Source organism: Ornithodoros turicata, chromosome 1 (genome assembly GCF_037126465.1).
Source record: "Ornithodoros turicata isolate Travis chromosome 1, ASM3712646v1, whole genome shotgun sequence".
NCBI lineage: Eukaryota > Metazoa > Arthropoda > Arachnida > Ixodida > Argasidae > Ornithodoros > Ornithodoros turicata.
Genome location: NC_088201.1, coordinates 93,631,501 through 93,775,679, shown reverse-complemented (window position 1 = coordinate 93,775,679; position 144,179 = coordinate 93,631,501). Strand labels below are relative to the sequence as shown.

Below are 144,179 nucleotides of genomic sequence, written 5' to 3'. Positions count from 1 at the left end.
CGCCATACAGGGGCTGCCCAGATCATACCATGGCGTAGCCCGATCTTTCGATGTCTGCCCAGCCCCGGATCTAACCCCCGAAAAAGTCAGATATGCCCTTTCCCGAGAGGAGCAACGCCAGACCGATAGCGGGCCCACCGATGAGGCTGCCTACAAGGTCCAAAGTTACCGTAGCCAAGGTTACCGCACCAATTGTTTCTCCCGCGATATTGAATCGAGGCCTTTTGCCTACCGTGGGCGATCCCGCGGGCGTGGTCAAGACCATACGTGGACGTCAACCAGAGGCTTACCATTACCACGATCAACGGCAAAATTTGCAAGAGGAGACGATGCTTCCTCGTCACAGCGAGATTTCGCCCTGCGGACCACGTCATCCGTCAACCCTTCCGGACTCACTGAGTGGTCGATCGATTCTGGGGCAAGTAGCTACATGACTGGTTGCAAAACTGTACTGCGCGACTTCAGAGAGGTCTGTACGAAGAGAGTGGTCTTAGCTGACGGCTCCGAAATTGATTGCACTGGCGTGGGAACTGTCGTGTTCAGCGCCGTAACAAATGGGCAAGAAACTAAGCTGACCGCAGCGGATGTACTCTACGTCCCTACCATGGATGATAATCTCATATCTGTGCCCAAGTTGACCGACAAGGGCATGGATGTAAACTTCACAGGACGAGACTGTACAGTGTACCAAAACGGCAACTTCGTTTTTGGAGGAGAGAGGATTGCAGGAGTTTACAAGTTGCGAGCACGTGTTGTCCCACCAGGAGAACAGGCACACAAGGCAGCTGATGATACAGGTCCCGGATGGCACCGACGCATGGGACCTTTGGCCTACGACACTCTGACCTTGATGTCACGCAAAGAAATCGTCCGAGGACTCCCCGATTTACGTCAGCTGCAACATAACCCCTGTGAACTCTGTGTGCTGGGAAAACAGACTAGACAGCCCTTTAAATAGTCCGACCACACCCCAAGGAAGAGGGTTAATGAGCTACTTCATATGGACTTGTGCGGACCTTTTCCGCCATCACTTAGAGGCAGCAGGTATATGCTGGTCATTGTAGCCGATTGCAGCCGAAGAGTCACGGTCTATTATCTCAAGAACAAGTACGAGACACCTTCCATGGTGGCCGCTGCCATAGAACAAATGGAAACTCAGACCGGTGAGAGAGTCCGGAGGATCCGCACCGATGACAGGGGGGAATTCGTAGGGACCTGGTTGGATGAATTTCTCAAAAGTAAGGGCATTGTACACGACAAAACCGTTCCCTATTCTCCCACTCAAAATGGCGTTGTTGAACGCATGCATCGGACACTTGTCGACACCGCACGAGTCCTACTTCTCGATGCCCAGTTACCTGACGAGTTCTGGGCAGAAGCGGTAAATACTGCGGCACACGTGCGAAACAGGTGTAGCGCGAAGATTCTCCAAGGAGCAGTCCCGGAACAAGTTTACACCGGCCGAAAGCCAACAGTAGCCTATTTTAAGGTGTTTGGATGCCAAGCATACGCATGGATCCCACCGCACCAGAGAAGCAAATTGCAGACGAAGGGCCGGCAAAGTATATTTATCGGTTAGTGTACCGATCGAAAGGGATGCCGACTCTACGACCCACAGGAGAGGAAAGTCTTTATTAGCCGGGACGTCTATTTCTTCGAGCACAGCAGGGGCGCCAAATTGCTGCAAAGCGGCATCAACAACCACAGAGCTACACCAGGTGACTTCGCCATTTTTTATAATTCGAACCGCAACGATGTTGAAGATAGTGTAAATGATCCGGAGCCACCGTCACTACCAGCAGACGATCCCGACAACAGCCCTGATGTTGACAGCCACGCTGACGCTGTCAGCAGTCCCTCAAGCAGCAGCTCCTCGTCCACAGAAGATAGCATACCGTTACGTCGAAGCAGTAGACTATCACGCCCGCCCCAGCGCTTACAGGTGGACCCATCACGGAAGAGTTACTGCGAAACTGAGCACCTACAAGACGCTAAAGAATGTTCGCAAACTGAGTTACAAGAGCCGTCTACCTACAAGGAAGCGTTAGCCTCCCAGGATTGCACAAAATGGCAAGAGGCGATGAACGATGAATTGCGCTCCCTTCACGACGCGGATACATGGGTGCTAGTCGACAGACAGGCCGGCATGAAAGTTATAAAATCCAAATGGGTATATAGAATCAAAAGGAACGAAAAGGGAGAGATACAGAAATACAAGGCCAGTAGGCGCAAGTAGTAGGCGCAAGTCAGGTGCAAGGAATCGACTATTACGAAACATTCTCTCCGGTAGTCAAACTCACAAGCCTTCGAATGCTGTTGGCGCTGGCGAACGAGGAAAATATGGTTATGCGTCAGCTAGACGTTAAAACCGCATATCTTCACGGAATCCTCGAAGAAGAAGTTTTCATGGAACAGCCACCCGGCAGTCATACGACGTCGGACAAAGTGTGCAAACTACTGAAATCTATCTACGGACTTAAGCAGTCCGGCAGAACATGGTACCAAACGTTGGACAAGACCCTGCAAGGACTGAACTACAAACGACTTGAGTCTGATAGATGTGTGTACGTCCGTCAATCCCCAACTTCGGGAGCTTTGTTAAGTGTCTATGTGGACGATATGGTAATGGCGGCCGACACCGAGGACGCACTAAATGAGGCCATCCACTCACTCAGCCAAAAGATTGACCTAAAAGACCTGGGCGAGCCGAAATTCATTCTAGGCATCGAGGTCAATCATGACAAACACAAACGCCAGGTACTCATTCACCAGCAGAAGTACATAAACGAGGTGTTGAAGAGATTTGGCATGGAGAACTGTAAACCACTCAAGACGCCAATTGAAAAACCCCAGACAAAAAAAAACAAAAACGGATGGATATCAAGGGCCTAGTGTCGACTGCAATACAGACAAGGAGCAGGGTGCCATACCATACCAAAATCTCATAGGAAGCCTTATGTACCTAGCACAAGCCACGAGACCCGACATTGCCTTCGCCATAAATTACCTGAGCGAATTTAACAACAATCACAACGAATCACATTGGAAGATGACGAAACGTGCGCTCCGCTACCTTTCCGGAACCAGAACCACAGGGATCACCTACTCAGCTTGTGGACTGCCAGTCACTGGTTACACAGACGCCAGCTGGAACGAGGACGGGACCGGGAAGTCACGAATTGCCTATGCCTTCATTCTGTCAAAGGGTGCGGTCAGCTGGAAATCGACCAGGCAACAAGCCGTAGCTCTTTCTACGTGCGAGGCCGAATACCTTGCCTTGTTTCTGGGAGAACTTGGGTTCCAGAAATATTGCAACCGGGAACTGTAGATATACTGCGACAGCCAATCGGCGATCAAGTTGGTAGAGAATCCGGTACACCATCAACGGACGAAACACATTCAACTAAAATACCTCTACGCCCGCAACGAAATAGAGAACAAGGAATTTACGGTGTCGTTCATCTCTACAGAACACATGGTCGCCGATGCTCTCACAAAGTCCGTACCACATGCGAAGAATGTCTTCTGCGCTAGAGGTCTTGGACATCGTTTTTAATGACTCCTGGGTGCTGCTTAAAAAACACCCAGCTGGTTTGAGGGGGAGTGTGTTGTTTTTGTCTATTTGCTTTCAAACCAACTGGTTTCATTTTGAACAAAAAATAAACGGCTGGCAGTGTTGCGCGCGTGGCGGAGTTTTTTTTTCGCTCTTGCTCGTGCTGCACGGTCAGTGAACGGAACTCGGTCGGAGCTGCCGTCTAATACCCCTGTCAGACGTACTAATTTAGTGTCACTTAGTTGAAGTGCACTGCGTCCCGTAATTTCACTTTCACTACGCTCCTGCTACACGGTATAAGTAAGTGTCACTAAGCAGTCATGGTGATGACGATGGGCGAGCTTGAACTCCCACCAAACATCGGGGAGTGCAATATACTTTCTCGGTAAAATCGTTTTTCTTACGTCTAGAAACATTTCATAGAGATTTTCTTCGCAGTTGAAGTCGATTTAATGTCATAAATATAATTGTTGGGAACCAACACAAGTATATTTAGTTTTCAATCTTCTTCTTCACCTCTTTGGTGGTCTTTACTATGTCTTGCGCGTGCAAGTGGCCCGCGATGTCAGCATACACTTTTGCGTTTCGCTTGGTCCTCCCATGTTCTGATAGCATGGTTTCTATCTCAGACCATGACGTCCTGTCTTTTTTGTCTTCCGTTATTCAGTGCTTCACTGCGGGTATTTCGCGATTTCGCCGGAAACACTTAACCACCGTGCAATGTCAACAAATATGGCTGCCGCGAAGTGGACTCTACTAGGCAGTCTGTGAACGAGAGTACCGGTAAATCACGCCAAATAATCCTTACGTCTTTCTTATATAAATGAGCGCTGTCTTAACAAACTTGTCCAAATATAAATTCCGGTTGGGTTGTTTCTTTCCTTTTCCAAAAATAAGCATTTGTTACGCAATTCCTGCCGTGGAGGCTACGTACTCGATTGTTGCAGGCAAAGTTAAGTGAGTTTGGCGAACTCACTTCATCGTAAGTGTACTTTGCATCTAGTGTCACTAAAAGATGCCGTGTGACTCGTAAAGAATGACACTTATTGCAAGTGTACTCGCTGAAAGTGACACTAAATTAGTACGTCTGACAGGGGTATAACACTTTACACGATATATCGAACGCACTATACGACACATCATTGAAGAAACCTTAACAGAATGGAACTTTCGATGTGATTGTCTCCGCTACTCGTTCTTTCCACGATCCACTAGGGACTGGAATCGGCTACGTTTAGAAATCACTTCTTCTGAAACTGGACAGTCATTCTTTTACTGATATACTATGCTACCGGACTTGTAATATGCATTGTTTACTCTGTTATTCAGCTACATCATTACCAATTGATTGTTTGTTTTTTGGGGTTAGCACGCTATTGCTGTATAGCACAGCATATCTCATTTTATTGTCTGTCGGGTGTGGGGTTATCTAACATTTGGTTCTTTGTCTTGTGCATTTGTGCACTGTGTTACCTTGTATTTCGGCCACCTACTCCTGTTACAGCGCTACCTTGGGCTAACAGTATGTTTGAAATAAATAAATATGGCACGTATGTACGCGGCTCATAGACAGAGTTGCTACAATGTTTTAACGCAAAATTAAAAAAAAAATACAAAACTACAATCACCACCAACGTGGTATGTGGTTATAGTCAGGGTTTGGCAATATTTAAAGACACTGTAGTTAAAATACTATATAGTAGGAAATATAAAACATATATATATATATAAAATATACACAGGGACAGGTTGTCCCAGCTAAATGCGAACATGTTCTTTTTAATTTATATACAGTCGACCCTCGTTTTATGAACCCTCGATTTGTGAATTCCCTCTGTTTATGAACGGTGTCACAAAGAACCAAGCTTTTCCCATATATTTCTCCCTTTATGAACCTTCGATATCCGAACTGTGAAGAGATTTTCGGGGTACGAAACCCAAAAACGCATGCGTTCTAACCTCGATTTATGAAAGGCGACGGCAGAGTCCTCCTGAGGTTGACGCACGGGAAGGTACTGGGATCGCGTCAATAAAGATGAACAAAGAATGAAGGTCAAGCCACAAGAATTAGACTGATAACACAGGAGTGAATTTCCTGTGCTGACTGTGAATACATATGTGAGCCGCTTGATGATGGTCCTTCAGTGCAGTTGTCAAATGATGGTGCCAAGGGTGATCATGGTGACAGTGAAGATAACTAGCAATACTATTGCGAAGGTGTGACAGCTCGCTCGGCGTGATCTCACATCCTCAGTGCGATATGGTACTCGAGGACCTAGCGGACGAGTCAAGTGCCAGACTTCTATCGTCCCTTCTGAACAGGATAAATGCAGCCGAATGTATGGCGCAGAGCACAATTGGGTGATTCCATCTCAACTCAGGCAAGGTGGTCCGGACACCATCAGTGCTTTTATTGAAAAAAATATATGTTGTAGCCTGACTGACATTGAGAATGGAACAGCAAGTATTTTTTCTCTGGTTTCCGCAGTTCCCGAGAAAAAAAAATCCTAAACAATATGGCAGGTCCGACGCGCTTTCAGGCATAGGGATTTTGGCGTTCAATATCTTTCCAACGAACGAGTTCACGGCTTTGATTTTTTTCCCTCGTACTGTCAGCTATGTTGGCTTCTAGTGCTTGGGTTCAGTTCCGGCGAGGATTTTGTCATTTTCCAGCTAAAAATACGGAGAACTGGTGGCAACGACGCAAATCGCTCATATTCTTGCTGCTATTGCGGCACTTATGTAGATGCCAGTGAAATGAGAAAGGTATCGCCGTGTAGCGGAGACTGAACTGTATTATTCGGTATCAAATTCAGGAGTCTATGACAGGTTGCTGTCACGCATGGAGGCGTCTACAACACATGTCATTTGAAAAAATGCGGTTTTTGAGCGCTCATATTTCAAAAACCTCACCTCGAAAATTCTTCAATCTCCGTAGGCACATGCTTCTGCGTATGATATTTGAGTGCACAGACAATCGAAGGTTTTTTTCCTGGCACAATAAAAGTTAGAGTGTGCCAAAGTTTCAGTGTCCGACTGTGGTGCGTGTAATGACCATACAAGCACTGCGAGAAAATAACTGATCGATATTCACGTTTTTCTTGTGACGGCCGCTCGTGTTGTTCGTGCTGCTATTTGAGAACCCAAAGAGACTAATATTTTCCCCAGGACGTGGAAAGCAGCACAACGGCTTCACACGGACACTATATAGAGAAATGTAGATTGAGTGTATGTGTCACTGTTGCATGAATATTCGATGTTTATATTCATCTCTCTAGACCGTTCCAGAAAATATCAGTCACTATTTATTTACATTTGATTGATTACATTAGCAGTTGGTGCAAAGATAATCCGATTCGCGCACGTTACAATACTTTTCAGGCGTCAGAACGTTTCTCATCAACGCATCGTCCAACGAAGATACAAGTGCGAAGTTCGTTTTAAAATGTATCTTCTGTCTGTGCGTGTTCTGTAGTTCGCGCAGTAGACACGGTCTTTACTTAATTTCATGTTCATCGCGAAGATACAGAGGGCAAGGCAACGGCGAGTCCAAACAGTGTCAAAACACAGCTGTTACAAAGGAAATGACTACTGCAACAGGTAGAGGAAGCGTTCACCCTCGCAATCACTCCAAACCAGTCTTGGGAAAAGTTACTTTGAAACGTAACTAGTTATAGTTACAATTACCCGAGCCAAAAAGTATTTAAGTTATAGCTACACTTACATCGTGAAAATAGTAACTAGTTAAGTTACAGTTACTAGTTAAAGTTACAAATTGCAGTTACTTTCAGAAAATTTAGTAATGAAGATGACGTATCAACTTTTATCACAGAATTACTTTTATTACACATATTATCTGTACATATTGCACTAAGGAGCAGCTGCTGCTCGAAATTCGCGTCACCGAGTTTGCCTCTCTTAATTGCGAAGATATCCTGGCCCACGCTGAAATGCCGCTCAACTGGGCCGGTGGAAGGAATGCCGGTATTATATTTAATGAGTATTTTTCTTATAATTCGGAAATCACTCAGGGCAGCTAGGGTGCTGCGGCTGCCTTCTTTCCACCTCTCGAATACCTCGGCCCCATGTACTGTTCTTCTTTGTCCCGTCCTGATTTTCGTTGTTTCTTTCGCGTGTAGAAACTCAAGGCGGTCATATAACACATGCTTCTATTCAGTGGCAGCCTAGGCTGTGCCACATTTATATTCTTCAAAGATCGCAGTCCTTATTGTTTTGAGAGTAAGGAACTACAGCATAACCGCAGAGGCGGTCGAAAGGTCGTTAAAAAGAGAAAAAGGAAAAGAGACAATTTAAGTGTGATGCGAGGTGGCTCTGAAATGGAAAATCTGCTATTTCGAAATGCGGTAACTAGTTACTGTAACTACTTAATGTAGTTACAGTAACTAGAACGCGTCTTTCCTTCACCCCTAATGTGAAAGGGTGAAGGATCTTAGTGCCATCTCATGCGTGGAAGACGAGCTTTAACTTGCCGAAACAAAACAAAAACAAATGTATCGGGTGACTCTATCGGAACTGCCCTTATCTTGGGTTGCATTTTCTGTTTTCTTTTTATCTTTTTCCAGGACGCAAGAGGCGATAGTGTGCTCTTTCACCCTCTCACATTGGGGGTGAAGGAAAAACGCGTCTCCGAAGATGCGCAATGAACAAAATAAAGAAAAAAATTGTGTTCCTTCACAAATTTTTTGCGGACCATCTATCGAACCGATTTTTGTTCTGAAAACTGCTCCGGTATCAGGTGACCGAAGGGACCAGATGTTCCTATTAGGACAACTTCGTAGATTTTATAATTAAAAAGTTTATTATTGAAAGTTAATTAAGACATGACCTTAGGAGTTTGCTAATGTCCTGCTAAGGAGTGCCCTTCAGCATATGCTATAATGCAATTGATTTGATCTCGGAAAAAGTGATATATATATATATATATATTTAAATATGTTCGCACTTAGCTGGGACACCCTGTATAAACACATGTATTCATTTATCTAGATAAAGCTGGATTTTTTTTTTTTTACCGGCCTCGGTGGCTCAGTCGGTAGCGTGTTTCCCTTCTGATCCCGAGATCGCGGGTTCGAACCAGGCTGAGGACGCCAGCAATTTGGTGGCAGGGTACAAGTTGCTTAGACAGGCCGTCTTCCGCGAGCGACGTTAAATACGGGGTGCCGTGTGATGAGCTTTCATCGCACGTTAAAGAACCCTCAGGTGGGCAAACGCAGTCCACAGACCGACCGCTGTGGCGTTGCTCATGATCTCAGTTGTCTTGCGACGTAAACACCCAATTATTATTATTATTATTATTAAAAAGCTGGATTTTTATTTACATACCGTCTATTAGGTATTTATTTGCATAAATAGATTGTAAATGTAGTTAAATACACTAAATGCGCATATGTTACCAAATTTCGCTGTTGCACTCATTATTGTGGGCAGCACTGAGGAAAAGCTTCACTGTTCGTGCAGGCGGGCCCTGGTTTGAAGCACTTTTACTTGTTTCTTTCGGGACAGCGCACTTCCATCAGCATCCTAGTGACATCAGTGTGATTAATTCTTGCCGGAACGAACTCAGTACGAAATATGGACCTTTTAGGGAAAGAACGAAAAGCTCAAGTTCATGGACCTTACCTCAAAGTTACTGTGAAACGGAGCTAACTGTAAGTACTGCTCAGGCACCGGATATCATTTTCATGATGAACCACTACCCACAATGACCGTAATGCAGCCATAAATTTTGGGCAGTGATTTCTTGACTGCCGTTAAGCGACTTGCAACAACATTGCCAGCAGTGATGGGCAAAGTACCTCAAAATTATACTTAAAGTAAAATGCCAAGTACCTGGTGTCATTAGTACTTCAAGTACAGTACAAAGTACACAATTCCAAACGTACTTCAAGTAAAGTACAAAGTAATAGGCAAAGTACTTCAAGTACTCATCAAGTACATCGCCAATTTAGTTTGTATCACTTTCCGTATCACTGTTTAGTATCTGTGTCTTGCTCTTTTGACAAAACTTTAGTGAGCATCCTTGACAAATGCTCTGAAACCATAAAGACCTAGGTTAAGTGCTAATCAGACGTTATAATTTGCAGTTACATGTAGAGAGGCAATCAGTCAGCTGTGCTGTGATTATGCAAAATAGTACCCTGACTGATCCAAGATCACCCGCCTAGTGTGGTGTTCCGGTACTAATCTTCGGGTATAGGAAGCTAGACAATTTCAATGGAAAAAAGTCCAAACCAACAGAGATTGTACATTTCTGGGCATTCCTTGCTGTTTTTTTTAAATACAACATGTTTAAAAAAGCATATGAAGAAAATTAAAGAGGATGAAACACGATGTAAGCCTTCATATTTATACAACTGTGATATGCAGCAATGTAATCCATGTGACCAATTAGAAAAACGCAAAATGTAAAAATGAAAGCATGTGTGTCTTTCAGAGTGTTTATCGTGTAATGCAATCACACATGGTGATATAAATTGATTATTAATTGCCAATGTAGGAAACAATATAATAAAAAAAGCATAGAACCTTGCATTGGGAGAGCTGAAATGACAATTGACCAAGTCATTGTGCTGCTGGTTTGCATTCCATGCATTTTACTCAATCATAGAAGAGTTGATACTTTTTCAATATTTCAAGCCTCGCAACAATAGATTTGCTTCAACACATATGCCCTTATAAAGCACAAAAATCCTTTTGGTAAAATGTCATACTGGGAATCTTGGTACTGCATTTCACCAGAAGCGCTAAAATGATGTCAAGAAGACGAAAACTGAGATATATAGCCCTATCTGTGTGTTTTCGTCTTCGTGTTGTCATTTTAGCGCTTTTAGTATAGGGTGCATTTTTTATACTCTTTTGTGATTTTTTGTCTGGAGTCCAGATTTGGGTACTTTAGTACTTGATGGGAAAGTACTCAGAAAAAGTACTTCAAGTACAGTACAAAGTAGACGATTTAAAATGTACTTAAAGTAAAGTACAAGTACACAGAAATGTACTTAAAGTACTACTTGAGTACTTGGTACTTCAAGTACTGCCTATCACTGACTGTCAGCAGATTGTCCGAGGCATGCAATTATGCTAAAACAGGTATTTGAGCGCGTGCAGTAGCCCTGTGCCCAACGTCATGCACGGAGGACTACGTGAGCTTATCTTGTACGAGGTCTCCCTGTGTGACGTAGAGGGCAGGCCTTGTGCTGTCTAGGAGGTGTTGGTGCAGTTCGATTGTCCAAGCCCCACTTCAGGAAGGATACCTGCTTTCGTCTCTCATTGGTCAAGTCAACACTCCTCCACGCCGTGACTGGGAGGTGACCTGTGTGCGAATGCTGGCATGAATCACTGTCTGTTTTCGCTAGGTTTTCCTCATATGATTTAAGACAAATGTCGTCGGCATGGCTTCCTTGTGAAGCAGCACCAGAACTTGTCGCCAGCAGCGTGCCGCTGCGTGGTGGACAGATCGCCCGGTAATCACATACCAAAAGAGAGTAAGCGAATGTTCTACAAGTATCTCAATCCTTAGCAGTTGTTTGCTTCATTCAGCCTATTCTTAAAAATGAGGTAGATCTAGAATGAAGCGCCAATGGTGATGAAGACGACTATCAAGCACCCGTTACGCGCTGCAGAGTAGCATGACTTCCTTATGAATAATGACACAAATGCCGACCAGTCAGCAGTGCTGAGGTTGATATCTTGAATTTTAAATGCGCACCGCACCAGGGGACTGCTGCTGGTAACTCGAGTGCCTCTAAAAATAACTGGGCCAATGTCGCAATGTTACAGGACTTTCGAGATGTGCACAGCGCGCTTAAGTTTAATATGCGCCTTTTTCTTCAGCACCAGTGTATAGAGACTCGCTTTTTTAGCGAGCCACATCGTTTCAGCCAACGGGAGCTGCATTGACGACAGAATCGTCGAATTTAGTCTTTAAAGTTACCACAATGAAGTAAACGCTGTGACTTTGTAACTCTCTGCTTGAAGGCTCATGAAAACAGTAATCTACTTTATTTTGAACTATTTGCTTGTTCCAGGTATTTATATATGATTTAAAAGCTGTGCTAAAGAGCTATATATGTCAAGTGCTTAAATACAAATTTAAACAAACTATTTTGTACCTACAAATGCATCGCAAATGTATTTGTTCCCGCCCCTGGACGATACATGACACAATACGCATGACATTGTCAATAATGCTACTTCTTAATTCGAAGCGGGCATGCACGAGATTACGCAACAATCATGATCAACATGCGCGTGTTTGTAGACGTCAGTCAAACTGTTAGTGTAACTGACGCCCTTGGGATGAGTTTTATAGGTAAACACGCACATGAATTTGGAGGTGTGAATGTTGTAAACGCGTCTATATGTATCGAATGTATTGTTTTTTTTCACTGGATGTAGACGTATGCGAACAGTTCTTCAGCAGTTTTCGGTTGTCCTCACGAAGGTCCCACGCTACGTACTGTTAACACGCTGGAGAAAGATGTGATTTAATCTCGCAGGATCCAAGGAATCAAACAGGGACTGCCAGCACGTCCACCTCCGACACAGTATTTATTTCTTCCTCACTCCCGACTCGTTCAATATAATATTGTGAGACCCCTAAATTCGTGTTCGTGGTTTTATCTTACCCAGATACAATATTGGGAAACGTACGCAGAACAAACAAATTCTGCAGTTCTTGATTCCCGTTTGCAACTTGTAATCACTTCGAGGCAAAAAGGATGTCGCGAAAAGAGAAGAAACTCGGAACCGCCTCAATATAGAGCGCAGCATCACATATTTGCCAAGAGACAGAAAAGGAGAGACTCCCGAAAGGGACGCATTCCTTCCTTTCCGCAACAGCTTCGAAATTTCATGGGCGTCGATAAGACCAGCACATTGGAAACGATGTCCCTCGGGCATTTCGCCAACGGTACGTAATTTCTTGCGTTTTACGCCTGACTTCTTTCTCGGTCAACCCTTTTCAGTTGCCGGCTTCCTTTGCTGCTGATATTTTCTCGTTGGCAGTTTTGAAGAGACAATCGTTCGCGAGCCAATAGAACCTCAGCACCGCTGCGCTGTGGTCTGTAATCGTTTTGAGACGAGTGTGCTGTTTGTGTGTTTGTGTTTATAAAGTTGCCTGGCTACGATTTTGTGTTTTGCCCCGAAAAAGATAAAGGTGTGCGTATTGCAGCCCTCGTGAGACTGTCGAAAAGACTTCACGTAAAGTCTGGCTTCTCTTTTGTGTCTCTATCTCAGAGTGTTATTTTCCACTTTTTCCAGTTGTCCACTGGAATGAAGTAGGATAAGGACAATCGAGCGCCAAAGTATGATGCGACGTAAACTACGTAACACGTCTCTGTACTTGATGTGGGGTCCCTCGGGCTCCGTCACTGTGCGTACTCGTCCACTCCATAATTCATGTCAGTCTAACTTATCTTTCCAGTATGTTGTTGCTGCAACGGAGGGATTTTCGTCGACTGCCGTCTTCCAATTGAACAGGGATTTTTCCGAGGATTTTCATCTCGGGGGGCACAGAAGGGAAGGGTGACCCCCATGTCCCATATCTGCGCTTTTCCTTCCTGGCAGGTATCTTGGGAGGGTGTTGCAAGATTTTTGGGAGGGTATTAATTAGGCGTGCGTGGGGTGCTGGAAACATCCCTGCCGCAATTTCTGCTCTGTCCTAGTTTGTTGTTGATCAGCCAAATATTTCTCCCGTAAACGACAAAAGGATGATGTGCATGCGTACCCTCTCTGAGGCACAGGGTCCCGTGTCTCATGCGGCGAACTCTGATCCGCTACAGTTGGAAAAGGATAATGATGCATAACTGCATTACATAACTGCATTACATAACTATGCACCGTAGGACGGTTACCAGGCGTAGGTCTGTCATGGGCAAGAGCTCTGCTAGCAAGTTACGCTCTGTACCATGTCCACCGAATCGACGGGCACTTTTCGTGGCAAAGTTGGCCCCAACTACCACCGACGTCGACATTGCTGATGCATTGAGCGGTGTTGCCGGGAGAATTTCCGTCAAATGTTCTAAATTAAAATCGAAGCACAACAGCTATGTCTCATTTCACACTCCTCTTGGAAAGCGGTGAGATCTTCGAGAAAATTCATCATCCGGGTATGTGGCCCGAAGGCTGTATCTTTCGTCCTTTCTTTGGGAAATTGAGTGATGACCCGTCCGTGCAATTCCCCTCCTCTGACACCTAACTACTCCAATGGAATCTACAGTTTACTACCAGAATGTGCGTGCGCCTCGGACTAAGTCTTGTGAATCCATGTTTAACTTGATCTGCTCCAACTACACTATGATGTGTATTACCCGAGGAACACAAGAGGAAATTGACATCACTTCGGGACCAACGCCTTCAACGACAACATACTGCAGGCGACCACTCAAGTAGCCGGTAAACAGCTTACGAGGAATACCCCTTACTCCACAGAAGAATAGTTTATCCAGCAAAACGTGATGGCTTAAAGAGTCGAAAGCTTTTGCTATATCTAAAAAAAAAACCTGCAGTAGCCAGGTGATTTCCAAAATTTAGAATTTGTCCTTTGACAAAATGAGTAATGTCGTGCATTAATCTGCAACACAAAGAACAACATGTTGATACACGTATCATGTAATGACAGTAACCGTGACAAGCTATCACTACTAAGCAATGTGGGACACGAGTACATGGTTTGAGATCTGTGGGTTTATGCACAACCATTAGGCCAAATAATTTTGTCATTAAGTGGCATATTTCGATCAGCTGGTGCAGCGAAGTTTCAGAGGATACTAACTTCGATAATTCTGCAGGGTATTTTGTGCCACGAGTGAGATTTTGCGGAATCATGGAACGCCTGCAAGCCCTCACCTGAGCTAATCACGCCATAGCTTGCATAAGCAATGCACTTGTGTAGATCTAGCGGTTCCCGCAGGAAGCGACAGGGCAGGAAATATATGATTTATTGCACAATTTGTGTACAGCTTCTTCCTGCTGTACCCATACATGAAAGAAATCTGGAGGGTACATTATTTTCCAAACATAGAGATTAACACTTGAAAAATTAATTGAAAATGTTAATTTCATGACCAAGGATTTCATGCAAAATATTCATATGTAATTCAGTGCACCGCTTATGTCACCGGCACCGCCAGTTTCCTTTCTCACCTGGAAACCCATGGTACACTGGTGACAGAAAGGTACTTCTAATTAGGGACACCCAGCTGCCAGATAGCTGTCTACGTTGGCTTCTCCCGAGGTGACCCAGCGAAGAACGTCTATGACGCACACCTAAGGACGCTGCACAAGAAATTTACCAACAAAATGTTTGTTCTTAAAAGACTGGCTCGATAACTTCAGTACCGTACCTTGCACTTTGATAGTTTGAATACGGCAAGACAGATGTACATCCAAAGACAAGTGAGCTGTAGCGGAGTAGTTGGTACATATTTGTCATGGATGTATGCATCACAAAGACGAAGACAGGTATCCTTTTTCTAACAATTATGTCTTCGTCTCTGTGCTGGATACACCCATGATTCATCCAAGGCACAGTTATAGCAAAGAGACAAATTGACTACCTGTTCACGCTGGTATACTGTTCCAGGCGTGTGAGTATGTGGCGCCTCATGTGGCGTGCGTGCTCTCTATGCAGACAGCGAAGTTTGAACATGACGACAGGAAACTCTGTTTCATGCTTCCTTGCAGTTGCGGTCAGGCAAACCGCATTGGTACCAATTTCGAAACGCGGCTCCTGCAGTGGGATGTCCTGTGCCGCGCAACAGTTGTTTCTGTTCAGGACACATTTAATATACAGTGGTGCATACAAGGTGTCCCAGAAAACGTGTTATTGAATTATCATAGTAATAAAAAAAAAAACTACGCCACATAGAATCATGCGGTCAACGGCATTTGTTCTTACTTGCTTTTGCCATCTCCTGATATGAATGCCATGTAAAGTAAAATTAATTATGTAAATATTTGCGCACTGAACTCGGACATTTGCCAAGTAAAGGTCACTTTTTTACCACACCAATATGAAGAGCGTCGGAATTTACTCAAATTCATGATAATTGACAGTGATATTCAGGAGCTATCCCATCGGAAAAAAATAGCCGAACAGCATGTTTTTGGGGGCACCCGAGCATAACGCGCAAAGACTTTCAGCGCAATCGCTGTCAGTCCGACGAAAGGAGGTTGCAAACCCAGCCCATAGGGTGATTCTGCAAAAAGTGACAGTTCCTGAAATAGGGAGAGTGAAGGAATAGTCCCAGCGGAAGCCAGACTCGATAAGCCATGCCTGTGTTATCTCTTTCTACGATGCTGGTGTGGGCCGGGTTCCCAACCTCCTTTCGTCGGACTGACAACGATTGTCCTGAAAAATTCGTCGCGCGCTATCCTCTGGGAGCTCCGTAGGGCATAATGTTCGGCTCTTTTTTCCGATGCGATAGCTCCTCAATGTCCCTGTCAATTATCATTAATTTGAGTATATGCAGTACGCTCTTCACATTGGTGGGGTAAACAAGTGATAATTACTTGGCAAATTTTCGAGTTCAGATCGCCAAAAGTTCCATAATTTCACTTACATTACATGACATTCACATTATGAGATGGCAAAAAGCTAGTAAGAATAAATGCATTTGACCGCATGATTCTAGGTGGTGGTGGTGGTGGTGGTGGTTATTATTATTATTATTATTCAATGACACGTTTTCTGGGATACCCTGTATACATCAGACATGATGATCACTCAAAAGAAGAGAGCAAGAGTGAATACATGGGGAGCAGTTGCACAGGCAAACGCATATGAATTCTTCGAGAACGAAGGTATCACTGAGGCCCTAGAGGCCCTGTGCTCCTGGATACCTTGCGGCTTGTGTTGTCTTCGTTTATTTTTTCAGGGTCATTGAGCAGTTACGTTCCATCGTGTTTCTGCGTTGAGAAGTGCAGCAAGCACAACAATGGGAGCCATTGATGCTCAGAAACGACTCGTCCAAGCAATCAAACGACTGGAGATTATAACCAAAATGAGGAAGGCCACCTAGAGTTCTTGACTACCTTCAGGCGAAAAAGAAATTTTGGACAGAATAGCAGAAACTGAAATATTTGTTGATGGTTTCAGTAAGATGCGGTAAGGAAAATTTAGAGACGTAGCGCGTTTTAATAGACTGGAAGGTGTTCCGAAAACCGTTCCGAAAAAATGATAAGCCAATCGCCCTGTTGCATTGAAGTGGGGGACACCACATTGCAGAGCTTGGATTTAATAACTTCGTTTATCGCATCGTTTTCGTAAAACTGTCCCAGTTTACGAAAACTCGCTGGTAAGAGCGAGGTGGTACGTTTCTTTATTTTTATTCTCGTCAGGACCGCAATGATTTCGCCTCCGAAGCAGGTCATTATTGCCACAATAAAAAGGCTGTGTCGAATGTTCTAGCCACGGCTTAGGTAAGGAGAGGATATATGCCACACCAGTCATCAAACTGCTTAAAGAGCTTCACTTTCTAGTCACGAAAGCCTCCCTGCGCTGATCGCAAACAAGGCGACATCCTTTGCTGAAGCTCAAATCTGCGTTTTCCTGTACCATCTAAGCAAGGCTACCCAATGGGGTGTCCCTACACTGCGCGCAGCAGGTCCGTGTATCACGCAGGATAATTTAGGGAGACAGTAAATATTCCGGAGAATTTCGTCTTCTATTTTTAAACCAATGTTCGAGCAGAAAGCGAATCTGTCTCGGACGGACGACACTTTCGGATGAAAGATGTGGTAGCGGTACCCTCACAGCGAAAGTTGAGAGGGCGTGGCGAAGCCCCCGGAGCGAAAACTCAGGGGGCCACCGACCCTCTGCCCCGACCTTCCGACGCCCCTGACCAAGAGAAAATTTATAGCATATTTAATTAATTGTTCAGCAGCATAATTGCTATCCCTCCTTCTGAAGCTGTTCTCCGCTTCCACCCATTCCGGTTCTCATCCCTTCACATTTTTCTTAGAAGCAGCATGTGTCAAGGAGTTGAAAAAGTCATTCCTGATATTAAATCAAAAAGTCGAAAGGGCTTGACAATATTGGGCTTCCTAAAACAAGTTGAATTTTACATGCCAGTTGTGCTGAGTGACATTATCAATGATGTTTTCTCTGAACCTTAAGGTTGCGAAAGTGGTTCCAGTATATAAAAGGCGTGATAAGCTTTCCGTCTCAAATTAGAGGCCCATAGAGATACTATCACCACTCCTACATAATATAACTTATATATTCTACTTCACAGAACTTGTAAGTTCTATATAATAGGAATTGTGCGTAATGTAATCGTGCGGTCATATCCCTTCCAGCCGATCTGGAAGTTATGGTGTCACGTTACTCCTTGTTTGCCACTAACCACGACGTCCAAAATACCACGCTAAATAGGGGGACAGTTTGACTGCTAATCAATGGAATACATGATAAGAAAAGACGCCGAATGTTGATAGTATGCCGGAATCCGCTCTCTGGCAAAAGGCGAAAAAGCCATTCCCTGCACGACATAGAAATACAAGGAGAGAGGACAGAAGAAAAGGTGGGAGAGCGGGAAAGAGGGAGAGCTAAGCGGATGAACGGAGGAGCTTTTCCTCCTCAACGGCATGCAAGAGCGCGGCCATATTGTAGCTTGCCCTACCGGCGCCGTGAGCTGGAAAGGCTTGAGTGCTTCAGTATCAGTGCTTCAGTGCTTCTTGAGTGCTTCGCGATCCAAGCCAATCTATGATGTGAGCGTAAGATGGCGGATGCCAATATAATCTATTTTACGTACCTCAAGATACATTCTTCGACATGATTGAAACGCTGCTGTCCATGTGCGACTATTTTGACTGTAATATATCTCCACCTGAATGGAAATTAAGCTCACATAGCATAAACTATGTAATTATTTGCATTCTTAAGCATTGCCTAACGAGAAGATAGGCAAAAATGTAAATACCGTGAGTGCTGTGGCTCATGCACAGGTGCGTATGATCGTTAGCATCAGAAGCAGAATTTGTAAATGTTAGTGCTGGCGTTCTCCTATTATATTTAACCACAGCGACACGTTCCACAGCACCATTTTGCGAATGGGCGATTGTGCACTGCAATCCTGACATACAGGGTGTGCGCAGATTAACTACAGTGGCCCTCATGTACGTGTGCAAATGCCACCAGAGTTTATCTGCACACATTCTGTGCGCACACATCTGTGCCTTATACTGATCACAATTCCATCCTCGTGATTCGAGGTACACATTCGCAACATTCGCAACACACACGCAACATTCATCTGCGAGACACCTGCACTGTAAATATTTTTCGCAACAACGTCAGCATATGTGCGCGGTGAGTGGTCCCCCCCTTTAATGGCACAGTCAGTCAGTCACAGTGAAGATATACCACTGGTATACCTTGTCTACCCTGGTGACTCACAAATACGTAAAGAATACGAACAACGACAACACCTTTCGAGATTATGAATGCCGAGTCTCATCGCCAGGGGCGATTAAAAAAATATGAAAATATAAATGCCAGGCATATTTTCTCAAACATGTTGTGATGGTTTGGACAACAACGAATTTGATTCACGTATTGCTCCTTCGAACTGTACTCATAGACATTTTAGGCTACATTGAACTGTAACTGTAAACATTTATGCTCGCACCGCTGCTTGGGCTGCACTTTTTTTTGGTACAACAAAACAAATCTTACATTACAGAATTGAACACTGTTACATGTCTGTTTGTCGTTCCTGGTCGTTTTTACCGTCACGTCTTTCGTTGATGGCGTGTGGGCATCGCCCATGTAAAACAGCTTTTGTACGTGGTAGTACGACCACATTTGTCATCCAATCAACATTCGGTTATGTACATATGTTTTCACACGCGCTTTTATATTGAAATGCCGAAGTGTCTGTAACAGAGGTGTGCAGGTCGAATCTTATTAGAAAATTATATTGGTGCAGCCGCCCAGAACCCGAATACAGAAGGGTCTACTTTTGCACGCTTCTAGCTATGAGTTATAGCACTGTTCTATGCAGTCACTGTGGTAGTAGCCCATCTCTGGAGAATGCCTCACTGATTTAAAAACAGTACTTGTTTGGCCAGTCGGCTTCTCGCACATCCCTTCTGAGAGGCTTCTATGACCTCACGAGACAGTTCGTGTAACCTTAGCTGCAAGTACCGCTTCATTGCCGCCCTGATCAGCGAAACGACATGCTCAGGCTCTCTATAGTAGTGCTCGGTTTGAAGCACACTGTCCTCATGCTTCTCCATCAACGCTCCCCGTCATCATAAGAAGCGGAAGCTTCTTACGATGACGGCCTCGAGCCTTGCAGTGTGCACCACTCTTGTTAAACTCCGGGATATATGCTCAGAACACTCAAGTATACGTGTTACGAGTCGGGGTGGCACTATGAGGCCGCCATTGTTTCGAATGCAGATCAGAAGGCTGCACTCGCCTTGGTTTAGAAGCAAATCAAGGCACCCTGACCATGCCAACGTGCAGGACACCTTTCTCACGATATACCCCCTATTGTACTTGATCACTTCACAAGTGAAATCACTGAGGGCACGCCGCATTTGCATTTGGTACTCAATGCGGACTTTTCTTAGTTTCTTGTCAGCACGAATACCTTGAGTGTCTTGCAACTTGTGGATGTTCTCTATGAATGCTCACTTGAACTCCTGCATTGACAAAACCACTACAAAATACTAACTGTTGCGGTACTGTTTTACGTGCTTTCCAGTATACCATGGGTTCTTTTTGTTTGTAACTGCTAACTGTTTGTAACTCGGAACTAAATGTGGTTGGCAATTATACTTTGTTTGTGCGTGTTTGATTACTTCAGCCCTCAGGGGAAGAAAATTAGCTAAGTGAAATGTACAACCTAAGAAACACTTTTTAGTTCAGATGTAGCTGCGTCATTCCATGCCAAACGTCCCAGACATTGCGCTCGACCATCCCCGATTTCTTTCAAATAAATTGTGGTTGATTGTTCCCATGCAGCCAATGTACTCTCGGCTTATTTTTGCCGCAAAAATTTTTTTCGCGCCATGGCCGCCTCTAGAAGATTGCGATTTGACATGTACCCTACCTGGCGAAAAAAAAAATCTAGCAAAATAGCTTTTGCGCGAATTCCAACCAAATCTCTTCTGAGTGAAGGCAAAGCATAATACTTTCGTGCCAAGACCAGTTGAAGGTTGGTGGACACTTTTTATCGAGAGTTTATGCCCCGAGAAAACTGAAAAATTTCGGGAACTTTTGGAATTTTTAAAGGAACTCTGCAATGTTTTCAGTGCTATTTGAACTGTTTAGCTCTGCTGTGTAGGAGGCATAAAACGTGTTAAAAATATTTTGAGGCGCGCAGATTTGAAAGAGTACGCAGAAAGAAATCGTGAATTTCGGAAATATTGCTTTTTACCACATATTCAGCCGTCAATTGCACACTGAGGTGGTCCTGATAAAAATATGAGACAAATTGCATTTGATAGTGTGCCCCTTGAACATTTATTTTACAAAGTTTCATCTAAACACTTTTGTTTTAGCAGCGAAAAAAGTTTTTGAACTTGACCACCCCCGCACTCATCCGGCATTGCCCCTCAAGGCTGCTTCACCCGAAGACGCATCGCCGCCGCTGCTGCCAAACGCACACGGGAGCTGCCCAAACCGAAATGTGTTCTTCAGCGAAAAAGACAAACAAACAAACAAAACACAAAAACTAAGGAAATTAATCTTCCAAGCTTCAGGTTCTCACGAGAACGGCCTACTGCGGCGACCCAGTTCAGTAGGAGCACTGGGCCTAGGGATCTACTTCGGTGACAACGGGCACTGACGGGCTATTGAATAACCTAATTTGTTCGAGCGATGACGCACACAGCGCTTACTAACACTGACTCTACAGCGCCAGGCAATGATGGGTGTGGGGGGATATGTTTTAATGATGATAAAAAAAAGGAAGGGAAAGGTTAGTCATGATGGAGGCTTGCTATTCCCAAAAGCAAAGAGAAACAAACAAATAGGAAGAAGAAGAAACAGAGACACAGAAAGTTATGGAGAAACACTGAAAAAAAAAAAAAACAGCTTCTTCACTAGTCGACAACAACGATAACTTCACTCTTTCGGCTATCACCAGAGAACACAATAACAGAAGGGAAGACTTAAAACTGTCCAAGTGACGTCATTGAATATAAGGAACCAGCTCTGGAATACGGTGTCGCCTCCGATCAAAGTGAGCCAGATGTAATAGACGCAGACCCGTCGTCGTCGAAGTACATCCCTGGCTCCAGTGCTCCTTGTACGGTGCCACCGCAGAAGGCCGTTCTCATGAGAACCTGAAGCTTCGAAAGTTAATTTGTAGATAAAACATGTTTTTTGCAGGCAACGCAAATCGGTTTGCACAGCTCCAGTATGCGTTTGGCAGCAGCGGCGGCGATGCGTCTTCGGGTGAAACAGCCTTGAGGGGCAATGCCGGATGAGTGCAGGGGTGGTCAAGTTCAAAAATTTTTTTTCGCTCCTAGAACAAAAAGTGTTTCGATGAAACTTTGTAAAATAAATGCTCAAGGGGCACACTATCAAATGCAATTTGTCTCACATTTTTATCAGGACCACCTCAGCGTGCAATTGACGGCTGAATATGTGGTAAAATGCAATATTTCCGAAATTCACGATTTCTTTCTGCGTACTATTCCAAGTCTGCGCGCCTCAAAATATTTTTAACACGTTCTATGCCTCCTACACAGCAGAGCTAAACAGTTTAAATAGCTCTGAAAACATTGCAGAGTTCCGTGAAAAATTCCAAAAGTTCCTGAAATTTTTCAGTTTTCTCGGGGCATAAACTCTCGATAAAAAGTGTTCATCAACCTTCAACTGGTCTTGGCACGAAAGTATTATGCTTTGCCTTAACTCAGAAGAGATTTGGTTGGAATTCGCGCAAAAGCTATTTTGCTAGAATTTTTTTTCACCAAGTAGGTTACAAGTCAAATTGCAATCTTCAAGAGGCGGCCATGGCGCGAAAAAAATTTTTGCGGCAAAAATAAGCCGGGAGTACATTGGCTGCATGGGAACAATCAACCACAATTTATTTGAAAGAAATCGGGGATGGTCGAGCGCAATGCCTGGGACGTTAGGCATGGAATGACCCAGCTGCATTTCCGACACCTGTTTTTTTTTTTTTTTTTGACAGAAATGTAAAAGCAAATAGTGCTTCTATTTAACACTTGCCCAATACTCATCACTGTGGAGGCTTCCTTTGTCCCCAAGGAGGTTCCGTAGGAGGTCGAGGCCATGTGCAGCGCCAAATATGAGGTGGACCCTCTCTCCTACCTGCTGGGGATGGCAAAAGGACGTCACCATGTTATGGGCTGTAGATGTATGCACATTGCACCCCAGGAGCCGCGCCATCATGACATTGGAAGAGAGAGCGTCACACACAATGGCGACTACTTTGAGGTTGCACTCTTCTTATACCAGTATTGCTTGTGTGACAGTATTCTTTAACACTTCACCGGAGAGTCCACAGTTCAGAAAGTAACCAAAAGGCAGCTTCCAGTGAGCAGTTCTTCTCATTGCCAAACACACACACACAAAAGCGCATCACCCGCAAGTGGTACGTAATTACTTTCCTGTGGTGTCAGGCCATTTCCGGGGCCCACATAGCCAATCATCTTTCCACCTATCAGGTCACAACGTTTCCTTATGCTCATCCCATCAAGCATGATGCTGCACGGCTTCTCTCTGACACACACTGGAAGATTGATGCATGCTCTTCAAGTGATCGAGTGTCTCTTGTGTAAATCCGGGCCAGCCACCAACAGCCTTTAACCATGTCCGTATTGACTGTTCAGATGGCATAGCGAGTTGGTTGGCAATGTAATCGTACGCCTATGGTCAGTGGTAAATGGTAATGAAGCGTAAAAGCAATTTTTTTTGTTGTTGCGCCTTCGGGATAGTGACCTCTTGCTGTTTAGCTTCCAATCTTAAATTATATCTTTCGGGATCTCACCAAACGCAAGGGAGAGAGAAGACGACACAATCTCTTACACAGTAATTTTTTAATGACAAGGACCCAGTTTTCCAGCAACTTCCTGAGAGATGGCAAGTGGGAAACACACAAGGTGTAACGGCTGCTCACTTGTTGTGTGGCATCATCAGGTTGACTTCCTTGAAGATGCTGTGGTCCCTATGATGAGGCTCTTGTATTATCGCTGCTGTCTTCTGGCACATGATCTTCAACCTAAGCAGTGACTATTTCATTATGTCTAGCACAATAACATTATCTTGTGCAACACTGTGTTTTCGAGCCGTATCTGTTTTTAATTGTAGTATGCCTCCAAATGCACAGGACAAATGTAATTTACTTTTTGCGTAGTGCCGCTGCCCACTTCGTCGGCCATGTGAGAGGGGTAGCAGAGTGCGTATGCCATTTGAAGTTCGAGATAAGCCCTGACCGGCAATACGGTCTACAGTATTTACAGTGGCTCTGGTTATAGTAGCATTTCTCTCGTTCCAAGCAAGGACATCTCGAACAGAAAGTGGTTGTGAGAGACCTTACTAAATCCTTTACTGACACTAAAGAATATGTAGTTAACATTGCCACTCCTGTCAAGAAATCGGTGGGTGTTCTCAACAAAAATTACCAGCTCTGCTTTGGAAATATCGGAATTCCTCACAAACATACGAGGGGTGTTGAAGTCAAACTGGGACTTTTCATTTTTCGCAAAAGTAAAATGAACTTACAGGCAGGCGAGAAATTAGTTTTATCTTTCAACGTAATCTCCAGCTCCACTAATGCACTTGTCCCAGCGTTTCACGAGGGCTTGGATGCAGCGAAGAAATTCTTACCGGCGTGTAAAAGCCATGATCGGACCGCATTCTTGACCTCGTCGTCGCAGCTGAAGTGGCGGCCCCCAAGGAACGCATTCAGTGGCCCGAAGAGGTCGAAATCGCTGGGGGCGAGGTCTGGACTGTTAGGGGGAAGTGGCAGCAACTCCCAGCCAAGTTCCTGTAAGGTGCGTGTCGTGAGATGCGCGGTATGCGGACATGCATTGTCCTGTAGGAGGAGGACTCCTTTGGTGATGAGGCCCTGCCGCTTTTACTTCACCGCCTTATGCACATCCCCGAGAACCTGGCGGTAATACGCACTATTGATGGTGGTACCACTGGGCAGGAAATCAACATGAACAACGCCAGCCTTGTCCCAGAAAAACGTGGTCATGACCTTACCAGCAGACGGGGTGCATCGGAACTTCTTGGGAGCTGGCGAGCCCGGATGCTTCCACTGTTTTGGTGTACGTTTAGACTCAGGAGTGAAATGGTGCACCCACGTTTCATCGCACGTGATGATCCGATCAAGGAACGGCTGTCCTTCAGTGTCGAAACGGTACCTTAGCTCTTGGGAGTTTGCAGTCTTCTCTGCGGGTCAAACACGGAGAGCTGTCTCGGGACCCATCGGGCACTAACTATCCGAAACTGGAGGTGCTTATGAATATTAGTGTTCAACCGTTCCACAGAAAGGTCAGTCTTTGGAGCCACTTTAAGACATGTTATCCATCGGTCCTTGAGGATCAGGCGCTCCACAAGTTGGATGTTCTCAGCAACTCTGACACTGGGCTCTGAGCCGCCTCGGCCGGGATCGTCCTGCACTGACCTAGTCAGAAAATTCTGTCCTACGGATGTCCATCGGATATACTTTCACGGAGATACGGATATCCGCAGAATAATGAAATTCCTCCAGTGGAGATACTACGGAGATCCACTTGGCCGGGCTTCGAACTTCCTACGAACGTGCACTTTGCGGACATAACCACGAGATACTGACAGAAACAGGAGCTGTCTGGGATGTAGCGCGTATCACTTTGTTATTTTTCAGAAGTCAGTATACGCTTTGTAGTAACATATAAAGCGTGTTTCCGCCGTTTTTTTTTAAACATATGCCACCGTCGCCGCTCGTTTCACTTTCAGTTGCTCCGCTTTGCTTCCCATGAGGGAAAATCAGCGCGGCGCTTCAAATAAATAAATAAATAAAAATAAAAAAGAAAAGAAAGAAGAAACAGCAACAAGAGATTGGGCCACTCAGCCGAAATGCTTTGGAAATGAAGTTGCATTCACTTCCAAACAGGGAACAGACACTGTACATTGGTGTTCTCGCGAGCTTCTACACATTCGAGAGCCCTGTTCGCCTGTGAGTCGAAATGAAGGGTGAGCTGTCTAAGTTTAATTCGATTGCGTGCACAAACAACGGCGAAACAAGAAATTGTTTGGCGTATTAAGTCGGCGTAGAGGTAATGGCTCTGTTTCTTACACATGTAGCTTGAGAAAGTGAGTTGGTTCATGGAAAGCCGAATTTCTGCAGTGCTACATCGTCCCGCGTTTCTCTCTCTCTTCAAATACATGATCCGTACAGCATCCCATCACGGAGCTGATTCGGACAATCCGTAAAACGGCCGCAACAGGACCTGCTGCGGATATACGGCTACAGATATTCTTCCACAAATATCCGAGGAGAGTCCCACGGAGGTCAGTTTTCGGATATGGACATTGGGATCTATTTCGGACGTCCGTAGGAGATGGTGTTCTGTCTGGGGATGTACGGCCGTCTCGGAACCGTTTGCACTGGTCACTCAAACGCTTTGCCGCGGCTAAGTGTATCGTGGCCATACTGAGCCTGAAGTCTTCTGTGAATTTCAGATGACTTTACGCCTTCATTCACGAGAAACTTCATGACAATTCGCTGTTCGATGTGCGCGCTCACCTCGCTGTCGGCCATGTTGTCCAGCACGTGTCTGCTGTTTTACATAAACGTTGGACCACCACGTGGTGAACGCGGAGGCCTGTCGCGTGTGAAAATGACGAAAAAGAAGTAGCGCGAACCATTTGTACACTGAGGAGACAGAAAGTCCCGCTGACTTTTTCTCGGTGTCTCAACCGACGCGTAAATTCGTCCGTTCTTGTGGTTGAACAGTCATTGTGCGATGCGGTGACCGATGGAGGCAGCGCGATACTTCTTTTGCCCTAAAGAAAGTGAGACGGTGTCAGAGCATCAAACTCGTCTGGGTCGTTTTCTACGTAGGTGATGGGACGAGAGTTTAAAACTGACTCTACACTCTTACCTGAGTTACTTCCATTGTTACTTTTAGACCGTTGTTACGTGTATTGAGAAGTAACATCGGCTCATAGGAAGAGGTAACACAGGAAATTGCGAATTTTAGAAGTAAATTGGGTCTCGAAGAGCTGGGGTACAGGTAACCTGTGGGGAAAACCCCTGTGTTCTCCTGGTTACTTGTACGTGTTACTTGTAGTGGGAGTCAGTTACTTCTACGTCGTAATGCGTTCGCAAACAATCACAGCCGCTTTTGATCGCTTTTGGTCGCTCATCTGGCAACAGTTTACAGTATCACACGAGAAGAGACACTACATCGCGTCCTCGTGTTTTGTCGGTTGCATCTTTTGAAATGTGACGCCTCTGTGGCTGACAAGTTAAATCATGCTCGTGGTTGTAGCTGTGTTGTGAACTGCTTCCTGTCTTATGACAAGTCATACATGATGTGGTGTCTGCGCACGTGTAAGCTTTTGGCCGCAGTGTCAACGCTCGGCCTTAGCGCATTCTGCTTTCTCTTGCCAGCTTTGCTCTCCATCGGCTTTACTTTGTTTTCTCTCCGTGTCGCCTTCTTGTCCCAGCATCTTTCATACGCTGAAGGGCATACGATACCTATAGAGCCATTTTGAGATTGGGTTTTGTGTAATGAAATTTAACTACGAGCAAATTGTTTCCATTCAGAGTTGAAGAAGAGTGATAAGCGCTATAGTCTGTGTGTCGTAGCAATGACAACAAAAAAAAACTGGATGTTTCGTAGTACATTGTTCTGAGAAGTATTTAGTTCTCTTATCGTGGGGTTATACTTTCCATTTCTTTTTTTTTTTCTGACGGACTTAATCGACTTTGGTGTATGGGCTAATTGCTAAAAAAAGTAAAGCCTAGTAACGATGCGCGATATGGAGTTCCTCATGAATAGGCAACTGATTGACCACTACAGTAATTTTATGATTGCGTTTCTTTATGCCCAGGTGTGTATGGGTGGGCGATTACTATTTCCTTTACTTCTTGATACGGCTTGAGTTCGACTTGTTCAGGGTCGTGTTGTCAATGACAGGTTATTTCGTCGTCTTACTGGCTGGTTTATGAATTGACTCAGTCATTTTCTGGCCGATTGCCTTCGTAAATTTCACTGACTTCATGGTGAATGGGTAGACTGATTGCACGGTATGACTTAGCCACTGTGATTGGTCGATGTGGTTAATTGACCGGAATGGTTGCCCAGATTTATGCCTTAATTGGTTGTTATCAGTGGTTTGCTAGTACAACTGACCACCAGATAGCATCTCGCAAATTATACCAATGAAGGAAGTCAAGACAATCAATCAATCAATAACACCGACTAGTCACTAAACTGTTAAAAAATAAGAAATCGATCTGCTACTGAATTACATTCAGATGAATTTATCTACCAGGCAACCTAAATCGCCATCCCGATGAGTCAGGCAGTGGAGGAGCGGGTGGGCTGCTGGTAATTAATATGTCAAGGGCCTGCAAAGTAATGTCGACTGATTTCCCTCAGGTGGTGAAGAACATGTTCAGGACGTGAACTTACAGCCACAGGAGGAAACAGGACATAGCTGTAGCGTTTTCCATGGTATTTATTTTCTTACATATCGACCTGCTATCCACAAGATGTTTTGCCATCTGTGTTTGTTGGAAGCTAACATTTCAGCACCCTTCTTTTTATGTGCATGTATAGCTGGCCTCACAATTATGCTGCATTACACCTTGCCTTGAGGAAGTTCAATGTGAACTCCATACTGTGGCTGGTTTCATCACTGTCGCTACATGTACAAATATGGAAGCTCGTGAATCGGAAAATCCCCCGTTTTCGGCAAACGACGCTACGATACCGAACACAGAGTCTTCCAACATATCAGGTATCTACATTTTTTGCATTCATTACTTGTGCTTGCACAAGTGTAATTAAGGTCTGCTTTTGCTATTAATGATGTACCTACACAACGTGAGAATGATAAATAAGGAGTGCCCATTCCATTTTAGATATTTATGGTGTGGAAAGCGGCACCGTCCCCACAGCAACAAGCAAGAATGAGGACAAAGTCCGTATGCCTGCATGCCGCCCCTGCAATTTTACAACACAATATTTCTCGCGATTCTGTGAACACATCAAAGCCCCTTTGGAGCTGTGTTCATTATACATAGTCTCACATACGCCACTACATTAAGAAACGATCTTCGTTATCTTACATTGCCAATGCTGGGTTGTGTTTTCCTGATATTCACAATAAAATACGTGTACAGGAAAGCCCATGGTCATTGTATTTTGGTATGTCACCCGTGTCGTGTTTCGTGTGTGCCTGCATGCAATTTGCAAGGAACGAGCGGGTGCAGCCCGAGCCCGGAGCCCCAGGAACGGTGTTACTTCTAAATACACGATGCATCTGGTTACTTTTAGAGAGGCAACCTCGGCAGAGGTAACGCTGTACCCATCTAGTGTACAGGTAACAATATTGCAATTTTTTTACCTTTACTAGAAGTAACCGGGCTAAGAGTGTACGTCTGTCATCAACGTTCGCAGTTCTTCGAACTGTAAGCAAGCTTTCCCAATAACTTTTCCAAGTGTATTCTTCACGGTCCGGATCACCTCTCCCACCCTCCTCCCCACCAGGGAGCTCCGGGTGGAATATATCTCTATGTAATTTTGTGACGCGTGAAGTACCCGCATACATCTGAGTCAATTGTCGCTTTCTATAGAATGCGAAGGTCTTTGTCTGCCTTCTTGAAACTCCGAGCATTGTCGGAATACACGGTTGTCGGTAGTCTTCTTCTGGAAACGAATCTGCGGAAGTTCATCAGGAACGCTTCAGCGGTTGCCGCGGACCTAACCTCCAGATGAATGGCGCGAGTAGAAGCACACCTGAACAGGACTATGTAGTACTTCTGATTACTTTTTTTTTTTTCCCGTGTAGTGGGCCAGAAAAGTCGACGCCGAACACTGTGAAAGGTTGATTCGCTTCTATCCTAAAACTTCGAAGGGAGGCCGTAGGCAGAACGACGCGGCGAGCTCTGAACCTTGCGCAGATGGCACATTTTCTGATAATTCGCTCCACTAATTACCGACCCCGCTGAACTCAATATTCTTCTCGGAGGTCCGGAGGTCCGAAGAGCGGTTCGGACGTAACTGACCAGTCTTGCTGCCACAAGAGCTCCCATCAGTTCGAGCCTTAGAAGGCTCAGCTCTTTCAGTGGGGCAACTCTGACCTTAGCTACTAGCAACTGGGGTAGCTCATCTTCTACCTTGACGTAAACTGCTGCGCCGTAGGCGTGAATGCTGGCGTCTGATAAGGTACACAGACTAGGATCTTCTGCTGTTCGTGGTTCGTATGCCGACGTACCGGCTGACACTGACGAGACGCAGCGTAGGAATTCCCTTACACTAGGATTTCCAGTCCTGTAGTACTCCGTTTGGAAGTTCTGCATCCCACTCGACCCCATCAATCCACAGTTTCTGGAAAAGCCTTTTGACGCGGACGGTAAACGGACTGAGGATCCCCATGGGATCGAATGTTCTTGATGAAGCCTGTAAAACGTAGCGCTTGGTATCAGCTTTTTCTAAAAGAAAAGTGTACTCTTGAAAGTCACTTGAAAAGTGACTTGAATACCCCTCGTATTATCAGACATTATGGTATATGCACATACGCCCACATAAATTATGTGCGGTTAACTAATTTTACGCCTTATGCTTAGTAGGCAATCTACGCTACACCCCTTGACTTTCTGAGAAGCTTACAGCTCAAATTATTCCTCCTGTGTGAATATCGGCTACTTCTTCGTTAGAAGCGTGAAATACACAAAACTACTAGCCAAATTACCGAGCACTGCACACCTAACTAGAGGGTGGTCCCCTAGTTCTCATGGCACACTGATTATGAGCGTGTCCCACAGACACGAACTATATTTTTAGTTAATACTGCAGTACGTTCATCCGCAAACATGAAATTAGCTTTAATAAGTGCATCAATGCAAACCCATTGATTCTGATACTAACTGCTCATGGAAAACATGGGCTGGGGTAAAAGACACTGGCATCACATGTTATGTTACTAGCAGCTACAATTTTTCACTGAAGCCTACAATTCAACAATGTAATTCGCGCCATGGTTGCAGAAAAAGTAAGCACCTGTTTCTGTTATTACTTGGTATACAGTTGAAACTTGTTAATGTGACGATGGTCATTCCCGTGGATTTTGGCAATAAAACCATTTTAGGATAATAAAGAACACCTTTCACCATGGAGGAAAGAAGAAACGGAGGCGCCCCAACGGCTCTTCGACAGAAGAGAGAAGCGTGGGGCAAGTGACGTGAAGATAAGAGGTGAGCTGTAGATTCTTTGGAGCCATGCGAGGGTCACGTCAGAGGCGGAGAGTTTTCATTTTCCCAGGGGGGGCAAGGGCGCACCGCGAAATAAGTACTCTCGGGGGGGGGGGGGGCGATATGTTTATTAAGAAAAAAAAGAAAGATAAACCAGATGGATGTCGGTGTGTTATTCCAAAAAAAGAGTGAAATGGGGAAGACAAAAAAGGCAAAGAAAAAAGAACGCAAAAGAAAACAAAAAAAAAGACGGAAAGAAAAAAAAAAGGAAAAGAAAAATGAAGAACACAAAACTAAAGCTGAAGAATCACACACTCTGGTGGGATCTTATGATGTATGCAGAACTGGTATAGAAATAAGAGGAAGGAAGAACAGAAAAAAAAAAGAAAAAAGAAAAAACAGAGAGAACGTAAACAGTGAACATGTGCTCAACTGAAGGCATTACGCCTTTGAAAACTGAGTGCAAAAGGAACAAAATGCATTGAATCCTCGGTGTTTGACCCGAAATGCGCGCAATATAATGAATATGGTCAATGAAATGGAGAAGCGGGAGTTGAACCCGCTCCCAAGTCCCAACGGATATGCGTTCCGAAGATCCTACCGTTAAACCTCACTGGCAGCTGCTGGTACCTTTTCGACTGCTTCGTTTCATTGATCTGATTGCTTTGGGCGAAATTCAGGCTATGTGTTGTGTCATCCTTTGCGTTTCTTCGCCTCACCTTCTACTGTGATAATGAGTATGGTGGGCGGATACATATTTTACATATTTTACAAATTGCAAGATGCATTTTTGGGGTTGGTGCCTCTTCGCTCTTTTGACCCGGGCGCGCCGAGCCCCAAAGGTTGGTGTCAGTCACTTAGCGGGACTTCCCGGGGGAGGCGTCGCCCCCCCTAGTTCATGTTCCGGGGGGGGCAAGGGCCCCCGCGCCCCCCAGCAGTCGGCGCCTATGGGTCACGTTACCTGAATAGCCCAATGAGGTCGCCCAACGAGGTGGAACATATGGAGAAGCGAGGGGTGGTTTACCCGTCGCATGCCAAGATTGCACAAATATATACACTGGAGAGACAGGACGTAAAATAAAAACACCAACGAAAGAGCACAAATATGGCATCGCAAAAAGTTCCGGTAAACCAACCGGATTGTGCGAACACGTGGGGAAAACAGGCCACGCGGTTAGACTGAATTCATCTGATATCTTAGCACGTGAGGGCCGTTGGGGGGTTAGAAAGAACTTGGAATCGTGGTACATCAAGAGAGGTCAAGGTTGCATGAACAAACATCCGGGCCCCCTACCGGATAGTTATGCCCCACTATTTAGCTAGAAAACGGACGACGGCGAACCTCATTCTGATGATGCGGCCTGTATACGCCTCGAAACGCCAATTTTTATATTGTTTTTAACCTGTTGTGCTGCCGGTGTGGGATTCTCCAAATAAAATGCTTGTTCCCGGCACTTTGAGTGTTTTTAGAGGTCGCTTTGCACGCGCCACTTTGGGAGCCACTTCGGCTCGATACCACCACACCTCACGAAGTATTCCGAAAGTATGCATTGGGGGCTCCCATAGAGGTGTATGGAACCGAAACCGGAAGGCGAGCGGTGATGTCACTGGAGTGGCCCCTAATCTCGGCTTCACTTGTCAGAGCAATAAGGCTCCTCCTCTCTTTCCTTCCTCCATGCCTGTCACAGTTGTGAGCTATGAAAAGTAGTACATTAAGGAAGCTGATCACAGAATACTCACAGTGAGGCATTTTAAAAGCCTTTTTTCCTGCATCTTTTCCAAAGCTGACATTCATTTGCTTGAAAAACTGTCAATCTGGGCCATTCCAGCGAAAGCTAGCCAGATGTGTAGCTTGACTCTCTTAGATATCACTGAAAAAATTGTGTGCCTTTTGTGGAGGATATTTATATATAGAATGTAAACTTTTTTGTCATCATTTTGTTTTCTTGAACAATGGGGGCGCGTTAAACTGTGCCCAAACATGAAAAAAGTTGTCCGTTACGAGGTTCCTTCTGACATCTACATATACGTCATTACTGCGCATTACTTGACTGGTGTGAGAGGGGAAGCGTGGGTCTACCTTCCCGAAGGGCATACAGAACGAGAATAAATCTGGTGACGTGGTGAGAACTTAAGAATGGAGCACGTTTTGGGTCAACTTTACGATAAATCTCCGGCAAATTAGCATTCCTGAAGGAGCCCTAGATTTATAAGCTTGTAAACTGCTGTATGGAGATTAGCTCCGCATAAAAATAGCAAGCTCATCTATATACATTGTTTAAGTGTTCGACGATATCAACCACTTGCAAACAAATGACACTTTTTTTTTTCAGATAGTATCTTCACATATAGGTTGTCTAGAAAGTGAAAGAAATCGTGCGCTATTGGTATAACAGATCCTCTATAACATATCCAAAATCTACAGGTGTACTTTTCTTTCAACAAGAATATATTCCTTTTTCTTTTTCTTTTCTCACCATACTGTGCTGCAGCTTCTTCGTCAGTTCAGGTGGTCTAGGAAGTAAAAAACGATGCCTTTGTGACTGCCTCCTGTGAAAATCAACACTCTGCTTTTCCATTTTGAGAACCTACAGGTGAATTTGTTCTTACGCAAGAAAAAAGTTTCGTCCGCTCATTCACATCCCATGTGTATGGCGCTATATCACACTTTGAACAAATTTTGCATTCTAATGTTCTGCCCAGTTCTACAGATTAGTTGCAATTGCTGCTTCATAATAGCTTTGTCAACATTTATGATTGTGATAGTGTGATAGTCGTTGTCAGGATTCGGGACTTCACAATTTTATGGCAGTAAACCGAAGAGAAATATTGTCAGCTTGGTTCCTACAACTGAGAATGTGTCCGACGTTGGATACTCAGACGATGACTTTTCGGACGGCGACGGCGACGCAGACTGCGTTCCACTGGCTGTGGGGAAGACGAACGCATTGACCATAGTGACCTCATTGACGGATGAGTGTGTTTCTGACGTCAATGTACCTCACGCTGCAAGTGCACAGCTGCCTTCGTCGTCCAAACGACAGAAAAAACGGGACTCACAGTTCCGATGGAAGAGGAAACATTTGGACAACGTGGAAAAACTGCCAGATGTCTTTGATGGGCCAGATGCTATTGAGTCACCGCTATCGTATTTCAAGAAATTTTTTGTCAGAGACCTCATCAGCATGCTTGTGTCAGAAACGAATCTGTATTCAGTACGACAGCAGGGAGTTTCAATAGGTACAACATACGATGAAATGGAGCAGTTTCTCGGAATACTTATTCTTATGGGCATATTAAACATGCCAACCTTTTCGAACTATTGGAGCTAGTACTTCCGTTACCCTGCTACAGATGATGTGATGCCATTCAACAGGTTCAGAAAGCTTAGAAGACTCATACACTTCACATCAGAAGAGGACGCATCTGACAGATATGCTAAGCTTCGGCCGGTCTTGGAAAAAGTACGACAAAACTGCTGCAGCATCCAGCAAGAGCACCAGCAGTCCGTCGACGAGATGATGGTGCCATACAAAGGAACACGAGCAGGGAAGCTAAGGCAGTACCTGAGGAATAAGCCTAACAAGTGGGGTTTTGAATTATTTGTGCATGCATGTGTATCAGGAATGGTGTATGACATCCTCCCGTATGCTGGATCTGACACCTGTTACTCCACCACATTCACCGAGGAAGAGGAGAGCCTGGGCCTAGGTGCAAAAGTTGTCATCGCCTTGTGTAAAACTCTTCAACAGCCACAGCAAAGTGTAGTGTACTTTGACGACTTTTTTTGTAGCCTAGAACTTCTGAAATACCTCAACAAGGTGAAAGGTGTGCGGGCTCTTGCGACTATTCGACCGCAAAGGTTGAGAAACTGTGCGCTAAAGGAGGATAAAAAGCTGAAAGATGAGGGCTGTGGTTCATACGACTTCAGGTCAGACAAGGACAGTGAAGTCACTGTTGTGAAATGGCTGTACACAAAAGCAGTCTACGTCGCCTCAACGTCGAGAGGTGTAGAGCCTCTTGGCACCGTCAAGAGGTATGTCAAGGAGCAGAAAAAGAAAGTGCTTGTTCCTGCTCCACGTATCATCTTGGAGTATAACACACAAATGGGGGGAGTTGACCTCGCCGGCATGTTTGTGGAACTGTACCGTACTCCTTTGAAATCAAGGAGGTACTACCTGAAGCTTTTTGCCCAGCTCATCGACATATGTGTGAACAATGCCTGGCACCTGTATCGACGAGCTCCACGGCGCATCACAGCCACTGAAGGACTTCAGGGCAACAGGGCAACCGTAACAAAGGCTTTGCTGGCGGCGAACAAAAAGAAAAGTGGACGCCTGTCACCATCATGTCAACCACAGCAAAAAATCAAACGACCGAAGATACCAATGCCACAGGATGATATACGCTATGACGGGGTTGGCCACTGGCAGGGATTCGCTGCCAAAGGGAGATGCCGGTACTGCCCATGGGGGCAAACAAGAATTATCTGCACAAAATGTGGTGTCTTGCTCTGCTTTATGGCAGACAGGAACTGTTTCCGACCATTCCACTCCAAGTAGGCACGGACACCGAGAGTGGGTAGTGTATCTTCTGGGATACATAAGTGCAATTCTGCAGCAAGTTCATTTTTTAAACTTTCTAGGGCTGTTTCATGAGCTATGGACTGTCCGGATCTTAGAAAATAAATGTTCCCATTTTTTTCTCTACTCCTTCATCGCTTGACTGTTAAAGGGTTAATGTAATGTCGCGCAGGGTGCAAGTTTTACAGCGATATCATATTTCAGCACAATATTTATAAGCTTTAAAAATAGGTGCAAGGGTACCGTTGCATACAATGAAGTACCTGGTACGGTAAATTTTAGACCTCTTCTTTGCGTGGGTGCTTAGCATAAATCTGTAAATAAATGTACTTGAGGATTTCTGAATGCGAAGCTTATATGAGAGAAAGGAAGGCAAACGAATACAACAGAGGGTGTCGTTCATTTCTCGCACTTCTGATTTCACTTACTTATTGCTCTTGGTTTAGAGACACTGTTCCGACATCAGAGAAGCAGAATTTGCACTGTAGATCCGCGAGAATAAAAAAAGATGCAGAAATTTTTTCAATGTCTGTGAGAAAATTTCATGGCTTTTGAGACCTTGAAAATTGCATTCTTAGGTTCCATGGTATTCAAAGACCAGTGAGAAAGCTTGGAACCATGGAAGTGCTTGAAGTAGTATGTCTAGATACATATCTTGCAGCTTTTGCATGGCAAATCGTTGTCTAGGAAAGTGCGTGAATCAATGTGGGTGTTCCTGAAATTCGAATCGTATTGCGTTACACACTGACATTACCGTCTGCTGGTTACAGGAAATGAAGCACCTCTGCTGACTTAAGTTGTTCATCAGAAGGAAAATAATTATTTTTTTCTTGCAAACAAACAGACATTTCTTCATCACATTAGTATGCAGCTCATTTGCGGAAAGGCATTTCAAAAGTCGGTCCAGTACCACTTTCCTGCATTTATCAGCACGTAGGCTCTCAGGGAAAACCGCACGCAGGAAAGTACACGGGAAGGTTCCGTTCTACGGTTCTGAGGCTGGAACACACACAGACGGACAAACACAACACATCCACAAGATGCCGGTATGTAGCTCTTTCGTCGATCGTCATTTTTCAACTCTTCGATTTCACAACCAAGGCAGCCCTGTACGAGAACGGCGATGTGCCGTGCCATGATGGTAAAAGATGTTCGCGACAATGCTGACAATATGACAGGTGTCCACCATAGCTAGGACCAACGCCGGGAAATGATTTGGTGACTTGTGACACGAATTCAAAGTTGGACATGCTCCAATTTGACAGGCGTGCGGCAGGACAAAGCACAAACTGCAATGTCAACAGAAACCTGATAGCCGGCGAAAAATACAGCAAGCGATTTGCCCAGAGTCGGTACTCTTGTCCTCAGCCCACTGCAAAGAACCACACCCTGTGGGGAACCACAGGGATGACACAAACCCGCCATTGTTGTAACTACCCTCAAGCGGGTGCTTTTGGCAAAACTGCCAACTTGTCCTGGTCGCACATAACACAAAACGTCATTTTGAGGTCATGTGACTTTGTTTAGATGTCGTTTTGCCGCTTACCGACAGCTTTCCGTCGCCATAAAGCCAAGAGATGAACGTATTTTGCCAGCGTTAACTATGCGGTGCTTCTTGCGCAACATGGTGGCCCATTTCTCCTTAGTTTAAGTTCATCGCATCGGCTCACTGAGTCTTAACCGCGGTCGTCATCACATCTTTGGAAGTCGTCAAAGTACGAGGCCTTATGTGCAAAACTGCTCGTTTTAAAGGGACTATCGCATCCATCTCAGTCGATTCCGAAACTGTAGTGCCGTTTTACTCCGCGTTCATCACTGATAATAACGCCGAAAACCCGACGCGAATTGGCAGCGTTGTTCCTGTGTAGTTTGATATAAAACTTCGCAAGAGCAGACGACGCATTCCGGGGTTCCCTCTCCGGAAACGTCACACGGACGAGGCCAATCACTGCGCGCCCTATGACATGGAGAATACCAATCACGGAGCGGCCGGAGGGACCTTGGTAGCCTTGGCAACCGACAGACAGGCGGCCGGGCGGGCGAGCGAGGCGGAATGCTAGGGAACGGCGTCTTCTCTGTTACCGGCTCGCGGAACGTTGTTTCTGGTTAGTGTCGGACGTGTTCGTACAGTCAGGAGCGTAACGCCTTGTTTCACGTAACATGGTTACGTCTGCACTCACACTGGTAAGCGAAAGCCAGCGTATTTACCGAGGAGTTTTCACTTAGTATAGTGCGATGCGAACGCCAAGCAGACGATCTGCGCTGCGCTCCTATTCGTGTGCCTGGCTTACGTCATCATCTTGTTGGCTGCAGATGGAATGCGGACCTTTAAAACTCGATTACTTAATATTTAAGCTGTTTTCGGAAGAGAAATTTGGCAAACTTGACTCTGAAACGGTGACGAACATTATCCTATCGGTATCATACATACGTTCCCGGATGCGATAGTCCCTTTAAAGCGAGATTATTTGATAAAAATAATTACCGTGATCGAAAGACATCCAAAACGTTGCGCAGAAACAACAACCGCATTGTTTATAAATGGTTTGGCAGCCGATCACGGGCGCCGACATTTTTAAGGTCACGTGTGCCTTGACGTTTGCTGTGACGTGCCACCAGGACCTGTCCAGGATGCATTGAGTTCGGCCAGCTTGCTTTCGTCTACACAGCTATACATTGGATGCCACCCCTGTGTGGGGAACAATTTTCAGACGCGCGAGCCAAAAGCCTTCGCTGCTCTGGGGCTGCCGTGCCGGGCGACCAATCAGGGACGATTTATTTTGAAAGTTTGAATCAGAAGCGTTTATATCGCAAAAGTTTATTTTTCGGCTTTATCTTTACACCGTGTATTTTGTAGTGATTTATTTTGAGGGGTTTATTCCCGAAGTTTATTTTGTGAAGTGTAAACCAGAGTGATCCCGCACATTTCCTCATATGTTGCACACGCTTAAGTTCCACATATTATTCCCGCGGAAAAAACGGGATGTACGTTAGAACGAAGAAACAAAATGCAAGCAAACTGGTTTAGGTTAGTTGTTGGTAAACTATCCCTCAGTCTGAGACATACGCACAAAAGGCAGATACAAACGGACGAGACTTGTCTCGTCGTGATCCATTTCTCTCTGTCCAATCGCAGACGGCCTTCTTTTACTTCATGCACTTCGCACACGATCTCAGCAGCTGAATGCATAATTTCCTACGTAACCATTCGAACGGTGAGGATTTATAAGGCAATTATTCTATGGGCTGGATAATAAATCACGATAAAAAGAATAGGTTGCGCGCATCCCATTCTGCAGCCGCTTTATTTAGAGTGATCATTTCGAGTAACAATCACGGACTGCTCTGTTCGCAGTTTCTCAGATTAAGTAAAACCATCATCACTCGTAAAGCTTCGCTGGGAGACATGCTGCGAAATATGAGCATCTGGGTCATATTAGCCTTTCTCTCCAAACTTACGGGTACGTAATAATTTACCGATTCCTCGTCAGAATATTAATTTTGGTTTTTACTTGTCTTATATGGGTCAAGCAACCCGTAGAGCTGCATATGGGCTTCGGAAATGCGTTCTTTGCGTTCAGAGCGTCTTCGAATGATGCACGTGTGGGTCCTCCCTTATATTTGCTTATCTTAAATGGAATAACGAAAAACCGCTGCAGATGAATTGCTGCAATTTGTTTCGAATTCTACGAAAGGGGTGAACTAGCTCGGCATCTATGCCCTGAAGCAAATGCGCTTCGAAACAGATTTGATAAGAAAATATTCCCGGGAACAGCTCCCCAAGGGATAGAGATGACCACTATCGTCTTCCTTGGCCCCCTCCCCCATGACCCGCCACAGCTACACATCAAGACGATGGAGTAGCTGAATAGGCTGTCGGAGGAATCTGTCACTGGAAATCATGAGCGCGCGTGACGGAAATATATCACCACGGCTAGTATGTATACCTGCTCCACCCGTTCAAGCTAACAAAGCATCCTAGGGTGCTGCCGATCTACGAATTATACAACTTGATGCCGTCGAATGTTGCTCGAAGTAGTTTGCCAGCTAAGATCTCCTGACAGTTGCTGCAGGATGTAATCCGTTTCCAGTATTGACTGGTTCCTGTAAGAATTGAGAAGCGTTTTTACTCTTGCTTGAAAGATCTGTGTCTAATGGTAGATGCGATGGAGATAGAGCCTGTGTATCATTCGGATCTTTATTGTAATATGGCTGATCTGATAATTGTTATTTGTCTAAATTGTTGAATTGACAGTTGCGTCAATGGTCGACAATTCATAATCACCCCAATCTCTGTCAAGCCCAACTGCTGGAAGTCAAGCTTGTAGAGAAGGCGGTGTTCCTCTACACGTGTCCTGACCGGCGGAATGTCCCAGCGGGCAGATGTGCGTGACCTCACGCTACGACGCTGCCAGTTGAACTGACGAGCCAGCGCAGTAGTGCGTGGCAGCAGGGGCACATCGTCGTAATCATCAGTGGTCACCACAGTAGTCCCCGCCCCCCTCAGAGGCGGAGCGGGTAGGGAGACGCGGCGACAAGATGCATGGCGCAGGAATGACCGGTAACTTGGCAGTCGCTGGTGGGCCACGAGTACCGGAGCGTCGAGGAAGGCGACGAAGGCAGGTAGGCGTGTGCGGTGGTGGCGCGGAGAGCCGTAGTCACGAGCGTGTTCAAGAGTTGCAACCTGACGCGTCGTCAGGGCAAGTGACCAGCGGCTTAAGGGAACGCGTTGCTCGACCAGGCGCCGCTGGTAGATCTGTGGAGTACCATCACGATGTACGTGGAGGCCTGGCTGAGCGTAAGGGACCACGGCGTACTGCGACCGGTACGGGGCGTCGAAGCCGGAGGGTGCCGGGTCCGAGTGAAAAGATGGTGGCCTCCTATTACGGTGGGACGTCGTGCTCGGGAATCAGGAGTTGTGCCATGGCGCCATCGACTGTTGTCTGCACTGGGTTTGGTGGCTTTGATGAGGTGGGCCGAACGGAAGCCTGATGGTGGTAGTCGCTGTCGAAGTTTGGAATGATAAGAGAACCGTGATAAGAGAATCGTTCGGCTTGTTGGCCTGATTGAGTCCTTGCCTTGAGGCCGTAGGTACTCGAATGGTTCACCCAAAGGCACCATCCAAAGCGATGAGATTGTCACGGACTCTCACTTGCTTCCTCCTGACAAGTGCCCCATAGAAGTACCATGATGCTTCTTACGCATATGACGCATGCGTTGCTTATGGCGCACATCTGTTTGTGGTGTACCTCCATTGTCTGTTTTAGCACTTTTAAGTATGTCTAGATATTGCTGCCGTTGCGTCGGATGTTGATGCTACATCAGCTAAATGCATTCCTGCCTCCTTCAGATTATCCAGGGTTTGTCCGTGATTGAGATCTCTAGACCCTCAAACGACATTTCTTGTGAATGATACAGGGTGTCCCACGAGGGGTGTCAATTCTTAGGAATATATTTTACTTAAAGAAAATGGTAAAATAACTTGAAATTGAATTATAGAGACTTTTGCCACAGATTGAGGCCATTTCCATTCCTGTCAAGTATTAATTAAGCAGGGGCCTTATTCTCGTCAGAGTAATCGACGTCGATTGGTTTGTGTCTCGTCTGTCACTGGTCGTTGCGTGAAGACGGCTGTGAAATGCACAGAAGAATGTCACTTCACTCGAGCACTTGATGCTGCACTCTTCATGTTTCATCTACTTTATCACGAAGATTGCAGGATCAAGATCTCGACTAGTGGCTGGGGGCACGTGATATTTATTTCTGTTCTTCGCGCCTTCTTCACGCCTTGTTCACGTAACGACCAAGGACAGGCGAAACACAAAGTAATCGAGGTCGATTACTTTGACGAGAATAGGGCTCCTGATTTGCATAAATGAACACGAATAATTGCCGACCAAAGGCAGCATTTTTCTTCCTGAATTCGGAAGCCGATGGTCGTAACACACTATTCTAACCAAAATCACGTGTTTTTTCACAAGATTTCTACAAAAATGTCTCGGTGAAATTTGCGTTTGCGGAACACTTGGCTCCGCTTTTATCGCAGCAAGTGGAAAGAGCTACACAGTTTTACTCCGATCGAGGGCCTTGGCGCGCAACCCGTCATTATCAGCGACTGGCGACAGACACGTTGCTAATGTGAAACTTCTGATTGAAGCGTGGTTTCGTTTCTTCTTCTACGGGACGGAGGGTAGTTGGACGGTGTTGTAAAACTGTGTGAGGCCGAAAACGGGTCTGCAGCTGGGCGACTGCGACACGGAAGGACGCGTGGCTGTCAAGACACCCCAGGAGGTGGGGGCATGAAACTCCAGTTTCCCATGAAAGTGGGGGGAAACTCTTTCCCCTTCTCCTGTGTTTCAACTGCTTTTCTTGTTTTTACTTGTTCGAACTTGGAAGTCTATGAACCCTCGAAATGCCATTAGTTTTTCGGTCGCAAAATAAAGCTCGTTGAGGAAAGACGTCTTTGTGCTACGTGTCCTCTTGTCGGTCCTTTGTACCGGGCCAACGGCAGCTTCACGGTGCCATTAGGGATCAAAACCGGTATTTTTTCCGGTCCGGTCCGGTTCGGGTTCGGCTCAGGGAGAACCCCTTCCCCCCGCGCACACACAGACAAAAAAGTCGGTCAGCGATTGGGACATTTGCAGGGATTGGAACCGTTACTATTTTCGGTCCCGGTTTAACCGGTTCACGGGCAGTAATTTTGCTACATGAAAGCGAGCTTACGCTCACCGTACACATTTTTGTAAGAGAAAGGTGTGAGATAACCGTTTCAGGTGAGTCAAAAAAGTCGGTCAATTATTCCACCTCTGAACCGATTCCCGAACCGGTAACCGTATGAATTTTTTCGGTTCAGTTCCGGTTCGGCTCAGGACAAGCAAAAAAATTGTTCGGGTTCGGTTCGGTTCGGGTTCGTCAGAAAATAACGTTTTTATTGGTTCAGGTTCAGTTCCGGTTCCGATCCCTGGGTGTCATCCACATTGCGTAACTAGTGGAATATCGCAAGATATACTTCCACAGACGGAGCCAACAGTTCCACAAACGTAAATATCAGCGAGCGCGCTTCGCTCAGCGACTGATTTTCGGCTGTGTAATTTTTGCACCAATCTCGTTTAAGAAATCTGTGATTTTGATTGGAATGATTGGTTAAGGCCGTAGGCTTCCGAGTTCAGGAAGAAAAATGCTCCCTTTGCCTGGCAATTTTTCGAGTGTAATTATGCCAATTAGCTTAATTAATGCGTAACAATAATGAAAACTGCCTTAACCTGTAGCAGAAGTCTGTATGAGTGTATTACAAGTATTTATATATATATATATATATATATATATAGGTACTAACAAAATATGAGGCAGACAACGAAGATGTAGGAAGTAGAAAAAGGGGGAGTTATTTATTTACTAGTGGAAAGTTAAGGGGGAAGTCAACGTTGCGGCGGAAGCTCCACCTTCGTCAGGACGAAGGTGGAGCTTCCGCCGCAACGTTGACTTCCCCCTTAACTTTCCACTAGTAAATAAATAACTCCCCCTTTTTCTACTTCCTACATCTTCGTTGTCTGCCTCATATTTTGTTAGTACCTATTTAATTTCGCGGTCGCCCGAACCCCTTTCTTCCAGTATGTATATATATATATATATAAATAAAGAGGGGGAAAGCCATTAAAAAAATAGGTAAATGATGCTAGACGTGTTTGAAATTCAAACTTACAGTTAAGATGGCTTCTATGGCTGCACGTAGAGAAACAGATACTCAGTGAACGATGCGACAGCACCAGAGGGGGCCGACGAGCCGCAAGCACGGCGAAACACGTGTCCTCTGGTGCTGTCGCATCGTTCACTGAGTATCTATATATATGTATATATATATATATATTTAAGTAACAACTGTTTCTAGGAATGTAGTGTCATCCCTTGGTGTGTCGGTGCCATGCGCCTGCAGGTTATGATGCCATTTTCCGGTCCTGTTAACGTATCACCGCTATGTGTCGCCTGCCGCATTTGTCGCGTTTCAGGCTATGAGCCGATCTACAAAGGTTGTCAGCGTGATATTGCTTTCTGCAACGAAAACACGTGTGTCCGACTCGAAGTCGTCCCTCGAGCTCCAAGACATCCGCTTCGATATTGCACATCGCATGTAACGACCGTTTTCGCAGAAGAAGCAAGTCTCCGGCTTAATACAGGAAACCGCTTTTGGGCCTGTTGACTTCAACAACAAGAGCTGTGGCGACATTCGTTTACTGGCACTTTGAGGCTGTTCCCCGGAGCAAATTACCATAGGTCTCTGGGACTCTTGTATCATTCCTCCTGCTTTCGGAATTTGTTCTCAGCATTCTGCTCTCATCTTAATGTAGCTAACAAACTTTCGCAGCAGCACCCGGAGACGATCCTGCGCCGCTTCAGATGTGAGCGCCTGTTCGTCACTATGAACCTTCCTCTGAAATCTAAAAGCTAAGTCACCTGGGAGCACTTCATGGGTGTTCCCAGGATTTTTCCAAAGAAGGGCAAAGTGATTCCGGACGGGGGCAAAGCGTGTATCCTCTAATCTCTTTTCACGGAGACGGGCACTACGGTCTGTGCGGGTGTTCATAGGTTCCTGTTGCCACGTATCATCTTTGAAGCAACCACGCGGAACAGCGGCAGCGGGCGGGGAGCCATCTAGCGGCGGGCTGAGATCCACGACACGCCGCGCTGATTAGCGAGCGATGCTTCCAGAAGCATCTGTTCCTTCGCTTGTACCAATCTCATGTACGGATCGACGACGTTGGAGAAGCTTCTCCACTTCCTCTTTTTCACCAACGCGCGCTTTCTACAATGTTCGCCGCATTGTATAAAAGCTTGTGAGCTTCCATCCGGAGCATTCTTTACCTTAGTTCTGTCTAAGAGCTACCGCTCTTGTGTTAGCCAGCTAAGCAGTTAGAATCAGTCACCGATTATTCGCCGTCTCGCTCGTCTGCTTTCATCTGTGTCACTATTATTGCGACATCTGAGAACAATCATGACGACAAGTGAATGAAGTGTGCACAGTTTTGTAATGTGATCTTCAAGCTCCGATTCCCGAATACCCACCATCAACTTAGTTTTGGTGTAAAGTCAAATTCCAAACAAGCGTATATATAATTCAAATTATAATATGTAGTAAGAAGGGGTACCAAAATTTATCCTTCTCAATGCATGATCGTGAGACGCGGCTGTAAACAAAAACACAGGAAGACACACACATATATCTATATCTGCGCTATCTGTGTGTGTTGCCTCCTCCGTCTTTTTAGCGCTTCCAGTGGTATATAGGAACCGAACGAGTTCTTCTGTTGCAGGAAAATAGACGAAGTAACAGTGCTGTGCGACTAGTGACCAGCAGTCCTGATTACACAGAATACAACAACAACAATTTTATTTTGAGATGGAGAGTGGGGAGGTTCATCGCCAGAGGCGATACTCTACCCCATTGCTGGTAGGGATGTTGGGAATAAAATAATGAACCCCTTCACAATAACTATCGAAGTCCGATGGTGTCCAGAAATGTCAAAAGAGCTTTGAGCGCAGATCGTTGCTGGGCTGGTTTGGGCCAAGGATCAAGCAATTTCGAAAGGGGATGGGGCAAGAGTCCAGCTGACTACGAGACTCGGAGAGTGCGGTTCGGGAAGGTTGGTAGTAGGGGCAATGAAGAAGAATGTGCTCCAGATCCTCAAGAGCACCACAGTGGCAGCAGGTGGGAGAGTCAACTTGTCTCAAGCGGTAACGCCGGTAAAGGCCACATCGAGTCGCATGCGGTGGATTAATGCAGCATCTTGACGAGAGGTGTTTCGTGGCATGCGGAAAGCGAGCGTTGGATCAACTCAGCTCAACATAGATGGGGGGAGAATGTCGGTGGTCCATTGGCGGGAAGCCAGGGGTGTCACGAGGCGTCGCAGAACGGAACGGCGGTCTCCTCTCAGCAGAACAATACTTTTGGAGCATACGAAAATAGCGTAGGAACTTTCCACGGGTCAGATTGTTGCTCAGGTATACCCATACCTCGTGCATGAGACGAGATTTATGGACACGTGACACGTGAACAATGGGCACGTCCGGTGTCAAGTGGTGCGAACCTCTGCAGTATATCGATTTCGTCCACTTTGCCTTTTGCACGCCCCTGCCAATGACGCTTTTTGCCTCTCCGGAAGAGAAATACGTGGTACCCTACATGCAAATATATTTACTCGCAGGAGGATCTTACAAAGGGCACGCAGGGTTACTCTAAAAAAAATTGGGTGTGGTGAGTGGATAGGAAGCATGTGGATATCGCGAGGCACTTATGCGAAAACTAGTCCACCCTGTTGTCGAGATCATTACTGGAGAGGAAATAACAATATACGAGAAAATAAGTGAAGCGAACGATGACACAGACGCGACCCGCATGCACGATGATGTAGGGCTCTTCATTGTCGCTCACAAAGGACCCGCTACTGCGGAAGCAGCTCAGACACAATCGTTTCTGAACGGTAAAAATCAATTTTATGATCCATGTGCCCATTGAAGCCCACATGTTGATGAGGTGCGCTCTTGATGATCATAGACCTGACGTGGGCTTCAAAACAATTTTATTTCGAATGTTCCTGGTGAGCGTGTAATTATTTCCTATTAACGACAGATCTTTTACTTAGAAAGCTAGAATAACACATGTGTCGGCCGCAGCTTTCAACCAGCTGACTACTGTTTAGACGGAAACCAGCGGCAGACCAGCTGTCAGGATGTCCCAAAGTGGCCATGGTGCTTCGTGCGCCCATATACTTGGGCCCATAGTTTGCAAGGTGCGTGAGAAATGTCAATATTGAACAACCACCTTCTTTACACATTTTCGCCTAGCTGTTTTTCAACAGCGATCCTTACCCGCAGAAGAACGCTTTGTGAGAATGCACTGTCCAGAATGTATTGCGTTTACCTGACACGTTAAGCGTGGTTCACACTATGGCGTTAGTCAAAGAATACAGTTCTGGATGGAAGAAGACCTTATATTGCGAGCTAGGATGGGACAAGCGTAAGCTCGCCGACATCACGCTTTAAAAATAAAGCGCCACCTGTAATAATAAGGACCTTTAAAGACCTGTAATAAGGACGTTTTAGAAATCAAAGGACCAAAATGTTCCCAGCTCCTTGTCCTTTGATGCCGAGCACCAGATTGCATGTTTTCCCGGCTCGCGGCCCGTTTGGCTCTGTCCCGGTCACCTGAACGCTCTGCTCTCGAGACTCACTTCATCCTCGTCGATAACCCTGACTCCTTCCCTGTCGCAAGTTCAGTGCCGTCATGCGGAGACACACGCTGGAATAATTTGCACAGGAAACGGGGTCAGTCCAGGACGAAACAGTTCGCAGCCACTTGTAACAAAGTTCAAACTGTGCACTAGAGAGGTCGCGTGGTACGTAAACAATCAGAATTGGCCGAGGCAGACCACAATTAGGAACGACGACACAGACACGTACGCGTCAAACGCCCAGAAATTAACGAATTCAAACAACTCAGCACCTCAAGCGTCAGCACCTCTTTTCCCTGAGTTGTATGAATTCGCCGGGTACGTTCCACAGATGACCGTTGTTTTGTTCGCTAAGGAAGCATCCTCTTCCGAAAATCAAAATAGCAGGAACCAAAGGCAAACGGCGATTCTGAACAGGAAACTTCGGCATAAATCAAAAGCAAACGTTTATTCAGCCGCCAGAACATACCGGCCACCACACTGTCCTCCCAACGTATATTGTGAAATTCGATGTCCTACTGCTGCAGTGCAAGATCCCAGTATGCTTTGTCTTGCTCCGCCTTTTCCAGTGCGCCTAAACACTTTCAAAACATTTCTCAAAACAGTCGTTCCTAGCAGAAGAGTACAGCACGCCTGTTGTACCTTACAGCGTCATAAACTGATTACGCCTGTCCATTGATGTACACATCCCATCGCACAACCCCCCCTTCCCCCAGGCCCCTCTTTCAGCCTCTCGCTAAGCTATGGTCATACTCTCTGTTTGTACGCTTCACCAACTTTTACACGAAGCTCATCTGTTACACTAATCAATCTTTCCTCCAGCTGTTCATAATTCTGCACACGAACAGAGCAAACATCATTCGCACCCACCATTTTCTCGCTATTACCTCCGTCCACTCCTGTTTCAGCCTTAATCTCACTCTTACCCATACCATCAAGATACTCGTCCTTTCTCGGAACCACTTTCCCATTTTGAGCACGCCAAACTTCTGCCACTCTATCAATAGATCTCTAAACGAGAAATCTCATCATGACGTTGGTAGACAGACTGAAACGGAAACAAATTGGAAGAGGAGGGCTGGGTTCCACGAATGGGCACTTGTTCGCTGCCTCCTATTGGAAGAAAAGTAGGACGGAAGGCCGCGTCCATTTCAGAGACCATCGCAATCTCCTCAGGACCGTGGCTTTCGAGCACGACCTTGTTCAACCCTAGCTTTGAGCGTAGTTCAACTCTACCAAATTGGTGTCGCTGTCGAACATTGTGACGTCATTTGTTTACAAACAGGGAGAGGTCTATTCCCTCCTTCACTGCCTGTACCGACTCTACTACTTCCTCTTTATTGCCCTCACTCCCTGCGCCTTGTTTCTCTACAAACTCTACCTGCTGGGCCTCCTCCATCTCCTCTACCAGTGACCATTCCCTGTTACTTAAACACCCACTTGAGCGATTCAATTCCTGTCAACTTTCTGCCGCGTATCATTCTCTGCAAGTACTGCTCCGAAATATTCATCTGCTTCAACCATAGATTGAGAAGTTACCTCTCAAAAACAACCCGTTATGAGTTAAGTTACCGTGTGAAAAATGTAACGAAGTTAAGAGTGAAGTTCTTCAGCCTGAAACGTAACTAGCGGTTACTAAGTTCCTTACAAAAAAGAACGAGTTACTTCCAACTTCGGACACAAAATAGCATTACGCAGGTGCAGCGCGCGTGTACAGTTGAGTTAGACCTTGAGTTGCCTGCAGAGGAGTGCAACACGCTTAGATCGTTTTCGTTTATGCCCAACATTAGACCTCTCCCTGTTTGTAAACAAATGACGTCATAGTGTTCGACAGCTCCACAGATTTGGTAGAGTTGAACTGCGCTCGAACCTAGAGGTGAACAAGGTCGCGCCCGAAAGCCACGGTCTTGAGGAGATTGCGATGGTCTCTGGACGGGACAGGTCCTTCGGTCCTACTTTTCTTTCAGTGGGAGGCAGCGAACAGGTGCCCGTTCGTGGAACCCAGCCCTTCCCTTCCGGTTTGTCTCGGTTTCAGTCTGTCTACCAACGTCATGATAACCTTTCTCTGGTAGAGGTCTAAACTATGCATCTTACTCCCTGTGGCCGTACAATGCTTCAGCTTCATTTTAATGGCAGCGGTTCTTACTTCCTGAATAAAGTACTGTCATTGATTGAATATCACGTTTTATGGGAAAAAATGCCATGAAGGAACCGGAGAGAAACCAAGATATATGTGGACGTGAGTGAAAAGCGAATTAAAAGTAACTTCGAACTTAACTTACTTTGGCAGAGTTACCTGAAAAAGAAACGAGCTCTTCTGAAAGTTACCGCGGCGCAAAAGTACCAAGTTACAAGTTACCAACAAAAGGAACTTAATTACAGTAACGAGTTACCTCGAACTCTGGCTTCAACCTTGCATGTCAAATTATCAGTAACATAGCCCGCAGCTTTCTTTCCTGCATCCTCCAATGGTAATTGAGCGACAGCGACCGAATTTGCCTGATATTGTTCCTCGCGGTTCTTATTCACTCTTTACTTCCGATTTCCGTACTCTGTTTTCCTTCTCCCCTCATGCTCTCAAGTACGCCTCGTTTGTCTCGACGGCTACTGCATCGGCTCTCTTCAAGTCGCATGACTCTCATGGTAACTCTCCGCTCCCATATCTCTCTCTCCTAGGCCCCATTGTCTTTGTGCATCACACTGATATACAGAGTCCCGCTCGTCTTCACACATCCTCTATTTTAACTTCCCAGCTCGCGCTACTTACAACTTCAACCTAGCCAACTCAGTTTTCAGCCTCATAATTTCCTGATCCAACTCTTTAGCTCTAGAATGAACATTCGCACTGCTAGCCAATCCCGGCGGCACGTTCTTCTGTTCGCTTTTCAGAAACCTCCTGTTGGTCCCGGGGGAACTGGTATCGAAGCCGCGCGCAGGGTTCCAGTGTTTCATGCCACGCGTCTTAACCGCATGCTGTCTAACCGGGAGAAAACCAAGCAAATTCCCGCTCACACCGTCGGTAAACTGTTGACACTGCAGACCACCGAACCTGGACACCGAGCGAAGATGAGAAGACTTTCAAGAGGATGGGATCCTTGTGTGGAACATTCTTTTCTTTCTTCTTTCTTTCTCGGAACGCGAATGAAGACACCAAAGTGACTAAAAACGTGACTTCATCTGTAAGTACCACTAATGCAGAGAAGCTGTGGCGGTCCGTGGACGATGATGAAGACGGCCCCTGCAGCTGCGCCCACGGCAGACTGAATGCGCCGCGCTCAAGTTCATTTTTTCTGCAACTGCCAGCCAGTTCTACCGGCACTGTCCTGGCGTGAGGCCACGATAACCTGCCCGCTGAGACATTCCATCACCGCCGGTCAGGACTCGTGTAGAGGAATACCATCCCCTCTACATTTCGTGACCTGAACGTGATATGAACACGCAACCTTCAGCGACGTTTGACCTTCGTGAACGGATACGGCTTAGCGGCTCTGTTCTCCCCACGTGCCGTCTCGGTTTCGCTATATGTCTACCAACGTCATGGTTACATCAATGTGACGATTGTTCGGGAGATGTCTATTCCAACGATATCCGCCACGTGAACAGAAGTAAACGAAGATAAGAATCTCGGTATGCCGTATTCGTTGCTTGAGGAGGGGCTTGCGTCGATTCGCGGATGCATGCAACGCTGACGGACGCCTGGAAACGTAATAGTGCAGACCAGGCTTTATCGTTTGTGGATCGATATGGGATCTCTCATTCCTGAACACAGGGATTTTCTGTCGATTTTCATGTCGATGGGGTGTTGGTAATCCGTATAGAAGTGGGGACCGTGTGTCACACCCTTATCTGATGGTTTTTCGGACATTTTTGGAGTTTCTTGCAGGTATGCTCCGGCGATGGTGCAAAATCCTTGAGGGGAAGGGGGTGCTGAGAAAATCCTTGGCTCAAACTGTCCCTTTATCGCAGAGCTATGAGTCTAGCAGTGCCCTAGAGGCTGGTTTACAGTCCGACGCCTTGTTTCGTCAGTCGCCGCTGCGTTACGCGCCGCCCGCCACAGTTCGCTATACGCCTCGCTTCGCCGTCATCACTAGATCATAGTCTGACAGGATAGAGCGGAGCAAAGCGAAGCGACGGCACGATATCATTTGATGCATCCGTACCACTTTATTTATCAACACGACCCCCGCCTTCAAATCTTTGACTAACCTGTCCGGAACAGCCTTCCAATACTTCTTGCATTCGTCGATTGCTGAGACGAAACACCGTGTGCTTAAACAGCGACATAGGATAATGACCGTATTTGCAACGCAAGTGAAGGTGGTGTCACAGAAGCGGACGGCTCTCAGGTTCGCATTTTCTCTGCACTTGTTCTTTCTTTCTTTCTTTCTTTTTTTTGTCTTGGTTATCCACTCGACGTGTTTCGTGCAGACTCTGATAACCCTTAGCGGCTTCGAACGACAAGCTTTGTAGTCGAAGCTACCGCTGCACGACGGCAGAAGTAGAGACGTGCTCTACTCGTTGGACGAGGGCTGGCGCAGTCCGTGCCGCGTTTCGCTTCATACCGTCGCACTATAAACTGAACTACGGCCGCTGGCGTCGCGCAGCAGTCCGCCGCACGTCGTTCCGCACCGTTCCGTCGGATTGTGAACCAGCCTTAACGCATAACGCACGCTAGGGCAGAACACTCTATATTAGAACTGTCCATTGTGTGCTGTCAACCGTTACAAAAATATATATTTTCTTGCAGTTGACAGTGAATTGACTGAAGTCAACAAGTGCATTTTCAGGTCAATTGACCTGCAATAGAGTGGTGATTGACTTTTCATTCACTCTATACTGATATTTGGCCAGCGGTTTGCTAGTTAGTTTGCAAGTCAATTTACTTTTAGTGGTTGACTTTGTGCACTCATCCAATTGACTGTTCAGTGCTCCTTGGAAATGTTACACTTAAAACCTGGCCCGTGCTTTTTAATTGCATTTCAACTGACTCAATTGCACTTGACTAAATTGCACGCTCCTTCAGGTATTGCTCACTCGAGACGGCGCTGCATGAAGCACATCAAGAGCAAACTCTGGTTGTACATCCTACGCCCAGTAACGACCGCATGAACATGAAGTACGGCGAACCTGAATAACACATGAGGTACGGCGCACCGTTTCGTGCATGAGGTACACATGCGATATGATGTGTTTCTGCCACGTAATGCAGTAAGATACATGCACGAACGAGCTAAATCAGACAAACAAACAACATTGTCAGGTCACATTCGCCCGTGCCATTTCAACGTTCCAACCTGATATGGAAAAGGGAATCGTACCATCATCAGCGAAGTCCGACTTGAAAGAGTTTCACACACTCGCGACGCGCGTAAAACGCACACGAGATGAGGCACAGGGCAACAGACTATTTTATTACGAAAATGCGTACCTTGAAAGTGGCATCGAGGTTGACACAATCATACACAACCCCCCCCTCCCCCCGCGCACTGTCGAGAGGAGTTTCACACGCACATATGTTTTAATGCCACAAAAGTATCGCACAATGGACAGAAAATATGATTTCCTGCAGTCTGCGTTTCTTCTGGTGATCAGGCTACGATGAATCTCGGGCCATTTCAAGATCCAATTGAATTGTGGCATGAAGAAAGCCAAGTCTAAAATGGGGTGTTCGATCACGAATTAGTCAGTTCGAACTAAGTTGGTTCACCGGCTTACCATTCCACAAAGCGAAGCCTGCAAAATCGAGACTGAAATTAGCGGAAGCAACACAGGCCACGAACTTATTCTTGTACATGCTTACCTGACGGGACGCAAGCGCAAGGCAGCACCGCTGCTCGATAGAAAATACAGGACAACAGCCGAGGACCTGAAGTGTGCTCACAGACTTAGTGAAAGCTGACAGACGACCAAGAAACATATGCTATCAGCTTACCCCTTACGACGCAAAATCTTCCTCCTTTGTTATCCATTTCTTTCAACTTTTTCTACGTTCGGGTGATATCAGTGGCGATGGCTGTGTAGAGTAGGTTGTGTTTCTCTGCATGAGCCCGGACCTGCGATGTTGGTATGGCACGGAGAGGCGATGACGGTGGCCTAGCTCCATGGCCATGCCTATGGAACTGATGGCGGTTCTCCAGGCGCGTGGCCGTCTTCGTCGTTGTCCACGGCCCGCTACAGCTCTTTCGTGGCGAGGCGAGGCACTGAGTTTCATCTCGTGTGCACCCGATGCGAACGGAACTCGGAATGACATACGACACTGAAGTAGTAATAAAACGAACCACATTTTCAGAGCCGTAAATATATAGTTATTTTTCTTATAGGAGTTATATATGGCTCGTATAGCTAAAATGTGACGGTCCTTCTGACGTGCCGCTGTCGTGCGTCGTCTATTGACGAAGGACAAGAAGCAGTAAATTGAAGTGCATGTAGATGTTTACTTTTCAATTCATTGATCCTATTCTACTTGACACATATATAATTCCTATATTAAAAGGAACCAAATTTTCAAAGCCGCTAAAAATGTAGTTAGTTTTAATATAGGAGTTATATATGGCTCGTATAGCTAAAATGTGATGCTCCTTCTGACGTGCCGCTGTCATGCGTCGTCTATAGGGAAAGGGCAACAAGCAGTAAATTAAAATGCATGTAGATATCTGCTTTTCAATTGATTGATCCTATTCCGTTTGACACATATATAACTCATATACTAAAAAAACACACATTTTCAAAGCCGTTAAAAATGCAGTTAGTTTTAATATAGGAGTTATATATGGCTCGAATACCGCAAATGTGACGGTCTTTCTGACGCGTTGCCGTCGTGCGTCGCCATTCTCAGTTTGTGATCATGGCTGTTGGGACTCGCTGATAATACAATCCGCACAAACAGTGGTTCCCTAATCTCAAACACATATTTTTTCGTTCTTCATTTCAAATACCACGAAGTACGAATGGTCGCATTAAACTCAATTCCCGATGCACAATGTACCAGCACGCTGAAAATGTGCACGATAAATGCGACATGCTCGGCACCTGGAGCTCACCGACAAGTTCAGTCGGAGACGATTTTTCGTCCGGAAGTGACTATAACTATCCCTGTTGTCGGGAGCAGATGGAGCTGATAACTGGAACAGAATGCCTTGCACATATTTACTTCTTTTATGCATGCCAACAAATAAAATCATAACTATTCATTGGTAAAGTAGAGGAGATAGACAGAAAACATACAAAAACATGTGTATCAAATGGAACAAGATCACTGAATTGAAAAGGAAATATCTACATGCACTTTAATTTAATGCTTATTGCGCTTTGTCAATAGAAATTGTCAAAATATTATCAGTAACATGTCAATTGACTTTAAGCGGCCACTGTCAATTCGAAGTCAAGGACAGCATAAAGTCAATAAGATCATTACGAAATTAATTACTTGTCAATTAGAAGTCAATTTTCACTTTTGTAAGGGTAATGAATGCCCAGCGCTGCTAACACGTTACCTTTCTGGATGACACGACCACTTTGCGGGCAGCGATGAAAAGCCATGACAGTAATCCTGTTTCTTTTCTATCTGTGTACAGATGCCTGCATAGGTGGAAAGGGGACCGAAATATATCCACAAAGTAAGAATACAGTTTTTCACTTGGCAGCTACGACGTATGTCTCCTGATGGAAAAACTATTTTCTCTTTAATTGTTTGTTTCTTTCACAGCCGAGAGTTTTAGTTTATCGTACGCTGTAGATTTCGCGAACGTAAGGGATAGCGTAGTGTTTCTACGCAATGCGCGAAGCCCTTTTCATGTACGCGTGCATAAAACCACCAATGATATCCCTTACATGCGCAAAGGCATAGCGTACGATGCAGTAAAAATCACATATACCTCAAGGGCTTTCATCGAGCTTGTGATCAATATTATGCCACACTGCAACTGTCAGTACGCCAACTACACAAACAATAATGCAAAATTATAGATATACCAGCGGTAATGCAAAACCGCACCGAGGTCTAACACAGCATAGAAATGTAACAATATACTTACTGCATCGTATACACGGTACACGTACGTATAATCAACTGTTTGCGAAATCAATCATGTTCAATAATGGTTGCAAGTGTAGTGAGAAGATCGTTCCAGTCGATGCAGAGGAACAAAAAAAAAAAGAAAAGAAAAAAACGTTACTATTACAAAAACAGCGTCTGGCTTTATTAGTAGAAGTGTGCGCTGGTGCAGGTATACTGGTGGTTACTAGCAGATACGCTCGCAGGTTTGCGATTTATTTGTTTGTTTATTTGCTTAGTGCTACACAAAATCAGGAACACACTTGAGATAAGTGACCGTGAGGGGAAACCCTGTTAAACGGTCCCGCAAGAAGACACGTTATCCAAATACATCTTAAATTTAAGTAATCTTAAATAAATTGAAGATTTGCGGGTAGAAATGCAATGTCGCTGCCAATGGGGCATATATGTATTATCAGATTAAAGGGGGAAAAGCTGCAGGTTGGGGTATTATGCGCCTGGTAATGCTTGTAATGCGGGTAATGCGCAAACTCACCTTTCGCGACTCTATCTTATTCAGTAACAACGGAAAGCCATGCGAGTTGGTGAGGCATAATTCAAAATCAATGCATTTGTGCAGTGAGCACATACTTTGATGTTGAATCCCAACTTATTACTTTTGGCGTCTTCCCAGGCTTCATCGCGAAAAATACTCGAATAAGTAGACTTTCTTTTTCTCACATAATGCTTGGTAATTTTTTTTCACCGGAGTGGCTTTCACTTAAATACGGACAAATTCGACATCGAATAGCAAGCGGAATAGCACGCGTTCGTGGAAATGCCTTCTCCTTTGTGATTTCGTTTGCTATTTGCGAGCAGAAATTCAGTGTCGCTGCAGGTTTGGGGTAGTTGCGGATGTATCACACACCGTGGGTTCGCTGGTGTGGGTACGAATTTACTTTCCCGCGCACACCTCTATTAGTTTGATCAATGCGCGTAAACACGACTTCGGATTGACAAAGTAACACTTACTTATACGTATGGGATGAAAGAGTCGACGTAAGGAACATAATCTGGAAATCCGGTGACGATGCTCCACAGTGGCGTAAGGATGAAGTCAGTGCGTTGTAACTGAAGTAGTAAATGAATAATTATTTGCCATGCATCGGAGTGCTCTGTCCTGGCATTGTCGGTGTCAGCGTTGCAGCAGCCTCGAGTGCTGCTGAAAGGTACCTTTGTGGGCGATCCCATACAGCGGGAGCGTATTCTACATTAGATACCACAAAAGACATATTTAAAGCTTGATATGGGGTGGGAGACCCCACTTAAAATTTCATTAGTTCATTAACAATACTCCATAAATAGCGGTTCGGTCACACATTATAGGCACAGGGTGCCGAAATGATACCGACCACTGTCTACCGCAAAGGCCTTCCAATGCACCAAGAGCAAACCGCCAGAGGACCTGAATGTTAGGAGGAGTAGAATTGAGGATTACCAAAGCCACCGGGTACAGAGGGTGCGTTCCAAAACAAACCCTCGAGTCGAGTAGGTCACATGACCCAGTTGTACCATGTGACCACAGAGTACTCGCCCGGTCGAGTAGCTTTGGGAACGCATGGGGGACTCCGATCGAGTTAAGATGGAGGCAGGTGTCGTCACCGCTCTCATCTCGCGCGCGTCAGATTTATTTTACACAGACGACGATAACGACGACTGAGAATGTATTATGAGCTGTCTACAGGAGTCACCATGCCCCGTCGGACATATTTGAACTGTGTCTTGTCGGCCCAGTGGGCATTTGGCTTTTTCGGCACTTTGTGTATGTAGTTACTTACTGTACAGGTACATTCAGAGATTGCTTGTCTGGTAGTATTTCTGCCAAGAGACTGCAGAATTATTCTTAAGCCCCTCTATTGGAGAATGAAAGGGAAAAGCAGTTGACACTGCCGTCATTTATTTGTTATTTTTTTGTGGGATGGAAGTTTTCACGTACCATTAGCAAGTCCAAATGCATGAAGTGGATACATCCCGTTGCATTTGGTAGTCAACAGAAATAAAAAAAAAAGAAAAATACTAACATCATGACTACAGAAGATGAAAAATACAGGCAGCTGCTGGTTGGAATCCTGGAACGGAGGTAGTGGTGCGGGCGTGGTTTGTGTCACGGAAATGTCCGCGGCGTCGAAGTCGAATGTGAGCTGAACGGCTGAAACAAAAAACGTAATCAGAGCGCCATGAAGCGGTTCTAATAGTACACGTATCACCAAGCGCGCAAAAGTCTCCTGAAGTCCTTGAAAGAAATCTGAGCTTGGGCGAAAGAGAGGAAATTAGTGACAGTTCTGTCGTGCTGTCCCTTCCTTCCAGCTCAGAATTTATCCAAGTTCCACCCAAGCATTTATCCACCAGCTAGCCTGCGCCTATGGTACATATTTTATCTGAAACCTGTTCACACGAACTTACAGACAAACCATCTTACAACTGTGAAGGTAAAGGAAGAAAAGTAAAATTCCATTTTAAATCCCATTTCCGACACACGCACACAAAAGTAATAATAATAATAATAATGCTGGTCAGTAATAGCCCTTGCTCCTAAAATAGTTTTGAACGTTTCACATAGAGCTGTGCCTTTACAAGGACCACGTGGCTACATGACAGTGAAACAAATAAACATTGCAGGGCAGCTGTTTGTGAACATATCCTAAATAGATAATGGAAAAGCAACGTACATGAAGACAAAATAGAAAAGCGCACCAGCGAGACTCACTTTGTCCTGGGAAATGTATTCGGCTCACATGTCTTAGTGCGTTCGCCTGGTCCCCAAAACCCATGTCGCACAATCCGCATGGGAAGAATGTTTCCATTTCGGTGTCCAGTTGTGTATTGATAACCCGTCGTGGAGGTTGAGGCTTTTTGTGAACCACACGTTCAGCTGGTTTCGATACCGCGCTTTCGCGGAAAAGAGCAGAAGACAAAAGCATCATGTCATTACTCGAGCGAACCTTCCCTGACCGACCTTCAGATGAGAGTTGAATCTAGAGTCACTAAATAAGCTTCGCTTCAGACACTGAGGTCCAAGGGAGAGCAGGAGCGCCATCTTGTTTCCGCACCACACCGGCACCATCCCCAGTTGAGGATCAAAGAGGATAACATAATGCTCGCTGTGGCATAGAGAAGCGTGTATGATTGTTGTGCGATAATCCATGTATTGTCCACCAGAGCGTCCCGAAGATGTCAAGGTGAGCTCAATGCCGTCAACTGCTGCTTGTAAACGAAAGGAACATTTCACCCGCGCACGATAGATGGCATCGTGCGCTAAAGTGCGCAGTGCGCTTGCGCGTGGGAAGCGTGGCGCGAAAACAAGATGGCGCATGCTCGCCCTTGGAACTCAGTGTCGATACTCTAAAGCGGAGCTTATTTAGTGACTCTAGTTGAATGGAGTTAACTCTCTGGTTACTCCACCTTGTTTTACTCCACAAACGCGGGTAGTGACGTCATCGAATTACTCGACCCGGTTTTGGAACGGCGCTTCGGGTAGAGAGCTACTCCCGACTTGACTCGAGTAGGTTTTGGAACGCACCCATAATCACAGAAAGATTAGGAGTGCAGCGCGCAATCCCTGTGCGCTAGAGTGATCTTAATCTCACGGGTCAGAGAAGCTCCCTCTCTCGCTTCCTTGGCCTGTGACGCCACGTCTCCTGCGCCAATAGTGTGTCACGCCCGTTTTTCTTCCTTTCTTTTTGCCGCCGCCCGTCCCGCGTCTGACACAGAGCCAGCCGACAGGCTGCCTCACTTCCTTGCTTCAGCCAACGGTCCTCGGCAGTGAATAAAAGTGATGTGACGATCTCAAGTCACAACACTCCAGTAGGAGCTGACAGAGGTGGACGCCGCTGCGCCCACTTTTGTAAAGTAATGTTCTGGGGAAATGCGCGCTTTCCATAGGAAATATTCAGCGTGACAAATATTTGCGTGACAGTTCCAGAAAGTTGTACGTCCATACCACACAGTAAAGCCTTTCATGCTCCTTTAAGCAATATCATGCCCCATTTCCAACCTTTAAAGGGACTATCGCATCCGTCCCGGTCGATTCCGAAACTGTAGTGCTTTTTTACTCCGCGTTCATCACTGATAATAACGCCGAAAAGCCGACGCGAATTGGCAGCGTTGTTCCTGTGTAGTTTGATATAAAACTTGGCAAGAGCAGACGACGCATTCCTGGATTCCCTCTCTGGAAACGTCACACGGACGAGGCCAATCAATGCGCGCCCTTTGACATGGAGAATACCAATCACGGAGCGGCCGGAGGGACCTTGGTAGCCTTGGCAACCGACCGACAGGCGGGCAGCGAGGCGGAATGCTAGGGGACGGCGTCTTCTCTGTTACCGGCTCGCGGAATGTTGTTTCTGGTTAACGTTGAACGTGTTCGTACAGCCAGGAGCGTAACGCCGTGTTTCACGTAACATGGTTACGTCTGCACTCACACTGGTAAGCGAAAGTCAGCGTATTTACCGAGGACTTTTCACTCAGTATATTGCGATGCGAACGACAAGCAGACGATCTCGGAGACAATCGCCTGCGCTGCGCTCCAATTCGTGCGCCTGGCTTACGTCATCATCGTTGTGGCTGCAGATGGAGTGCGGACCTTTAAAACTCGTTTACTTAATATGTAAACTTTTTCGGAAGAGAAATTTGGCGAAGTTGACTCTGAAGTTGCGAGGAACATTACCCTTTCGGTATCGTACATACGTTCCCGGATGCGATAGTCCCTTTAATTACGCTTGCAGCAATTAAAAGAAGGTTGTTGCCGATTGAAGTTGCCGACAGCGTAGTTCCTTCGCTCTCTTAACGCAATGTTACCAAACCGTGGCCGCTGCACCTTCTTCGATATTCAACATTGGCACTGGAGACAAACACACAAGCGCTTTTTCTGTTCCACTGTTGCTTTCACTGTCTCCGTTGCACGGTTTCTTCTGTTTCTGGAGGTATCGCGATGGTCCACGCATGAAATCTCGTTTAGGCTCATTTATTTACACACATTTTTACGATTATCTCGAAGGAACAAATATGTGGTCCGTGCAGTGCTCTACACACAATTTTTTTAAACACTTATGTTAGTGTAAGACGGGTGTATTTTCCAATATACAGCCTGATCACACTCATAGTACACCCCTTTGAGAATGATCCTCTCATAAATGGGTGTAAATAGGGTTCACATCTACATTGGTGTGTTAAGGGTGTACTGAAGGTGTAACAAGGCTGTAATGGTTTAAGGGTGTTTTGCCTTATTCTAAAATGTTTAACATTGTCGTGGAATACGAATGGTGTATACAGTGAGTTTAAAATACAAACGTTATTTTGATGGCGACTTTATACACCAAGTAATTCCTCATTTCAGTGTTTTTGGTTTGTGTGTGTGTATATGTAATCACATTAAACTTCGACATATCACCCTTCGTTTTGAGTGTAATGCGAGCAGGGCTATGGAATTTGCAGACGCTCGCAAGACATGCAGCGTATACAGGGTGTCCCAGCTAAATGTGCACATTTTTTCTTAAAAATATATCTACCACTTTTTCAGAGATAAAATCAATTGCAATATAGCATATGCTGACGGGCACTCCCTAGGAGGGCATTAGCAGACTTCTACGGCAATATCTTAATTAACTTTCAATAATTAACTTTTTAATTATAAAAGCTACGAAGTTGTTCCAATGAGAACATCTGATCTCTTCGGTCACCTGAAACCAAAGCCGTTTTCAGAAAAAAAATTCGTTCGATAGATCGTCCGCAAAAAATTCGTGAGGGAACACCATTTTATTCTTCTTTATTTTGTTCATTGCGCATCTTCGAAGACACGTCTTTCCTTCACCCCCAGTGTGAGAGAGTGAAAGAGCACAGTGCCGCCTCATGCGTCAAAATTGCTGCACATCCTAGTTGGTGCATGACATCCACTGTATAGCCGCCATCAACTTTGTTCCTTCTTCATGTGACGAATCCTGCCTCAAACAAGAAAACAATCAAACCGAAACAGGAACGTGGATAGGAGGTCGGGTCGCTGAAATTATTCCCTCCCAAGGCCACCGCGTTGAAGTCACTCTGCATGGAGCGGGAAAGTATAGTATACCACTCCGGTCGCAGCCGCTGTGTTACATTCCCGAACAAAAAAAAAAAAGAGAGAGAGAAACGAAAAACAATGAACGAGGATTGGGGATCAGATCACTCACACACAGATGGAAAGAAACACAGTCAGCTGCTTCCCTGAGGGTCAGGAAGCAGCTCAGGAATAGTATGACTAATGCACGGTGACGTTGGCCGATCAGAGAAAGAAAGCAGAAGTACTTCCATGGACGCTCGGTGTAAGCCCGAATTTTTGAGGTTTCAAAAGTCGTTTTTATAATTCCGCCTCCGTTTTCAAGTGAGATACTTCACAACTCTGTTCTGTTCGTTTAAGTGATTGTGGGAATACCACAAGCTTGAAATCCATTTTGTTGCGAATTCTCACTTTAAGTCAACCTTTAGCTTATCTCGTAACGATGCCACAACATAAGACGCGCGCCACATTGCTCACATTCCTTAATTTTATCTTTCTTTTTGAAATTGTGCGAGGCGCGTGCGGGTATACCCACCGTTTCCCGCATATACCCCCGCAGTTTTGCAATTTGCGTGTAAAAATTGGGTCGCAGCATATGGCGGGTAAACCCCCATTACCCGCACCTACTAAACAACGTTTTGCCATCCTAACTTTCGCATTATTTTTGCATTTCCCCCGTTATTATTGAGGAAAACATCCGCAAAAGTAAACTTTTTGGCATACCTCATGGTCAAGTGACATGGAAGCAGGCGAACGCTTGTGATGCATGGTGTCAGCTCAGATCTGTACTAGATCGGTACCACTGTACCGATTATAATATATTTTAAAACTTTACACTCATTATGCTGCCATCGCATCATAATCCGCTCTAACCCTTTTTGGCCTGTGATATCGACAGCATTCTAGCAGTACCAATGCACTGGAGTAGCCGGTTCCACCTGTGAAGCTACTACCTCAATATTATTTTTCTTTCAATCCAATGCAATCCCCTTTCTATCCGGAAACACACCAGCAGACTAAAGTGAAGCGACCTCCACGGAACACAGAACGAAACTTCAACACTTCGCAAATCATCACGAGCTGATTATCTCACAATACCGGGGTCAGTAGGCGCTGGCTGTTACGACATCATCGGTTTTCCCGCGCAGGCTCTAAGGCATAACTTAACCGCATGACACGCTCAGAACTAAATGTCCTGATGAATGATAACGTTGTCTTTTTTTATCCGTTTTACAGTTTTGCCGTTTGCGAGTAAAATTCAGTGACGCTGCGGGTTGCAGGTAAAATGCCTGTTAAAGAATACAACGAAGTTTGAGAAACAGCAGAGGCCATTTCACTGGGACGCAAGACACAGCTGTGTCTCTGTCACTCGACACTGTTATGACTAGGGTTTGTGGTTTTCTGCATTTATTTTCAACCCAATTCGGCGGGTGTTTACCGGCATTTATATTGGGGACTATAACTCGGATTTTTTCGGCATCTATATTCCGCCCAAACAATAAATGCCCGAATACGGGCATCTATTTATTTCGCATGAAGGAGAGCCTATTTTGCGGGCGAAGTAACAACGAACCGAAAAGAAGTGAATTGATTCATGGTTTCATTAACAATGTCTTTTATTGCCTGTGCCAAACCAGCAAACAAGGAGACTACCTCTTGTTGTAATAGATGCAAGCGTACATCATCATGCTCGCATCTGTCATAGCGGCTCGCTCCTTGCGATTAATAACACGCAGGTTAGAGAACGCGCGCTCAACATTAGCGCTAGAAACAGGAATAGCCAGTATGCTTAAGGCGCACTGCGATAACAAAGGCCATGTGCTGGAACGGGTCGTCCAAAACTGAATAGGAGATATATCCACCTGACGGGCAGGGCATGCAGCATATTCGAAAAACTCGCGCTTTATATCATCCATTCGAGATTCATCAACAGAGCTGAGGCAATCCTCCTATAAGCGCTTACGCACAACGAAACAAGGGCACAGCGCGAAGATAATGCCACGCTCGAGAAATAGTCGACAAAAGAAGATTCCAAGGGGATTTCCCTTTGCGGTTCCAGGAATGGCAGCTGTCAGGATACGAGAAATACGTATTTTTTCGGAATATTCCGAATCTGAAAAACATCATTCGGGGGGTGTTTTCCGGCATTTTTCGGAAAATGCCGAAAACCACGAACCCTAGTTATGACCCAGGGATCTGGTCCGAAGCCTCCAATGGGGAAGGTGGCCGACTTCCCGGTCACAGGGAGAGGCTAGCATTTCCAGGAAAAAAACGGGGAATGTTCGTGACGGAAGAGGGGACTTGGACTCTGTTCTTCGTGCGAGCAGCACGCACTTGTATTCAGTTTTGTCATCAAGAGTTTCATTTATGTATTCCTACTTTGGTTACAACATAGAGTTGTTTGTCGGTTGGGAATATTACTGAGTCGTCTGAGTTTTGTTTCCTCCTCGACAATTTATTCGACGATCGCGATCAACTTCTACTGTAACATTTATGGTGCCGAAACCCGGGACTTTGTGACTCGGACTGATCAGTGAGTGACCACAGTTGGAATACTCCACGAAAGAATCATGATCACTTCATCAGAAGGCGTCACCTTCGAGAGACTGAAGCCGAAGCGTGCTGCACAACGAGGGCGGAACACCAAAGTCGTTAGCGAGGTGAGCTCCGCTCTTGAGAGACCTGATGTCACTGTAGAAGAGCTAGCCATTTTCATGGAAAGACTAGAGGCAACAGTAAGCTAGACAAGATTAATGAAGGTATAGAGCAACTGCTTCCCAGTGAGGAAATTGAAGAGGAATATACAGTAATTGCCGAGGATGAAGACCAAGCACTACATACGCTTGCCAGGTTGAATTGTACAATTAAGAAAATGAGTACAGACACAAACGGAAGGAGCCCACACCAGGTGATGACAACGACTGCGAGTCCTGTTCCCGAATCTCACCAGAGGATGCCTGTTACCGAACAAGATACATCCGCAAGAGCCGTAAGCGCGATAAAATTGCAGATATTGGACTTGTACACCTTCAGTGGCGATATATTATCTTGGCATCCATTTTGGGAGCAATACCGCAGTGCCGTGCGCGAAAATCCAAGGCTTAGTACTACCGAGAAGTTTCATTATCTTCGATCTCGGCTGACTGCATGGACAAGCGGCAGTGGCGGTGGCAGGTCTTCGGACCACCGAAGCCTGCTACAACGTCGCCATTGACAAGGCGACAAGAAAAGAATTGAGCAACAATATCTCACAAGACTGCGGTTACTCAACCAGGTCAAGTCGTCGAGTGACGTGAAAGGCCTGAGGCGCCTGTATGACTACGTCCAAGGAAAATATTAGAGGTCTGCAGGCACTCCGGGTAAGCCCTCTCACATATTCATCAATGATGTGCGATATACCCCTGAAGACCTTGCCACCTGACATCGTTGTTGACTATCACCGAAGTGTTTAGCAGGCAGTTCGTGCTGCTCAGGCATCAGCAGAAGCGGAACTGTCCTCTGAATATGAACTGCAGCAAATATTAGATGGATGAAATGGATGAGGCAGAAATGGATACGACAAGCGCCCAAATGGAAAGATGAAACACCCTACTGCAGCAGTGCTCCATACCGGTGCGAAAGAGACCCCACAGTGTTGTTTTTGCAAGTCAGAGACCCATTCAACGGAGAGCTGCACGGCATCATTGAGTTTGGAGGAAAAAAGAAACCGGCTCTCACGGGACATGCGATGTTTCGTTAGCACATGGCGAGGGCATAGATCAAGGGCTTGCCGTCGGAAAATCACGTGTGCAACGTGGAAAGGTCGTCATGCCACAACCATGTGCGACCCATCGCGCAGGAAACCAGCGCTACAAGAAGACAAAGTCGAAAGTATCAACCTCTTTGCTACTAACAAGAACACAGTTTTTAAATTCGACTGTGATGTTCTTCTTCAAACATTTCGAGTGTGGGCTGTGACTGAGAGTGATTACGACTATGTACGTGGCATCATTGACGGTGGCAGTCAGCGGACTTTCGTGAAAGAAGACGTTTCACGAAGACTTAACTTGCCTTTCATCCAAAAGATTGATCTCCGCCTGCGCACATTCGTTGACGACACGTCAACACCCAGCCAGAGGCGGAACGTTGTACAGTTGAGGCTTCGAAGCCAGTTTGATTAATCTGAATGCGTCTCGGAAGCCATCGAGATCGCTATAGTCTGCAAGGACATGGCGGTCATACCGGCGAACGACGCGTTCGTCAAGCACCTGAACAAACATGGAGTGAACGTCCACAAGTGAAGACAGTGTGATGTTTCCCAATGGATGCACCGCAAGTGGAATTTCCGTGCTGATTGGCTCAGACTAGTTGTGGAAACTGGTAAAGATTGATGTTCAGCACAATCCGCAAAATAATGCAATGGTGGCCATCAACACAACCTTTGGCTGGACGCTTCAAGGACCAACTACGACAAAGAGCTCGCTTTCAAGCCAGAGCAATTCCCTGGTATGCGTACTGCGTAGCGCTGTCGAAATTGAAGATGGTACCTCAGTGGCGGTACTGCGGTTCTGGGACCTCGAACATATTGGAATTACAGAAGATGGAAACAAGACCAAAGCAACACAAGGAACTGCTAGACAGTTTTGGAAAATCCATCAAATTCGAGGACGGACGTTACCACGTGAATCTGCCTTTCGAAGAGGACTCAAGTGGCTACCTGCATGACAACAAAGCAGTAGCATACAACAGACTTCACGGTCTAATGAAGAAATTACGTCGGAATCCTGATCTTCTGGAACGGTATGACAACGCCATCAGAACCTACCTGGAAGACGGACACGCGGAAATGTACCACCTTCAGTGCAACAACAGAACACAGGACAGGTATATTACATGCCACATCGTCCTGTGCTTCGTGAGTCGTCGTGTGCGACAAAACTGCGCGTCGTCTTCGATGCCTCGAGCCATGCGGAGGGGAAAGGATCATTGAATGACTTCCTGCAGAAAGGAACAAACATGGTTCCCGACCTCGTGCAACTTCTCCTAACGTTCACAGGATTGCCATAACAGCAGACGTTAGGAAGGCGTTTCTGCAGATAGGTATAAAACAGGAAGATAGAGATTTCCTTCGATTCCTGTGGTTCGCCAATTCCCCTGCACTCAACAACGAAGTACCCGAGCTGGAAGAATGGCGAATGACTAGAATGCCATTTGGCACAACTGCGAGCCCATTCCTTCTCGCCGCCACTCTTTCGCATCACCTGGACAAGATGAAAGATGAGTTCCCTGAAACCGCGTCTACGCTGAACACATCTATGTACGTTGATGACCTTATCACAGGTTCTGCGACGTTGCAAGAGTCCCGACGAATGCAAGTAGTAGGGGGTGGGGTCCAGGCTACATGGGGTCCACTCAGCAACCTGGACCCCTAGGCCCTGCCCTGAGCCCTGCGCGTATTTTTCCCTGCGCGGCGCGTGTGCGGAGGGCTGTCCACGTGATTATCGGCGGGGGAGGGCTGCGCGTGCGCTCATCGTAGCATATTTTTCAGCCTGGGCAGACTTCTTTGGCCATACTTGGGCCAACTTCACATGTTTTTCCGATACAACAGGTGAGCGGTTTACATGCAGAGACATGCAAAGAAGGATCATACACAAAAAGTACAAGTCAAAATATATTTATTAATGTCAATCAAGTTGAGATATATTTATTAAAGCCAATAGTGCTGGGAATTGTACCAATTGTGATGTCAATCAGGTGAAGGAGAAAAACCCAGCCAAAAAACCTTCACCACCTGTAACAGGGCGGTGCTCGGGTTGAGGGCTACTGTGGTGGGCGGAGCGTGACCGGAGGGCTGCGTGCGCGCTTACCCTTCACCCTAGGCTGACTTCTTTCATAATTTTCATACTTGGGCCGACTTCCTTCCCGCGATAGGTGGGCGTCAAGTGGTCGGAGGGCTGCGTGCGCGTTTACCATTCAGCCTGGGCCGCCGACTTTCGTCATTTTTCAGCCTGAGTCGACTTGAATCGTAATTTTTCCAGCTACAACAGGTGTGCAGTAGGCTGTTTACATGCAAAGAATAGCTATACACAAAACTACAAGTGAAAATATATTTATTAAAGTCATTAGGAATTATGTTATGACTCTGCGTGAATGGGAAAAACTTAGCCAAAAATCTGAAGTAGAAGGAACACAATACACGTGACAAAGAATATACTTATTACAGGCATGATGTAATAGCATTGCACCCCCATTTTTCCTTTATTCACATCACATCGCAATAGCATTGAATGGGTATCACAGATCAAACACAATATTTTTTTATTAACAGTAATCACAAGTTTTCAATGAATCATAAGTGATAGCACATTTAAAATATTCTTCATCAATACGATTACAATCAAAATTACAAGTTTTATTATAAAAAGTCTGAGATATGAGAACCTGATAGATGTAAGTAATTTCGAGCACAATATGGAAGCTAAGTTTAATATTCAAATATGACATAAATTTAATTAATCAATTTCTATTGAAGTGAATAGCGCAGACATAAGGCAATAATTCGAATCAACACATAGCATTAATATAGAACCAATCATCCAACATATAGGGAAATAATAGCTACACCATATCAAAACGAGAAACGATCACCACATTTAATCAAAGAAGATATTCTTAATCAATATGATTATAAACAAAATTATAAGTTGTATTATAAAAAGTCTAATATTCCTATACGTGAGAACCACCAGTGCAATAGCTGGAAGTTCTGATAGTTGTATGTAATTAACTGTGAACAGCAGAGACCCTGGAAGACTATGGGACACGAACACAAGACGAAATAAAATCTATACCACTACATTGGTTAATCAAAACAACAGAGTAACCTATCATTCGGAAAATGAAAAAATCAAACTCATCAGAAAATAGACATGTTAAAAATTAACTTCACCACATAGCACGCTCCTAGACAACAAACAGAACAAAGAACGACACGAACACAAGAGGAAATAAAATCTATACCACTACAAAGAAGATATTCCTAATCAAAACAACAGATTAACCTATCATTCATAAAATCAAAAGAAAAAATCAAACTCATCAGAAAATATATTAAAAATGAACTTCACCACATAGCACGGTCCTAGCCAACAACCAGAACAAAGAACGACCCGAACACAAGAGGAAATAAAATCTATACCACTACAAAGAAGATATTCTTAATCAATATGATGACAATCAAATTACAAATTGTATTAGAAAAAGTCTGAGACGTGAGAACCATCATTGCAATAGCGTGAATATCTGTCATAACATTTCGAGCGCAATAGGGAATTTCAGTTTCATATTCCAACATTACTCAATTTTTAATTTCTTATTAAGTGAACAGCATAGACGTAAGGAAATAACGAGAAACAACACAATCAACAGCTACAATTAATAGAGAGCCAAACATCCAACACATAGAGAAATAATAGCTAATCAATCTATCAAAGGCGAAATAGCACAGACTTAACGCAGAGGAACACTCGGCGACACGTAAACAACAAGAGAGGAAAATAATCTATCATTGAACCATCATAAAATCGACCAATATACAATTTGCATTCTAACAAACACTACGAACCTTGATGGAGGTATCCAAGACGTAGAAAATATGCACAGTTTTCACTCTTTTCCTCAAAGCCGGGAGACCTTATGTCTCTATCTATGTGACCATAGCACCACGCATGCTTTATCACTCAAAGGGTTAGGGTCTATATTCGTTCGTCCAGCAAACGGGGCGCTCTAGAGGTCAGTTAAGAGAGTTCAAAGGCGATATATTTTATTGTGCAGCGCAAATAGATGTCGATATCACTCGCTGGGGTCACTATCTTTTCACATCCTTTCCCTGAAACGGAAATCTTTCGTCAAAGTGGTTGACAAGTCGGCTAAGTTCGTAGAGATGCGATATTGTTATTGAAGATGTAGAGAAAGTCCAAATTATTAATTCGTAGCAATGATACTCAATCAAAAAGATAAACAAATCTAATTACATCAATTTTTGTAATATCTTGCATCTTAGAGGTACTTACTTATGTCAAGCGAGTGAACAATTGGAACAAATGCAAGACAATAATTATTTCAGGCAGTAAGTTTACAACTCATAGAATATCAGTCGAGTGAATACTTGAAACAAAATCAAAACAATAATTCTCACAACAGGTGGAGATTATAGCATTCTAAACCAGATAATAAAATTTAAAATTTTAGTCAATAAAATAAACATAGTTATGCTTTTAATTAAGTGTAGATGTGCACTTGAAAATAGAAGAGACAATTGCTCTACATTGAAAAGATGGACAGATTTTGTACTCGATACCATAAGTCATGGGAAGATGTGATAAAAAACTGCTTCGAAAAGGAGGAGCCGCGAAACGATTTCATTATCGCTGCATTTCAATACGTCCTAGACATGGTCGTATTCGGAGAAATGGTACAAACTACAGAACTGAAGGTGCAAGAATTTATATGCCGAATCTACAATACTTATAAAAATATCTGCACATCAACGTCGGAAGGGCCACTGGGATTGATGGCGGAGTTTTTGAGGTTTGCCAACGAAGAATTGAAATACACTAGACCAGATGTAATTGTAATCATTGCAATGGGCATTGCGTTCATCAAGAAAGCAGTCGGATCAAATTATCATATACAAGCGGTCTATATCGCACGATTCATTACGGATTTGTTGAAATTACACATATCTGAGATGGAAAGTACATGAAATCTTATCACGTGATATATTCCACTACCACGGCAACACAATTATTTTCTTCTACCAGTCTCTGCAACGATGTCGAATCAACAGAAGTTCAATATTGTCGTGCAAGGTCTGATGTATTATCATCTGTTGAAACTCAACAAACATATCAATTGCGGTGGACCACCGGACGATTTTCATCTAATACTCTCTTGTACGTCATTCAAGAATCTTCATACAAAGAAAGGAAACATCAATAAGAGACTGTGCAAGTTCATCGCGACAAAGTGCAAGTTGTTGAAGCAATACAAACACGGCGACAACATAGCGCCTGCATTAATCAACGCTGGATTCAAGCGCCCAATAATCAGAATAAACTATTTAATGTCTTCGGAATTCATCAATGAAGGCAACAAACGAAAACTTCAGAGTTTGAAATAGAACTATAATTTATCGAAATAAACAAGTGTATAACTGAAACAATAATTGTAATCTTTGTCATCATTATAATGAATTCTTCGCATCACAATGAAAAACACCTTACATTTAGCATGGCTAGACTGAGAACAGTGATCGCTAAGGAAACGAATATTCCACAATTTGCGTAAGAATTCTCATATGGAATGAGACCTGACCACCTAATAGGTTTTACTCGACTACACTCTGTACAAATTCAACATCCGATGGACAGAATTGCCGGAGAAGGATCGGTCATTGAAATTTAGAGACATGATAGATCAGTCTGTGATTTCAAAAAGGATCACTAATCTCATGTGAAAACTTATCATATTTCATGAATTAAATTCCACAATGCATGTATATTTCTCAATCAGTTGTACTAGCCCAGACGTAGTAAAAGAAGAAGAAAAGGCGTCTTTGACAAGCAACCGATTGGAGTCCGCAACAAATAAATAAATTTTTTTGTCAACACAGTTGTCCGTTTGTATGACTGGATAGGAAAAAACAACAACTTTATTTTCGACCTTGGAGAGTGGGGAGTTTCATCGCCACAGGCGATACTCTACCCCATTGCTGGATGGAATAGGGGGAATAAAATAACGAGCCCCTTCACAATAACGATCGAAGTCCGATGGTGTCCAGAAATGTCAGAAGAGCTTTGAGCGCAGAGCGTTGCTGGGCTGGATTGGGCCAGGGACCAAGCAATTTCGAGAGGCGATGTGGCCTTTACAGCTCAGTGGCGTTACCGCTTGAGGCAAGTTGACTCTCCCACCTGCTGCCACTGTGGTGCTCTTGAGGATCTGGAGCACATTCTTCTTCATTGCCCTCACTACGAACCTTCCCGAACCACACTCTCCGAGTCTCTTCGTCAGCTGGATAGGAAAAATGAGCCGTCCAAGATGGGGCAAAACGGGAAATAAGGCAAGATAACTGATTGCGGCGGGATAACTCAAAGGGTTCGCGACACAGTGTCATCGACTTTTACAATCGCATTGGGGTTCACTGCCCGGGAGATAATACGAAGCCTTCGCGAAAAGCGAATCTATTATCAGATGCCACAATGCAAACGAAAGATTTTACGAGCACGACGTGCAGGCCAAGTCTACATTTCTAATCACATAGTCTTCGTAACACACGGCACACAAACGTATATGAAATAATTTCCAAGTGGCAATCAGGTTTTGGGAGAAGCGGATCACACAACCGCCATCAGAAGTGCTTAACCAATATACAATGAAGATGAGCGTTATGCATAAACACAATGGAAGATATGTTATATTAATTATAATAGCCAGATCAGCGCAGGTCACAGATAAACGGAGATCCAATTCACAAAATATACTCGAGATTTCCCATAACCATACAGAAAAATTATCACTTTATTTTAGTGTCATAGCATCCGGGCACTACAAATGGAAAGGGCATACTTTAATTTTATAAGTCTTTAGCTCATAACGTTGTAAAACGCAAATTCCACACTAAAGATCATTTTCTTCTTTAAATTTTCAAAGTCAAAATTGCACGCTATTTCTTGCATTTTTCTAAAGATATAGATTAAAAAGTTGTGCATATACTAACACATACTATACAAGATATTTGATTGTGGATTAATTGCTAAAATTTATCGATTCACATTCAGGAGAAGTGGTGACTACCACACATCAGTAAGAGTTTAATTACAATTTGAACAGGTATTGCGATTTATGATCAGTGTTGTAGAATGTGTAATTTCACAATACGCAAGCGTTAGGTCGCTCACTTTGACGAGCACTCTTTCACGATGTCAGAGAAGTTATTCGAATGGATTGAGATTTTCTGTATACACTATAACATATTAAAAGTTACGAATAATTTTCGAACGAAAATTTACTTAAAACTCGAAGAAAGGCTCACCCGCGTCGACGAACCGGTTTCCGGAAAAAGCAACACGCTCGCGTGCGGTACCGCGTTAACGCGTCGGGCGCAGAATCGCGCTCGGTTTCGGGTACGGCATTGGGGAAACGCGACCCGGCGCGTTGCCGAAACGTCTTGAGGACGCGGGTGACCCTTTCTTCGAGTTTTAAGTAAATTTTCGTTCGAAAAATATTCGTAACTTTTAATATGTTAGTGTATACAGAAAATATCAATCCATTCGAATAACTTCTCTGACATTGTGAAAGAGTGCTCGTCAAAGTGAGCAACCTAAAGCTTGCGTATTGTGAAATTACACATTCTACAACACTGATCATAAATCGCAATACCTGTTCAAATTGTAATTAAAACCTTACTGATGTGTGGTAGTCACCACTTCTCCTGAATGTGAATCGATAAATTTTAGCAATTAATCCACAATCAAATATCTTGTATAGTATGTGTTAGTATATGCACAACTTTTTAATCTATATCTTTAGAAAAATGCAAGAAATAGCGTGCAGTTTTGACTTTGAAAATTTAAAGAAGAAAATGATCTTTAGTGTGGAATTTGCGTTTTACAACGTTATGAGCTAAAGACTTATAAAATTAAAGTATGACCTTTCCATTTGTAGTGCCCGGATGCTATGACACCACAATGAAGTGATAGTTTTTCTGTATGGTTATGGGAAATCTCGAGTATATTTTGTGAATTGGATCTGCGTTTATCTGTGACCTGCGCTGATGTGGCTATTATAATTAATATAACATATCTTCCATTGTGTTTATGCATAACGCTCATCTTCATTGTATATTGGTTAAGCACTTCTGATGGCGGTTGTGTGATCCGCTTCTCCCAAAATCTGATTGCCACTTGGAAATTATTTCCTATAAGTTTGTGTGCCGTGTGTTACGAAGACTATGTGATTAGAAATGTAGACTTGGCCTGCACGTCCTGCTCGTAAAATCTTTCGTTTGCATTGTGGCATCTGATAATAGATTCGCTTTTCACGAAGGCTTCGTATTATCTCCCAGGCAGTGAACCCCAATGAGATTGTAAAAGTCGATGACACTGTGTCGCGAACGCTTTGAGTTATCCCGCCGCAATCAGTTATCTTGCCTTATTTCCCGTTTTGCCCTATCTTGGACGGCTCATTTTTCCTATTCAGTCATACAAACGGACAACTGTGTTGACAAAAATATTTATTTATTTGTTCCGCACTCCAATCGGTTGCTTGTCAAAGACGCCTTTTCTTCTCCTTTTACTACGTCTGGGCTAGTACAACTGACTGAGAAATATACATGCATTGTGAAATTTAATTCATGAAATATGTTAAGTTTTCACATCAGATTAGTGATCCTTTTTGTAATCATAGACTGATGTATCATGTCTCTAAATTTCAATGACCGATCCTTCTCCAGCAATTCTATCCATCGGGTGTTGAATTTGTACAGAGTGTAGTCGAGTAAAACCTATTAGGTGGTCAGGTCTCATTCCATATGAGAATTCTTACACAAATTGTGGAATATTCGTTTCCTTAGCGATCACTGTTCTCAGTCTAGCCATGCTAAATGTAAGGTGTTTTTCATTGTGATGCGAATAATTCATTATAATGATGGCAAAATTACAATTATTGTTTCAGTTATACACTTGTTTATTTCGATAAATTATAGTTCTATTTCAAACTCTGAAGTTTTCATTTGTTGCATTCATTGATGAATTCCAAAGACATTAAATAGTTTATTCTGATTATTGGGCGCTTGAATCCAGCGTTGACTAACGCAGGCGCTATGTTGTCGCCGTGTTTGTATTGCTTCAACAACTTGCACTTTGTCGCGATGAACTTGCACAGTCTCTTATTGATGTTTCCTTTCTTTGTATGAAGATTCTTGAATGGCGTACAAGAGAGTATTAGATGAAAATCGTCCGGTGGTCCACCGCAATTGATATGTTTGTTGAGTTTCAACAGGTGATAATACATCAGACCTTGCACGACAATATTGAACTTCTGTTGATTCGACATCGTTGCAGAGACTGGTAGAAGAAAAATAATTGCGTTGTCGTGGTAGTGGAATATATCACGTGATAAGATTTCATGTACTTCGCGGCTCCTCCTTTTCGAAGCAGTTTTTTATCACATCTTCCCATGACTTATGGTATCGAGTGCAAAATCTGTCCATCTTTTCAATGTAGAGCAATTGTCTCTTCTGTTTTCAAGTGCACATCTACACTTAATTAAAAGCATAACTATGTTTATTTTATTGATTAAAATTTTATTATCTGGTTTAGAATGCTATAATCTCCACCTGTTGTGAGAATTATTGTTTTGATTTTGTTTCAAGTATTCACTCGACTGATATTCTATGAGTTGTGAACTTACTGCCTGAAATAATTATTGTCTTGCATTTGTTCCAATTGTTCACTCGCTTGACATAAGTAAGTACCTCTAAGATGGGAATGCCTCATAACTCTGAGTTGCATTTCACATTTGATATTTCTGTGTGGTTCATTAAAAATTTCTGTTGCAAGATATTACAAAAATTGATGTAATTAGATTTGTTTCTCTTTTTTATTGAGTATCATTGCTACCAATTAATAATTTGGACTTTCTCTACATCTTTAATAACAATATCGCATCTCTACAAACTTAGCCGACTTGTCAACCACTTTGACGAAAGATTTCCGTTTCAGGGAAAGGATGCGAAAAGATAGTGACCCCAGCGAGTGATATCGACATCTATTTGCGCTGCACAATAAAATATATCGCCTTTGAACTCTCTTATCTGACCTCTAGAGCGCCCCGTTTGCTGGACGAACGAATATAGCCCCTAACCCTTTGAGTGATAAAGCATGCGTGGTGCTATGGTCACATAGATAGAGACATAAAGTCTCCCGGCTTTGAGGAAAAGAGTGAAAACAGTGCATATTTTCTACATCTTGGATACCTCCATCAAGGTTCGTAGTGTTTGTTAGAATGAAAATTGTATATTGGTCGATTTTATGATGGTTCAATGATAGATTATTTTCCTCTGTTGTTGTTTACGTGTCGCCGAGTGTTCCTCTGCGTTAAGTCTGTGCTATTTCGCCTTTGATTGATTGATTAGCTATTATTTCTCAATGTGCTGGATGTTTGGCTCTCTATTAATTGTAGCTGTTGATTGTGTTGTTTCTCGTTGTTTCCTGACGTCTATGCTGTTCACTTAATAAGAAATTAAAAATTGAGTAATGTTGGAATATGAAATTGAGATTCCCTATTGCGCTCGAAATGTTATGACAGATATTCACGCTATTGCAATGATGGTTCTCACGTCTCAGACTTTTTCTAATACAATTTGTAATTTGATTGTCATCATATTGATTAAGAATATCTTCTTTGTAGTGGTATAGATTTTATTTCCTCTTGTGTTCGGGTCGTTCTTTGTTCTGGTTGTTGGCTAGGACCGTGCTATGTGGTGAAGTTCATTTTTAATATATTTTCTGATGAGTTTGATTTTTTCTTTTGATTTTCTGAATGATAGGTTACTCTGTTGTTTTGATTAGGAATATCTTTGTAGTGGTATAGATTTTATTTCCTCTTGTGTTCCTGTCGTTCTTTGTTCTGTTTGTTGTCTAGGAGCGTGCTATGTGGTGAAGTTCATTTTTAACATGTCTATTTTCTGATGAGTTTGATTTTTCTTCTGATTTTCTGAATGATAGATTACTCTGTTGTTTTGATTAACCAATGTAGTGGTATAGATTTTATTTCCTCTTGTGTTCGTGTCGTTCTTCGTTCTGGTTGTTGGCTAGGACCGTGCTATGTGGTGAAGTTCATTTTTAACATGTCTATTTTCTGATGAGTTTCATTTTTTCATTTTCTGAATGATAGGTTACTCTGTTGTTTTGATTAACCAATGTAGTGGTATAGATTTTATTTCGTCTTGTGTTCGTGTCCCATAGTCTTCCAGGGTCTCTGCTGTTCACAGTTAATTACATACAACTATCAGAACTTCCAGCTATTGCACTGGTGGTTCTCACGTATAGGAATATTAGACTTTTTATAATACAACTTATAATTTTGTTTATAATCATATTGATTAAGAATATCTTCTTTGATTAAATGTTGTGATCGTTTCTCGCTTTATTATGGTGTAGCTATTATTTCCCTACATGTTGGATGATTGGTTCTATATAAATGCTATGTGTTGATTCGAGTTATTGCCTTATGTCTGCGCTATTCACTTCAATAGAAATTGATTAATTAAATTTATGTCATATTGGAATATTAAACTTAGCTTCCATATTGTGCTCGAAATTACTTACATCTATCAGGTTCTCACATCTCAGACTTTTTATAATAAAACTTGTAATTTTGATTGTAATCGTATTGATTAAGAATATTTTAAATGTGCTATCACTTCTGATTCATTGAAAACTTGTGATTACTGTTAATAAAAAAAATATTGTGTTTGGTCTGTGATACCTCTTCAATGCTATTGCGATGTGATGTGATGTGATGTGATGTGAATAAAGAAAAAATGGGGGTGCAATGCTATTGCATCATGCCTGTAATAAGTATATTCTTTGTTACGTGTATTGTGTTCCTTCTACTTCAGATTTTTGGCTAAGTTTTTCCCATTCACGCAGAGTCATAACATAATTCCTAATGACTTTAATAAATATATTTTCACTTGTACTTTTGTGTATGGCTATTCTTTGCATGTAAACAGCCTACTGCACACCTGTTGTAGCTGGAAAAATTACGATTCAAGTCGACTCAGGCTGAAAAATTACGAAAGTCGGCGGCCAAGGCTGAATGGTAAACGCGCACGCAGCCCTCCGACCACTCGACGCCCACCTGTCGCAGGAAGGAAGTCGGCCCAAGTAGGAAAATTGTGAAAGAAGTCAGCCTAGGGTGAAGGGTAAGCGCGCACGCAGCCCTCCGGTCACGCTCCGCCCACCACAGCAGCCCTCCACCCGAGCACCGCCCTGTTACAGGTGGTGAAGGTTTTTTTCTGATGGGTTTTTCTCCTTCACCTGATTGACATCACTATTAGTACAATTCCCAGCACTATTGGCTTTAATAAATACATCTCATCTTGATTGACATTTTTAAATACATTTTGACTTGTACTTTTTGTGTATGATCCTTCTTTGCATGTCTCTGCATGTAAACCGCTCACCTGTTGTATCGGAAAAATATGTCAAGTCGGCCCAAGTATGGCCAAAGAAGTCTGCCCAGGCTGAAAAATATGCTACGATGAGCGCACGCGCAGCCCTTCCGCGCCGATAATCACGTGGACAACCCTCCGCACACGCGCCGCGCAGGGAAAAATACGCGCAGGGCTCAGGGCAGGGCCCAGGGGTCCAGGTTGCTGAGTGGACCCCATGTAGCCTGGACCAGGCCCTTTACTACTAATGCACTCTGAGGCAACCGAAATAATGAAGAGAGCAGGAATTATATTGTACAAATGGTCGTCCAATTGTAGAAAGCTTGAAGACGTCTTTGGTTCACCAACAGATACTAACTCTAGGACAAAAGGAGGAGGCGAAGGTACTTGGGGTTGTTTGGCACAGAGACGACGGCAACTTCAAGTTCAACCCTTCCACCATCATGGAGTTCCTGATAAACCAACGAATTACAAGGAGGTGCGTCCTCCAGGCCTCCGCCACAATATTCGGCCCCTGGGATTTTTGTCGCCGTTCGTAATTCGAGTGCTGTTCCAAAAACTTTGGGAGCTCGGAGTCGACTGGGACCACGAACTCTCCCAAGTGACTTGTGCGCAGAATGGAGAGCTTGGTGCAACGACATTCAGAAACTATGCTTGTTGAATGTGCCGCGGTGCGTTGTTCCTACTGATGAGCATACGGGATACACCTTGCAGATTCATGTGTTTACCGATGCAAGTCCACGCGCTTACGGCGCCGCAGTTTATCTTCGAGTGGAAACAGAAACGGGACACGTCTTCGTAAATTTACTGACAGCGAAATCACGTGTGGCTCCTATTAGACGGCTGACACTGCCTCGATTTGAGTTAATGGGTGCTCTGCTGGGAGCGAAGCTAATGAAGTGCATGGCAGGAATCATCGCTCAAGGACCAGTTCAGTGCTACCTATGGTCGGACTCTACTGTGGCACTCTGCTGGATACATTCACCCGCATCGAAATGGAAACCCTTCGTAAGCAACCGAGTGATGGAGATCCAATTACTGACATACCCATCGAGATGGCGACATTGTACGGGTCACTGCAATCCGGCTGACTTGGTCACAAGAGGAATCTCATCAGACGCCCTCATTGGTAGCTCACTTTGGTGGGAAGCGCCGCCATGCTTACGAAAGCACGAAGAATGTTGGCCCAAATCATACACTCCAGCCCCAGAGGACAACAGTGAAACGTCAGTGACAGAGGAAGAGCGGAAGACATCCAAAGACACGGATCCGCACGTCGTGCTGCAGGTGTCAGACAGAACGCAATCGCTGTTGGAGATAGATCGCTATATAAACCAAGATACGCTCCATACAACATGTCAAGGGCCCTACGGATGACAGCGTGGATACTACGATTTATTAATAGATGCAGACGTAGCCACATGGATACTACAGTACCACTCACCGCCGAAGAGTTGCAATCCGCGGAAACTTATTGGTTGCGGGAAACACAGCGCGATGCCTACCAACAGGAGATCAAGAGGCTTCGTGAGGGATGTCCAGTTCCTCCTCAATCCAAGCTGCTCGAACTGAACCCTTTCCTCGACGATGAGGGGTTATTACGGATGAGGAGCAGACTCGAGCATGCAGAAATGGGAGCAGCAGTGAAACACCCAATCGTACTCCTTCCAGATCATTTTTTCACGGAACTTCTCGTGACAAGTGCACATCGGTGTATACTGCATGGCGGAGTATTGGAGACGATGACCGACATAAGTGACCGCTTTTGGATCCCACAGTGCCGCCAACTTGTGAAAAAATTAATTAGGAGATGTAGCCTGTGTCACAGGCAAAAGTTGAAGGCAGCAACATCACCCATTGCGCCTTTACCCAGTGACAGAATCGACAAGCAAGATCCGTTTGATATTGTGGGTATTGACTTTGCTGGACCCCTCTATGTTAAGACAGCGGACGGAGAGATCAAGAGTTACATAATCCTACTTACGTGCGCAGTGACACGAGCCGTGCATCTTGAGATCGTGTCAAACTTGACGACTACGAACTTTCTCATGGCATTTCGTCGCTTCATATCACGCAGAGGGTTACCGCAAGTCATTTACAGCGACAACGCTTTGACATTTAGAAGAGCGGCGAAAGACCTACGCTGCTACGGGAGCTTCTGAGCAGCCCAGCCGTGCGCGATTTCTGTTCCCTCCATCGTATCAGGTGGAAGTGCATTGTTGAGAGAGCCGCCTGGTGGGGTGGGTGTTGGGAGCGTATGGTTCGGACCGTAAAAACATGCCTCCGCAAGACTTTAGGCAGATCATGGATAAATTATGAGGAGCTGGAGACTATCCTTCAGGAAGTTGAGTTGGTTGTCAACTCCAGGCCATTGACAACTATATCGGCCGAAACGACGGAGATGGAGCCGCTAACACCAGCGCATTTTCTAATCGGCAAGCGCATCTCCATACTTCCATCTCTACAGTTACCCATGCCTCCTGGTGCAAACATCGCCGAGGATATGAGACGCCGTCTTGCGCATCGCCGACGTGTCGTCGAGCACTTTTGGAATAGATGGCAGCGCGAGTATCTGCTTCAGTTGCGATCGGGGCACTTGGACAAACGCAAGGGAAACCACAATTTAAAAATTGGAGATGTGGTGATCGCTTATGACAGTAACGGGGTGTACCCTGTTGCCCAATCTTAATAATAACACTTTTGAAATCCACGCTAAGAAATTCACCCTTCAAAATCCATCCCTTTGAAATCCACGCTGTCAAAATAAATCACATTCGGTCTATGCAGTCCAGTGTTAAAGGTCAGATATGACGATTTTGAAGTGCCGCAGAACCGAGCGAAACTCGCGCTGTGTGTTCACTAGCGAACACTGAATATATGTGCGAAATATCGTGGTCCAACTGTTCGTAGTTTTTTAGAAAACACTTTTCTTAGTTCCCACGCCCGCCCGTCAGACCGTCGGCAAACCCTGCGCACTGGCGCACCGACGTCACTGCTCTCGGTTTATCTGTCTTTGGCTTGGCATGAACTCTTGGCTTGCCGCTAGGCTTCTTTCGTTTCGTCCACTGTTCATCGTACATAAGCGAACAGCTGTTATGTTATTGCTAAGCCGGAAACAAAGCATGTGAATATTTTTTTGGCACGGCGTCGTTTGGAAAGGGCAGTTCATTGTTCTGACCTTGCCTTTTATGGGCTGGAGCGATATGATACGTGATATGCCACGGCGAAGTTGTCGAAAATGCGCCGGTGCTACGCTCTTAGAACAATTCATCGGATCATTCAAGTGTTACCTATTATAAGCTGCCAAAAGACCAAGCAGTGCGAAGCTCTTGGCTGACAGCGACAGCGACAGCGGTAGCGGTGCCTGCTAAGTTCCACTACAAGGATTTTGTCCACGAATGTTATCATAGGTTACGCGCGACTCCAGAGGCAATTTGGAATCTCGGCACGAAATCGTTTGATGAAAATCTGAGGTGCCCGACACACAAATTTTGAACGTGTCACGGAGGATCAAGGCAAAAAACTAGAGCAAAAGGTAAGTCGAGGTTCAGATACAAAAATAGCAAGCGTCATGAATCGATTGTGCAGCTGTCCTACTGCGCTTGCTCTGATATAACCACGACTAACAACACAATAGTATTGATAATCTAACTTCTGAATTACCACAGGTGCACTCTGAAGGCGAAAATGAAGCAGGATCTGGCTTGCATTTGGTGCATGAAGAAATTGCTGACGCCCCCCCCCCCCCCCCCCCCCCGCCGTTAGTTGCAGTCTACCTGCCACCAACAGGAATGTGATGTTATAATTTGAGTATTCACCTATGCGCTCTCATGCAGACATCTTGACACCAATATTAAATCTGCCCTCAACGTTACAACCTGTGCTTTCAGGGTGGAAAACAAATGTCACCATTCCGATTAGCTGCTATCTCCCAGTTCAAGCACTTTTACTGTCTGGACACTGGTTCCTGTGGATGGGGTGGTACAAGTTTCACTGTCTGATATAGAAGGTACATTACATTACTTCAGTTAATTTGTCCTTTGCACATTTTTGTTACTGTTAGCTGGATTACTTCTGGACATACAATCCTTTCTGATGATTTTCCACGCTGATGTCGTCTCTGATAAAGTTTTAGAATTTTCACTGTCATCAACGTCCATTGACGAAGGTGCCTTTACTATCTGTGAATCTTTGATTGAAGAATAGCGCAGAATTCATGTAAACGTTATCTACTCTTATTAATTCACTGTCTGTGTTCTGAGAGCTAAGAAAAATTGGAGTATTTATTTGTCACAACTTCACACTGGATGAGGTACTTGATAGACATGCAAACTAAAATACATGGATTCTACAATACTTGTGTAGAGCTTGGTGCATTACTGTGGGCAATGCCATATTCATTACATTTTTAGAGGGTCCAGTGCACAAATACTGTGTGCATACTCCATACATGCTGTTCGATAGGCAAAAATACCTGAGCAGTGCTGTGTAGTCTTTTTATCCAAAGTCCATAATCTTACTGCAAAGTCACAGTACGTAGAACAGCAATGTGCAGGTATGCTGCGATAGAGATTCACAACAGAAAGAAGACTGCTGAGAGCACCTAATTTTAATGAGACGAGACTTTCGTGCACAATGCTGCTCTTGTTAATGTCTAACATGAAGTTACAAAAACGCAGAATATATAAAACATGTTGTAAGGTAGAGAGCGAGGGTTGGTACAGACATAAAAATAAATATACAACCATATATAATAAAATAAAGAGGGGGTACGACTCCATCAGTTTGAAGCCGGCAATGGATGAGTTGACAAGACACTGTAGCACTACTTCCCTGAATGTGTCGCAGGTGAATGCTTTTTGTGCCAAATACTTATCTGGCTGCCATGGTCATTTATGTATTATTCTACACAGCTCATCCCTTTTCTGTTTTAAACTGATGGCGTTTAAACTGATGTTAGACCTCAAGATGTACAGCCTTCTGTGCGAAAGTCTTCTTTCTGTTGTGCACAATCATTATAAAGTAAACATGACTATCCATTTCTTGTCATTAAATCCTTTTTCTTCTGCAGTGGTGAGGACACATGCAAGAATGGGAGTCTCTTTGGGATGGCAAACCCTCATCACCTCATGAGGATACAGTGGTTGAGGAATGGTTCATGTTCGCAAGCACATGGAAACTTCAGCAAATAATTCATGAAAAAGCCAGTCAGTGCTAGCACCAGGAATTGAACGTGGACCGTCCTGCTACCAGTCAGAGATGTTACATTTCAAGTACTCTTGACTTTTGGTGAATTACTTGTTGACTTTGTCACAAGGTGGAGCTCGCCAAAGCTCATTTGCCTATCTGTTAATGTTGTTCCGTGTGTTGCGTTTTTCTCTTGGTGTGTTCCAGACTCAGAACGGTTACTTTAGTTCAGGTCAGGTTCGTTTCATTTAGACATGGCAAACAGAAAGTGGTGTTTCTCAACACGCCTTAGCAGTGTCCTTCCTGCATTACTGCTGTGGCCATTAAGCGTAAATGGAAAGATGCACATTATGTTCACTCTACTTTTATCGTGTGCTATGTAATCTTGTTCAACTTCTGTCAAACGAGCGTGTAATGCTATCAAAAAATTCACTACACTCTTTCAGTGGGATGAATAGTAGTGCATGAATGCAGGAAGGAAACTGTCATGTTATGGCAAGTGTTTATGTATTGTACATTTAACTACTAATTTTATTTCTTAGCTTTCGCCCGCGTATCGTGTCAAGCCATGTTATATTAATTTGGAACATGTTCTTAGTAGCCAGAGCAGCTGATACACAGTGAGAACATAGCCCGAGTGTGTTTGCCTTTTCCACCGCAGCCCTTGGTTTTCCTCCCTGATGGCTACACATGTCAGGGATAGGTTTCAGAACCGGTAGTTCCGGCCAAGTGAGAATTGCTTTTCAGGGGATCATCATGCTGGCAGATGAAACACATGGTTTCAATTATTTGCAGGACAGGAATTGCGTAGCTCTACGACGTAAGAGTGGTTTCAAATCTAGCTTTTTTGTGTTCCTGACATTATCGCACAAGATGTAGTATCCACTATGATCCTTTACATGAGGGGTATCTACAGTGCAATCAATAGATATGCTATTTACAAATCTGTGTTTCCTACTGTGTTGAAATGGGGTAGTTTGTATCTGAGACCCATCATGAAACACAGGCAGCCAAGCACAGACTTTTGATGCCCTCGAGAAACATTGGGGAAACAGGGAGAAACAGAGTCCCTGCAACACATTGCAGGGACTCTGGATGCTGCCTAAATTTCCGGAACACAGAGCTCAAGGCAGCGTTTAAACAACAAGTGGTTAGAGAAATCCAAGACAGTTGCATGTGTAAGCAGTCCACTGTTAGATTTGCTTCTGTCCGAGATAAGTTATGTCAAAGGGGACGCACGGGCACACTCAGAATGATACTAGGACTGTCTGTAAAATAGAATGAGGAGAGGAGGAAGATACATAACCCTTTTTCTTGTCTGTTATTCTGTTGGTTAAATTGTCATTTGCTTAGCAACATATATGTGTATATTCCAGAGTCTGCTAATAAATATATCAGTTGAGAGCTAGCAGTCGCATTGTAGATGTCCCATCCTGTCCTTGGCTGCTTGTGTTTCTTTATGGCCACATTTGCTATTGCAAAAAAAAAAAAAGACCATAGAAAAACACGAAAAGAGGGACATGGAAAGCTGCCTGTTCTAGTGCTCACATGGAGGTAATGCAATGAGGAAACATGTTCCATTCGTGAACGGTACATAGTAGTACATATCACAATGGCAACCGATTATTCAGATTTTTCTTGAACTACTTTGTCTTTTGGAGCTTTGATTGCCCAGCCAATTATTGGAGCTTGATCCCCTGTGCAGTTTCTTAATTTTGAAACTGTACTGTGCTGAGGTACAAAAAGAGAATTGTCATATCTGCATTTGAGTACATAGGAATAATTTGTAAGTACTTTCCGTGTTGACATTAATATTTTCACCAGGTCACAACATTGTTGATTGATGGAAAATGTAAATAAATATATTTATTTGCTTGTCAAATAATGCAGAAATGTCGTCTTTTCTAGTGAAATATTCCCTGTTCACCAGACATAAATGTGGAAAAGTTAAAGGGGCACAATGATGGTAGAGTCTAGCATTGCGTTTTGCCACTTCACATATATTCACTGTTATTCATGTGCACATGTAGGACTAGGAAGGTAGAGCATGTGCATAAAAAATTTCGTATGCAGCCACACATATGGTCCAGAAGATGAGATAGATAATAGATGTCCAAGCATATATAATTGCGCTTCATGTGCAATGGGTATGCTAACTCATTGCTTCCATGAAGCCTATTTATTTATTTTTTACAAATTCTTTTTTATAAATTATATAAATTCGAAACTCAAGTTACACGGCCCCTGTAAGACTGCCCTTTGCGAATGGTTTGGTAACGTGTCTCTAACTGTAAAGGTTGCTGTAATGCTGCAGACAGGGTTGCAACTTACATCTTGGTTATCATGTCCTACATGATAAATATTAAATACATTGTGATTTGTGCAATAATTCCTGAGTAGGGAATTAATTCCGAGGCTGGCCAGTGATGTCACCCAGGACGACAAGTCACATAATTGCCTCTAGCACTTTTACACTCCATGGGCTGAGTTGTAAATTGAAACAGAACTCTACAGAAGGATAAGGTGCACCTAGTAATTTGATTTCTAGGAGCTATGCTATGCTGTAAGTCTTCATACCCCACATTTCTAAAAACACCATTTCTAAGTGGCAATATGCGCTCTGGTACTTCTTTTGCGTCTGCATAGTGTGCAACCACATGGCTTCTGGAGCTTTCGCGTGCATTTTTTTGTGCTACGGTGCTCATTACAAACAATATCCAGGTGTTGGACATGAAATGCAGTAGTTTGTAGCGTGCCACACAACGCAGCGTGACATGGGAGTGTGTGATTCAAAAGAAAGCTTCTGGAAAATGCACAGAATCCCACAAAAAGTTTAAAATGTCACTTGTATTTCGTTTTACGTCGCTCGTCGTTCCATACCACCGTCGACGGTGCTGCACATTGATAAATCGTACGTAAAACTTGTCCCATAGCAGTATACGGTTTCTCAAATACATAGCACGATTTTTTCCTGCAAGAATAAAACGCTGCCAGTATTTCTTGCTAAAACGGCAGTCGAAACGTCAGTCTCTACAATAGGCAAGTGCTGTAAAGGGGCTAACGCAGACGCCACTTGATACAAATTGTATAAGCTCAGAAAACACAAAAGACGAATTCCAGTCACAACATCGCACAGAGCTGATTGATTCACGAATGAGTTCGCAGCTGCTGCACTGTTTACTTATCTCGGAATCAGTGGAACCGGGCTGTCCGCCATCTTCAAGCACAGATACGTGAAGCCACAAAAAGCCGTAGCTGGAATCCACTCACAAGTACGAAGGCGCGTACACGTCACAATGCCCGTTCGGGTGCATCTACGTCATAAAAATGGCTGCGCCCATGTGTGTTTCGGAATGAATTATCTATTTTTTTTACATTGTACTGTACCGAACTGGGAGAATGAAGGTGCATTTTGGGGAGAGCTGTATGTCGGCTTTCAGAATATCACAACCGTTTCGATTATTTGGGATATCGGCATAGCTGACCTTTAAGCATGGTTTCACGTGAGAAAATCAGTGTTTAAGAGGATCACACTCCAGAATAACGAGTCTTTATGCAATTCTGTCTGGTATTGAGCATGTATCTCTCAATTATTCATTAATTTAATTAAGTTATAGGCGTAAATAACTACGCGTGTGAATACTAGGAAAACAACGCTTCAGCGGTTCGGCCGTTCGGCTACCATTGGGAACAAGGCTATCTGAGAAAATGGAGTAACGACGGAGCCGTATGGTTCGTGTGGTGTTGCGAATGTGCTGTATAAAAAGGATAATCACGGCAAGCTCTAATAAAGCATATGTTTCTTCTGCCGATTTCGTCAGGTATTTTTCAGACGTGTAATGACTTGGGCTGCGTTTCAATACCCCGGTTAGTCGACTGCCTAGCGGTCTAACCGGAAGTGCCGCCATGTTAAGTCTCGCTCCAAATCCCGCCAAGTCCGCTATTCAGTCGGCTACCGCCTAGTGCGCATCGATGCAGTCTAGTTATACGCCTGACCAGCTGACAGCCGGGATGGAGATGCGCGTTGACGGTACCAGCGTGCCCGCTGTTTCTGCTGGCTTTAAATGTAAAGTTGCACATAGTGGTATGTTTTTTAAAACTGCGTAGAGAGTTGCAACACATGTTTAGTTGTGAAGGTGACAGTTTATGCACGATGTCCTACAAACTTAGCGCATTAGAGTCCTGCTGCGCTTGCGCCGTAGGCATTTCTTGCGTGAGCAACGAGATGACGCCACAGGCGCCTCGGCTAGGCAAACCTGTTCCAATAGTGACAAGCAAAGGGGTCTACTCAGCTGCCTAGTCAGGCGGCTTCGCGGACGCCAGGTATTCGAACGCAGCCTTGGTGTGCTAGCACGCGTGCAACGCATGAAGGAATTCATGGGTGCAGTGACATTGATGCAGTCGTAGCTGTTTTGGACAGGGAATCGGATAGTGAAAAATGTCCAGGATGAGCAACATATAAAACGTACCGCAAAACTGCTGTGTCAACCATTTGTCACGACGGTAATCACGTAAACATCATGTAAACGTCTCTTGCTTTCCTCGGCCTCAGCCTACGAAGAACCGCTAATGTTATGTTTGATAAGAGCTGCAAAGAGTGGTTCAGCAAGGTAAAACTGTACCGGGAATACCGTCATCGGAGGGAGGTGTTTAATTAGATCACTGTGAAAGATAGCAAAGGACTGTTACTGGTCATGTAGAAAGCAGATCTCGTTGACCAACAGATCAATGTATTGTACAAATTGTCTTCCTGTCAATGGACAGGAAATTTTGACGTCCCGTCTATACTGAGAAATTTTGACCCAGAGCTTGGTTTCTGAATGCCACAAAACACTTCTCGCCAAGATGGTGCACTGTGACTCATGAACTGTGACTCAATGGGGCATTTACAGCTCAGTGGCATTACCACCTGAGGCAAGTTGACTGTCTCAGATGCTGTCACTGCAGTACTGTAGAAGACCCAGAGCATATTCTTCGTCATTGCCCACACTACCGGGCTTTCCAAACTGCCATTTTCGGATCTCTTAATAATCTGGACTCCTGCCCCTCTCTCTAAAATTGCGTGGCCTATGGCCATAGGTCGGCGCAATCATGATCGCAATGCCTTATCAAAGCCTGATGATCACGATCATGAGTGCGATCACGAAGCACTGGCAAGGCTGCCACGATCATGATCGCGCCGACCTATGCCTATGGCTAAACCGAGCCCACGAATGCCTGCCCTCAAAGCTCTTTTGACAATTTTGGACTCCATGGGACATTATTTGCTTCCTCACACCACCAACAGCTATGTGGTACAGTATCGCCCCTTGCGATGAAACTCCCTGTCCATCTCAAAATAAAGTTAATTCCATTTCTTATAACATTACTGAGCAGCATCTGCAACTTCTGCAAGTTGGTTTAAACCACTCTTATAACTACATGTTCTCTGTAACCTAGGAATGCTGGTGTGTGGTTGAAGTGGCTAGTTTGCCGCAGAACCACAAATAGGAACACAAATGGCTGATAAATCTGCTACAGCGCCAGGGCCAATAGGATGAGCACTTGGAATGATCACAGTTTTTAGTACCATGGAGAGGAAGATAGAGTAGAGTACTTTCAAATTTTGCACTACTTTTCCTGAATTAGTTGTAATTATGCTGCCCCTACATAGGCAGCAGTTGAAATGCTACTCACAATTGCCAAAACTTCACGCTAGCACTCAATTATTTTTACAAACATTGCTTGGTGATGTGATGAATGTTTCGGTGACTTCCGTAGGCCCGGTTTCACGAACTCTGGTTAACTGAACCAAGATCAAGGGTTGCCAATTCTTGAACTTAACACACACTTCTTTTTTTCCATCGGTGATGTGGTAAATGTTTCAGTAATAATAACTCCTTCTGTGAAGCAGAGAGTTTAATGACCGCTCATCTTAGTTCAGATGCTGAAAAGGTTGGTGAAACTGGGTCATAATGTAGCCTTTGTGTTCTGGTGCTGTGAATTGGTTTTTCAAGGGATTCAAAAGTACAAAGAGGTTAATAATAAAAAAATTATTCGCATAACTATTTATACCTACCTACATACATGTCCCGGACAGCACGTAAGAAACTCAACAACTCATGACGTTGGTAGACAAACTGAAACCTGACCAACCTGAACTGAACAACCTGAAACTGAAACAAATCGGAAGGTGAGGGCTGGGTTCCACGAATGGGCACTTGTTCGCTGCCTCATCTTGAAAGAAAAGTAGGACCGAAAGTCGCGTGCCCTTTCAGAGACCACCGTAATCCCCTCAAGACCGTGCCTTTTAGGCACCCCTAGCTTTGAGCGTAGCTCAAGAGCACCAAATTGGTGGCGCTGTTCAACGCTATGATGTCATTTGTTTACAAACCGGAAGAGATCTATTGATGCAGCAGGATATAAATTCCACATACTTCTGTGCAGTTCTGTCTATTTTCTTCAGCTCTCTGTGTTTCCTGTGCTACTTCTGCAGCTGTCCTGGGGGAGATTCAACCCACAATTTGGGAAACAGCACTTATTTCGCGCCCATTCACCATACCCAAACCACAATATGACAATATGTGTTGCCTGTTTCTTCAGCAGTTTACAGACTTATTTATACATACTGCAGCCATTATTATGGCTAAGGCAAGAGCAGCAGTCTGCAATGATTTCTTCAAAGTATGTTCCCTGTTTCCACCACCAACAGCGTTCTATTTGGCAATAGTAGAAGGAAAAAAGCTGTACATAAAAACGTTGATACCTGAACAGAGGGCACAGTATTTAGATGATGTGCACAGCCTAGTAAAGGGGATCCTGGGAGGACAAAGTATGGATCCTCTAAGCTGATCCTCAGCATACTGTTTAGTGATAAATAAAACAGCCTTCAACTGAACCAACCCAACAACCACTTACTAAGATTCCTTGACATTACTTTCCACAGTGAAGCTGGGCTGTGTTGGTCCTACGGACGCGTAGATCCAAAACCCCTCCTTCCCTATAGCAGCAATCATGCAAAGGCAGTAAAACATGCCGTAGCAAAAAACCTGCTGTCTACCTGCATAAAGCAATCCTGTCACCATCATATTTCCTCTGCCATTACCAACCAAATGTCGAGATTGACACGTGCTGGTTTTCCGTTTAGTTCGGTCATAGGTCATTTAAAAAAACAGTTTCTCGAATCCTTTCCCACAAAGCTGACCTCACCAATTCCCAGCTAGTTGTTCTCCCCTTCTTTCAAGCCGTTTCACATGCCATTGCAAAATCCCTCACTTCGAACGGGATACGCGTCGTCTACACTGTGGAAAATAAACTGGCCAGCCTGACTAACTTCATAAGCGATTCCCCAAAAGGTTGCACTGTTGAGCATTCCAAACCATTTGTTGACTGTGAACAACACATTGTGTACTCCATCGCCCTAACTTGTGGAAAATCCTATGTAGGCCAAAGCAAACGCTGTGTCAACGAACGTTTACTTGAGCATTCTAGCGCTGTCAAAAAAGCCAGTCCTCAGAATTAGCCAAACACGTGATCTCCTGTCACGGTTGTGCCCCCGTTTTCTCGCGGACCAAGTGTCTTCACACTCTAAGGGATGATGCTAACCGGGTCATTCTTGAAGCCGCCGTAATGGGCTCGGACAATGCTTGCGTCAGTCAGCCCTCGGTCATTCTCCCTGAGGCCCTTTGTAACCTCCTCTCCCCCTCCTGACTCTTTTTCCTGATCAATAATTGGTTTCATTGCTGGTTTTGAGCCTCGTCCTGTCTACTTCTTCGTGTGCCCTCTCGTTCCCTCAAGCTCAAGGTATGCCACCATCGTCGAACCTTCACCAGCTCGCTTGCCTGATCACCCTTATTTCAGGTCTTTTTGTGACAAGAGGGCAAGGGTGCCGGCAACATGGCACACGTTCACAAAAATGCAGAACCAGAGACACACACACAAAAATTTACAGCATAACACAGTCCCAATCATGTTGTCGTGTCCGTTTTTCTGTGTCGTGTGTTCTACATTTGTTCATTTTTTTTTTTCGTGTGTAGTTTCTGGATTTTTAGCCCAACAGCTGTTGCTGTAGAGGATGCTGAGAACATGTGAAGCATACATTTTCTCATTCTCACATTATGTATGCTGTAAGCAGTGTGAAATACAACTCAAAAGGAATTTAATGAGAGAGATCTTGTCACCAAGATGAGTGTGGGAACATCGTAAAGGAAAAATAATTCTAAACCATAATGCATTCCTATCCTATTTAATGGTACAGTATCACATAAATCTTACTCAAATAATATTAAAGACGTAGCCATGAAAATTATCAGTAAAACAGTGAAGCTGGCTGCTGTACACTACAATGTGTCACATGTAACAATATTAGTATACCTCAGTGTTTCCAAAACTGACACATGAACCTTAGGGAGGCCGCGATAGCCCAAGCGGGGGTTACACCACTTGGGGTAAAGTGAAAGCAGATGAAGTGAACGCAATAGGCGACAAAATAAAGGAAACTATCTCGCTACAACTGCAATATATTGAAGTTGTTTTACAGAAATGCAAGTTCAGTACAGCGCACAAACACTTGGGTACCGAGCTAACGTGCAGCAGTGCTTTCCACCCCCAGGTCCGTCGCATTATTTCTCACTGTATCATGACGAGACCCCCCCAACCTACAGCATACGTCACTTGTGCACCTTAGTATAACATTTATATTATTGTATATGTGTCAGGGCAGAGCTCAAGCTTCCCAAACAAGCGCGCACACACACACACACACACTCATGCACAGACGAAGAAAGATATCAGCTGTCGCACACACAGCCATCCCGAAAGCTACGCCCATCTTCGCTGATGCACCCACGAATCCACAAGAAGACTGCCGAGGCTTCCGCACTCGCATTAAGTGCCTGTACCTTGAACTGTAAACAGTTTGGTGTACACTCCAGAAAGTTACAGAACAGTTACAGTATCGCTATATACAGGGGTAAACTGTTAACAGGGGTATCCTGTTATCGGTATGTCAATACACTGACATACCGATAAGCATGCTCCGATGCTTCGCGGGAAGCGAAGTGGATGAGGCACTGTAAGAGTGCGCAATGCGACGTAGAACCGCAGGGACCAAAACAGTACTGTACAAGGGGCAGCGGATGGAATGCAATGCAATGCAATGCAGGAAGGACGCAATACCACGATTGTATTGCGTCCACGCGTTGTATCGAGCGACATATAAGGGGACTTGACTTTGGTTTGGTTTCGGTGCATTGGTAACCCACAAGATAAAGGAAAGGTTTCGGTGCAGGATTTGGTATGTCAGTATGGTCAGGACCGAACCGAACCAAACCGAACCGAACCGAACCGAACCCAACCCAACCCAACCCAACCCAACCCAACCCAACCACACCCAACCAAACCCCAAACCAAACCCCGAACCAAACCCCGAACCAAACCATACCATACCATACCAAACCAAACCAAACCATACCAAACCATACCATACCATACCATACCATACCATTCCATACCATACCATACCACACCATACCAAACCATACCATACCGCAGTCACGCTATTGAAAGTTGTGTCCAAGTTAGAACTTTCCTTACGCTGGTGGGTAGGTCATTCGGGTTTAATCCAAGGGCCCGTCGACGTAGACGGTGTCGTTTTGAGAACCTGCTTGCATGCTTTTGGCGGTTGCTTTATATGTCGTTTGGCGTAGTCGATGTATCGCTTTAGCTCGAAATGGACCTTATAGAGCAATACACCCTATGCTACTACGCCTGAGGAAGATGTTGCATACCCACCTTGATACTCACTTGTTTGAATTGGGCGAAAGAGAGTTATTGAAAAGATGTGGTACTCGCTACATCTCTGTAACCAATGGGACACTCGCTCTGAGAACTACAACAGCTGCTTCAACATGCTGTTGCTGTAGCATCTGCATTGTAAAAAACACATTATGAACTAGTGTGATTAGTGACAGCGAAAAGTGTGCTGTACATATTTGTTGTTTGTGTAAATAAATATTCTGTAATAAGGCCGAAACAGCTGTCCAGTGCTGGTGTGGTGACGTTTAGGACTTATAAACACATGTTCATCGTGCAGCCAAAAAAGCTACCCTCGACCGGTACGTTGTCAACCATACTATCGGGAGCGACCATGCCAAACATTTCCACTGAACGGTGTATTGTGATTTTCAGAATTCGACTTTCAAAACGCCAGGAGAAGTCAGCTTCGTGTTGAGCAGCGTCGCAGTGGGGAAGTAGCCTAATCTGCTGCCGGGACACATCACGTGCACAGTGTGCCACGCGATCGCTACTCTCCCAATCCTGACCCCATCCACGCTGGATCATGGACCGTGACGTCTCCTCATTCCCCACACGTACTGTGACCGGCAGTCGGAAAGTTGTTGAATGATTTAGCTTCACCAAAATGAAAAACCTCTCACGGGCGTTGCGAATCAGCTACACTCTGAACCCCGTGGCGGATAAATAAGCGCTATTTTTTTGCAAATTTATAGCGCTTACTCTGAGGCCGGATATATCCGCCTCAGGGGTTAACCGGCCCGGCTTCTATGCGCCTTCACGTTACACGCCGCGTGCTCTATGCGCCGCGGCTCCTATACGCTTCCACTGTTATGCGTTGCGCGTTTTATTCGCTTCAACCGGTATGCGCTACTTCAACTATATGCTATGTTTCCAATCACCACACTTCACACACCTCTGTGGAAAGCGAATTCAATCTTTATTGGCACACAACACACAAAGATCATGTACAGCACCACTACTTCGGTATCTATCAGGCTTGCGGGTGTATTTCTGACAAGACAGTTTTTTTTAAGCTACTGAATTTCACAAAAAAAAACTATATTAGAGCAATGCGGGCGTGGCTGTTGCAGGTGATATTGTTGAAGACATGTGCAATGCAGAAGAACATTATTCTTTTTTTTTATGCTTCAATCAGAATGCATTGCCCAGATGGCAAATTGGATACAACAGCAACACAAATTAATCTAAACAATTCCGTGCCTCAACATGCTGTTCCCTTCCTAATACAACAAAGCAGTTTTAGAGCAAGTAACAGTACTGTACCAGGGCCACCAATGTCTGGTGAACTTGAAGGGCACTGTAGTGGATGAGGTACTTCAATACATAAGGACTTCTTCAATTGAGCTTGACGGACCAGGGTCACTACGATAAAAGTAATCCGAGTATGATGTCTGTCCATTCTCACTTTGGTAGAATTCAGTGAATATGATACCTTTCAGTAGATTATAATCAACAGAACTCAAATAAGAGTGCAGTTATGAACGCTGCTGTAGGCACTTAGGATGGTAAGGAATTAAGTTGGCGCTCATAAAGTCGCCAAAATATGAAGGCAAGACAAAACTGTCTCTCCTGCATTACAATGCAAGTTCGCAAGTAAATCCACATTAATCGCGATCCCAATAAGACGCGTGTATACTCTGCATAGGAGTCTCTCTGTACCCACGTTTGTAAAAAAAGAAAAAAAAATATCAGTGCAAACCTTAAGCATTTCTACAATTAACCGAATAATTTGTGACACACATTCACATGCTCACACTCTTCTACATTCAAGTGTCGTTTTTTATCGTGTTCATGTGCCTCTCTTTCCAATTTATTATTGAGAATTAAATAGTGCGGCATAGACACGGGTTGATATGGGCTTACTTTTAAGCTATCTCAGTAAACGAACACCAGCTGCTAGAAATTCGAAATGTCCTTACCCGAAATATTCCGATCACAGTGTTCCCCCCAGTGTCGTCGGAGGACGGAGTGTCACCAGTTAAGTCTGAAAGAAAGAAGAGTTTGACACGAAGGAAAATTAAACGCAAGTGCAACAGGACGTAGAAACGCAATCACAGAAAGGTGAATTACCTGTATAGACGCGCAGAACATCATTTTCTTCGTCTGAGGCAACTACGAGAAGTGGTTGTGCTGCAAGTATGGACAATATTTCGTAAACGTGCTCGAAACGGTACACAATGCGCAGCCTGTTGCTTACTGGCATTTTCATGGCCGATCGGCGGATACCAACTGTGCACGGTTGCCCGGCTGACAAAGTTGTACTGACAACAACTTTCTAGCGAAAGTCGTACGATGTCAACGATGCGTTCATACTGCCCATCAGTATAGGCACCGGTCTTCTACAACGCCAGCGATGTCACAATGTATCGCAGCCAAGGAGACAAACCGACAAACTGCTTCGGAAATAAAAGCGGCGTCCGCCTAACCAACCACCACCAAGACGCCGACCGTTCCCTTACAAAAACAAGTCTTTAATTTCTATGAACATCTTGTTGGTTATTTGTTGAGTCAACATAAACTCAATAGAATTGCAATATGAATTGAGCAAGGTCAACAGTAGCCCAACTGAATTGTCAAACATTTTATTGTCAAACACTCTATACAAATGTGTTCAACAGTTGCACAACTAAATTTTTATTGCCAAACTGTTTACATAAATGGGCTCAACAGTAATCCACAGAATTTTCATTGCCAAACACTCTATATAAATTTGCTCAACAACAGCTCAACAGAATTTTTATTGTCACACACTTTATATCAATTTGCTCAACATTAGGTCAACATAATTTTTATTGTCAAACACTTCACATAAATTTGCTCAACATTAGCTCAACAGTATTTTTATTGTCACACACTTCATAAATTCTCAAGAGTGGTTTGATATCATATTACTCGATGCGAAACCTGTTGTGCAGTTCCAGCTTTCTTTTGAATTTCAAAAAACACCATGCAAACTGTTGTTTCGTAAAGCGTGCTGAGATGCACCTCTTCCTACTGTCTCGCAAGAGCAGCATATCATATGACAATCTATACAAGTATAATGCCACAGTTAATAACAAAAATGTGTGCAGAGTGCTTTCTCACATTGATACAGAGCTGTCCCTCAAGGTGCACATAAATAGACTCAAATAAGTAAGTATTAGGCTTCCATTAAGCAAGCTACTAAGATATGTTCAGGCCCAACATTATAAAGTGCCCATATATGGTCATCCTTTCATTTTGTGTTATCTTAATAGTTTAAAAATAGGACAATAAGAGCTAGTTGGTTTTACTGAGACGTGTTGAAAGAACGCTATAAAAACACACTGACAGACAACATGGGACGTTACCAGTTACTAAAAGTCGTTGCAGTTCAACACCTGGTGAGTAACCTTGGTGTCAGTATCCTTCTGATCCAATAATCGTGGGCTCGAACCTGGCCGAGGATGCCAGCAACTTGGTGGCAGGGTACAAGTTGCTTAGACACGCAGTTTTATTTCGCAAGGGACGTTATACGGGGCGCCATATGATGAGCTTTCATTGCATGTTAGAGAACCTTCAGGTGCGCAAAAGCAATCTGCAGACCGCGACCTCTGTGGCGTCACTCATGATCTCAGTTGTCTTGTGACGAACGCCCCCCCCCCCCCCAAAAAAAAAAGAGGGTATACATTTATGGACGCCTGGGAATGTCGGGCCTGTAAGACACACGCTTAAAGAGCCTCTACCATAATGTTTTCATGTAGTGGGAACAGGAAGAGATGTGCTGCATTTTGGAGACATATACACTTTTTCAAACATTCTGCCTCAACAGCCAGGCTTTGGTCTGTCGGCTGTGCCTTTACAAACTCCACGGAGCCACCTTGAGGAAAATCTACGAACAACTTCTCTTCCACACTGAAGACATGTAAGTGCACTTCAATTTGACCACGTTCACCAAGAGCGCTGGATTTATAAAAGATCCTGCAAATGCGTCCGAAGCAACCATTCGCATACACATAGGAGTTCTTTCGCCTTGATTTATCCAGTCGTGCGGTGCAGAAGGTTGATCTACCAACCACAATTTTCTGGAAATCTGTCCCTCCTGGTTTTGGTTCACCTTTCCCAAGAAGAATCATGCTGCCATGTCGTACAAACTTCTTTCGCAGGGTATACCCCTTTAGCAAACTTTTGAAGTCACGTTCTTGAATGGACAACACCTGCTTAGCGGATCTTTGTGACCACAGTTTCGAGAGTCCCTGTAGAATGCAGAATTTCTGCACAATTTGGTAGTGTGGGTATCGAGTACCCTGGACAAATCTCACTAGTGTGCCATTCATAGACTCGAACGGAAACAACGAATATCCCCACGGCGGACCCCAGTTCATGACGCTGTCAACAAGATGTATAAGAAGGTGAGCATTGTAGCTCAAGTATTCGGTTCCGTACAGTGCCTCATACTCGACGAGAAAGTCTATTACCTGACGCCGAATTTTAAGTAGTTCTTCCATGGAAACTGATGGTCCAAGCAAATAATGCATGATTGAAACAAAGCTCATCCAGTGTTTGTAGTGGCGTGGCGGGATGTAATTTTTCAGGACAATAGGGGAGTAAAAAAGCATCCAATTCCGCCAGTCCGATGCCTTCCAGTCTTTGACATTACGCAATGACGCCGGCAGCCTTGATAGTTCCCATGTCGGAGTAAGGCTGAGGAGGCACTTGTCTGCAGCGTCAAGGGAACGGCGAATTTCGAAGTGCCGACACCTCTTAGACTTGAACCACATGAGTAAAGTTGCCCGGACGAAACCCAAGCATACCGAGTGCATATAGTCAACCACAAATCCTGTGGCAAACGAGAAGAAAGCAAGCAGTGTAAGAACACTACTTCCCTTTACACCGCAACTTGGCGCTTGCTGGGCCCTTGCCTTTTCAGCATGTTCTGCGAAGGAATCTGGAGTCCTGAGTTTTGGTGCTGGAGACAATGGAGGGTAGACGCGACAAAAGCCGTTCCCCTTGCGCACAACTTTGCCAGAGTCCTCGCACCATGTACACCCGTGAGCCCCGTTGAACTGTGTCATGTTCGCCACGTCACATCTCGCTACACTGTCCACAGCACATGGCCCAGGGTACACCTTCGTTTTGCGCACATTCCCATCTTTATCACTCCACGTGATTCCTACGGATGACAGTTCGTTCATTGTTTTTACGAACGGCTGCAAGAACGTTTTGAAGACTGGCTTTTGATCGCTTAGCCAAAAGCCTGCTAAGAGCATTTTTTGAGTCCGCTGTTTGTAGGACAGTTCATTGACCATCACAAGAAGGGGCCACATGCTTACTTTCGAGCTTTCAAAGAGAGGCACTCCATCAGTATTGAAAGTTAGCGTGATGTCACCTTCGTTCAAATGCAGGTTGTGGTAGTGCATGCTTTGTGTTATGTCAGCCACATCATATGATAATGTTGACTTCTTCTTGCAAAGACTTTCATCAGATTCCAGGAGCTGGCGAAGTTGCCCAACCAAGTCCAGGACGAGAAAGAAACACGAAGATTTCACGAGGCTCTCAAATGTGTGGGATGCACCGCATTTGTTGCATGACACTTCTGATGCATCGGCAAGCTCACCAATATATTCACTGCACGTCTTGCAGAAAAAATGTTTCGCATATTGCTCCTCGGAAGCAGAAAAGTGCCTGAAGAAACTGTACTTCGTTGATGGGTATGATGTTCCTTCAGGCAGGTGAGCATTGATGAGTTTCACCAAGCTCTCTGTGGCTTCTTTCGAACAAGAATGACGAAGGCTGTGCGCCATTACCATTAAGAAACTCTGTGCTCTTGTCAGCTTTGAGCCTGGGAAAAGTAGGTTTTCCTGAAATAGAAAGGATGGGCCATAGGTGAGAAAAATGCGTGTGGGCACGCAAACTCAATGTGGATCATCAAGAGCCATTTGCGCCCAACTCAACCAGGCGAGGTATTCTAAGGTTTTCACCGTTGACTGCTAGGTGTTCGTTGACAAGATGGTAGTCTCTTATCTTTGTCGGTCGTGTGATTATGCATCTTAATGTTGAAATGCCGTTCACAATGAATCTCTATTCTAATGTACTGTGTGCTAAAGTAATAACATGCACAAATAAACCGGGAAAGCTGTGCAGAGATGTCACAATTGTGCCATGATTCTTTCCGTGTCTAAGACAAATTCCGTAAGTGGAACCTTCACCAAGCATGACCCCCCCCTTGAAAGCTCGGCACCCCCCCCCCCCCAGTAGTGAATTTCTGGGGAAATCACTGGGTGAGATAGGAAGACGAACAGGCATCAGCTCAACCAAGTACGGCATCAATATAACTACGTCGCTCTGTCGTCCAACAATCGCGAAGGAACAGAAAAAAAAAAAAATCGAAGTGAAACGTGTGCTTACGAGTTCATCTTCGTGGTTGTCTGACGATCCGAGCTCGCACCGCGAAGGGCCCGACTCAGCCGTGGTTTCCGAAGGAGTGGTGCTAGTTTCCGAATCACTGCTTTCGTCAGACGACCTGGTCTGCTCTGTCTCACATGTCACATTTTGGGGCATTTCATACCGACGTTCAGCATCGCTTTCTGGGTCAACCGAACCCTGATCCATCCCACTCTCGGTTGTAGTACTTTCGTTGGATGAGTCGGCAGCTATGTCTTCGTCCCCGCTGCCTTCCTCGAAGCTCCCTTCAGACGAGGCAGTCCTGGTCGCTGATATGCCTAGCGCAGCTCGACGTTTAAAGCGGCAACGAGAGCGGAGAGGGATATCGGCATGCGAGTCCCAAAGATACGTTCCAAATTGCCTTTTTGGAGGCATTGTGGACAAGAGGAGCAATTTAAGTCCCAGGCGTTCAGTTGTCCTGCTTGGAAACTCAGGAATCGTGACGTGACCGACAAATGAAAAGTGAAAAGACTCCTCGGATGTTTCGTGGTTTCAGAATGAAATGTCGATACGCATGTGTGTTCGAAGAAAGCGGGGGGAGGGGGATATATATTTATTAAAAGGAAAGGTCTGACAGACCAAGGTCGGCATGCTATTCCATTAAAAAAAAAGAAAAGAAAAGAGAAAAAAAAAAGGAAAGACAAGAAGACGAACAAAAAAATTAACGGGGGAAAACTGACTGCCTTCGTGCAAGAAACGATAATCCCGCATTTGCGTTGTTGCTTCCAACATTTTCATGCATAATCATTTTATCGACATCGCTGGTGTGATAGTGCTTGTTATCGGCAGTGGAAATCGTGATGTACAACTTGGGACAAAAGTTCACTGAAGACTGAGGTGTCGCATTTCTTCATTGGAGCGACAGCCTAGCACCAAACAGGAGCGGACATGCATATTGAGAGGTACACAGAAGAGCCAGACACCCGTTTCCTATACAACAGTCGGTCCGATGAAGAAATATGACAGTGTTCCGTAAACTTTCGTCCCACGCATATCTTCTACTTCTTCCTAATTCTGCCAGCCAACGCGCGGTGAACAATGGAACAATCGTGCGAGCAACCGGCAACTATGGCATTGACTTTTCACTTGGCTATTGTGTCGCTGGCCGATCCATTCCGTTGCAGAAGCGGTTTTTGGCGGCGTGGTTCAGTGTAGCGTCGTAGCGTCTCTTTAGCGTAGCAAGTTTCTGCTATGAGTCATATTTTGGTGAAGTGGCTAGGAGAAGAAAAATGGGATGTCTACCCTGTACGAAGCATCGTGGATCCATCGGTTGGTCTGCGGCTGCTAACAGAGCCTAACGCAATCAAGGATTTGCGAGGTTCAATTGTGCGTGTAAGCTGGAAAGAAGGCGAAACACCGGCTTCCGCAACGCTGCTTCATTTCGGTGAGTACCGCTCATTCAAGCGTACACCTCAAGTCTAGTGGTGTGCTCGTGTGGTGACGGTCGTATTTTTCTGTTAGGGAAACCACAGACGCTGGAGAAAAAGCGAAACAAACTCGTGGCGTCAGCTTCCGAGGAGACCCCAGACATACCGTGGGAGGAATCCGAGCCACTCACTTCCACTGCAAGCACTGTCAGTAAATTTGGTTGAGTTTACATTACGTAGCTTTCGTATGTGCAATGGTTAATGCACTAGCCTAGAGTATTACGTGTGGCTTATCCATCATATTCCCAGCTTAATTTATCTCACAGTTCGCGCTCATTCGAAAGAAGTGTTGTCATATGTTCAGTTTCCAGTAGTCGAGAAGGGACTTCGAGCTATGTATATTGTACTTAGGGTCTTTCACGTGTGTTACACTTTTGTGCATCTGTATGAATGTGTCACAGCATTTTGTTACTTAACTCACTACATTCCTTGTATTTTTGTAGAGTGAATCTGCTTTGTAATTTATAGGATGACTGCAGCATGTGTGCAACCAAAATTGAGGCCCTGACTGCTGAAAACCTCAGGCTAAAGGACGAAAATGACGCCCTGAAAAGGTCGCTAGAGGCAGCGGAGAAGGCATCTGGTATGCAGTAGCCTAGCAGTGTATTGTTTCTGAATATATGATGCCTTTTCACTCTGGTACCCCCTGGAGCTGTAAGTGCTGCTTAAATACATTGGCTGTGTATACCAGAGTAATATTATTAATTGTCATGTGTGCAGAAGCCAGCTTTACATCAATACAGAGCAGACCTGGGTATTGCACGCATTACCTAGAACAATGTCCCTGCTTAATTGTTCCAGAGCCAGCGAAAATGGTAAAAAGGCTGCGAAAGATACTAGACAAGAGAGACATGCCAGAGGTTGTACTACCGTCTCCGAAGGTGGGTACCAGCAAAACCAAGAGTTACAATGAAAAAATGGCTAGGAAGCAAGCGAGCTGGTGAAGATGATGCATAATGTAAAACCCCCAGACTAGGGAACACGAAAGGACAGACACAAACACGAAGTCTTCGTGTTTGTGTCTGTCCTTTCGTGTTCCCTAGTCTCGGGGTTTTATGTTATGCAAGAGTTACGTTGTTGCGTGATTGTTCTTTCGAACTATGCAAGTGGATGAGCCTGTTCCATAACTGCAGTGCTTCTAAACGGTAGTTTGGATCATAGATTCGAACCAAACCCGACCCAAAAATTTTTGTTCAAACCTGAACTGAGCCGAATCGAAACTGTCTACGCCATCTTGTAACAGAACCGTTAAAAAAAATTACCGGTGACCGATTCAAATAACGGTTCATGCGGAAGCTAAAGGCGGAACTGTGCATGTTCCACATGAATATAAAATCCACTTTTAAGTCTTTCTTTTTTTTTTCTCCTTTTATTAGCTTCGTAGCCTTCTGGCATGCTTGCTCAAAAGTCATTCCCTGCAGAAATGCTCCGCATTTTCTGGAGTAGCGAAATAACAGCAGGAAAGATGGTAATTTAGAACTGCTATGACTACCAATATCTTAGGTAAACACACAAATACTTTTTTTTTTATTTTTACAGTTTACAGGATTTTTATAACAAAAGGTTTGAGAGTGATATAGAGGTAGTTTTTGCAGTTGAGTTCTACGGCCAGGCAGAGTGTGTAACTGCCAAATGAATAATTACCTGAAATTCATTGACTTTTTTAAAACAGAACTCTCAAGCTCTTTGGCTTTTAGCCTCGACTCCTCCCATCTACTGATGAAAATAAAATATTTATGTACGTATGTAACTTTGGACAAAAGTGAGATAGGAGATTGAGGGACTATCGTTCAATGCCATTCCACGTCTAAAAAATCCTGAAACATGTATGCACGCCAAAATATCCATCCTCAATTTTTGATACACAGATGAACCGAAACCGAAAAAACACGCCTGAGGATCACGTTATCCTCACCATCAGCAGCTTATCTTGGCTGGACAGCGGTTTCTCTGACCAGCTTAGCTGTACGTAGTACAGTTATCTCCAGTGCTCCAAAGCATGTGGCCCTCTGATGTGAAATAGGTGCCAACACCACCTAGATAGGGAAAGATAGGGAAAGGCTGTGCATTGCCTATTCTCCATCCTTCGATTAAGGGACTTCGTCTCCTACTGCGATTCACCGTTGTGAGAACCCGCAAATGATTGCAGCTCTCTAGGAACATGCACACCTAAATGTTTAGACAAAAAGGGCAAGATGCTTTCCAGAAAATCAGTCTTAGGAAATGATTGAGACCGTCTTGCGCTTTACTTCCAAGCTTTCACATTTAGTACGCGGGGACGTTCAATCACAACTGGCAGACGACCGAAAGCACGTTCATGATTGACTACGGCCATTTAAAACCATTTAAAATATGATCCTGATTGGCTGACTCTTAACTGTTATGTCACGAACATAATGAAAAGAGTGCTGCAAGACGAAGACGAGACGTAAGAAAGACACCGGTAACGCACTGGTGTGTCTCTTATGTGTCTTGTCTTCGTCTTGCAGCGCTCTTTTCATCACGTTCTTGTATTACAAGCCCAAATTCCTTTACTCTTATGTCACGTTGATGAGCAAGCAGGCTCTCTTTGTCTAGGTGGTGTTGGCTGTACTCACCACGTTCCTGGTCGCAGTGGTTTCGGTTTTGGCTCATTTGCATATCAAAATGGGGGACGGATATTAAACGCACGTGTTTCAGGATTTGTTAAATGTGCCTTTTCCAGTATGCGTGTCAAGTGCCTGAGAAAAACTGAAATGGAAAATTTCTGATCTTGAAACAAAAATGTGCTTGCAGGTCGACATCGGCAGCGGAGTACTCGTTGAACAGAACATTATTGAGAGATTGGAACGCAGCTGTCAGAGTGGCCCTGGGAAGCTTGCGCGCTCTCTCTTGCGTCATGTGTTTGCCGAAGAAGAGTTGCGAGGAAGATCCCTCTTTGGTATGAAGAGCAATGCTCAGAAGGAGAGACCAGCTAAAGATGCCCTCGACCCGATACGCGTCAATGCTGTCATAGGTAAATATGCTTGTCTGGCTTTGTCCCTCTGTTTTGTTGTCACGTGCTATCTAGTTCATTATTGATGATAGATATTTTATTTTAAATTATTGATGGTAGATATTTTTATCCTCATGGCTAAAATTGGGCGTAGTATTAAGTGTCTCAATGTCATGCAGTAGATGAGGAAATGTAGGTTTCAAACTGTGCAAAGAATGGTGTTGTGGGTGTTTTCTGGAAGCTTTCCACACTAATGGCATCAGAGTTCTGTTCTAGCCTGGCTCACAGCAAATCCTTACACATGTTTAACCCGCTTCTGTAGTTCTTCCATTGTTGCCATTGCTGCTTACACAACTTACGTCTTGCTTCAAATATGCAGATCTTGCGAATACTGAGCATTATGACAAAGTAACGTGACACGTGGATTCGGGCTCACACAATGCACTTCTTGCTCATTAATAGAGCCTGAAGTTTTAGGGTTTTACCCTATTCTTCCCCGAATTTGCACCCTGAATTGAAGGTTGCCTCTTTACGGAACTCGATTTTTACCCGGATAATTCCCCTCACTGGGATGTCTGTAGGAATGCAATAACATACTTGGTTGGCAGCAAATACAGCTACATCACTGTTTGTACCAAGCCAGTACAGTTATTTTGAGTAACTGAGCCCAATTTCTCCCAGAATTTAGCCTAATGGACGTTTTTCCACCCGAATTCACATGAATGTAGAGCACATGTTTATTTACCGTATTTTTATCTTCCGAATTTAGAAAAAAATATTTCCCGCAAACTTCAGGCTCTACTCATTAAGCTTTCATATTCTTGGCTTAATGGGTACAGAGAATTGTGGAAGAAGATTCGATGAATGCTGTGCGCATAATGCCTATATCTGCTTCATACTGTTGATGTAATGCTGTCCGCAAAAAGTAGCTCATTTTCCAAATTTGGTATAGGCTGTAGGGTGTCACAGCAGCAGCATCCTGAAATTGTAAATGAAAAACGTGGCAATTGGAGACGTCTATCATGCTTATTTTTAGTAAGTTTTTTTACCTCCTTGTTACGTGGGTTTCTTCTGCTTATATCATTATATAACGATTTTCTCAAATTCTGCTTTGAAATTAGCTAACCCAAGGTCGCTTTTTTGCACAACTGTGGAGTCCTTGCAGAACCCACTGCATTTCTCCAAAATCCAAGTTTGTATTGGTAGGCTACTGCATAAAAAAAAGGAAAGAAAAAGAACAGGATGCAGCATTTTGGTATATCCACTGCCAGGTGGACATGAATATTTGCCTGGAGTGCGGCTGCCGCACATGAAGACTTTATTACATTATTTATCGGGCGGCGCTAGTGATATCCAGCTAGCCCAACCAGCTTCTAATAATTTTGCGTATCATCCCACTTTTCCACGATAACACTATAGGCACCCATCCGATCTTTGTCATGTTTTTGTGGCGTAACAACCACCTCTCTTCGGACGAAGAGTGAAGTTCTGGAAAAGTTCATGACTGAGGATGCATCGAAATGCTCATCCTACGTTGTTGTTTTCTTTTTCTGTCATGGTAGATCATGAATACTTGGTTGGATTTTAGTGAATTGGCATCAAGTCGACACAGACTTCTGAGTCGTAAACCCAAAAGGTGCTTGGCTAATTTACCAAGGTTTGTGAGAATGGCTCTGCTGCTGCTGAAAGCAAATGAAACGTGCAGAACGAGGTTTGAAAGACCAAATAACCGTCACCAGATGTGCCTATGAAGGGTGCTTGTTTAATTCTAGTATTTTCACATAGCCATTGGATAAGCTCATGCGAGAGCATTGTAAGTAATATTCATACACATTGTTTTTCACATTATAGGCTACACATGCAGCAAATTTCCACAAGCAAGTGTGGCATACATCAAAAATAGCCTTGCATCACTCTTGGCCCGGGAGATGAAGTAAATGAAAGGGATGTCAAACCCTCTACGTTCATGTCATCTGTAGGACATGTTTTCATAATGCTGTGATAACACTGAGTGTGCACGGGTAGTACACGGGTAGTGTGCAATACTGTATAAAGAATGTAATAAAGTAAGTGTATATCTCATCGTTGTCTCCTGTGTGCTAATTTACTACGCTTCTTTAGACTGGTTTGCAGAAACAGCAGCACATATTTAATTTCAATGTGTACTCAATAGAAAAGCCACAGCCTTTCTGTCTGAAAAGCTCCATAGGATTTCAGAAGGTACAGCTCAACAGAATTTCAGAAAGCACGCGGTGGCCACTTTTCAACAGTTGGCAATAAGGAGTCAACAGATCCCTCAATGGAAATGCTTGCGCTTTTCAACATAATAACCATAAGGTCCGTTGACACATGTCAATGAAGTTTCAATTGAACCTCAGTACATATTTTTGTAAGGGTTGCACGACGTGATGCAATCTGCAGCAATGACACAGCTGCGAACTTGGGAACATTGGTAGCCGCCACGATTGGTTGTGCCTCATATGCACCAAATGCTCATAACCTCCAAACGCTCAAAACCTCCAAACGCCCATATGCACCGAAAAAAAGTTGGCGGTTTTGAGCGTTTGGTGGAAATGAGCAGGAGGGGAGAACCTGCTCATAAGCACCAAACGTCCAGAACATCCGAATGCTCATATGCACCAAAGACGGGCGACCACAAAGGCCGGGTCTTTCTCTCCCGCATTTGGAACAAGGTCATAGGGTAGAAAGGTGGAATGAATGGCGACTACCAAGGCCGCTTAATGTAGCATTTTTTTATTGCCGCTTAATGTGTCAGTTTGAAGTTTATATAACAGCTTGGTCCTGCTTGTATGTAGCCAGAACGAATAGAATTGCTTCCTGATCTTGTCGCGTTGTCTGTACTCCGCAAAATAAAGAGAGGAACAGAAAGAACAGACGCAATTTGTACAATACAAGCGCTGCAGCAAATGGAACCGCTTTTATGTTCCTCATTAAATGGCGTGCAGCATTTATTGTTCATTAAGATTAATGTTAATTTAAAAAAGCATGCCTTCCAATTTGAAGAAATGAGGAGTGCGAACGATAGCACTTGGTTGGCTATGATCCGGTTCATCAGGTGTCCACAACGACGCTCCTGTATTTTTGGGCGCACGGAAAACCGCGCGGGACCATTTCTTCCGCCACGCAACCAGGGACCAATTTTTCCGGGACTATTTTTTTTTCCGAAACTCAATCCAACGTGCTCTACAATTCGCGCTCCTATAGTTCTTCAACCTTCGGTCTGGAAGATGACTGGCTTGGTACTTTGGATGATTGGTTTTCAACTCATTTCTGTTTGCCCACAGTTTTAGGCATTCGGGAGCAACGTTACTTCCTCTTATAAGTAGAGCTCGGAAATTTACGTGCTAAAACCATGAAAATAGACAGGTATTTCGACCCTCAAAAACACCTAAACAGGCAATAACATGCAAAAAGAGACACATTGTAAACTTGTAACACATGCCAAAACTACTTCTAATGTACGCTTCATGACGCAGGCTTTATACTCTAGAACTGTAGCGAATGCCACAGAACCATTCGATGACGCCAGTGCCTGACTGCGACGCTGTGCAGCGCCAAGCCTTCTTCCTGCACCGCTAGTTCAAGCTCACCTGGTGTTATCGTTGATTCCCTAACATATATTCAGTTTCATTGTATTTAAGTTTATTTCTTCAGTTTACGTTTACTACTCGTTTTCTCTTATGTTTACTCGTTTATGTAGCGTTAGCCGCTATCGAGTAGACGGCGTTCCATGCTGATATCCGACCATCGGCCATGATTTCAAGTATTAAAAATTTTTGGCAAATAAAAAAAAATAAATGACATTTGTCAACGATTTATCCCCGTTGAATATGGACAAATTTTAACAACGTATTATTGTTTGTAATCAACTGACCATTGTATAGGAGAAAGAACAGTTTGAGTTTATTTACTTTTCGCCTATGTGCGGGTTAATCTAAATTTAGTTCTTGCAACAGACATGTAACCGAAGAACTTCTTCGAAACCTAGACAAGGTAATCATGGCAGAAGATCTTTCTACTTTCTCTATTTTTTTCGGATAGCGTGCATGTGCAGTGACCGCAGACTGCAGATGTATACACTAGGCGAGGTTGAACTAAGGTTTTATATGCTGTTAATTTAATATCTTTCGTTGTGCTATGGCGAAATTTCCTTCTTAGCATCCACAGACTTCGAGTGGCTTTCGCGCACATATGACTTTCCCGTTTCAGACCGTTCCCTTTAAATATGTCACCAGCAATGAGAAGGGTGTTCCGAAGAAGCACAGACTATCGGTTGCTCCCAACCTGGGGGAACTTTCTTCAATATGTCTCCTACTGGTTCGTAAATGAGAAACGTCTACAAATAACCAGTGGACTCCCTGCAAAAAGGAACAACAACAACAACAAAAAGCAGAGGACACTGATTGCCCGCTCCGTATGCTCGAGTCAAAAGTTACAGAAAACGACGTGCGGATGACACAGTGCAGATGCAGTTTTGAACTCCCTTCGAACAAACGCCTTTCGATCAAACGGCTTTCGACCAAGTGGCGTTCGATCAAATGGCATTCGACCAAACGGCGTTCGACCAAATGGGCAGACACCACGGCGGACGTGTTTGTCACGTTCAAACACCCATTGACTCACGGTAACCCCATTCAAACCCACACATTCAGCCAAATTCGAACTGTATAAACTTCCAAACTGACACATTAAGTGGCCTTGATAGTCTCCATTCATTCCTCCTTTCTCACCCTATGACCTTGTTCCAAATGCGGGAAAGGAAGACCCGGCCTTTGTGGTCTCCCGCCTTTCGGTGCATATGAGCATTCGGATGTTCTGGACGTTTGGTGCTTATGAGCAGGTTCTCCCCTCCTGCTCATTTCCACCAAACGCTCAAAACCACCAACTTTTTTTTTTCGGTGCATATGGGCGTTTGGAGGTTTTGAGCGTTTGGAGGTTATGAGCATTTGGTGCTTATGAGCTACTACCGGGAAGGTTGTTTTCTTTGTCTTGTTATTGCGTTCTTTTTGTTTTTGTTAACGTTTCGGTGGTGTGGCGGATAAGGCTGGCAGACAATTAACAACAACAGCAAAATATGCGCCTCTTATCCGCCCTTTATCCGCGACCGGTCTTATAGTGTACGATCATTGCTCTGGTGGAAAGACGCTCGTTATCTCAATGCAAATGAGGCCGCAACCAGAAACGAAATATTTGCTACGTTTGTGTAGATGTTTTTCGCCCCTGGTTTAGAGTCGTAAATGCGCATACACAAGTGAGACGCGTACACGCGTGGCATATCTGCTATCAGGAAGAATTACGTTCCAATTGCGACGATGTCATCCTTCGACTGTTTGCGACATCCAGTGGTTTTACGATAGTGAATAACAGAAATGCCAGTCTATTTGCAAGATAGGCTGTCGTCGCAAGCGTTCACGTATGCATATCTGCATTCTCTTCTCTTTGCAGTCGACAAGTACGAAGGCTGTCCTGATCACCCTGAGATGTGCGAAACTAGATGCCGCATTTATATGTCCTCTAAGGGAAAGTGCGACCGGGAGTATCCGAAGAGATGCATCTGCTACTGAACATCAAGACGAATATGCGTTCAATTCATAATTAAATCACCTAGATGTGAATAAATAACCTATAATAATCACCGAAACACATTTTCCGTTGTGTATCACAGTAGGAGGAACTATAGCACAAGCATGCGCAAATAACACTCAGTGTAGCACGCTCAGTTGTATTGGCAGCTGTTTCTTGACTATGAGACATTGATGTGAGGTAGGATGGCATAGTGTAGCTATCTGCACTTCTGTAGTGGTGTTGAACTCCACGAACCCTGGCCCTACAGGAAAGAAAAAACTGTGCCTTCAGATTTCAAGTGCTACGATTAGCCACCGATATATCTTCTGTGCAATAAAAATTCAAAAATTCAAAATATTTTTCAGAACATACATTCACGCTTTGCAACGATATTAAATGTACTTACGTATAGAAGCAAAATTACAGTGCATTACGTCAGTTTATTGCTATGATTTCGCGGAAGCTAGAACATCGTGGGCCAAGCGACAACTTGCACCTTATTATGTCCTGTTGTGGTTATGGGGTAAACTGATTATACGGTTATGAACACAAACCGGCTGAACACAAGTATTTAATTCGCAACTTATTTGTGAGGCAAGATATATTAGATTGCGTTGCCCTTGATTTCAGGGTCGTGTCACAAATTCGCAGGTCTCTGTCCAGAGTTACTTGACCAGGGATTTCCCTGGAAAGTATGAAGAGCAGATTGCTGTTTTGACTGCTTGAGGTGTGCATATTTAGGTGTGCATATTAGGTGTGCATATATATGAATACCTATTTGACAAGTGTAGCGACATGTAAATGCGACAAGTAAATGTAGCGACAGTATAGCGACATGTAAATGCCGGTGCGACATCATATGTTAGTCCACATTATATGCTTATTTGTCTATGCAGCTACTGTGATAGGGATACTGTACCGTAAATACATTCTTAACGAAATTTGACAGGAATGTTACGGAATTTGTCAGACGTCAAAACATTGGAGTAACAACCGGGACTGGTGTACTTAAAAGGGGGGGGGGAACTATACTTAACGTTTCGAGCGGACGCTCTTCATCAGAAAAAAGGGGGAACCGGAAACTGGTGCGGGAGGATGTTAAACATACTGCCCAGCCTGCTAGGGGGCTGCACGTTCACGTGCAGCCCCAGAACGTTCTTCAACAAAACCCATAAAATATTTGCAAACGACGGGCCCATTTTGGTTCCCATAGCAACACCACATTTCTGCCTGTACACAGCCCCTATAAACTCAAAAGCATTAGCATTAAGGACGATTTTGGGCCAGCCGTATGATTGCGTTAGTGGGGGGATCTAAGACTGATCGTCCGTCCAAGAAGTATTGTAGCGCTGACAATCCCTCTGCGTGGGGTATGACCGTATAGAGAGAGACCACGTCCATTGTAAATATGATATAGTTGCCAGGGAGTTGGATAGTTGACAGCTGCTGAACAATATGAGTGGTATCCTTCGAATAGGAAGGTAAGGCGAAAACCAGGGGTTGTAAGATGGAATCAACGAATACCGAAATAAGTCTCGTGGGACATGCAACGGCTGAGACTATTGGGCGCCCAGGACAACCGAGTTTCTGTATTTTTGGAAGGAGGTAAAACGAAGAAACTTGAGCGTTTTTAAGTATGAGGCTTTTGGCTTGGCTGGGTAAGGAGCCACTTGATATCTCGTATCGTACAGTGTGGGCGACCTTCTCTTGATGTTGGGATGTCGGATCCGTATCAAGCCTTTCGTAGAATCTTGTGTCAGAGAGCTGTTTTTCTGCCTTCGCTATGTATAGGTCTCTGCGCCAAGCTACAACCGCTCCACCCTTGTCAGCGGGTTTGATAACAATATCATCCCTGGATCTCAGTTCCCTTAACGCAGCAAGTTCCGAACGTTTCAGCTTACGGAAGGAGACATTAAGCTTCGCTTTAATTTACATAAGACACTAAGCTTTTATCGTTTTTATCGTCAAAACATTACCGATGTCTAATGCCCTGGGTTTTCCGCGGTTCCGCGAAATTTCACGGATTCCAGAATTCATCGTGGAATCCCTTATTTTGCTCGAAATTTCGCGGCCTTTTGTCCGGAAATCCGAGTGAGTCGAAGGACGCGATTGGCGCGACGTGGACAGTTACTACGAAGTGCAGCGTCGCAGGAGAAGTATTGCACGCTCACGCGAAATCCCGTCAGATATGCTGCTCCAAGGTACACGGACCCTTCGACATATTTACTCGCGCATTTTGCGCCATCGCCTAATTTGCGCATCGCATATTTTTTAGTTGACCACTAAAAATGAGAAGAAAACAAAAAATCGCGTAATTTGCGCACCCGCGTTTTCGTGCGCGGATATCTGGCACTTGTGTCTCAGCGACCGTGGCGATTGCTTTTTGCAACTCCATTAGTGCTACCGAAGTTATTGCGATGCTTTTGCTTGATTTGCGCACACTTTCGAGTGATAGTCCACTGACGCCATGGACGATACTGTCGCTCGAACTACGAAACGCGGAAAGAAACGCTGGACAAACCTTATAGCACAACTGAAAAAGTTTGCGAACATAGCATGCTTTCGGTTGTCAAGTGCGGACTAGCGGCGTCTTCCAGCTTCGTGCTTCTTTCACGCTTGCGCAATGCAGTGATGGCGTCAATATCGGCTCTACCGAGAGCCTATATGAGCCTAAAATTTTGAAATTTTGCGTCGTTTGAATATCATTACGAACGTTCCCGCGCAATTTGCACTTTTTTTGGGGAGAAAATGTGCGCAAATTGTGCGTGTAAATACGGTAAATAGGTTTTCGAACGGAATTAGGGTGCTTGCTCCGAATTTAGCGTCTATTCCGAGCAAGTATTTGTCAATCCCTATAAATTTTGCAGATACTGAAATATCTTTCAGCGGGCATAAAATTATTGTAGCGGACCACGCCAGTCGCTGTCAAAGGAGAACACAATATATCATGTATTGCAGAAGTTTATAAAATATTTTTTGTACCCACCTTATCCAAGAAAATAGTGTTTCCCGCTTCAAGCAGCCGTTGACTCCTTGCCGCGGAAAATGGCGGAACTTACAAGTCGGCGCCGCGAAATTTTGAATTTGCCGCAGCAGAAAACCAGGTGCCTTACCGATGACCCAGCAAAGTACGGATAACGCCATCACGCTCTTACGAACATCATGGCTCTTACGAACAAGTTACCCACAGGCTAGGAGGAATTGTCAACAACTGAAAATAAGCAATCCGGTTTTGTAAAAAACGTCCATATCGACCTTGCAGAAATGCAATCTGTTCACCACAAAACTTCTGCACATGAGTCCTCCATAAGTGATCTCGAAGACAGGTCGCGCAGGTAACACATTTCCTTTATCGCATACAAGACTGTCCGGGTGAATCATGGAGCGATAGGGAATTGAAGGTAATCGATCTGAGTCAATCAAACCTTGACCTTCAATGCACACCTCCTGACCTCAACCGTGTGCATAAATATATATCAGCTATATCATATATATAGCTATATCATAGCTATATCACTATGACCTTTGTAGTCGCTGCGCCAGAAAAAACCCTAATCATCATCCTCATCATCATAAAATAGGTAAATTGGGTAGTGGAAGACCTATACCTATTACTGCCACGTTTTGTTCTTTTAATGTAAGAGAAAATGTGTTGTCTTCGGGCCATAAGCTCAAGGCTCAGGTATAAACTTCGGAAACGACTTTTCATCAGCCACGCGATTGACTCATCGACGGCTCGCGGAATTCGCAAAGACACAACAGGATGTCTTTAAAGGGACTGTAGCATCTGTTGTGGTCGATTCCGAAACTACTGTGCCATTCTACTGCTCGTTCGTCACCAACAGTGACGCCCAAATTCTGACGCGAATCCATGGCAAATGGAGACGAAGGATGTCGAGAGCATGCCGGAATGCCCTCCCTCCAAACGACACTTGAACAAAGCCGTGAGCATCCTTTGAGAGCAGCCGTGAGACAAGGGGGGGGGGGGGGGTCGAGGTAGCTTGCCGTAGTTGGCCGCACTCAAGTGGGCATCGTCACGACTATAGCCAAAAAAAAAAAGGAAAAGAAAGTGGGAGAGGGGAGTTGAGGACTTCAAAGTGATGTAGAGGCAGGATGACCGGTACTGATGGGACGGAAGCACACTGTAGGTGAGAGGTGCACTAGAGTGGTCTCTCCGCTAGGCCCGTTTCTTGAAGAAAGCGCACGAGGCCGCGAGTTTTTGAAAGTCGTTCCGCACAAGGACCTTCGGGGAAGAGGACGTCCGTCAGTATACCAGGCCTGGCATGGTGAGCGTCCTTTGACGCGGGCAAGACCAATCAGAGAGAGGCAGAGAGACTTCAGCGTCCGACCGCCGCTCGGGAGTGATGGCGTCTGCAGGTCGCCGAGAGGTCTGAAATCGCCTTGAGGAATGCTGGTTAGCGTCTAACGTGTTTGTGCAACGTAACACCGTATTCCACGAAACATGGCCATGTCAGCACCCACACTGGTAAGCGACAGTCGGCGCATTTACCGAGGTCTTTTTACTTGGTATGCGGCAGTGCGAATGCGAAGCAGACGACGTCGGAGACAATCGCCTGCGCTGCGCTGCCATTCGTGTGCCCGGCTTGCGTCATCCTGGCTTAGCTGCAGAGGGAGTTCGAATCTTTAACGCTGGTTTATTTAACAGGTACGCTGTTTAACGTTTTCGGAAGAGCAATTTGGCCAAGTAGACTGCGAAACCATGCCGGACGTTACCGTATCTGTCTCATGCACACTTTTCCTGATGTGATAGTCCCTTTAAGCTCCGAGACAACAACGCATGCACGCACGATCTCACTCAAGCCCCTCCGACATTATTGTACTAACGGAGACGTGGTTATCCGCTTCAATTTCCAGTGATGAACTATTGTCCTTCCTTACTGATTAGACTATCTTTCTGGGGAACATGTACTGTAAAATGGGACGGGGTGTTCTCGTCGCTGCTGAGAAACTCCTGCATCGATCACTTATTGACACCTGTAACATATTAGAAATATAATAGGTCGCGTTGTTACACCTTCTGTTATTGGTGGCTGTTACAGGTCACCTGTCACACGTCGCAATATCACACGAGCAGGATATTCTATTATAGCAGAAGGCTGGAATCCCTCTCTGCTCAGTTAAGTCACTTCACTCATCGTTTATACCACGCATGATGGGTCTTCTACGTTCCTCGGCCGGTGTTTTGTGGCAGACTCTCTAGGCCTTTGTCTTTGCTCGAAGGATGTACCACGTACCTCTTGTGGGCGGTTGGCCTGGACGGGCCGAAAAGTTATCTTCCCATTTTTACCCACAGAACCATTAACCGCCCATCAACATCCAGCGAACGTCGGGTTGTGGATGCTGGGTACGCATTCCCAAGAATTAGTTACCAAACGTAAAGCATGCTTCACCCCATACTCCCCTGTGTTGGGTGAAACCTACCGCAACACCTCCCATAGGCACCATGCATTCAGAACGCTTTTTCTTCAATAACTTAATTTCACTTCCATAATTTGCAATGCTCTCTGGGGTGTCCCGCATATGTTATAAAGCGAATACATTCACGAAGTTTGAACAGTCTACGAATACTTTCCTTGGTTCCACGGAGGTATAGGTTAAATGCAAGGGCTCAATGGAAAAATGGGTGGAAACGCGCAAACGCAGGGAACCAACGGTTTTCTACATAGAAAAGAATGCTTTGGTAGAATGATGCAACTATAGCCCTAGTATTTATATCCCAGAGAGTATTTTGAGAAACGGAAGTGTTTGTGACTTAAGAGACATGAAAGTTGGTGTCCTCGTCTACCGCGCAAGCACAGGGAACCAACAGTTTTCTACCTAGAAAAAATGCTTTAGTAGGATGATGCAACTATAGCCCTAGTATTTATATCCCGGAGAGCATTTTGATAAACAGAAGCGTTTACGACTTAGGAGGCATGAAAGTTGATGGCCTTGCCCACGGGAGCAAAAATTTGGGCAAGCGCACCAGCACGGCGAACCAACAGTTTTCCACCTAGAAACGATACTTTGGTAGAATGATGCAACTATGCCTATAGCATTTATATCCCGGAGAGCATTTTGATAAACGGAAGCGTTTGTGACTTAAGAGGCATGAAAGCTGGTGTCCTCGTCTACCGCGCAAGCACAGGGAACCAGCAGTTTTCTACCAAGAAAAGAAACCTTGGGTAAATGATGCAACTATAGCCCTAGTATTTATATCCCGGAGGGCATTTTGATAAACGGAAGCGTTTGTGAGTTAGGAGGCATGAATGTTGCTGGCCTTGCCCACGGGAGCAAAAATTTGGGCAAGCGCGCCAGCACGACGAACCGACAGTTTTCCACCTAGAAACGATACTTTGGTAGAATGGTACAACTGTGCCTCTAGTATTTATATCCCGGAGAGCATTTTGATAAACGGAAGCGTTTGTGACTTAAGAGGCATGAAAGTTGGTGTCCTCGTCTATACCGCGCAAGCACAAGGAACCAGCAGTTTTCTACCAAGAAAAGAAAGCTTTAGTAGAATGATGCAACTATAGCAAAAGTATTTATATCCCAGAGAGCATTTTGATAAACGGAAGCGTTTGTGACTTAAGAGGCATGAAAGTTGGTGTCCTCGTCTACCGCGCAAGCACAAGGAACCAACGGTTTTCTACATAGAAAAGAATGCTTTAGTAGAATGATGCAACTATAGCCCTAGTATTTATATCCCGGAGAGCAGTTTGATAAACGGAAGCGTTTACGACTTAGCAGGCATGAAAGTTGCTGGCCTTGCCCAGGGGAGCAAAAATTTCGGCAAGCGCGCCAGCACGAGGAACCGACAGTTTTCCACCCAGGAACAATACTTTGGTAGAATGATGCAACTATGCCTCTAGTATTTATATCCCGAAGAGCACTTTGATATACGGAAGCGTTCGTGACTTAAGAGGCATGAAAGTTGGTGTCCTCGTCTACCGCGCAAGCACAGGGAACCAACGGTTTTCTACCTAGAAAAGAATGCTTTGGTAGAATGATGCAACTATAGCCCTAGTATTTACATCCCGGAGAGAATTTTGATAAACGGAAGCGTTTACGACTTAGGAGGCATGAAAGTGGCTGGCCTTGCCGACGGGAGCAAAAATTTGGGCAAGCGCACCAGCAAGAGGAACCGACAATTTTCCGCCTAGAAACGATTACTTTGGTACAATGATGCAGCTATGCCTCTAGTATTTATATCCCGAAGAGCATTCTGATAAACGGAAGCGTTTGTGACTTAAGAGGCATGAAAGTTGGTGTCCTCGTCTACCGCGCAAGCACAGGGAACCAACGGTTTTCTACCTAGAAAAGAATGCTTTGGTAGAATGATGCAACTATAGCCCTAGTATTTATATCCCGGAGAGAATTTTGATAAACGGAAGCGTTTACGACTTAGGAGGCATGAAAGTTGCTGGCCTTGCCCACGGGAGCAAAAATTTGGGCAACCGCGCCAGCAAGAGGAACCGACTATTTTCCACCTAGAAACGATTACTTTGGTACAATGATGCAGCTATGCCTCTAGTATTTATATCCCGAAGAGCATTTTGATAAACGGAAGCGTTTGTGACTTGAGAGGCATGAAAGCTGGTGTCTTCGTCTACCGCGCAAGCACAGGGAACCAACGGTTTCCCACCTAGAAAAGAATGCTTTGGTAGAATGATGCAACTATAGCCCTAGTATTTATATCCCGGAGAGAATTTTGATGAACGGAAGCGTTTACGACTTAGGAGGCATGAAAGTTGATGGCCTTGCCCACGGGAGCAAAAATTTGGGCAAGCGCGCCAGCACGAGGAACCGACAGTTTTCTGCCTAGAAACGATACTTTGGTAGAATGATGCAACTATGCCTCTAGTATTTATATCCCCGAGAGCATTTTGATAAACGGAAGCGTTTGTGACTTAGGAGGCATGAAAGCTGGTGTTCTCGTCTACCGCGCAAGCACAGGGACCAGCAGTTTTCTACCAAGAAAAGAAACCTTGGGTAAATGATGCAACTATAGCCCTAGTATTTATATCCCGGAGAGCATTTTGATAAACGGAAGCGTTTGTGACTTAGGAGGCATGAAAGTTGCTGGCCTTGCCCACGGGAGCAAAAATTTGGGCAAGCGCACCAGCACGGCGAACCGACAGTTTTCCACCTAGAAACGATACTTTGGTAGAATGATGCAACTATGCCTATAGCATTTATATCCCGGAGAGCATTTTGATAAACGGAAGCGTTTGTGACTTAAGAGGCATGAAAGTTGGTGTCCTCGCCTATACCACGCAAGCACAAGGAACCAGCAGTTTTCGACCAAGAAAAGAATGCTTTAGTAGAATGATGCAACTGCAAAAGTATTTATATCCCGGAGAGCATTTTGATAAACGGAAGCGTTTGTGACTTAAGAGGCATGAACGTTGGTGTCCTCGTCTACCGCGCAAGCACAAGGAACCAACGGTTTTCTACATAGAAAAGAATAGTTTAGTAGAATGATGCAACTATATCCCTAGTATTTATATCCCGGACAGCATTTTGATAAACGGAAGCGTTTACGACTTAGGAGGCATGAAAGTTGCTGGCCTTGCCCACGGGAGCGAAAATTTGGGCAAGCGCGCCAGCACGAGGAACCGACAGTTTTCCACCTAGGAACGATACTTTGGTAGAATGATGCAACTATGCCTCTAGTATTTATATCCCGAAGAGCACTTTGATATACGGAAGCGTTTGTGACTTAAAGGGACTATGAAACGATTTTTTCTTCGTTTCGTTCGAAAGAAGACATTTTTCTGAGTCTAGAACCGAAATTTTACTTTCGTCGCGCGAGCGGATTTCTCGGGAGCGAATTTAAACGGAGCGGCGAAGGGAGGACAGCTGGCGCCGCGCCGTGACGAGCTGCCGAGCGGAGACACAACGGGTAACTTGACGCGACCACGGCCGGCTCAGCAACACGTCATCGTGACGTGTTGCCGAGCCGAGGAATCCCGCCAGGAGCATGCGCCGTAGGATCCCGCGTATGCGTTCATCGGGAGTGGAAATCTCCATGACAGCAGCTTTCGCGCGATCGGCAGATTTCGGCAGTGGCGGCAGCCACAGCGCGAGCTCGCAGCATTACTTGCCATTGTGCAACACCGGTGACGTAACGGGGAACCGAAAAGCGGTCCGTACAGTTACACCATCGGCAGGGAAATATGCGCGGGAGAGGAGGAACGCGGAAGAGACATTTCCAGCGCTCGCTCCTCGCAGAGTGGAGCGATTTCGTCCGGAAAAATTTGTGGCATATTAGTTTCTCTGCGGGAAGAACAGTTTCCATCGAAAAAAAGTATGGGGGTTCGGGAAATTTCATAGTCCCTTTAAGAGGCATGAAAGTTGGTGTCCTCGTCTACCGCGCAAGCACAGGGAACCAACGGTTTTCTACCTAGAAAAGAATGCTTTGGTAGAATGATGCAACTATAGCCCTAGTATTTATATCCCAGAGAGCATTTTGAGAAACGGAAGCGTTCACGACTTAGGAGGCATGAAAGTTGCTGGCCTTGCCCACGGGAGCAAACATTTGGGCAAGCGCGCCAGCAAGAGGAACCGACAATTTTCCACCTAGAAACGATTAGTTTGGTACAATGATGCAACTATGCCTCTAGTATTTATATCCCGAAGAGCATTTTGATAAACGGAAGCGTTTGTGACTTAAGAGGCATGAAAGTTGGTGTCCTCGTCTACCGCGCAAGCACAGGGAACCAACGGTTCTCTACATAGAAAAGAATACTTTGGTAGAATGATGCAACTATAGCCCTAGTATTTATATTCCGGAGAGAATTTGGATAAACGGAAGCGTTTACGACTTAGGAGGCATGGAACTTGCTGGCCTTGCCCACGGGAGCAAAAATTTGGGCAAGCGCGCCAGCACGAGGATCCGAGTATTTTCCTCCTAGAAACGAATACTTTGGTAGAATGGTGCAACTATGCCTCTAGTATTTATATCCCCGAGAGCATTTTGATAAACGGAAGTGTTTGTGACTTAAGAGGCATGACAGTTCGTGTCCTCGTATACCGCGCAAGCACAGGGAACCAACAGTTTTCTACCTAGAAACGCATACTTTGGTAGAATGGTGCAATTATGCCTCTAGTATTTATATGCCGAGGAGCATTTTGATAAACGGAAGTATTTACGAATGAAGAGGCATGAAAGTTGTTGGCCTTGCCCACGAAGAGTAAAAATTTGGGCAAGCGCGCCAGCATAAGGAACCTACAGCTTTCTACCTAGATACGTATACTTTGGTAGAATGATGCAACTATGCCTCTATATAGTATTTAAATCCTGGAGAGCATTTTGATAAGCGGAAGCGTTCAATTGTTAAGAGGCATGAAAGTTGGTGTCCTCACCCAGCACCGTGCAAAGCACAAGGAACCAATAGTTTTCTACGTAGAACACTTGGGTAGAATGATGCAAAAGCGACAGCGTACGATATACTAAGACTGACTATTAGTAAGTTTTAGTATATCGTACGATATCGCCTTTTCGTACGTAAGCCACAGCTCTGTTTTTCACATGCGCTGTTTTTCTTGCGCGTGCGTAGAACAGCCAACGCTATCCCTCATGTATGCAAAGGCGATAGCGTACAACATACTAAAGCTCACTATTGTAACTGGGTCGTCAGTAGTGGCGTCAGTAGGGGGATGCACGGGCGCGGTCGGCAATAAGTGACGGGATAGAAGGTGGGCGACGCGCCGTAGTAATGACCACATGAGGAGCCCTTTGCGAGAACGAGAGTTCGTTTTTTTTGTTTTTTGTTTGTTTTTTGCGCTTGTGATCTGACAATAGCGAATTTTAGTTTATCGTACGCTATCGCATTTGCGTATGTAAGGGATAGGGTGATGGTTCTGCACAGTGCGCTCTTTATGTTTTGCGCGTGCGCAGAATCACCAACGCTATCGCTTACGTACGCAAAGGCAATAGCGTGTGATGCACTAAAACTCTCTAATTGAGATTTTTAATATATCGTACGCTATCGCATTTGCGCCCGTACGGGATACTGTTGGTACTTCTGCGCACATCCATAACCGAAAAAGGCATTTGGGCAATGCGTAGAACCACAACGATAGTGAGTTTTGTTACGAGGGGTGTTCAAGTCAATCCGGGACTTTCTGTCTCCTGAGTGTACAAAAGGCTCGCGCTACTTCTTTTTCGTCATTTTCACACGCGACAGGCCTCCGGGTACACCACGTGGTGATCCAAAGTTTATGCAAAAACAGAAGACACGTGCTGGACAAGATGGCCGACGACGAGGTGATCGCGCACATCGAACAGCGAATTGTCATGAAGCTTCTCGTAAATGAAGGCGTAAAGTCATCTAAAATTCACTGAACACTTCAGGCTCAGTATGGCCACGATACACTTAGCCGCAGCAAAGCGTTTGAGTGGTACAAACGGTTCCGAGATGGCCGTACATCAGTGCAGGACGAATCCGGCCGGTGCGGCTCACAGCCCAGTGTCAGAGTTCCTGATAACATCCAACTTGTGGAGCGCCTGATCCTCAAGGACCGACGGATAACATGTCTCGAACTGGCTCGAAAGACGGACCTTTCTGTGGGAACGTTGAACACTATCATTCATGAACACCTCCAGTTTCGGAAAGTTAGTGCCCGTTCGGTCCCGAGGCAGCTCTCCGTGTTTGACCGGCAGAAAAGACTGGAAATCTCCCAAGAGTTAAGGTACCGTTTCGACACTGAAGGACAGCCGTTCCTTGATCGGGTCATACCGTGCGATCAAACGTGGGTGCACCATTTCACTCCTGAGTCTAAACGCGCATCAAAACAGTGGAAGCATCCGGGCTCGCCAGCTCCCAAGAAGTTCCGAAGCACCCCGTCTGCGGGTAAGGTCATGGCCACGGTTTTCTGGGACAAGGCTGGCGTTGTTCATGTTGATTTGCCCAGTGGTACCACCATCAATAGTGCATATTACTGCCGGTTCTCAGGGATGTACATAAGGCGCTGAAGCAAAAGCGGCCGGGCCTCATCACCAAAGGAGTCCTCCTCCTACAGGACTATGCGCGCCCGCATACCGCGCATCTCACGACACGCACCTTACAGGAACTTGGCTGGGAGTTGCTGCCACATCCACCTTACAGTCCAGACCTCGCCCCCAGCGATTTCCATCTCTTCGGGCCACTGAAGGCGTTCCTTTAGGGCCGCCACTTCAACTGCTACGACGAGGTCAAGAATGCGGTCCGATCATGGCTGCTACGCGCCGGTAAGGATTTCTACGCTACTGGCATCCAAGCCCTCGTGAAACGCTGGGACAAGTGCATTAGTGCAGCTGGAGATTTCGTTGAAGAAATAAAACTAATTTGTCGCCTGTAAGTTGATTTTAGTTTTGCGAAAGATGAAAAGTCCCGGTTTGACTTGAACACCCATCGTATATCGCACACCGTCGCCTTTGCGTTCGTAAGGGATCGTGTGGTGGTTCTACGCAACAAGCAAAGCAATGTTTGTGTTGCGCATGCGCACAGCCGCCAATGTTATCTCTTACGTAGGCAAAGGAGACGGCGTACGATATACTAAAACTGTCAGATATCCCTTGCATACGTAAAGGAGATAGCGTACGATGTACCAAAACACTGTATTATGTATCGCGTACGATTGCTCTGGAAGGGGATTCATTATTGAGGGGGTCACGCAAAGAGCTCCTACACCGGATGACGCGTACCCTATGACACCAATGCTCGCGATGTCGTTACTTTTATTTCTAGAGCTTTTATTAATTTTATGTTTGCGCCGCGAATCATCTGTGGCTGTGATCAGCGTGCAGACACGGACAGGTAGAGAGAGGACATCAGGAAATAGAGGGATAAAGGGGTAGTATGCGTGCTGGGCTGACTTCAAGGGAACGGTCGGCATTTGTCTGAGTCGTTTCTTGCGAAGCAGCGTCAGAAAGGTCCGTCACACACAGACGCTAACAGACGTACGGGTCGGAACGCAGTAGTGTGGATCGCACTTCGCTTTCAGGATTGATTTTTACTTTTCTTTTTTTTTTTTTGTTAGAAATCACTTCGCACTGATCCAACAAAGCCACAGAGCCAAAACTTTGTGCATCATCATTCGTTGCCACTGGAATGCTCCCTTCCATATCTTGTGCGGAGAGTGTTATATAAGCCAAAATGGTCAACGCGTTGCTCAAAGAATACGAGAGCATTAAAGGGAAATGGAACGGAAACAGACCACTGCTAGCGAATGATAATGTAAAATGCGAATGGATCAATGCGAAGTGATGTCCAAATCAAAAACTTCCCTCAGCAGGAGGAGTGGAAGCGACACACATTCGACAGACAGGAAATATTTCCTAAAACGAAGACATGTCCTTGAATCCGAGAAGCATGGTGAGAAACAAGGCAACGACAGAACAAGAAGTGGCGTCGCTTCCATAATCATCACCGATAGGTTGTATTGCTTATATATAAGCAGCACAATGTACTGAAAGTGAAGTGCAATGTGGGTGGACGGGTAGGCGGAAGTCCTTCAACAGACTCGTGAAACTAAAGAAGACACATACCGTCCACCCCTATTGCACTCGACTTTCAGTGCATTGTGCTGCTTGGGGCGTTTGTTCAGTGTAAACAGTGTTCCCAAGTTGAGAGACAGGGTAGCATTTGAAGTTGTATTTAAAACCCCAGGACAGATTTCGTCTTCCGGAGGTACGGAAAATGTGGTTGGCTGAAGAGTGGGAAAGGGGAATTAGTGACGAATCCAAAATAAAAAGAAAATGAGCTGTCTGGACCCAAGCAGCACAATGTACTGAAAGTCAAGTGCAATAGGGGTGGCGGTATGTGTCTTATCAATGTTCTTTACTTTCAGAATTCTGCTCAATGCCTTCCACCTACCCGTCCACCCCTATTGCACTCGACTTTCAGTACATTGTGCTGCTTGGGGACCAGCAGCTTTGTGGGGCACTCTTCGTTCGCTATCGCTATCAGTCCATGACACAGCAGCGTCTGTCGCCCGTCGCCTGAAAAAAATTCCCCGACCTGATCGAGGGATTAAAAATTTATACGAAGGCCATATTCGTCCCTTACAACTATGGTTATAGTGTGTACCGGTTGCCTCGTGCGAGACGAACTCGACAAGCCAACTCGACCTGCTCCTATTGAGTTCGTGTAAACGCGGCTGATATGTTGTCGAGATCGGCGTGAACCCCCCTTCATGCCGTACGTTCCCCGCAAGTGGGCGCAGTAAAGTCGCATCGGTAACAGACCACCTAGGCCAGGGTACTAAAGCTCAAATGCAGTCGCATTGACCATTGGACGACATCATGGCGGACCGGACAGAAAAGAAATGACCGTGTGGCAGCACCATTGCCAACTCTCGTCCCGCCCGGTCGGTTCAAACTACGCGCCACCGGCGCGAGAGCAGATAGTTCGGCCCTGGCTTTAGGACCACCGATACATTAAAAAGGCTACTTCCTCTCCTGACCTGTTTGTCGTGTCAGTCACAACAACTGGTGACCCGGACGTGATCTGGACGACTTCTGAACCTTTGCGGCACAGAATTTTTTCGGTAGGATGGCTACCGGAACACCTCCCGCCCCAGCATCTCCTCCTACCCTAGCCGTCCCCCGGTCACCGCCGCCTCAGGTTCCTGGACAGGCCCCTTCGCCAGCCCTTGCGAATCCAGCGTTCCATTACGCCGTTTCCCAGACTGCACTTCCTTCTTCAGCTCCGGCCCCACTCCACGTCGCTGCCGTGTCACTCAAGCTGCCCTCTTTCTGGCCCGCGGAACCGGTGGTCTGGTTTGGGCAAGCGGAAGCGCAGTTTGCACTCAGAGGCATTACCAACCAACTGACGAAGTTTTACCATGTCGTCGCGGCGCTCTCTCCAACAGAGGCAACTGAAGTCAGAGATCTGGTCGCCTCCCCTCCAGCGCATACGCCGTATGACACCCTCAAGGCTGAGCTCATTCGTCGGACCTCAATGTCGGAGCAGAGGCGGTATCAAAGACTGTTGACGCAAGAAGAACTTGGAGATCGCACCCCATCGCAGCTCCTCCGCCGCATGCGTCAACTTTTGGGCGACCGACCCGACGCCCTGGACGACTCGCTCCTTCGCCAGCTCTTTTTGCAAAGGTTGCCCGCGAATGTCTGCATGGTTCTGGCTGCTGCCGACAACATGAGCCTCAATGACCTAGCCAATCTCGCCGATCGAGTTCTGGAGATGGCACCACCTCAGATTGCTGCCGTAGCTCCGCCACGACATTCCCAGCTCCGTCCACCCCATACCGACACCACCAGCTCGGCACAACCAGTCGATCTTTCCGTGCTCGCCGACCAGATTGCGGCGCTTCAGCTCGAAGTCGCAGCCCTCCGACGGTCTTCCCGCTCCCCGCAGCGCTCGCAATCATCGCATCGCCGCCGCTCCCCATCCCCAGCTGGCATGTGCTGGTACCACTACCGTTTTCGTGCAAGAGTTCGCAAGTGCGTTCCACTTTGCACATTTTCGGAAAACGACAGCGCCAGTCACTAGAGATGGCGGCTGGTGACACTGGCGCATCGCCTACCCGCCTCTTGTTTGTCAACGACAAAAACTCCGGTCTCAAATTTTTAGTGGACACTGGTGCTGACGTGAGCGTTTTGCCATCTTCATTCTTCCACCGTCGTCGGCAACGAACTTCCCGCATCTGCAAGCCGTGAATGCAACGCCCATTGCTACGTACGGAGAGCACTCCCTTACTTTGAACCTCGGACTTCGAAGGACTTTTGCTTGGGTGTTCTTGGTTGCCGACCTCCAGTACCCCATTCTGGGAGCGGACTTCCTGAGCCACTTTGGCCTCTTGGTCAACATGAAGAAGCGAGTGTTGTGGGACGCAGAGACCAAGCTTCACGTCAAGGGACTCCCGTGCCATCAAGAAGTTCCCAATCGTGTCTCTCTCTTCAACACAGAACATCCAATTGGCCATAGTGTGACTCATTTCATCGAGACCACTGGACCTCCCGTGCACGCTCGACCTCGTCGCCTCGCACCAGAGCGCCTCGCTATCGCAAAAAAGGAATTTGAGCACATGCTCCAACTCGGTATTGTTCGTCCTTCCTCTAGCGACTGGTCGTCTGCACTACACATGGTGCCGAAAAAGACGGGCGACTGGAGGCCCTGTGGGGATTACCGGGCGCTGAACAAAGTTACCATCCCTGACCGGTACCCCATTCCGCACATTCACGATTTTGCCTGTAATCTGCACGGAACATGCCTTTTCTCCAAGATAGACCTCGTCAAGGCATATCATCAAATTCCGGTCGAGCCCTCACACATCCCGAAAACTGCCATTGTAACACCCTTCGGTATGTTTGAATACCTTCGGATGCCCTTCGGTCTGCGTAACGCTGCGCAAACCTTCCAGCGTTTCATAGATCAGGTTTTGCGAGGACTTCCATTTGCGTTCGCCTATATTGATGACATACTGGTTGCCAGTACTTCACCGGAAGAACACGAGACTCATCTCCGCGCAGTTTTCTCTCGGCTGGAGAAGTACGGAATCGTCATCAATGCTGCTAAATGTGAATTCGGCAAGGCATCCCTGGAGTTCCTCGGCCACCTCATCACCAGCGAGGGTATTCGTCCCCTGGACAAGAAGGTTGCAGCCGTCCGGAATTTCCCAGCGCCAACGTCTTTCCGCCAACTGCGAGAATTCTTGGGGATGATTAATTTTTACCGGCGTTTCATCCCATCATGCGCCCACGCGTTACGACCTCTGACGGATATGCTGCGAACGCCTCAGAAGAAAAGTGCTGTTTTTTCTTGGTCCCAGGACGCTAACGCTGCTTTCGTCAAGGTGAAAGAAGCGTTGGCAGATGCCTCAGTGCTGATGTTCCCGAAGCACGGCGCTCCCACCAACGTTATGGTTGATGCCTCGGACATTGCTGTCGGCGGCGTTCTGCAACAGTTCGTGGACAACCAATGGAAGCCACTTGCCTTTTTCTCGCAGAAGCTTTCGCCGCAGCAGGCTCGCTACAGCACTTTCGGCCGTGAGCTGCTAGCGGTTTATCTCGCCATCCGTCACTTCCGCTACTTTTTGGAAGGCCGGCCATTTCACGTCCTCACGGACCACAAGCCGCTCACTTTCGCCTTTCTCTCCAAAGGAGCAAACGGATATACACCCCGAGAGGCCCGGCGACTCTCTTTCATCAGCGAATTCACCGTCGACATCCGTCATGTCAAGGGCGCGGACAACCCAGTTGCCGATGCACTTTCTCGAATGGACGTCAATGCTACCTCGCTTCCTCGTCTGGACATTGATTACGTCCGAATGGCTGAGGAGCAAGGATCTGATGAAGAACTTCGCCAGCTTCGCAGCTCTTCCACGTCCCTTTCTTTTGCGGAAGTCCCACTTCACGGTTCCCCTCGCAAGTTGATCTGCGATACCTCAGCTGGTAGAGAAAGACCTTTCGTTCCATCATCCTTCAGACGGCAAATTTTCGACAGCATTCATTCCCTCGCCCACCCTGGAATTCGCGCGTCCCAAAAGCTCATCACCGCACGCTTTGTGTGGCCGGCCATGAATGCCGACGTGCGGGCTTGGGCCCGCTGTTGTCTCATCTGCCAGCGTGTCAAGGTGCAGCGGCACACCACAACGCCTTTCACCGCTTTCCCTCTTCCCGATGCCCGCTTTTCTCATGTCCATATTGACATCGTAGGACCTCTACCACCATCACGCGGCCACTCGTACATCCTGACGTGCGTCGATCGCTTCTCCCGATGGCCGGAAGCAATACCCATCATCGACATCACCGCTGAGACTGTCGCAAGAGCCTTTCTCCACGGTTGGGTAGCCCGCTTCGGCGTGCCAGCTACTATTTCTACTGACCGTGGACGACAGTTCGAATCCCACCTCTTCGCGGACCTCCTGCACCTTCTGGGAACACATCGCATACGAACTACCGCTTACCATCCGCAAGCAAATGGCTTAGTCGAACGTTTTCATCGTCATCTGAAGGCCGCTCTCTCGTGTACTCAAGACCGCGCATCCTGGTTCGATGCCCTGCCAACTGCCCTTCTCGGAATCCGCACCGCCTTCAAGCAAGACCTGGGTATCTCCAGCGCGGAGCTTGTGTACGGCACTCCACTCCGGCTTCCATCCGAATTCTTCGAGCTTGCCGCTTCTCCCGATCTGTCGGATGCGTCTTCTTTTCTTGCAAGGCTTCGTGCGACCACGCACGTTTTCGTTCGGCGCGACTCCGTCCGACGCGCATTGCAACCACACTACGACGGCCCCTACCTCGTCCTGGAACGGCACCCTAAGTGGTACCGACTGTCCATCCAGGGCCGCCCGGACACAGTATCTCTCGACTGTCTCAAACCGGCCCACGTCGACGCGTCGTCACTGGCCGCTTTCACCCTGCCAGGTGACTTGGGCCCTGACACCCCCACCCATCCGCAAAGCGTCGCAACGGCTACTACCCCTGCTCTCGTTCCTCCCAAAACGGTATCCTGGAGCCCCATTCTACGCCGTTCTTATCGCCCAGGCTTCTGACGTTTTTTTTTTTTTTTTTCCTCTTCTATGGGGGAGGGGAGTGATGTGGCAGCACCATTGCCAACTCTCGTCCCGCGCGGTCGGTTCAAGCTACGCGCCACCGGCGCGAGAGCAGTTAGTTCGGCCCTGGTTTTAGGACCACCGATACATTAAAAAGGCTACTTCCTCTCCTGACCTGTTTGTCGTGTCAGTCACAACAACCGTAATTATCGCAAAATGTACCAGCATAAAAAATATGCGCATAAAATAGGAGCCGTGGAGTTATTGGACGTTCGGTGTATGTTCAAAACTTCACTTGACACACAAACAGAAATAAATAAGCTGCCTTTCCGAATCGGGCACTGAAAATTTGAAAGACGTTTCATGTTCTTCGTACATTGTGCTTCACGAACGATTATCCCAACTTTCAGGAGCACTAAAATTGTCTGTTTACGCTCTATATTGTTGCGTTTGCTTACATCTTAAAAGCGAAAAAGAGAAAAATCTGAGAAAGAGCAATAATTAAAAGTTTAATACAATGGCACACACACACACATAAATGGGATCACGATGTGGTGGGTCGCTCACCGCTGTTATGGCGGTACACTGCCCCACTGCTCTTGTGGAAGGGATGAGAAAGGAATGATGATGGAAAGGTGTCCTATTCGTCAATTAGTCAAGGGCTAGAGAGGAACTCAATAAAACAATGATCCTTGTACATAACTGTTCCCATCTCTGTTTTCTTCTTTTCTCTGCGCTCTCTACTCGGTGCAGTTTTTTGCGGATGATATCCGGAGAGGATGCTGCTATTTGCTTAGTATATTAAGATGAAGCCATTCTCTTCATTTCTTCTTCTCCGCACTATTACTTCTTAGTTATCATATTACTTACAGTGTAGTTTACCAAAATGTACGTGTAGACCAGGTCGCTGTGACCATTACTTATTGAGGCTCATGAACCACAAGAACTGCTCAAATGTGTATGTGCTTCCTAATACGGACAGGAGCATCACTACGGCAAGCAAGGGTATATAAGCAATGCCTGAAAGCCTGGTTTTATTCTGAATTCATTATTTTGGGGGGAGGGCAGCTTTATTCTGTTTAGTGGTCAAGGGTCCTCTGGCCACAGAATGGCTGACTGCGGGCCACATGCGGCCCGCGTGAGTGAGACCTCTGATTACTCTGATCTAGGTATTGCTTCATCTTCATCCAGAAATAAATAATATACTCGGGAACGCGTAGCACTTTTTTAGCGTTATCTGCAACTCTACTAAAGAACAACTTTATTTTGACTATGGTATGGGTGTCTAATCGCCACAGGCGATACTCTGCCCTGTTCGTTTCTCTACTACCGTACCCTATATTCTATCCCATGTCGGTCGTCATGCCATGGATCTATGCAACTGTGTGTCGAGTTACTAGAAATCTAGAGTAAATATTTTTTTTTACTTTCGATTTAGCGCCACGAAGCACCTGTGGCTATGAGCGGCGTACAGATGAGGACAGATGGGGAGAGGACAACAGGAAGGAGTGGGGGACAGGGGGGCTAGTATGCGTCCTGGGCCGACTTCAGGGGGAACTGTGCCGACATTCGTCTCGAAAGTCAGAGTAAAGATTGGAGACCAAGTTGAAAGGTACGCTGCAATTGAATGAACGGGTCGCATTATCAAACCGCGTTTTCTTCTTCAGGATTATCTAACCTCGCTGACTGCTTACAATTTAATTTTGCAGCACCTTACATTTTCCACGCATAACTATACTACTGAATACAAGTCCTGCACAATGCATGCGATGCACACTACAATCGTAGTTCTAAGGGACGAACGTCGTCTCGGTAGAAATACTTTCAGCTGCTGGATCACGTCACGGGAACGTTTCCTTTCCAGGCAGCGGGCGGCAGACGTGTCGTGTCATTCAGAGATAGCGATAACATACTCCGAGCGCATTTCAAAATGGGCCCCCGAAAACAAAGCTAATTTTCTTGTATTTTGGTTTCGTCACTAATTTTCCTTTCTCACACTTCAGTCAATCAGATTTTCCATACCTCCAGAAGACAAATTTGACCTAGGGCTTGCTCCACATTGTCTTTTTAATAAATGTGCTTTGCCTTCACTGTCTGTGTTCTAGTATGCATCATGTTCCCCTTTTCATACGATACGTTCAATGCACGTACTAACCGAAAGAGCTTCCCTTCGTCGCATTGCAATAAAAAACAATGGTAATGGTACCGTGATGTTACACGTAAGGTTTGTCTGCGCAGTATGGCGACATGTTGCACGTGCCGCAGGGTAGGACTGCGGATAATTTTGACCACTTGGGGGTTCTTTCGACGTGCTCCAGAAATCTCCGACACACGGTGCGCAGTAGTAGATCCTGACACATCACCTGACTGCAGTTTTTCTTCCTTCTTTTCAACGAAACATTTAATAAGTTGTGTGACGAAGAACAACTCCCAGACTCATCGCAAACTTGACTCTTCCGTGTGCGGCCTACGTTGTCCAAGTATCCTCAAAACCTAAATCTGTCTTGGAGAACTTGCAAAAACCAGCCGAGTACCTCACCTTTGTAGACCAAATCTGGGATCGACGTATCATACAACTTTTCAAATTGAATACAACAAGAAATATTGCTCGTCCTTTGTGCACTGGAGAATATTGGACCACAGTTTACGTGGCAGCGTCCGCTCGTTGGAGGTAGCCAAGGTCGTGCTGAAGACTGGGAGGTGGTGGGTTCGAATCCTCTCACCGGCTGTGCTGTCTGAGGTTTTCCCTGGGTTTTCCGAAGACTTTCCAGACGAATGTCGGCACAGTTCCCCTTGAAGCCGGCCCAGAACGCATGCTAACTCCCTGTCCCCCACTTCTTCCTGCTCTGCCCGCCGCTCATTGCCACAGTTGCTTCGCGGCGCTAACACAGAACAAACAACAAGTTTACGTGACGAATTCCCCCTATCATAATTACCATTTTGTTTGTTGTCGTTATTGTATCGTTTGCCAGCCATATTTTCAACGTGCAAAAACATGTTCAGATTCCTCGCATGAACGCATTTAGCCTGAGTTTCGCGCAGGGAGCATGTACCCCACCGTCTTTGCCGCAGCCTGCTTTTCATTTTTGCTGAAATTCCAGCGTGAATCTTGACTACCGTAATTTCACGCGTATAATACCCCTGTCACACTGACACTTTCGATCCGCATTGAGCCAATGCTCATCGAGCTCAATGCGGATCCGGCGCTGCTACACGGACACTTTTGAGCAGGATCGACCTCCGATCCTGCTTAACCTGATCCAGTTTGTTAAACGGGATTGGGATTCTCAAGACAGCTTGAAGACCGCCATTGGCATCCTCGAAGTCAGTGAACTTGTAGTCGTAAACAAAACATTACATTAATTTGCAAATGTTCCTATACAAGCCCATGGAATTTCACGGTTACTGTTTTAGTCTAGGTATGAGGGGCGACTGGGGTTGCTGATTTGTTTAATCTCCACCACTCTCGACACCGCGCTCCCCGTAAAGGCAAATTAGCAGCACAATGCGGAAGAGGATGCGGTTATTCTCGACTTTTTAGGAACATATTTGTCAATCACAGCGTACTGTCTCGGGGCTGTTAGCGCCACCTGTCGACAAGCAAACTTTTCGATACGCATAGAGTTGGACAGTGTAGCAGCATCGCGCACTGAACGCTCTTGAGAAACGCGATGCGAATCGGATTCAACCCGCATTGAAAGCGCCGTGTGACAGGGATATTACCCGCACCGCAGATGAGCCGCAGGACCCGTTTTTAGGAACGTTTTGAAAATTGTCTGGCAGATAAGCCGCGGGCAATACGGGACGAGTGATTTGTGCGACAAAGGAGATCATAGAGAGGGCCGTAAACACTTTGGTCCATACTAGGGCTCGGGATCTAACACGTTTTTCCGACTTTCGTTTAAAATGTTTTATACGCCGTTTAGGTTCACGTATAGTCTGGAAAAAGTTTCCTTATGAAACGTTTAAACGTTTTCTTTAATGCGAAACGTTTAAATGTTTTGTTATTGCGAAACGTTTAAGCGTTTTGTTAATGCGAAATGTTTAAACGTTTTGTGAATGCTAAACGTTTAAACGTGTCGTTAATGTGAAACGTTTAAGCGTTTTGTTAAAATGAAGCGGTTGAACGTTATGCCAAGGTGAAGCGTTTAAACGTCTTGTTAATACGAAACGCGACGCCTTTCGAAACGGATAGCTATTTAAGCAATTTCTTATCTTTATTAATGGGAAACATGGACGCGCCAGGCATTACTGGGACAGAGACAGAAGTTCTCCCCGTTATGCCTGGCGCGTCCATGATTCCCATCAGTAATTACCAACTACGCCAGTTTCTCACTGTCTTATAAGTAGCTTATTACTTCAGTTCATATTTGTCTTCTAAGTCGCCCTATCAGTGTTCATTGTCTCGCACATTTCATTATGAACCGACGTATTTCACTACAGTTTTAAATATGTTGAGCTCGTAATGTCGGTGATGACGTTTGAATCATTTGGGTAGTATATACTAAAAATTCCGTATTTACCTTCTTTACGCGAGTAGTATTTTGGTGAAAAGACCAACGCGGAAGATTGTCAGCTTGAGCGACTACTATATCCTAAAGCGTGTAACCTGCTCTTTCCTACTGGTTCCTACTATTGCACTCTAAAACCAGAACATCTGCCAATTATGCATTAAAGGTCAGCTACGCCGATTTCCCGATGTGTTGAAACGGTTGTGATATTCAGAACGAGCACATCCAACTGCCCCGAAACGCACCTTCGTTTCTTAATTTTGTCTTCCTATTACGAAAATTAATTCATCAAAGAAACCAAAACAAGCCATGGGCGCAGCCATTTTTGTGACGTAGATGGGATAAACCTGCTCCACCTACGTAGATAGAGAATCGTGCGTCTGATTGGATGAAAGCTGAGGCTTTCTTTGACTTCCCTGGCGTCTTCTCCCGTTTGCGAGGAAATCCAGTTATGGCCGCCGGCTAGGATGAGCGTTTCGTCCGAGGTAATCCCGAGAACTATTGAACGATGGAAACAACAACCGCGAACTCACCTCAACATCATTTTCGGCGTGAAATTGTGATTATGTGCTCGAGAACTTCGCAGTTCAACCGTTCAGCTGCCATTCACGTCAACCCGCTTGCTGCTTTTACTACAAGTGCAGGAATGGGAGCGATTGAGCAACAACGTGAGACTTGGTGATCGTTTGAGCATATACCTGCAGAGGACTGGTCTTCAAAGAAAGAAGGCCGTATTTCTGCCCATGCACATCGTGCGATTGCCAGGCTTGTTGCACGAGATACATATATTGTGCAGCATCATAGCGCGACTGCAATGAACGACGTAGGAATGTATCGTGACCACTTGAACTGCATTCGTTGAACCATTCGTCGGTTATATGAAAGTGCTCATTAGAGTTCCCCCGCACAAAAAGTGTTGGATGGAGTTTTGTAGTGTGTTGTTTATCTCGTAGAGCGCATCGCGGCATGTAGGTCGAGAGCCCTTATACGTATTTTTTGCATGTTTACTTGAGTGTGCGCATTGTTCCTACCACACAGCCCATATTTCATTCATAATAGTTTCGCAAATAAACACGTACGGGTCGATCTCATATTGCTTTTGAGTTAGGCATAGTGTCTTCAGATCAGTGTATGTGTATCCTGTTTGCTGGGCCCAACAGATGTTATTAAGGGTAGTGCAACATTTCCCACTTCTTGAACCATGCTAACATTGCCAGAATAAGGAACATTACACTGTGCTGTGTATTGCACACTGAGTTGTCTCGCGACGTAAACCCCGAATTATTATATTGGGTACCCCACATGTTCAACCAGTCAGCACTTCCCATATCCTATTTTTTTAAGCATGTGCTTAAAATTGCAGAACTGCCACTCATGTAACTTTGCCACCAAATTAGTCAGTGACAAAAGGTATATGTACTTTATCACAAATTTAATAACCTTGGCGGAAATGGTTGATGGTGTTCTCTGCCTTGTACGGTGCACTTCATAGCAAAATACACAATAGTCCAAATGTTTTCCTTGTCCACAAATGCCCTGTCAAAGCTGAAAGACTCTTATCAAAATGGGGAAGCGGGCTTGCTTGTCCAGAGAAACAAATATGAAACTGCAGTGCTCAACGTAAATAACTGCATGCTCAGCAACTAAGGCTGGTGATGCCGAAGACCTAATATTTCTAGGTTAAAAGGAACAAAGGGGAAAAGACCACTGCAGCGTGTTAATGTTGTTTCAAAAGTATAACACCACAAAATTTGTGGCAGTCAGTTGGTGTATTTAGTTATGTTGGTCACCTCCTGCACCAATTTTTAATAAGATTCAAATGCGTTGCTACCAACCAGGACCTAAGCCTGACCTATGATCTAATAATAACAATAGTATCTATCTATGACCTATATGGACCTTCACCACTAGTTTGGTCTAGGTTTCATACGTGGCTTCTAGTGAAATTAGAAGCTGCTCTGTAGAGCTGACAGGAGACTTGCAGAGTAGAGAATTTTTTATTTATATTTTCCAAAGAACATGTAAAAAACAATGTGCTGTGCCAACTGTATTCAAAGAAATACAAGTATACTTTGTTTTAGCTATGTGCATATTAGCAGATTACAGGTGACCGATGACACACAATGGGCGTCAAGGGTGAGAACACAAGAATACTACCACTGCAGGCACTGTCCTGCAATTCTAAGTCAGCATTTGTCAGAAAGCAATGACCACGCACAACCTAAGGATCATATTGAGCTCCTTCCATTATTCTTTTTATTGACAGCATGTTGGCTGCCATCCAGTCCATGAAAGTGACCCTTATCGTTGAAAGAACGGTTCAACAGCAAGAGAGCTGGTGATGGTGTTCATGGTGAGATACAAGAAGGGACATAAACACGCTATGTTGAGACATTGTGTATGTCCCTTCCTATCCCTCGTCTCAGGGTTTTTCGCTATGGACCTTCATGATGTTTCCTTCGGCAAACTTGACATATTTTTATGTAGAATTGTGAAGGTACAGCCATGCGCTGTTAGCAAATCACACAGTACTTTTCTTGAATCAAGAATCCATAGAAGGTACACAGTCATCTTCAGCATTGCACACATCTATGGGACATGTTAATCACTTTGGAATGTCACAGACATGTCATGGAGGCCGGCACATGATTAGTGGTGCTGAACAGACAACTATTTGTCATAGTTTAGGCATAAAAGGCAGTTTTGTCACCTGCATGTTGAGACAGATGTATCTCTACATACTTTGCCATGACACAAATATATGAAGCAACAAATTTACCCTCTACTTTATTATGGTTATTAGTCGACACTGCCAAGAATGTGGGAACACAGTCTTGTACCACCTACACTCTTCAAAATGACCTTCACACACGACACATTGTAGGTCAGCGAGACTCCAGAATGATTTCCTCTCCCTCCCCATTAGCTGAAAACATTTTTCTATAACCTTGCATAAGGGGAAGTTAGTAGAAGAAACGCACACATTCCTTTTTTGAGCAAATCAGTATTCAGAGCGTTACCATACCGTGGTAGGCTTGCAGTGCATTACGTGGTACAGCACACACTGTAAAAATTTCACCGTAGAACATGTCCCCCATTCTAATGACAGTCTCCTCCAGTTTTTCAACCCCCATTCTAATGACAGACTTCTCCAGTTTTTCAAACTGCCATTTCCCATAGTGCTTTATGGTATGACACAGTATTTCTAAATCTTTACTGTAGCTTACTGGTTGTAGAAGAAAAAAGACACCACTGTTTCCGATCACAGGACGCAAGCCATAAGTGCTATACGGAAACAGTACATGCTGCTCCCTAGCAGTTGTTCGTGTTTGGACATGGTATGGTGCATGCAGGGTAAATTCCATGGTTAAAATATCCAAACGTGAACAACTGTTAGATTACATGATGTAGAATGCTCTATAGTACAGTAAAACCTCCAAAGTCGGACACCCCCCTACCTCGGACAGCATCGAAACATTCGAAACATTCGAAACACAAGGAAACATTCGACATGGAAATAACCACATGTTATTTCCATGTAAACGAACAATGAATGTCTCGAAAATCCCCATGATTTCATTGCACGGGCAGGCTCCCATTGAAACTGCATGGGGACGAAATTCTCTATGTCGGACACCTCCCTATCTTGGAAGTAGGATAGGGTTTTCCCTGCAAGAAACAAAAGCATCCTGCAAGGATGCTTTTGCTCATGCTGCACAGCACAGGCGAATTGAGCTGCATGTGAGGATAATAACATGAAACCCGAGGCGCGGAGGAAAGGGCATGACTTTACGGGCTCTGTGTCAGTTGTTTCATGTTGCTCATGCTGCATAGCACAGGCGAGCACTTGAGCAATTGAGCACTTGTCCGCATGACTGACTTGTCTAACATTGCGCGTCTTACCTTTATCTGTTGCCTAGTCCTGCCCCTGCAACCTCCTGCTGCAGATAAGGTTGGCACAGCATCCCGGACGAGACGAGAATGTAAACGAACACAATATGAATGTCTCGAAAATCCCCATGATTTCATTGCACGGGCAGGCTCCCATTGAAACTGCATGGGGACGAAATTCTCTATGTCGGACACCTCCCTATCTTGGAAGTAGGATAGGGCTTTCCCTGCAAGGTCGGACAAAACCCTGGCCAAATTACCTCAATATCGGCCCATCTTTGCACCAAAAAGACCCAAAATGAGCCAGTGGCCTTGACTTTTGCCCCTTTTTTCCCCTATACTGGTCTCAGCATTTTGTTGCTTTAGTTTTTAGAGTCCGAAAACAAGTGCTGTCAGTCTACATTGTAATTCTTTATGTGAGCACGTGTCTTCAGTCTAGACTTTGTACTTGCACTTGTCTAGGGCCCTTGAACGAGCACTGCACCAAAGCTATGAGAAGTGGGCTGACGCTTCAGAGACAAGTCCTTGCTGCTCGAAAAGCTCCAGAGGTAATGCCATTGAGTAGAATCTGAACGGAATTGAATATACTAAAATCAGTAATAATTACCAGTGAAGAGTGGGTAGAGGTACCACTAGCAGGCACCACCACCAGGTACCACTAAGGACATTAAATTGAAAAAGGGAGACATTTCTCACAGCTGTGATCTTTTCCATTTTTTGTTGCCGTTATATTCTGTAACTCGGACACCTCTATAAGTAGGAGACGCTTCGGCTGCACCGCGGGTGTCCAACATAGGAAGGTTTCACTGTATTTATGTTGCGTGTCATGTGACCACAAACAATATATGCTTTTGCTCATACAGCACAGGCGAATTGAGCTGCATGTGAGGATAATAACATGAAACCCGAGGCGCGGAGGAAAGGGCATGACTTTACGGGCTCTGTGTCAGTTGTTTCATGTTGTAATCGCGTACCAGCTGGCCTGTACCTGAGAATAGGTTTGATGCATTGTACACGCACCATAGACATGCAGTATGTGGTGTGTTGTGATAGTAATGCCACTGCCAATTGAAGAATAATGCTCCAGGTGGATTGTTTCAGTACAATCTTGAACTATGCATACCAAGGGGTAGGGCATCTGCGTGACAGGTTTACCTGGAGGTAAGAATGTAAATGTTAGCTGAAGTCATTGAATAATTAACATAAATATACTGCTGCAGATGATACAAACAATAGCACACAAGATGCTCCGATATGTTCGGCAGGAATGTCTCTGTACTACAGAGGCATTCCTGCATTCTCTGTACTACAGAGAGAGTACAGCAGCTACAGAAAGGCATAAAACAAGGTTTTGTATACATGATACAACTTGAATGCAACACAAGCTTCTGCTGCACTGCCAGAACACCACTGCGGACAGATTTACCTTACTTCACCTGAGAAAAAGTATGTACTGTTGCACACATGATGCTGTTTGAATGTCTCTAAAAACATAATTTATGACCGAAAGACATCAACTGGAAGATTTCGATTTACCTTAGTCAAACCTGAGAAAAATATGTGCTGTTGCACACATGAAACTGCTTAAACTGCCCTTGAGCGCTCTGGAAGACCCCCTTATTTGTGACCAAAATACAACAGCTGAGCCAACACTGAATTTATACCTTACTCAAAATACACAAGATGTGCTGCCGTGCATATGATACGATGATACTGCTTAAATGTACTCTGAAAGCGCTGGCACCTCAGGCATGGTTGCTCTAAGCTAGCGAGCAACAGCAAGGGTATACGAACACAAGAAGTCGAGCACAAGTGATGGAATGCACTTGATTAGTCAGAAAATGAAATGTCTCAGTACCAGGTGTCATTGTTCCGTCAACAAAAACAGATGAACTTTGAAGGGGCGTCTGGTTGGCACTGGTGACAGCCTTCAGCTTGAAACCCAGACGGTGATAGTTGAGACGTGGAGTGCAAGCTTTTCGGTGGTGCCAGAATGCCTGCGAAATCATTTAACAAACAAGGCAATTCCAAATCTGTACTGAGAATACACCCGCTGGGGCGTAATCTCTAAAGGATGAAGCAGTAACTGACAGATAGCGTATTTTTCTCTTCTACGTTATGCAATTTGCACCGCGTGACTGACTTGTCTAACATTGCGCGTCTTACCTTTATCTGCTGCCTAGTCCTGCCCCTGCAATCTCCTGCTGCAGATAAGGTTGGCACAGCATCCCGGACGAGACATGCTCGGCTTCTTGTGAAACAAGTTGCGCATTGCTTCCGTAACATTCGTATGAGCCAGATGAACAGATCAAATCGCTGCTTTCGAAGGTGACACCCAGTCGGAGTCGTAACCGATTGTTACAATCAATAGATTTCTCTTTCGCCTTTCGGAAAATTGTGGTTTGAAACATTGGAACTGCATGCTGAAGTGTTCTTGCAGACGGGAGCAAAACGCTCACACATTCTCGGCACGCAGCACAGAACACGAATCACACCAGGAAGCCTGTACTGGCCTAGCAAATGCTTTGCAGTCGAAGGAAGCAAAACTCACGTTCCTCGTGGGTTTAGTGAAGTCCAGAAACATACTGGCTCCCTAATAGCGAACTGTTTATCACTTCCCCAATGTGAATCTGCGCGGCAGACGGTTCGGCAGAAGAAACTGGCCGGCTTGGCCGAAGAAACCAAGCCAAAAGTCATGCCAAGCCGGAGCGCGGGCAGACCACGAATGTGTCGTCGACACAGGGTTTGCGGGCCACAAAATGGGATGTCAGTGAAACTAAAAATTCACTTTTTTCGGAAAACCACAAGGAGTTTGGGATAACTATTTTGCATACATAATCAGTGTTCCCTTATGAACACATCGTGTGAGTACCGTTCCACTCTGTAACACTCGAAAATCGGCGTAGCTGAGCTTTAAGAACCAGTCACTGTCCCGAATGATATCATTCTTGCGCCAGAGTGGGAAAAAAGGGGTGATCACTAGTTTTGTGGCATGATGCGCTGACGCGAATTCCCACAAAGAGCCGTACACCTCCCGTCATGAACAAATTGGGATGGAGAAAAGGACAACACCCAGCATTGCAATTGTGCCGGACGATGTCGATGAGATAAAGCTCCGTTTTTCGAGTGTCAGCGATCCCAATGCCATGAGTGCACGCGGAGCGGAGTTCGGTGTGCGCTGCGAACGGGGTCGTGGCAACGCTCTATTAACCACCAAAAATCGAAATAAAAGGCGCCCTGCGCTGTGACTGTTCTTTATTAGACATAAGACGGTCACAAATGAGCGGGACAAAGTAACATGCCACTTTAACGATACCCTGCACTGTCTTTGAAGGAAAGTAAGCTGCAGTGTTCAGAGGAGGAAAGAAAACAATTAAACGTCTCCTAAGAAAACTTTTACGTATGTATACGTGCCGCTGTACACTTCGGCGAACGAAAACGTTTAAACGTATGCTGGGAAAACGTTTAAACACATATACGTGCTGTTGAACGTATATCTAACAGAACACGTTTAAACGTATTTTAAGAAAACTTGTATTCTGTGAAACGTGTTACAAAACGCGTTTCTTAAGAAAACGTTTAAACGTTCTGACGTTTAAACGTTTAACATAGAGCTCTAGTTCATACTCCGGCGTCGGCATGGTGTACAACAAAGGAGGTCGGCTCTGGAGTTCTACCAAGATGAGATTGTGCCCTTGTTTTGCGTTTTTCATGGATTGACGGGTCAGTGTTCCAGGAGACGTGAAGAACCAGTGAAGATCAATCTATTCGAATGTGGAATCACTCCCCATTACGCACTGTTTGTGCATCGGCGGAGAAGTGCTGTTCCAGAGACACTGTCGGCCCTTTCGTTAAAACCGGCGTATGGGGAAAATACCATGAAAAACTAGTCATCAGATAAGCCGCAGAGCGCCCGTGCGAAAAAATAATCGCGCGTAGGCCGCGGCCAATAGCGTGAAATTACGGTACCCCTTAGTTGCAGTGTCATTCATACATATTGCTCCATTAGCCTACGGATGAAAAAGAAAGAGTGGAGGTTACTTTGAACTACGGGATGTGTACGCATAGAACATAGTTTGCACATAACGGCAGAAGGTGGAAAGAATTGTGGTATTTTGGGCTCCTCGGTTTAAGCTAACCAATATTCTAATGTTAGCTCAGTCGTTTTGCAAACATATAGCCTGATCTTCAGGACATCCCAGGTGAAAAAATTCCCTAAGTGGATCCGCTTGCAAGTCGGTTATGGAACCAGGAATTGATTGCTAGCTTGGAATGTATTTCCAGCTAGGAATGAATTCCAGCTAGGAATTGCTTTCCAGCTGGAAACACGTTTCCATTTTCAAATGGATCCACTTGCAAGGCGGTTATGGAACCAGGAATCGATTCCGAGCTAGGAATCGATTCCGAGGTTCCTTCGGAACCCACTTGCAAGTAGTTTATTGAAGCCGAGCCAGGTTTCAGCATCAGTTTCTATTCTGAACTGCTGTTGCGGCTCTGCAGGAGAGCCAGCCTGTGCTGCTAGCCTGGAATATGTACAGAAGCCAGGAAGGAAGATGTGATATTTCCTCCTCTTTCTTTCCACAAAGCTGCTGCCAGTATGTGGCCTGTTCAAGCCTTCTTTACTTCAGCAGCTGACACAATACATTCAGAGTCCGAAACGTCTGACTCGGAGAAGTCTTCGCTGTCGTGGTGTTTTTTTCTTCCCACCTAGATGCAAAATGAACAAACGTAAATATACCGTGAGCATATAAAATATGGACGAATTTACATCAGTTCTTGGTGCCCCATGGGCTTCGGCGGCGTTCTTTTTTGCATTCTGTAGACTGCACTGAACCGATTTTTTGGCATCTCAAAGAAATACATGTCACGAATTGGTACTAATCGACATCAATGCTACTTCACCTGAAGATGACTTAGACTCACCAACTGTCAGCAATCCTGTCCATCCCAAAGCTGCAACACAAGACAGAAACAATGAGTGAATAGGACTGCTGCTTTTTCACTTGTCGTCCGTGTCCTCTGTTACTGCTTCGAGATGAATAGTCAACTCCAAGTTCCCCACATTCCTACTTTAGTATCTACAATCCTATTTTGTGCACTTCACAACATTATACCCGCCTGATAGCCAGTAAAAAGTGCTTCTGCCCATACCCAATTGTGAGTGAACTGGGAATTCTGTGGGAACTGTGTAGCAGCTTTGCTGATTTTTGCCAGGCCCCCAGTATTCATGTATTTCTGCATGAGTATAAATAAAGGCAACAACAACAATAATAATAACAATTCAGTTTCATTGAAAAAAACCCGTAGAAAAACATGTTGCAAAAGTACACCTAATGCCATGCATAAAATTGTAAATGTTTTGCTGCAACACTCACGCAGCGTTTCTCACTTCAGTCGCGCTGGCCCTTATTCCGCACGATTCATAGTATCTTGCAAGCGTCCTCCATTTTTATGACGAACTGCCAGCTAAAAGACAAGACACATAACAAAGTCAGTTACAAGCATGCGCAGGGGCTCTTGGAGTTCCCCCACTAGCTAGCGTGCACTTGCGCTATTTTAAATAACAGTATAAATATAACAGTGAGTAGATCTACACATTCAGATAAACGTGCATAAATATTAAATCATAAACTACTCACCATCGTAATTGCAGTCACATGCGTCGCTCGTAGTTTTTCGTGATTTAGCTGGTGCAGAATTTGTAGAGACAAAGAAACTATGCAAAATGCAGCACTTGACTGTAGAGATTCAAAGACATTCACGTTTTTTGCCCGTCTTGAAGAGTTGAAAGACGGGAACTGCTACCACCCATCTACCGCTCGCGACATTTCAAAACACATACTGATGCAGATGGCGCTCAGTCTGCTCCACTTGTCGACAACGAGGCCGTTAAAGTTTCGGTTTCAAACTAAAGTGAAAATTACGCCAAAGTTCGATTTCGGTACTCTGCGAGAATGTTTCTGGTATATTTACCGACAAAAAGTAATTGCGGTAGGCGAATTGCGGTAGGGCCATAAACAACTGATATATTATAGAATGTAAATGGAGATTATCATTTATGTTGCAAAAACGCCCGATGGACCCGGTGCACGTATCTGCTGTATGCACCTGAAAGGAATGCAGAGCGTTTTCAATTCACCCCGATGAAGGTTTGCCAATATTTCTAGGGCAGGTGTCAAAATTACAGTGGACCAGCAGGGATAAGTTCACTTGCCAGCGAAGTGGAATACAACATCCACTTCGCACTCTAGAACTAGATGGCAGGCACACCCAGTTAAACTGGAGCATGGGTTAAACCAGTTGGAAACCACTTGGCAGTCAAGTGGAACCAGATGGAAGCACATCCAGTTCAGCTGGAGCCTGAATGATACCAGTTGGAAACCATTTGGCAGTCAAGTGGAACCAGATGGCAGGCAGATCCAGTTCAACTGGAGACTGGGTAAAGCCAGTTGGAAACCACTTGGCAATCAAGTGGAACCACTTCACTCTAAACCGGAAACAATTTGTTCCACTTTAAACCACTTTGGCATGCAAATGGATCTACTTCAGATTCCAGTTCAGATTTTCACCTGGGATACGAGGGGCGTTCAAGTCAAACCGGGACTTTTCATTTTTCGCAAAAGTAAAATGAACTTACAGGCGAGAAATTAGTTTTACTTTTCAATGTAATCTCCAGCTGGGCACTAATGCACTTGTCCCATCGTTTCACGAGGGCTTCGATGCCAGCAGTGTAGAAATCCCTACCGGTGCGTAGCAGGCACGATCGGACCGCATTCTTGACCTCGTCGTCGCAGCTGAAGCGGCGGCCCCCAAGGAACGCCTTCAGTGGCCCAAAGAGATGGAAATCGCTGCGGGTGAGGTCTGGACTGTAAGGGGGATGTGGCAGCAACTCCCAGCCAAGTTTCATTAAGTTGCGTGTCGTGAGATGCCCGCTATGCGGGCGTGCATTGTCCTGTAGGAGGAGGACTGCTTTGGCAATGAGGCCCGGCGCTTCTGCTTCAGCGCCTTATGCACATCCCTGAGAACCTGGCAGTAATATGCACTATTGATGGTGGTACCACTGGGCAGAAAATCAACATGAACAACGCCAGCCTTGTCCCAGAAAACCGTGGAAAAACGTTGGATGTTCTCAGGAACTCTGACACTGGGCTCTGAGCCACCCCGGCCGGGATCGTCCTGCACTGATGTACGGCCGTCTCGGAACCGTTTGCACCACTCAAACGCTTTGCTGCAGCTAAGTGTATCGTGGCCATACTGAGCCTGAAGTCTTCTGTGAATTTCAGATGACTTTAAGCCTTCATTCACGAGAAACTTCATGACAATTCGGTGTTGGATGTGCGCGCTCACCTCGTTTTCGGCCATCTTGTCCAGCACGTGCCTTCTGTTTTGCACAAACTTTGAACCACCACGTGAGTAGTAGTATAGAGGGTTGTCCCATTAAACTGCTGTCCAGTTAGCTATATGGCTGTCTGGTTCGAACCCCACAGCGTCTGGGACACCGTCGCGTATTTTCCCTGCGCGGCGCGTCCCTGCGCGTATTTTTCCCCGTGCGGCGCGTTTGCGGAGGCTTGTCCGCGCGCTTATAACATGCAGAGACACGCAAAGAAGGGTCATACACAAAAAAGTACGAGTGAAAATATATTTATTAATGCCAATTGTAATGCCAATCAAGTTGCCATATTTATTAATGCCAATTGTAAAGCCAATTGTGCTGGGAATTGTGCCAATTGTGATGCCAATCAGGTGAATGAGAAAAACCCAGCCGAAAAACCTTCACGACCTGTAACAGAAGAAACACAATACACATAATAAAGAATATATACATTTATTGCTCTCTAAATATTTCGTTCAATGTCTCTATTATTACATTTTTTAAAAACTCTTTTGTTTCCACTCCTGAAAGAAAACATAAAATTAACGTCGTCACATTTGCTTACCACACGATAACTCACGTTGGACACAGCACTGACCTGAAAAAGTGAATATTGTTATTATATGAAAGCACACTTATATTGCAATAATACATACAATGCTGTGGTGGCAGACCCCAGTAATCTGTAAGCGAATCTAAATTAATATCAGTTTATACATTTCATTAATACATACACTGTGGCGACGGACCCCAGTACTCTGTAAGTGAACATCATTTATTATTGTAATTATGCTATAACGTTTACTTACATTCAGGCGTTGGTCTTGGTACTGGTGTGTATGCTGAAAAGATATTATCAATTAATAACACACACACACACACACACCAACAACAACAACAACAACTATATACAAGACACAATAATACATACATATCGGCGGCGGCGACTCTGGAGCTGAAACAAGAAATCAAATTTAAACATCTTTTTCATATTCTTTATAATTCCTTACCATTTGGAAAAAATGTTGGACTAGAGCTAAATACTGAAAAAAAGACAACAGCCATGAGAAAAAAGAACTACACTGTAAATAAAAAACTTACTGCTCTGATCCGATACTGGTGTGTATACTGAAAAGATATTATCAATTAATAATACACACACACACACACACACACACACAACACAATAATACATACATATCGGCGGCGGCAACTCTGGAGCTGAAACAAGAAATCAAATTTAACCACCTTTTTCATATTCTTTGTAATTCATTAGCATTTTCAAAGTATATAGGACTCGATCTGAGTTCTGAAAAAAAAAAGACAATATCCATGAGAAAAAAAGAACTACGTTGCGGATCAAAAAACTTACCGTTTTCGTTGGACATTTTTTGGAATGTGTGTCAGTCAAGTGAGGAAGAAACTTTTAAACGCGCGCATCCTCATTATCATACAACCT

The 144,179-nt window shown here is 45.0% G+C and overlaps 3 protein-coding genes and 3 long non-coding RNA genes across 6 annotated transcripts; 4 read left to right on the top strand and 2 right to left on the bottom strand.

The window, feature by feature from the left end:
• The first annotated feature begins 34,331 nt into the window (after positions 1-34,331).
• LOC135378989 (piggyBac transposable element-derived protein 2-like) lies at positions 34,332-35,531 on the top strand. Its single transcript, XM_064612205.1, has one exon. The coding sequence runs from the start codon at positions 34,332-34,334 to the stop codon at positions 35,529-35,531; it is 1,200 nt and encodes a 399-aa protein (XP_064468275.1).
• Positions 35,532-38,892: 3,361 nt separating this feature from the next.
• Positions 38,893-108,503, top strand: LOC135366520 (uncharacterized). Its single transcript, XR_010414199.1, has 3 exons — positions 38,893-39,013; positions 54,352-54,393; positions 108,329-108,503. It is a non-coding gene; the product is annotated as an uncharacterized LOC135366520 (long non-coding RNA).
• On the bottom strand, positions 52,264-52,900 carry LOC135366513 (uncharacterized). The gene is made up of 4 exons (XR_010414198.1): positions 52,710-52,900; positions 52,578-52,643; positions 52,493-52,510; positions 52,264-52,431 (listed from the first exon to the last, which is right to left on the bottom strand). It is a non-coding gene; the product is annotated as an uncharacterized LOC135366513 (long non-coding RNA).
• LOC135366506 (uncharacterized) lies at positions 99,640-104,896 on the top strand. Its single transcript, XM_064599223.1, has 6 exons — positions 99,640-99,845; positions 99,923-100,035; positions 100,357-100,471; positions 100,690-100,769; positions 102,664-102,883; positions 104,714-104,896. Exons 1-6 carry the CDS (start codon positions 99,653-99,655, stop codon positions 104,797-104,799), a joined length of 807 nt encoding a protein of 268 aa, XP_064455293.1. The 5' UTR covers positions 99,640-99,652; the 3' UTR covers positions 104,800-104,896.
• Positions 108,504-122,988: 14,485 nt separating the features above from the next.
• LOC135378982 (uncharacterized) lies at positions 122,989-123,945 on the top strand. The gene has a single exon (XM_064612192.1). The coding sequence runs from the start codon at positions 122,989-122,991 to the stop codon at positions 123,943-123,945; it is 957 nt and encodes a 318-aa protein (XP_064468262.1).
• Positions 123,946-139,991: 16,046 nt separating this feature from the next.
• On the bottom strand, positions 139,992-141,164 carry LOC135366502 (uncharacterized). Its single transcript, XR_010414196.1, has 6 exons — positions 140,988-141,164; positions 140,724-140,814; positions 140,500-140,583; positions 140,272-140,301; positions 140,117-140,196; positions 139,992-140,055 (listed from the first exon to the last, which is right to left on the bottom strand). It is a non-coding gene; the product is annotated as an uncharacterized LOC135366502 (long non-coding RNA).
• Positions 141,165-144,179: the final 3,015 nt, after the last annotated feature.

Bases quoted from the DNA above. Each gene is read 5' to 3' on its own strand.
- LOC135378989 (XM_064612205.1), top strand. From the start codon at position 34,332: ATGCCATTCAACAGGTTCAGAAAGCTTAGAAGACTCATACACTTCACA.
- LOC135366506 (XM_064599223.1), top strand. From the start codon at position 99,653: ATGAGTCATATTTTGGTGAAGTGGCTAGGAGAAGAAAAATGGGATGTC. The intron at 100,472-100,689 runs GTATGCAGTAGC...TAATTGTTCCAG, and splicing joins GGCAGCGGAGAAGGCATCTG to AGCCAGCGAAAATGGTAAAA. The intron at 102,884-104,713 runs GTAAATATGCTT...TTCACATTATAG, and splicing joins ACGCGTCAATGCTGTCATAG to GCTACACATGCAGCAAATTT.
- LOC135378982 (XM_064612192.1), top strand. From the start codon at position 122,989: ATGGCTACCGGAACACCTCCCGCCCCAGCATCTCCTCCTACCCTAGCC.